This window comes from Siphateles boraxobius, unplaced genomic scaffold (assembly GCF_051911475.1).
Source record: "Siphateles boraxobius isolate OS27281-9 unplaced genomic scaffold, OSU_SipBor_1 117, whole genome shotgun sequence".
Taxonomy (NCBI): domain Eukaryota; kingdom Metazoa; phylum Chordata; class Actinopteri; order Cypriniformes; family Leuciscidae; genus Siphateles; species Siphateles boraxobius.
The window spans coordinates 312539-456717 of NW_027508719.1; the positions used below are offsets into that span (position 1 = coordinate 312539).

At 42.9% G+C, this 144179-nt stretch overlaps 4 protein-coding genes and 1 long non-coding RNA gene across 6 annotated transcripts; 2 read left to right on the top strand and 3 right to left on the bottom strand.

The window, feature by feature from the left end:
- Positions 1–919: 919 nt before the first annotated feature.
- On the bottom strand, positions 920–91478 carry LOC143710664 (E3 ubiquitin-protein ligase TRIM35-like). 2 transcript variants are annotated; one of them, XM_077201689.1, is made up of 6 exons: positions 90813–91478; positions 16469–16564; positions 16036–16266; positions 15896–15918; positions 15696–15814; positions 920–1494 (listed from the first exon to the last, which is right to left on the bottom strand). In XM_077201689.1, exons 1-6 carry the CDS (start codon positions 91206–91208, stop codon positions 956–958), a joined length of 1404 nt encoding a protein of 467 aa, XP_077057804.1. In that variant the 5' UTR covers positions 91209–91478; the 3' UTR covers positions 920–955. The 2 variants fall into 2 exon arrangements, with proteins under 2 accessions (XP_077057804.1, XP_077057793.1); XM_077201678.1 differs by lacking the exons at positions 920–1494; positions 15696–15814; positions 15896–15918; positions 16036–16266; positions 16469–16564 and adding exons at positions 69312–70166; positions 70545–70663; positions 70745–70767; positions 70885–71115; positions 79571–79666 and having other exon boundaries at positions 90813–91471.
- A 2557-nt stretch (positions 91479–94035) lies between these two features.
- Positions 94036–108104, top strand: slbp (stem-loop histone mRNA binding protein). Its single transcript, XM_077201735.1, has 8 exons — positions 94036–94189; positions 94877–94984; positions 95734–95838; positions 95996–96058; positions 99087–99236; positions 99343–99483; positions 102470–102581; positions 107620–108104. The coding sequence occupies exons 1-8, from the start codon at positions 94134–94136 to the stop codon at positions 107677–107679; spliced, it is 795 nt and encodes a 264-aa protein (XP_077057850.1). The 5' UTR covers positions 94036–94133; the 3' UTR covers positions 107680–108104.
- A 1247-nt stretch (positions 108105–109351) lies between these two features.
- LOC143710685 (uncharacterized) lies at positions 109352–111741 on the top strand. The gene is made up of 2 exons (XR_013194620.1): positions 109352–109667; positions 109839–111741. It is a non-coding gene; the product is annotated as an uncharacterized LOC143710685 (long non-coding RNA).
- On the bottom strand, positions 110498–115764 carry LOC143710665 (nuclear factor 7, brain-like). The gene is made up of 6 exons (XM_077201705.1): positions 115096–115764; positions 114856–114951; positions 114513–114743; positions 114373–114395; positions 114173–114291; positions 110498–112236 (listed from the first exon to the last, which is right to left on the bottom strand). Exons 1-6 carry the CDS (start codon positions 115489–115491, stop codon positions 111692–111694), a joined length of 1410 nt encoding a protein of 469 aa, XP_077057820.1. The 5' UTR covers positions 115492–115764; the 3' UTR covers positions 110498–111691.
- A 21613-nt stretch (positions 115765–137377) lies between these two features.
- On the bottom strand, positions 137378–138781 carry LOC143710547 (paraneoplastic antigen Ma1 homolog). Its single transcript, XM_077201478.1, has one exon. The coding sequence runs from the start codon at positions 138779–138781 to the stop codon at positions 137378–137380; it is 1404 nt and encodes a 467-aa protein (XP_077057593.1).
- Between the last annotated feature and the right edge of the window lie 5398 nt (positions 138782–144179).

The window sequence follows — 144179 nt, forward strand, 5'->3', positions numbered from 1 at the left end:
GGGGGAATGGGGGGTCAAGGGAAAATGATGTAGATTAGGATTGCTTAGGTGAGACTTGCGTCTCAGATGATGGCGCTAGTTTCCCAAGAGAGAGTTAAAATGTTGATTTCAAGAAAGGTCCTTTGTCTCATCAGGGAGTGGTCATTCCTCAGGTAGACTGACTGGCATTTATCTAATTTCTCAAGTCTTACAGTCTTATATGTTTCAGAACTCAAGTTATAGGATAATATATATATATATATATATGAAGATATGAGGATTTCACTGGCAAGAAGATTACTAAAATGTTTTTACACTTTATCTTGTCTTACATATTGTAAACATGAATTTAAACATACTTTCATTATTGTATTGTTTTCTTTATCAACTATTATATGCACTAACACAATTTTTAGTACATCAAATACACTCAAACCTCACAGCAACACAAGCACAATTATTACACAATAATTCATCCAATTGACTCTAATATGCAGAAGCAGAAAACAGGAAAAAAGCGAGTATTCACTTTATAGGCCAAACCTGAGACAATTGCCCATCTTGTAAAAATTTTTTTTATTTTTTATTTTAAAGCCTTGCCAACAGAACAAAAGTATATTAACAAAGACTGCATCATTGTATAGTTAAATGGCCTTGGGATAAAAAGAAATTGGCAGTTTTAATGGGTTTCAATGGGGGTATTTTTGTCCTTAAGGTCCTGAGTGTAATTACTTTGTGTACAATGTGGAAAAATTTGGCACACACACTTGTGCCAAAATTGATGCATTAGGCATTAACAAAGAAAAAAATGATTTAAAAAAACTGAAAGAGACAAACATGTCCTCAAGGAAACACAAGGGTGAATTTGGCTCTAAATTGTACATTGAAGTGTGTTTGATCAATGAGACCTTTGATTACAGTGTTATAATTGAAGAATAATTTGCAAAACTGTATTATTCTAGAAGCAGAAGCAAATTTAACTGTGATGTTCTGCTGTAATAAACAGTTTAACTGGTAAGATCCTCAGAAGAGTTGTGCAGAGATTATATAAGAATGGAAAGACATTTTCTGTGAAGGATGTCCTGAATGTGAGTAAATGTGTGTTAGTTTCAGGATCAGAGAATGACACTGTTTTTCTGTCATAGTCCAGCTGAACTCTCACACGCTGAAGCTTCTGTTCAACAGTAAAGTAAGTGCCGGGTTGCTCTGTGGAATGTGAGCCGTATTTGCTGTCTATGTACTCCACATACCAGACATTAGACTTAAAGAAATCCTCTCCCTTCCTTTGGTTTGATGCTGTGGTTATTCCAAGAATCCAGTCTGTATTGTCTCCAACCTCCACATCCCAGCAGTGTGTTCCTGAGTTAAAGCCCTCAGATCCCAGGACACATGGATACTCAATCCTCTCTGGATTATCAGGAAGTGTTTTATCTTCATCACTGAGCGACGCACTGGTCAGATCAGCAGAGAGTGTGAGACGAGGATGTGCTGTGTTTGGATCCAGAGTCAACGGAGCTGCAAAGAGAATAACATCAGATTACAGGATGATATATGATGTATTAGAAATGTAAATGTAAAACACATATAAAGACTTTGTTGAAAAAATAAATAAATCATGCTATCATAACAATGGTCTCTCAGTTACTGTCAGAATGGATTGAGGCTTCAGGTTTAATATCAGTATTCAATAAGTAAGTAAAATTTATTTTTATAGCACATTTAAACACAGCTCGCACTGACCAAAGTGTTTTTTGACCAAAGTTGACCAAAGTGACTATTTCGCAATAGCCACGAAATAATAAAATAAAATAAATACTATTACAAATACAGACATAGCACAGTAAGACATTTAAAACCAGTGTTGTGCAAGTTACTTCCAAACTGTGATACATTATAGATTACTTGTTACTGTTACTTAAAAGTAATTCATTACCTTACAATATTACTGTCTCAGAATTGTAATGCGTTACATTACTCCTGTATTACTTTTGAGTTACTTTCACCAAAATAACTACAGATGTAGTTATAATATAAAAAATAAAAAGACAAAATGTACTACAGAGCATTTTACATCCAGTAGAAGGCAATATGATGTAGCATAATGATTGTGGGCTATCCAGGCTACTAACAATATAGCATATAATTGGCAAAGTGAAGGCTCAAGAGAAGAAAGAGAGGATGACAGACAGAATCACAAACGATCCAAGTCTGTTAAAAGTATGGTAGAGGTAAAGTGATTATCTGGCAATAGCTTTGGTCTATTCATATTAGACACAACAGAACTGTATGTAAACTTTAATGCCATGACAAGAAGTCACAAGATGCACATTTGTTCTTTTATTGTTGCCATTAATTTATTCTCTTCGAATTCAAGAGGTTCACAACACAAAACTGTCATGCACAAAGTGAGCATGATGAACGTCCTGGTTGCGTATGCAACCCACCGTTCCCTGAAGGAGGGAACGGAGGACGTAGTCGACGCGACTGAAATGGGATCACGCTAGGGAGCCTATCATCTTCGAGTACTATTGAACGAGCCAATGTAATTGGCGTGCGTGATTCGCATCACACACTCCGCCCCCGCGGCGCGGGTATAAATACGGAAGTGGATGCACGCACTAGTTGCTTTTCGCTGAGGAGCCGAGAGTAACCCGGGGTCAGCGGTGGTCCAGCGGTAGTGGCAAGGGGACTACGTCCTCCGTTCCCTCCTTCAGGGAACGGTGGGTTGCATACGCAACCAGGACGTTCCCTTTCAGTCGATAACGTCGGACGTAGTCGACGCGACTGAAATGGGATCAACCATTGAACACGCCACTAACGCTGCCACCTTCCAGTGCCTAAACCAAAGCCTCCTGATGCCCCCGCAAACTTAAGGCGGGGAAGGACAGGGCTTAGGCCAGGGAAGTCACTGCTGTTCCTACAGGACCACTGGGAAAGCGTTCCCCGTACGTTGGAAGGAAGGGACGCTGCGGAAGCCACATCCAACCCGAGGGAGGAAATGTGGAGAATACACATATGAACTGGGCGGAAACCGGGCAGTCTAACATATGGAATGTCACTGGGGTGGCTCCAGCCTAAGACGGGGGGAGACACACCGGACAGTGACGGCAGAGAGACTCTGCCGAGGGAAGACACGGGCTCACCGCAGGGAGCCGTATCGTGGAAGAATACACATATGGGGTCACCGAAGGGACCGCAACATATGGACCCAGCCTAACACAGGTTCCACACTGCTTACGAGTGGTAGGCCTAACACCAGACGTTCCGCACGTCCGACGTCGGAGGGGTGTGGAGGAACTCAACAGGGTTCAATTTTAAGGGAACTCAACTGGAGTAGAAAGGCGCACGTATCCAGTCCATAGGAGGGGAATGGCGCAGCAAGCCGACACTTGAACCGGGCTCACGGTGAAACTGGCTTCATGAGAAGGGAGCCCACGGGAAGCAGCGGTTCAACTAGGTGTCGTCCAGCCCCCAACTCTAGAATCTGTTTAGCAAAGTATATCGTCAACGCCCAGGCGGAGCACTTTACACTCATCATAGAGGAGCTCAACACCTAAGTGGACATGTTGCATCTCGGATCTTTGCCGAAATGAAGGCAAGCACTAAGTGCAACTTTGCATGGAAACAGCCTTCCCTCTCTGCTGAATTCCAACAGATATTTGAAGAGCTGGTCTGAGGTCTATGACTTGCATTCTGTACACGTCCAAGCGAATCGGACAGAGAAGCCAGGGCTGGATCTGCCTCCTCCAGGGCAGCGCTTGCAGGCTCACCACCTGCTCCTATTACGGGAGAGGTAGGAACCTTGGGCACAATCCGAGCCGGGGTCTCAGCTTGTGAGAGTTAGCCGGCCCAGACTCCAGGCACAATACGTTGACCGAAAGCGAGCAAGTCCCTACCCTCTAGTAGAGACCACGCGAGCAGGAGAACTGATATAACAGAATTTTTAACTCACTACCTGCAGTGGCTCAGGGGCGGTCTCTGCAGTGCAGTCGCACCAGGGACAAGGCCCAAGAGGATAAAGAGGGACACAAGGATTTACAAGACCTTGCTCCTCAGGAACCTGACGATCAGAACGTGCTTCTGCATACTTCTGCAACACGATGAGCGTCGTTTAAACACCGAGGCAACATCATTTTGAGGGTGATTTAGGAAAACAGCCTACTGCAACCCATTTTGCAGGAAAGAGAGCACTGAAGTGATCGAAAGCTTTCAGTATCTCCTCAGGGGAGAAGACGCACTCAACGACTAGGTTCCACTTCTAAAGGCGTAAGCACGCTACCCAATTCTAGGGGGTGCTCGCAGAAGTGATGGTAACTAACACATGTTCTTGTGATAGCCACCTGAACCTCCGCGTTCGGATGTAAGACCGCCCGGAATCTCCGGGGGAAGAACGCGTGTGCCATCGTGCCCCGTCCCCGAATCCAGGGGAAGTCAGGAAGGCTGTTGAAGGGAACCAGGTCTAGTTGGGCCAATGAGGGGCAACTATGAAGACCTGTTCCTCTCCTGACATGGCACGTAGGTGCAAGTGACGGGCGCAAAAGACAGGAGCATTGCTCAACACAACATGTGAAGATCACTGGGCTTCAGGAGCATTTTCTGCTCAGCACTTGGGTGTGACAAGTTCACTGAGCTTCAGGAGCATTCCTGCTCAACACCTGAGTGTGATAAACTCACCGAGCTTCAGGAGCATTTCTGCTCAACACTTGAGTACGAAGAACCTCACTGAGCGACAGGAGCATTTCTGCTCAGCACTTGAGTGTGACAAGTTCACTGAGCTTCAGGAGCATTACTGCTCAACACCTGAGTGTGATAAACTCACTGAGCTTCAGGAGCATTTCTGCTCAACACTTGAGTGCGAGGAACTTCACTGAGCACCAGGAGCATTTCTGCTCAGCACTGCGTGTGATGAATTCACTGAGCTACCTGTGATGGACTCACTGAGCTACAGGAGCATTGCTGCTCAACACCAGAGTGCGATGAACTTCACTGAGTTTCAGGAGCAAATCTGCTCAACATGAAGAGTGATGATTTCTCTGACTTGCAGGCGCAAGTCACTTTTAGAAGGCTCACTGGGGTTAAACGCATTTCTGCGGGCCCCTGGGGCCGCTGAGTCCCAGTGTTTGTCCAAGGGTAGTCCGCTCGGTTTACCCAAACACTGGCGGAAAAATAAAACCGGGGGGGCAACTGAGCGGCCCCGGAATGGTCATGACCCAGCCGGACCCAGGGGATGGAGTCTCCACTTGCCCTGGCTATAACTGTCGTGAGGCTCGATGGCGGCACGATTGAGTAAGCGGGAGGAGTGGAATAAGGCGCCCTCAGAAGCGTCTGACTCCAAGGAGGAGGTGACGGGTGAGTTTGTGACATGCAAGGGAAGCTTGCGCAACGGTCGCAATGTCTAACAACTCGAGGCACAAATGCCCGTGTAGTCGGGGGTCGCCCAGGCCCCCGTTAAAACACGCCCTTTGTACATGGCCGCTCTGTTGAAGAGGGTTTGGCAGCAGACCGGGATGAACTATAGTCACACAGGGTGAGCTGCTCTGCCACGGTCACCTCGGGACTCGATCGTGAAGCTAGCGCTGAAGCGGTCACATATGGAGGGAGCCAAAGGCTACGACTACCATATACCCCAGGAGCCTCTGAAAGTTCTTTCAGTGGGACCCTTTCTCACTTCAACACCAGCTGAACACATTCTCATTGGAGAGACATGTTGGACCGAGTACCTCTCCAAAACTAGAAAAGAGATACTCAGCCCGTGGGCGAGATTACTCTCTTCCAGTTGACCTGAAGACCCAACGGGCTCTGGAGCACTCGAGGGGAAGGACACTGTACTGATACTCCACCCTTAGACGCAACACACAGGATGGCCTGCGGTGCGGGAGGTAGAGATCTGAAGCACATGTCTTTCAGGTCAAAGCTGCAGACCAATCTTGGGCCAAGATGGTCACGACCCACCACCTAGTAGCACGAAGAACGAGTTTACAACTGGCCTTCGTACCGGCTGGAGGAGCGGCTATATCAAATCCTTCGCCAGCAGGATAAGATAAGCACGCACAAGTCAGGAGCACTACTCAACACTCGGTGTGATGAATATCACTGAATTTTCAGGAGCACGTCTGCTCAACACCTAATGTGATGACTATCACTGACTTGAGCGGGGTAGCCGAGCCTGAGGTGGGGCAGCAAAGTAGAGAGAGTGGTGTTAGTGTGCTGTGCAACACTTACCTGTCTCCACAAGCGGCAGGGGGCGCGTGAAAAGGCGGATGACCGGGTCCTCGAACGCACCAAGCTGCCTGCTGGCGACCAAGGGGGAGCTGAGGGGTGTAAGGCTATACAGGGTCACACCCGCCAGACTGGCCCTCTTGGGACCCAGGAACAGATGAAATTGCTCTCTCTTTGAAGTGTGGGTACCGCTTGCTCCGCTTTTTTTTTTTTTTTTTTTTTTTTTTTTTTAAGGGAGCCAGCGGCGGAACAGACACACACACAAACAAAGGCTCCACCCGGCCCTCACCCGGGGGGAGGGAGTGATCGTGCCACTCCAAGAGCATCTCATCCATTCCTGGGCGGCCCGCTCCGGAATGCTTTCGCTGTCGCTTGCCACCTGGCTTGGCAGCGCCTGGAGCGGGCTGGGCGTCTCTACTGCGGCCGGCTCCCTGCTGAGGCCTGGGTGGAGGCTGCTGCGGAGGGCCAGCAGGAGCGGCGGCCGGAGAACGCCCACGGCGACGAGCAGGCGGAGGAGCTGCCACCGGCGGCGGGTGGAGGCAGCAGCTGGCCACCGGGGCAGGATGTGCCGGATGACCTCCGTCTGCGCTTGAGCGGCAGAGAACTGTTTGATGCAGTTCTCCACCGCGTCGCCGACCAGCCCAACCTGGGAAATTGGGGAGACCAGGAACCGAACCTTGTCCGCATCCGCCATACCAACCAGGCTGAGCCAACGAAGGCGCTACTGGACCACCAAGGTGGACATCGCCAGACCGATCACGCACGCTACGACACCCGTACCCCGGAGGGTGAGGTCGGATGCAGTGCGGTGCTCACCTATGAGCGCACGGTCTGGATTACCCTCGTGCATGCCATGGGTGCCCTAGCCTGCAGCAACGCCATGGCACGCAAGAGGAAGGGGCTTGCCCACAGGCTTTGTAAGCTCTGCCCGTCGGAACGGATGAAACTCACAGGCCTTAGGGGGGAGACGAGGATCCCCCCAAAAGGCAGCGGCCGCCGGACACAGGTGCACCTGTGTCGACAGACCGCTCCAATGGAGGGACACCTCGCAACCCTTCACCGTTCCTCCATCAAGGGTAATGAGGGGGAAAAGCTATTCAGGCAGTTTCTGGCAGAGAAAGATGCTGTTCACCACCTGATAAGCTCTCCATGCATTTCGGGAAAGAAAGGCACTGGGGCGGCGAGCTGAGAACCAGCGCGGCCCGCCCCAAGATACCAAACTCCAGATTCCAACCGAGACTGAACGGGACACGGTGGAGGTTCCACTCGAGCCCGGCAGCCTCGGCGGCCCGTTTCAGCATAGCTGATAATTCTGGATCCGGCTCGGGCAACATTGAACTCCCGGAGGGAGACAATGCAGCCGAGTCATCATCTCCAGAAGTCAGCTCACCCTCTGATGCTGCAATCGGCGTCCTGTCCTCCAGGGGAGCCCCGAGTGAAACCGCTGGCCCACCCATTACAGATGGACCAGCAGACAACACAGGAGGCTCCAGTGGTTGCAGTGGAAGGGAGGAGTGAGGAGCCCACAGGGAATGGTTACCGGGCGGGACATCCAACACTATCCTCCGGTCACCCATCCCACACAGCACCCGAGGGTGGGGCATGGTAATGGGGACTCGCTCTCCGCGAACGAAGGCGAGTCTCGCCCTCAACACTGCGACAGTCATGTTCCCACAGTGAAAACATGAGCTGTCCACAAAAGCTGTCTCAGCGTGCTGTAAGCCAAACACGTGACACAACAGTTGTGACCATCAGAGAGAGACAGGGAACGACCGCACCCAGAAACGCACGGGCGGAATGACATCTTGAAAAAGACGCAAACGCACCCGTGTTGCTCTTTCAGAAAATAGGACCGTCACCAGTGCCGGAGCACACAGGGAAATGACCGCGGCAACACTGAACAGAGAACTGAAACAGTGAAGCACTCACTTTTCCGCCCTCTAACCAGCCATCAACACACACAAACATTTAGAAATTTGTTGCTGTTAAAACAGCAGTTGAGAGCTCAAAGCTCGCGATCACCGCTGCACTCGCGCTGTAGAACACCAGCACTGGGAGAGTCTTCCTGAAGAACACCGACACACTCGCTCGTTGTAGACAACAGCACTCTCAGAGACATCAAACGATCGGCTCCGAAGCGAAAGGCAACTAGTGCGTGCATCCACTTCCGTATTTATACCCGCGCCGCGGGGGCGGAGTGTGTGATGCGAATCACGCACGCCAATTACATTGGCTCGTTCAATAGTACTCGAAGATGATAGGCTCCCTAGCGTGATCCCATTTCAGTCGCGTCGACTACGTCCGACGTTATCGACTGAAAGGGAACATAGCTTATGCTTTCTCTGGAAGTATAAAGTGCAATTGGAGGACCAACCCTCAGCCTCAGTCATTTTAGTCCATGAAAATGAACATAGGCTAAACATAGCCTAACTGCTGCTTAGAAGAAGAAAAAAAAGAACAAATAGAGACCCTTAGGCCTATATGCCTCTAAAAAGGCTCAAACAAAACAGGCTTCCAAACAAAGGAAGGTTCAAATAAATCCACTTAGGCTATAACAACAAGACAGTTTGCAATTGTCTCTATGAAACTAAAGGACTAGACCATTTTCGAGAATAAAAAATATGAAATTAAAGTGCTTGGACCTAACAGGAAATATGGCTCAGTCATTTAAGTCAAATTCAAAAAAGTTCAGTAATAAGGGAAGTCATACGAGAAATAAATGGAAATAAAAACTTTTGGAAATACAAAACTGAAATTAAGGTGTTTGGGCCCACAAGGCCTGACAGCAAATATGGTTCAAAATCTTCAAAACTTAAATAATGGTCAGATATTGCCAACAGCAAAATTGAGGTGGTGTGCAGCTAAACATGGAAAAATTCAAGTAAAGGGAAATTGAAGCTGTGCTTGCTTACGACTATGGTGGGCCTATTCCATTTGACTGAAATATCTGTTGTACCGCATCAGAATAAGGCGCTGAAAGCGTCCATCACCAAGACGGTTGCGTTTTGGGGTGAGTACCAGACTCCCAAGACTGAAAAGTCTTTCGACTGGTGCACTGGATGGTGTTGGTGCATTATAACGTAGTGCAATTTTTTTAATTCTTGGAAACTGATGCAGGCTTTCCATCACTGGATCAGAATTGAAATAAGAGGTTACCTCTGTTTCCACTGACATAGGTGCATCAGCCATGGCATTGGGCTTTTCATCAAATGAAAAGAAGTCATCCTCACAGGAGGTGACTGCAGCAGGTTGAGGAGCATCACTCATTGGGGTGGCAGGCTCTTCTACTGTTAGGGTGCGGCACTCAGTGGTGAGAAGGTACTTGAGGTGATCTCTTCTGGTTTCCTCTTTTACCCAGCGCAGTTTAAATTTGGGTAGTGAGACGGCAGCCAGTAGGGCATCCTTGGAGTCAATTGTTGTGGCAAAGCGAGTTTTAATTGCTCCCACAATTATTTCAGGCAACCCAGTGATCATTTGTGAAAGGCCATTTTGCATTGCTAAAGTTTTGGCCATTAGAACTTCAAGTGTTGGTTGAAGTGTCCCATAAAAACAAGTTTCCTCACCCTGTAGGATGTCCAGTGCAGCGCTGAAAGGCTTCATAATGGAGCAGTATTCCTTCAGAAACTGGTATTCCCTGTCATTCATGCATTTAATCTGAACCTGTGTGCATAGATTGTTAATGTCAGTTAGTGGCATTTCTATGATCCGAACATAGGCGTCATAAAATGAGTTCCACCGGGTGACTGAGGGCACAATCAACTTCCTTTTACTGATCTCTTCTAGGCACTCAGATGCAACTGTGGACCGGCTAGCTTTGGTCCATAGTGCTGAACACTTAGCTGTGGAACTGCGGTAAACAGCCCTGGATTCTGGGTTTGATACCAACCATTTATGAATCTCATTGTTGGCAATGAGGTTGAGCGTGTGAGCTGCACATCTGTGATGTGCAGGCAACACACACAGCCCTTGCTGTGCATCCTCATCGTCTCCTTCAGTGAGAACGCTTTGGAGGTCGGTGAAGGTCACTTTCCCATCATCCTCCTCCACCTCCTCTTCTTCGTCCTCCTCCTCAGTTTCGACTTGTTGGTATTCCTTAAAAGCTTTAACAAAGTTGCTGCCATTGTCTGTCACACATGCAGTCACTTTTTCAGTAGTTAATCCATACTGGGAAAAAATATCCTCAAGTTCAGATGCAATTGCGTCATAAGTGTGTCTACCTCTGAACCTACGACAAGCGATCGCAGCCTTCTTCCGTTGCAACTTCTCCGAATCGATCCAATGGACCGTCACCCCCAAAAAACTCCTGTTGTAGGCAGTCCATATGTCTGCAGTTGTTGACACGTACTGCTGCTCATCAATTGTTTTTTTTAGCTCTTTTTCCATAGCAGTATAGGTCCTATCCAGTTCTTTGGTGAACGTTGTTCTGCATGGCAGTACATGCTGAAAAATAAGTAACATACATAGATATTAAAACTCCAGTTCATGATCATGCTATGCTAAATCACACGATTGCAAATTCATTGTCTGTTCCAAGAACCAATGTTCCATTGTCAGATACATTCACATTATGCTTCTATATACTGTACACTGAAAAATGATTACTTGAATTAACTTTTTTTTTTAGGTAAGTGGTTGCAATCAATTTATTTTAGTTACATTTAAAGTTTAGATCAATACATTCAGTTTAGGTCTGTGGATGGCTATAACATTTTGACTACACAGATGAAACTTGAAAAATTAGAATGTAGTGCAAAAGTTATCATTTTCATGATTATGGCTTACAGCTTATGAAATCCCCAAATTCTAAATCTATTTTTTTTTTTATATTACATGAAATCAATAAAAAAAATAAAAAAAAAATTGAATTACTGAAATACACAAACTTTTGCATGATATTCTACTTTTTAGAGTTTCACCTGTACATTTTTATCCAGTGACCTAGAATCTATATGAACTAGATAAAATTCTAGCTAGTCACTCACGGAAACGTTAGCTTACCGTGTCATTGTTGGTCGTCACAGGGATCTTGCTAACTAGGTTCTTGAACGCAGGAGATTCCACCGTTGACAATGGTAACATGTCCTCGACGAGATACTCTGCCACAAGTCTTCTGACTTCTCGAGGTTCAAGTGGCATGATGGCAGACCGAGAGAAATTTAATTTCTGCTGCTTTGGCTTAATACTCTCGTCCTCTGTATTTTTTCTCTTCTCAGTAAGTGGAGTGGTCGCATAGCACCGTTCGAGATGTTTTTTAAAATTGCTAGTACTATTTCGCGACGTCGATAGTTCTTTCGGTTTTGGACAAAGGTTGCATTTGACTATGACGTTCTTCTTGTCCTTATCTCTGACAAACTCGAAGTAATGGGCATATGTCCATCTCGCGAATGTACAGTCTTCTGCCATCTTTACCCATTAGCCACTCTTCCACTGGCCAGCGCGCGAGCACAGAGGCTGGAATCATGTCTCGCGGCACTCCTGTTAACACGCCCACGCCTTCACTGGACTGGACTATGTCACATTAGAGGGAGATGAAATAAATCGCTATACAAATTTATCAGAAGCTGTAATTTAGTCGTCTTTATTTACAAACTTGGACACCACACGCAGCTATTTGACTGACCACGAACAGGTAATAACTTGCATATTTCATTCGTTCGTCTCGTCTCGCGGTCTTGCTTTTTAAAAAAAAATTTACAATAAAATTTTGGGCTAAAAGTGTGTTGTAACGGAAGCGTTACTGAACATGTACCGAGTAAAATATTACTGAAAATTGATTGGTAATGCCTTACACTACTGCGTTACAGCAAAAAGTAATATGTTACTGTAATGCATTACGTTTGTAACGCGTTACTCCCAACACTGTTTAAAACACAGGGAAGGCCAAAGTGAATAGGTGAGTTTTGAGCCTGGTTTTGAAAATTGTGATAGATGAAGCATTTCTGATGTCAGGTGGCAGTTTGTTCCACAGCTGAGGGCCAGCGAAAGAAAAGGCCCTATCACCTTTTTGTTTGAGCCGGGACCGCGGGACTATTGGAGGAGACCTTGCCTGGAAGATCTAAGGGACCTGGAGGCTACATGCAGATGAATAATACCACCTATGTAGCTGGGGGCCAGGGCGTTAAAAGCTTTAAAAACCATCAACAGCATTTTGAATTTTATCCTAGACTGGACTGGAAGTCAGTGCAAGGAGGCTAGAACAGGTGTAATGTGTTCACGCTTTTTTGTATTTGTGAGCAGCCTAGCCGCTGCATTTTGGACCATCTGAAGCCGTGTGACCAGTGTCAGAGGAAGACCAAAGTAGAGAGAGTTACAATAGTCTAGCCGAGAGGTTATGAAGGCATGGATAACTTTTTCCAGATCATTGTATGACAAAACAGACTTGAGTTTAGAAATTATTCTTAATTGATAAAACTAGTCTTTACAACAGATGATATTTGTTTGTGCAGGTTTAGATGGGAGTATAAAATAACACCCAGGTTACGTGCATGGGCTTTAACATAGGGGGCAAGGGGGCCAAGGTTGGCAGGAATGAAATTCTTTGATTTTGAAGGGCCAAAGACAATAACTTCAGTTTTGTTATCATTTAACTGAAGGAAATTGTTTGCCGTCCATATTTTAATTTCTTTCAAACAGTCTAAAAGAGGCTGCATGGAGTTGCCAGATTTAAGTGGGATGTACAGTCTGGAGTCATCTGCATAAAAATGGAATGACATATTTAATTTTCTGATTATGTCAGCTAAGGGGAGCATGTAAAGGCAGAAAAGTATAGGACCCAAAATGGATCCTTGGGGGACACCATAAGACACAGGGGCAGAGGATGAAGAATACTGGCCTATGGATACAGAAAAAGATCTTTGGTGGAGGTATGAGTGAAACAATTTAAGAGCTATACCCTTAATACCAACCCATTGTTCGAGACGCTCTAGTAATAAACCATGGTCTACAGTGTCAAATGCAGCACTAAGATCCAACAGGACTAGGATGGCATTATCACAAACTGAGTCAAGAGTGAGCAACAGGTCATTTATCACCTTTAACAGGGCTGTCTCAGTGCTGTGACGGGCTTTGAACCCAGATTGAAATGGCTCTAGGATCTCTGTTAAGTTGAGGTATGGAAGCAGCTGTGTTAAAACCACCTTCTCCAAAATTTTAGAGATAAACTGCTCATGGCAGTTTGGAGATAGGCCGGAAATTATTATGACATTTTGCATCCAAATTATGTTTCTTTAGCATAGGCTGGACAACGCATGCTTGAAACATGTTGGAACTGTGCCGGTTACAAGGCAGGAGTTAAGAATAAATTGAATGATGGGACCAATAGCATCAAACACATCTTTGATAATCTGTTAAGGGATAGGATCATGTGGAGCTGTTGATGGTTTCATATGCTTTACAATTTCACATAGATCAGTGTAGGACACTGCTTAAAATTGGTCAAAAGTTGCTGTAGCACTGGGGAAATGTGGTGGTATTTCAGACACAACTGGAGTGAACTGTGTTCTGATGCGGTCAATTTTCTCAGTGAAAAACTTCAAGAACTTCTCACAGCTATTGGTGGATGCCTCAACCTCTGAAGAGACTTGGGGGTGAACAATTGAAACAATATGGTACTAAATAAAATTCTAGGGCGATGGGAATATTTGCTTATAATGTCAGAGAAATACTTAGCCCTGACTTTTTTAGCTGCAGCTTGGAAATTGGCCTGGTAAATTCTGAATATTTCTAGAGTGACTGAGAGGTGATCCTTTTTACACTTACTTTCAGCTCTTCGACAAACCTGCCTGAGATGGCGGGTGGAATAATCAAGCCACTGTTGAGATTTAAAATTAGGGCGTCTGAGTTTAAGAGGGGCCACAGTTTCAAGAATAGCTGAACAAGATGTGTTGAAGGAGGATATTAGCTCATCAGGGCTCAAGGGGTGATCATAGGCAGTGATAGAGGCAGTGATATATTTCCCCAAGTAGCATTCAGAAAACTTATTTGCAGTAAAAGGTTTAATATGGTGAGAGTAATGGCCAGAAGCTCTGGCTGTATACAGTGAGTTAAATAGTTTAACATTGAACATAATAGGCACATGGCCAGAGAGAAATGCATCCTCAATGCTTATATTATCAATGGAAAACCCTTGGGATAAAATCAAATCAAGGGTGTGCCCATGCCCATGGGTTGCCTGATTTATGTGCTGAAGGAGGCAAAATGACTCCATTACATGGCAAAACTCACCAACCAAGGGTTTACCTGGGCAACATACATGAATATTAAAATCACCCAAAATCAACAAACGGTCATAGGATGTTGCATAATAAGAAAGTCTGAGAATTCTTTTATGAAGTGTTTATTTGGTTTGTGAGGCCTGTAAACAAGTGCGCATATCAATGGTGTGGTAGCAGATTCTACTTTTACGCATTGTACTTCAAAGGAAGAAAAGCTCCCAGCTGAGAGTATTTGTACCTTCAGCCGATTTTCAAAGATCAAAGCCACTCCGCCTCCTCTTCCCGAACTCCTCGGAGTGCTTATGAATGAACAGTTTGTGGGGCAAGGTTCGCCAAAAACAGATGACTCACCTGCACCGGAACCAATCCATGTCTCCGTTAAAAACAACATGTGCAGATCTCGTTGGATAAAAAAGTCGTTTAAAATGAAGGTCTTGTTTGACACAGACCTGCAGTTCAGTAGCGCCACTTTAGCTGCAAGGTAATCCAAAGACTGTGGAAGTTGAGAGCGTTGCATTGGGCGAATGTTCCGGGAGTTCACCTCACCGCTTCGGACGTGCAGTCTTGGTGGAGCTGCTTAGCAATCAGGCGTCGTTGACCGAATGATCGACGAGTCAGGTAGAGGCCTCTGCTTCCTGCAAAGTTGATAGAGGGCCGGCGAGGCGATGGCTGCGTACGGTAGATATTCACAAGTCCCCTGATACACACTGGAACCCCGCCGCGATTTCCTCGTTTCCTGCGCCGCTTCTTGCGGTAGAAAATGCAGCTGGAAAGCTGGCGAATGCAATCCGTGAGAGAGTTTATGAACGTCGGGTGGCATCTGTAGTGAGGGCCAAGATTCCCAGTGGATTGTAGCTCTAAAGAGTTTTGGATATGTAGCAGTATAGAGCGATCATAAGTCCTTAGGGCATCGGTTTAGTGCCAAAACGACAACAGGAGGAACACAGACAGACTCAACAGCACGTGGACAGGTAGGAGCTGACGGCAAGCCGACCAAAACACTGGCACCATCTTTCTCTTTCAGTGTGAAGGATTTACCTTATAAACACTATTGTATCCTAATTACCTAATTATCCTAAAAAACATAGACCATGAGGAATAGACTTTTCATTATGAGTTCGCTGTATGATCTGATGATTTACTTTGATACAATTCAGATTCACTTAGTAATTAAAGTGATTTTTAATGTATATATGTATATATATATATATATATATATATATATATATATATATATATATATAGGCTATATATATGCACTGGTGTCAAATCTGCGAGACTCACTGTGTTGGACAGTTTCCAGCATCTCCTTCCAGACTTCTTCCGGCAGGTTACCCAGATAACGCGACACATGAATCAAAGCTCCAGAACTCATCCGTGGATCCGGCTGTGAGATCTGGACTCTGAAAAACATTCAGGAGTCAGAACTGCAGTGAATTTGAGTTCAGATCCACTGAGAGAAGAGATAGGAGCGGCTCACTTACCTTTCCATCGTGACTTTATAGTTCTGGAAAATATAGAGTTTAAAAACATTTTAATATCTTATCAAACACTCTCACTGTCAATGAGTCTCTCTATACAAGTTGATTTATGCACAAAGAATGAAGCCAGATTGATTTGTCACCTTTAGAAACGAGACGTCATTGTCTTTCATCATCTCCTCCATGTCTCTGATTGTGTGTGAAAGAGCTGAGATGTGTGTGTTCATCTCCTCCAGCTTCTCCTTCATCCTCTGCTTCTTCTGCTCCTCTTCCTCCCTCAGTGCAGTGATTGTAGCTTCTTCTTCGTCTTTAAGAAACTGATGAAGCTTCTCAAACTCTTCTTTAATCTGACGCTCTGTGTGCTCAGCTTGAGACTGAAATCAAATCACATTCACTTCAATCATCTCAATCAACACAAATCTCAGATACCCGACATATAACAGATCCAGAAGCAGAAGCTGCTTGTCATTTACAGAAATAATCGACTGGAATTCATGATATTAAATATATCAAATCATAATGGTATAAAGTGATTCACAGTTGTAATGAAAATGACTCTTGATTCTGTTTCCTCACATTGATGTGTTGAGCTGTTTCCTCAAACTCTCCTTTCTTTTTTTCATTGTGTTGAAGTTTCTGTTGTAAGGACTTCAGTGCTGTATTGAGCTCCTCCTAGAATTGAACAAAGAGAAGAGAAGAAACGCCATGGTTACGACTGTAACCTCGGTTCCCTGAAGAGGGAATGAGACGTTTCGTCGATTACTGCTAAGGGAACACTTTGGAACACTTTGTGTTGATGTATTGAAGCACATGTAAAATCAGTCCAACGGTGTGACGGGACGTCAGAGGTGGGTGACGTCAAGAACCAGGAAACTATATAAGCCTGTTCAAACCCAGCCGCTGCAGCTTCATAAGGTCTGAACAAGTCGCTTACAGGCACGTAGGAGATATGGCAGGTGACGCAACGTCTCGTTCCCTCTTCAGGGAACCGAGGTTACAGTCGTAACCGAGGCGTTCCCTTTCAAGGGAACTCGCGTTGCGTCGATTGACGCTAAGGGAACATCTATACTAGCGTTTCTCAACGGGGGCGGTACTGCCCCCTAGGGGGCGTTTGGACAGTGTTGGGGGCGGTGTGAACGAGGTAGCAGAGAGGGGGGCACTCAGGCATAAATGGGGGGCGTTACACACTAACAACACATACAATATTCATTTGAATGTAAAATAAAAATGATGTCTGTGCAAATTAATGAATTAATATTTAAATGTTGCTACTATAGCCCACTCAGACTTGTACAGCTAGTCACCAGCAAATGATCTCCATAACAACAACTACAAACAAATGCAGCAGCCGGCAGCTGTCAGAGTGAACGCTACTGAGGACTGACAACAGCCTCCGAACTCTGCTTTGTGGTTTAAGATAAATGTGTCCAATCAAAATGTACACAAGCTTCACGGTTTAAGAGTAATGTGTCCAATCAAAATGCACACATGCACAATTACGTAGGCTAAAACAATTTTGATATCAAAAAACAGTCAATCAAACATCATGGCGGAAAACAAGTGCAGACAGTAACAGGGTTGAGTACATTAGTTATGGCTTTATTCCCTCACCCACGAACATCCAGCTCCCGATGCTTTGCCAGCAGGTTTTCCGTCCCGTCTAAAGGAGCACCTATTAAGCTTTGCACATGCAGACGAAGTACCGCAGACGTCCCAGTTTGGTTAACGTTACCTCAGGAGCACTCCGGCTCAAGCTGACATCAATGACGGCTATTCAAATTTGAAGCCTATTATATATTGCCGAATTGAGTGCGCGAATGGTCCGTGTATCTTTTGGTCATTTGATTTTCCTTTCAGAAACGGGTATTAAAAAACAAAAAAACAAGTGGCTATTTGATTTTTGCTTTAAAATACAAAAATTAAAATACAAACCTTTTCTATTTTTCAGAGTCAGAAAGGGATGAGCGAAAATTTTTAAATGATTTGAGTTACATTTTCTATTTCGGATAACAAAAAATTAAATTAATTTAAAACAGAAACGAAAAAAGGCCCGTTTGTTCACATTCCGAGACCGGATGTGGCCACTTACGTGACAAGAGCGCCAAATTTGACAGGGTCAGTTGACTCAGTTAGGATTTTAGACATTGCTAAACAAGGCCTGTCATCCACAGAAATCTTAGCGCAGATATCACAAGTATTAAATAGGCGAGCAAGAGGATGTTCCGCAAGAAACGTGAGGAGATTTTGCAATGAAAATGGATGAAAAGTTTGATGGGACTCCCTGAGGCACATTTGGACTTGGAGATGGCAAAAGCCATATATCTCGGTACTTTCTATTTTTTTCTATTTGGATAAAGAAAATCTTTTTTTATTTAAAATAAAAATGTTATTTCACATCCTGTTCAATGATATCCAAACAATGTTGATATTGAAGGATATGGAAACAAATATAGGGAATGTAATGTAGGGTATGCAACAAGGTTATTTTCGTAAACGAAAACTGAAACTAAGACTAAAACTATTGGTCAAAAAACATTTTCGTAAACTGAAATAAAATTAAAAATTCATAATAAATGAAAAACTAAAACTAAACGAAACTAACAACAGTTACTGAAAAACTAACTGAAATAAAATAATAATTAGAAAAAATAAATAATAGTTTTCGTTATTAAGCTCTTTACTTTGGCGGAAAATCCGACCTGTGGCTGATATGGCACTTCATACGCGTGGAGTTGCTGAGGCGATTAACCGCTGTCCTGCTGTGACGCGCTCAATGAAGGACCGTAACGTGGAACACATGGCTAGTGCTAAGCGCTGTTCATAAAGGATGCGTCTGTTGCAGTGGAATGGGAAATAACACAAGGTAATAAGAGGCAAGTTGGATTTCTTTTAACTTGAGCGCAGCATTTTTAGAATGCCGTTTCATTTGCGAGACGCGGGTGCGACAGCATAACAAGTTCGTCACGCACAAAAAACCTTTAATGTTCTAGGCTACTATGTTTGAGATGTCATGTTTTCATGGAGGTTGACAGGCTGAAAGGTGCTGTTATTATCTTTGTTTTTATAAAACATTTACTGCTAATAATATCCACGTGGAGACATTTCCCCGCAATGTATGGAATACCAGGACACGACACACACACACACACACACACACACACACACACACACACACACACACACACACACACACACACACACACACACACACACACACACACACACGTTGGTTTATGTGGTTTATGAGGACTCTCCATAGGCGTAATGGTTTTTATACCGTACAAACTATATATTCTATCCCCCTACACTGCCCCTATCCCTAAACCTACCCATCACAGGAGACATGCTGCATTTTTAATTTTTTAATAAAACATTGTTTTGTATGTTTTTTAAGCCATTTGATTTATGAGGACTTTTGAAATGTCCTCATAAACCACCCATAAGTTGTAATACCAGTGTAATACACATGTCATTATACAAATTTGTGTCCTCATAAACCACATAAACCAACTCACACACACACACACACACACACACACACACACACACACACACACACACACACACACACACACACACACACACACACACACACACACACACAATCTGGTGCACTATCTTAGTGGGGACTCTTCATTGACGTAATGGTTTTAATACTGCACAAACTATTCTGTCTTCTTACACTAACCTGACCCCTAAACCTACCCATCACACAACTTTCTGCATTTTTACATTTACAAAAAAACTAATTTTGTATGATTTATAGCCTTGTGTACCTCAATTTGGGTCTCCACAGTGACACGAGTCCCCATGAGTCTGTGTGTATTCAGGTTTAAGTCCCCACCAGGATAGAAAAACATATACACACTCTCACACACACACACTGCATAGATACTTCATTATGTAATCACACTGGCTTCACAGCAGGTTGTGTTGGCTGCAGTCAGATGAATTGAGCTGGGGTTTTTTTTTAATGTACCAGTGGTCACTCTGCCACATTTACAGCTGAAATAAAGTAAACTAGGCACTTTTAACAAGATTTCATCTTTAATATGAATTAGTTTGTCTGAATTTTTCATATTTTTTTCTTGTATACTTTTAAGTTCCATTTATTTGGTGCTTTGTTCAATCTCAAACCATTATTTTATTTTTATTATTAAGCTGCTTCTCAAGAGTTAACTTTAATCTGGGCAAACATTAAACTTTGCTGAAATTAAGCGTCTCGCTTTGGTCTACACTGGAAGTGTTCTGTTTGCTCTGCTAAACTATAATTACTAAAACTGAAACTAAATAAAATAAAAACTAAATAGAAATGTGTTTGCAAAATAAAAAGTAAACTAAAACTAACAAAACCATTAATAAAACTAACTAAAACTAAACTGAAATTTAAAGCAAATTTGAAAACGATATTAAAATAAAAACTAATTTAAAAAAGCAAAACTATAATAACCTTGGTATGCAATATATATTATGTGCAAAATGTGGTTAAAATCACATTACATTCTAACATTGTAACATTACAATCTAAAAACAAAAATAATGCTTTTGTTTTTAAAATGACTAAAGGCTAAACTAAAAATTAAAATAAAAACAAAAACACAACTAATTATATTAGCCTGCATTTGATTACCCCATTATAATGGTGACTTCCATAAAAATATAATTGTAGGTTTAAAATTCCACATATGGCACATTTATTGTCTCCGACAACAAATATTTCAGCAATATCATATGCATATTTTAGGCAGAATTATTGCGCTACTATTCTATTGTGGTCCGTCTGTTTGGCGCGGTCGTTCACGGAAGCTCGTTTTTCGTTTCGGTTTTAAACTAGTAATTTTATTTTTTATCATCCGAAATAGAAAATGAAACTCAAATCAAAAAAGAGAAACACTTTGTATTTTAATTTTAATTTTGTATTTTTGTTTTTTTTTAATACCCGTTTCTGGAAGGAAAATCAAATGACCAAAAGATACACGGACTGCGAACGATCGCTGCTTTTTCATTGGCCATTTAGTAAAGTTATTGTTCACGTGATTGGTTAATCTTAAAAAGATGTGTGTGTGTGAGCCCTCATTTGCAATACATTTCAAACAATCCATGTGTTTTTGCTTTTTTTCCCCAAGCACAATATTTCTCAACTTGAGGCTTTTACAAGTAGGTTAAATAAAATAAGCAACTTCTGTTTCAGTTTTTTGACCACAAACTAAGGCTTCAGGTATCATTGTTGTAAATGTTTGGCTGTAATAATAAAAGTTTTTTTTAATTTTTTTGTTAATGTTTTCGTTAAGAGTATTATGAAGAGGTCAGGGGGCCGTTTGTTCAAAAAAAGGTTGAGAACCACTGGTCTATACCAACGGCACCATAGCAAGAAGAGTCTGTCCAGTGTGAAATCAAGCCTAGCAGCACTAGAACGAGAGCACTCGGGACCCTGGTGTGGAGTCCAAGTCCAGAGAATAAATGTGTGAAGTGAGGACCAGCCTGCCGCATCACAAATTTCTTGTAGAGGTACTCCTGAGAAATAGGTCATAGAGGCCGCCATACTCCTGGTTTAGTGAGACTGCACCGCCAGAGGTGAAGGCTGTCCGGTCAACTCATAAGCAAGTGGGTTCCTACACCATGAAGTGAAAACCTTCCACTTCAGGGCATAAAGTTTCCTCGTGGAGCGAGCTCTGGATTGTAGAATGGTCTCCACAACCTCAGTTGAGAGACCTGACCCTATGATCTGGGCCCCCTCAGAGGCCAAGCCCACAGGTTCCACAGTTCAGGACGAGGGTGAAATAAAGAGCCCTCTGCTTGGGACAGAACGTCTCCCCTGACGGGAAGCTCCATAGGAGGCCCGTAGAGGAGAGACAATAGATCTTTGAACCGTACTCTGCCTGGCCACCACGGGGCTAAAAGAAGTTCGTCCCTGCGAACTCTCTCCAGAACTCCCGGGAGCAAAGTGATCGGGGGAAAAGCATACAAACGTAGCCTCGGCCACGTCTGTACCAACACATCCAGTCCGAGAGGAGCTGGATGCGTGAGGGAGAACCAGAGTGGACAGTGAGACGTCTCTCGAGACGCAAACAGATCTACTTGAGCCTGGCTGAACTCCCTCCATACTGTATCTGTTCCACCACCTCGGGGTGGAACATCTAATCCCTGGGCCTCAGCCCCTGTCTCGACAGGATGTCTGCTCATAGATGACTTATATAGGTGACCACCGATGTGCTGTCTGTGTGGACCCACACATGGTGGCCCCTGAGGTCTGGTAGGCTCCATAGACCCTAAGTCGAGCGTCCTTCGAGGATCGCTACCCAGCCCGTGAGGGAGGCATCTGTCGTTAGCATCCTGCGACAACAAGAAGCTCTTAAAAACATGGGGACCTGGCACAGGAACCAAGGTTTCTTCCACATAACCAGGGCATGTAGGCATTGCCGCGTAATCATTATCATGCGAAAGGGGTTGACAGGGTCCGAAATTAACACCCGCCAAGCGCCAAATGCGGGTAGATTTTCCGTTTGGCGAGTCAACCTCAAAAGCTATCCGTCACACTGGCGGGTGAATGTTCCAGACATCCAAGTCTCCCGCATATTGATAGCGGCTCCCTGATGCCCGCAAATTAGTTAAAATCTACCGGAATCTTGAGCGAGCGAGCAAGATCTCGCACATTCTGTGCTCCAAACCGTGTAGCGCACGCGCGTGAGAGAGGGAGAGACCTTGCGTGTGTGTGCATCCTAATCTTGGGACGAGATTAGAGCCACAGAACGAGCGCTCCAAGTCTCGCGGGAGTAACCGGTCTGCAGCTAGCTGCCGCTTATTAGCTGTTATGTGGCGATATTTACCAGGAGTGAGCCAACCTTTGAAAAGAAAACCCACAGACGAAAAGGGGGACGAATTACATAAAAGAAAGTTTTGTGAGAAATGGAGGTTTGGAGATAACGGATTGTCAAGAGGATGGCTACAATATGATTCTGACGCTGTCGTGATGAGTTGTTCTGTGTGTCGCCAGTATGCTAAAGATAAAAATAGAAACAACTCATTTGTCATCGGAAATAAAACGATGAAACTTGAGAACATTCGTGACCATGAATACAGCAAGTGTCACATTGCCTGCGTGTCTGTGTCCCTGGCACAATCGGAGCCTCTACTCTTGAAAACTTCCGTGACAGCGCTAATGGCAATGTCAGAGCAGACCAGCAAGAAGATGAAGCTACTGTTTAGGACTGTACATGCCATTGGCAAGAAGGCCAGGCCACTTTCTGACTTCGAGTGGATGTGCGAGTAAGTAAAAAAGTTTTTCCTCTTGTAGCTAGACTAGCATTTTATACGAAGCTATGGGCTAGCATGCATACTGTTAATTATTTTAATTTTTACTGTTAAAAATTAAAATTAATTTTATTTAATTAATTTGAATGCTTGATTTTTCCAGTTTGGATGAACAAAAAGGATTTGCTGTGGGGTCAACATACAGAAATGAGAAGCAGGCCAAAGAGTTTATGCATTATATTGCAGAGGTGGAGAGAAACAACATCAGAGAAAATCTAGAAAACACAAAATTTCTCTCCATCATGTCAGATGGCTCCACAGACAGCTCTGTAAAAGAGGAGGAGTTAGTGTATGTCAGATTCTGTCACAAGGGCAAGATCGAGTCTAAGTTTGTTGGAATTAATGCAGTGGAGAAGGCAGATGCCGCACATATAAGTAAAGCCATCAGCGACATCATGGAGGGAGTGTGTGATGGGTGGGAGAGTAAGTTGGTCGCTCTGGGAACTGATGGCGCTGCCGTTATGACTGGAGCCAAGAGTGGTGTGGTCAGCCAGCTGAAGGGGGACAGGGCCTACATCATCGGCATCCACTGTATGGCACACCGCCTTGAACTCGCCTTTTCTGATGCCATCCGTTCCAACGTGATGTTTCAGAAAATAGAAGACCTCCTCAGTGGGCTTTATACATTCTACCACACCAGTTCACTGAACAGGGCAAACCTCATAAACAGCTTTCAGGCTCTTGGGCACACACCACTGGTGCCCACCAGAATTGGCGGGACCCGATGGGTAGGACACCTATTGCGTGCACTGGATCACTTCCTGCGAGGTTACCAGGGGCTTGTCCAGCACCTGGAACAGATATTGGTCTAGATTGCTACGGTATATTATGTACTCCAAAAGTCATCATCAATATGTAATGTCAATTGTCAAGTACATAAGAAATAATTTTAAAATTGGTCAATACTTTATACACTAATAAAACATGTCATTATTATTTTTTAACAGCAAGTAATTGTCTATTTGTATGTCTTTGTTCTTAATGCATTTTAGATTCAATCTGCTGATGCCCAAAATGTCAGAGGTGTCCAGCAAGCAAAGGCCAGGAAATACTATAGTACTGTGAGGGAGGCTGTTGTTATCCACTTCTGTGGCTTCCTGCATGACACACTAACCCACCTGAGCAACCTGTCTGCCTGTCTGCAGAGGTCCACAATCACCATAGCAGAAGCCCACAGCTTCTTGTGCTCAACACAGGCAGTACTTAAGAAGTACAAAACCAAGTATGTTAATTTAAGCTGCAATAAGAAATACTTAAAGAGAATTAATAGAAATGATTACTACATCAATAAGAGAGGGAGAATGTGAAAGAGTGTCTTGTATAGAATGGGAAACTGAGCATTTTGTCATCAGAAAAGGGCCCATGATGAAGGCCACAATGGCCAACAGCTATGAGGGAATTTCACTGACCAGAGGTGACATAAAGACCCACGTCGCCTCACAGGACAAAATGATTGACAGTCTAGTGGAGAGTATGACTACCAGGTTCCAGGATGCCAGTATAGGGGTCCTGTGTGCAACCAAGCTGGTTAGCTTCACCAACTGGCCAGAGTCAGGAGATGCAGCAGCAGGTTACTTTATGTTTTGTATTACAGGGCAGTCAGGTTCATGATCATATTTTTATAGTTTGAGAAGTAAAACTGCATGATGCTTGTTGTAATGTTGTAATGTTGTATAACATTATTCTAGATTTTGGTGACACTGAACTGGAAACCTTGGTGGACCACTTCAAGCCTGTCCTTGAGGCCTCTGGCATTCATGTTGAAAGAATCCCTGACCAGTGGACAGTCCTGAAGGTGCTGATATACCAAGAGCCCCAGTCCCTGGAGAAGATATCCTGGTTCCATGTCAACAGGAGCCATCAGCATTCCTGCCCTGATTTGCTGGCATTGGTTGACCTAGTCCTGTCCTTCCCTGCCTCCACAGCTGAATGTGAAAGAGGTTTTAGTACCATGAAACAGGTGAAAACCGATTGGCGCTCCAACCTAAAGTCTGATACACTGTCAGATCTCCTTATGGTCCAGCTGTCCTCTCCAGAGATCAGGGAGTATGATCCAAGCAAAGCTGTGATGCTGTGGCACCAAGACTCTGTTAGGAGTAGGAGGCCAGAATTCATGGACCATGCAAAAGGGGTAATTGTGGTAGAGAGTGAGGAGTCGGATGACTATGAGGTTTAAGTTCATTAGATTAAGTATCGGATAGTTTTACGAAACCTTCAAATGTACTGTTATGAGCACTAGTTCCATGCTCACATCTTCCATATCTTATTATTTGTTGCTCTGTTTTTACTTCTATGTACTCTTATTTATTCAACATAAATACCTTATCTCAATTAAATGTACTGAAATAAATGTATATGTGAGACAAAAAGGCTGTTTATTATTTTGGCCGGTAAAAAATATGCTTGGCTGGTGGATTTTTTCATCTACCAGTCCCCGTGGCAGGTGAGCCAAAAAGTTAATTTCGGACCCTGGGGGTTGACCCTCGGGTACATCCTGTAAGGAACTCAGCTTTTTGGAAATATTAATAATCAATAATATCTTGTTATTATTAATTATAAATATTTGGGTCAGTTAATTGGATTAACTTGATGTGGGTGAATTAATATTACAATCAATTAATCAGTTCTTCCAACGAACTATTTTGATTATTAATTTATTCTAATAAAGGGTATCTTCCATGGCCACCGAAGAATAATTATTTCTTCGCCTGTACAGTACTTTGAGCCAGTAGCAAAAACCGTGATCGTAAAGTGACTTGTATTGCAAACAAAACAGAACCAAATACATATTATGTACAAGTTTTATTAACTAAATATAGATATTTATATGAATATAAATAAACTAAACAACATACACACATGAATACATAAATAGGTTAGTGATAGGATGAAATTGGAAACCGGAAGAGGGTCTATGAGAAGAACCATCAGAATTCATTTTCACATTTCATTGAATTGAATACTTGCATTTGTAATGGGAACAATTCTTGAAGTTGTTGAAAATTGGAGTCGTTGTTGGTTGGAGTCTTTGTTGGTTGGAGTCTTTGTTCCAAAACTCCTGAGATTGTCCTTGGTTTTTTGTGAGAGAGTCTTCTCTCTTTTCCATGAGGCCGGATCTGGTTGGAATCGAGGCCTGCTGGGCCCTGGGGCCTCCGTGGAGGGGGAGGGGGCTCCCCAGTCTCACCAGAACAGTGTTGCGGCTGGATGAAAAAACTAAGAGAGAGCGGTCACTGTTGCCTGCCTCTGATATACCCTGAGAAAAGAACCAACCCCTAAGGTTTGAATGGACCTATGAGTAAGGTGACATGTCCGAGAGGGGAAGCGGCTCTTAGTTGATTTATGGTCTTTGTCCCCAGCATGCTTAGACTGTTCATTCAAGCTCAAATAGACATAACAAATTCACATTGCATTCTAAGAGAAGGTGATGTACATCAAAGTGTGTGTCATTAAATGAGGATTAATTTGCTAGGAAGCATGATACAGGTGAGGTTATATTGACCGTTGGGTGGTTGTTCAACCACATACACCCCAATCAAACATACCATGTTGTTATACCTAATAGTACACGAGACAGTAAATCATCACAGTTTCTGTGAGGCATGTTCCTTCATAGATCAGAGTAACACCGCAAAGTTTATTTAATTAAAGATGGTCTCTCTCTCTTAAGCATGTGGCGCATGTGGCCACATTCCTTTGAGGTCGTAAAGTCTGTTATCAGTCTTAAAGTGTTCTGTAACCGGACACCCGGCTGACAAAGTAACTTCATTTGTGAGGTTAATTTTGGGGGAGAGTTTCATAGACCTTTATATTCATTAAATATAGTGAATATGAATAATTAGTGTGTGTCTGATTGGTCCAGACCCTACAATCCTTACCCTGAACTGAGCGTCCTTCCAGGATCGCTCCCCCAGCCCGTGAACCAGGCATCTGTCGTTAGCATCCTGCGACGACAAAAAGGGGAAAACCCTTTGGTCCTGAGCCACCACTGCGAGAGTCTCATGTACAGCAGGCTAAACGGTATCACGCTGGACGCTGCTGCCATCAAACCCAACAGTCTCTGAAACTGTTTGACAGTGAGTGACTGGTCTAGCATTATTCTTTTCACAGCTGAAAGGATGGACTCTATGCGTGCCGGAGACAGGGCCGCATCAACATAGAATTCCACACTACCCCTAGAAAAGTGGTCCTCTGTAATGGAGAACACACACTCTTCTTGCCGTTTAGCCGTAACCCCATCTTTTTCATGTGGGTGAGAACGACATCTCAATGTGGCGCCAGAGCTGTATCTACGCATTTCGTGAAAGTGCGGGGTGTTAGTGCTAGGTTGAACGGAAGAACTCGATATTGGTATGCTTTGCCCCCCAAAGCAAACCTCAGGAACTTCCCGTGATATGGAAGGATGGAAAAGTGGAAGTATGCGTCCTTGAGATCTTTCGTGACAGACCAGTCCTCGGATCTGATCTGTGTGGCACGATTTGTCTCAACATTTTGAACTTTAGTTACATGACGGAAACGTACAGAACTATTAAAATCAAAATGGGACACAACCCCCCATCCTTCTCTGGAACGATGAAATACCGGCTGTAAAACCGGTGTCCCTGATAAAGGAAGGTACATATTCTATGACCGCTATGTCCAACAGGATTTTCACTTTTTGTTCCATTACCAGAACCTGCTCGGGGCTCACCACGGTGGGATGAAAGCCCCTTTTGGTCTGCAGGACCCAACGAGAAATATTTGGCAGTAGCTTCCGCTCTGCCAAGAATTCTACTAGACGTACCAGCCTCTCGAGAGGTTTCTGGATTCAGTTTTTGTTGAGCAATCAGCCCGTCATCCTGTAACGGTGAACCGGCAGGGAAGGACTGAACTGACTGCTCCAGGACCCTCCTCGGAGGGGGCGGGCATCCCAGGGCCACTACGTTTCCGGGTGGCACCTGAGATATGTGCTCGCTGGAGACAGCTGCGCCCTGTAACACACGAGGTGGCAGGGTTAGCATAACGGTCCCCCGAGGGCACCGAAGGGAGACGGGCACCGTAAAATGAGGTGTTAACCGCTCTGCATCGGTGGGGAACTGCCCTTTTCTTTGCAGCTTTCTTGGAAATAATGATGGTCCTCAGATACGTCTTATCCCATGAAGGCTGCTGTTGAGCGCGCTTTCCGTGTCCACAGTCTTTTTGTGGGGGAACATGGGAAGCCACTCTCTGTTTTTGTATGGCACGATGTGAGGAGCTGGTTTTAAAAGTTTGGGGCTGCTCCCACTCAGCAACACCGGAGACATGAGTCTGGCGAGGGAGAAGTTTTAGGAAGGCAGCCTTTTCTTGTATGGCTGATTCCTGAACCCTCTTGATGACCGTGTTCACTGCGTCGCCGAAGAGGCCAGATAGAGAGATAGGAAAATCCATAAAAAAATTGTTCTCCTTTTCTTTAATATTGCTCAAATTGAGCCAGAAATGTCTCTCAGTGGCCACCAGGGCTGCCATAGACCGGCCGATAGAAATAGCCGTCTCCTTGGCGACCCTGAGAGACAAATCTGTGGCTCGACGCAGTTCACAAACTGCATTCAGGCCAATAGCCCCGCCCTCATCAATGTCTCCTAACATTTCAGCCTGGTAAGCCTGCAGCAGCGACATTGTGTGAAGGCATGCTGCAGCCTGATCAGCTGCTGAATAAGCCTTACCCACCAATGCTGAAGTTACTCTAACTGGCTTGGTGGGTAATAATGTGGCTTTAAGGGAAGATGCAGAATCAGGGGAGAGATGGCTCGCGAGCGTCTCTTCCACCTTCGGCATTTACCCATATCCGTGCTCTTTATATTGTGTAATATATTGAAATTATATTGTATATTGTGTAATGATTGTGCACCGTACATTCTATATTACACAGATTTCTTCTACGATCTCGACACCTCAGTGTGGAGATCGGGAAAAAACGGAAGGCTCAGGCGTTGAGATTGTGAACGAGAGGGCAGGAAGCGTTTGTCTAGTTTGCTTTTTAAACGAATGTCCTGCTTATCTGCCTGCCATATTTAATATTTTGACCGCTCTTGTTACAACCTCAACAAGCTCCTCAAAAGCATGAGACTGAGGTGGCGAATCCTCAGTATCACGAGCATAAACACTAACAACATCCAGTCCCACGGAACTGGATAGCTGTAGTGTTGGTGCCTGTATCGGGGTGGAAGAAACCGCGGCGCGTGCTTCCGAACCCTGATACGAGGCATTAGATCTGTCAGGTGAAGTCAGAGATAAGGCAGAGCCCATCTCTAACACCGCTGACAGATCCATTTGCGAAACCCAAGTCAGAAGTCTTCGCTGTGCCTCCGCAGTAGCGGGACCTGAGCCTTGGGGGACACGAGCCTGGGCGTCCTCGTAAAAAAACGCCAGGTGGGATCGGAGTGTCCGCAAGGGAAGCACAATACAGTGCTCACAGTCAGCGCCCTCCAGCGCTGAACCTGCATGCTCCTCTCCCAAACAAACAACACATAAAGTGTGTGTGTCCCCACCCGTTAAATAATGCGGGCAGGGGTGCACACACACTCTAAACTGCTGCGTGCTCGCCATAGTCTAAATATATATATATAACAGACAACACCAAATAACAAGGACGATTTCACATAGAGCGCTTGTGAAAACACAGAAGCTGTAGCGGCTGGGTTTGAACAGGCTTATATAGTTTCTTGGTTCATGACGTCACCCGTCTCTAACATCCCCTCACCCCATTGGACTGATTTTACATGTGCTTCAATACATCAACACGCAAAGCGTTCCCTTAGCGTCAATCGACGCAACGCGAGTTCCTTTGAAAGGGAAATAAAGTGATATGATCATACAAATCTTTGCAAAAGTATTTACCCCCACCTTGATTTCTTCTGTTTGTGTGTAAATATCATACTAAATTGATTCAGAAATTAAAACGTACCATAAAACAAAGGCAACCTGAGCGAACACAAACTAAAGTTTGTAAATGACAATGTTATTTAATGAAGCAAAAAAGTTATCCAATACTAACTGGGCCTGCGTGCTAATGTATTTGGCCCCATAGTTACTAATTCCTCAAATCTATGAAACTGTATTTATAATGTTGTTCAACTGGAATAAACACAACCAGTCCTGATCACTGCAGTCCTGTTCAATCAAATAAACACTTAAATAGGCCAACAGCATGAAGTTGGTTACAAATCTTAAACAGCAACACACTATTGACAAAGGTGAAAGAAACTCCAGGAATAATGAAGACGGTGATTGAAATACATCTGTCTGTGATGGATTACAAAGCTTTTTCAAAGGCTCTTGGACTCAAAGAACCACAGTGAGAGCCATTATATCCAAATGGGAAAAACTCAGGACAGTAGCAAACCTTCCCAGAAGTGGCTCAAAGTCACCAAAGGGTCAAGAATAACATTTTAGAAACTGAATTTGTCTTATTTTATATTAGAAAATGCTAAAGGACAATGTCCTATCTTTAGTCTGCAAACTGAAGCTCAAGCAACAAGACAATGATTCAAAGAATAGTGAGTAAATCCACCTCTGAACGGCTCAAAAAAGCACAATGACAGTTTTGGAGTGGCCTTGTCAAAGGCCTGACCTGAAACCAATTGAGAAGATGTGGCAGGACCTTAAACAGGCAGTTCATGCTTGAAAACCCTCCAATAAGGCTGAACTAAAGTTGTCCGCTCAATTGTGCTCTTTTTTGCTAAATAATGATATCTATGAAAAAGACCCCACTATTTAGTTTGAGACACAAAACAAGAAATCAGGATGGGAAAATAATTTTACCGCACAGTAAATGTCATAAGAAGTTTAAAATGGCATTGAAATAGTAATGCATGGATGTGATGATATCTATGTTTATGACTAATTATTGTTCTTTACATGTGAAACAAGAAACATTTGTCTTATCCAGGCCATCATCGAAGACACCAACATCAAAAAATGACAAAGGTTTTAAATTGTAAGTGTCCAGCTCAACCGTGCCGCACAATAGTGGTGGGGGAAAAAATCGATTCTGTTCAGTATCGCGATATTTTGCGCACGCAATTATATCGATACAGTAGCGCAAAGTATTGCGATATTTAATTATAAAATTATCTGTTTTACTTTCCGGATTTCTCAGAGTTTACTCTGATCATTTACATTTGCGTATTACATCCACAAGGTGGCGCTTGTTGCGGTGCTTTGTTGTCGTACATTCGACAGCAAATTCAAATGAAAATGGCTTCAGTATTACGGTTGTCCTCTATTTTTCACTGCTTGAGAACATGGGTTGAAATCGCCCTCTAAACCCTCATTCACTAAGTTAGGGCTATTCCCTAAGTTAACGTTAGTCCACTAATAGGCTACTGTTCACTTGAAGGAGTGAATGAAAACGAGTAAGCGACAGGCGTTGAGCGTACATAGCTGTACATTGGTTAATGCAGTGCAATGTGGGACAGAGACGCGATCTGACACGCGTCACATTTTCTCACAAATCTCTACGTTTATTTTAATAATTCAAGATTGCTCTTATGAGAACACTCGACAAAACTGACATTTTGGCATAATTTGTGTGTGTTATGGTTTGTTCAAGCCCGAAAGAGAACTTGATACTGACGCGCGTCTTTTCTGTGGGTCGTGTGTGTGTGTGTGTGTAATACAGGCAGGATTTAACGGATACTGCGTAATTGCGTTAAACATTTTTTAACGCTTTAAACTTTTTTTTTTTTTGTTGCGGTGCCGCGGTGGGCAAGTGATGAAACCGTTGCAATGTGTCCCGAATGTTCAAGAACAAGTTTTTCAGTTTTTGCACTTCAGTTAATGTGTAGAAGATAATGTTTACAGAATTAAATGTGACATTTAAAGTGAGGTGAGCGGTCTTATTTTCCTAATATTTTGTAATGTCTTTGAATAATATGGGGGACGTGAATCGCAATATCGCAGAATCGAATCGCAATACTTGCTGTATCGCAATATATTGATAATCGCAATAATATTGAATCGTGGCCCAAATATCGCAATACTATCGAATCGTCACATTTTTGCCAATTCCCACCCCTACTTGGTATGATTGTGGAACTAGGCCTCCCAAAAGTAGTAAACAACTGTAGTGTCTAATAGGGTTGAAAGAACACCTTTTTTTACCTGACTACGCCACCTCCTGGTAAGGGCAGGAGGAACCCTTTTGAACCCTTAGTATATAAGGTTGTATGTCGTGAACTCTGATTTACCCCCGAACAGGAACAAGAGGCATGTGTTATACAAAAGTAAATAAAGTTTATTACAAGTGTTTCGTTAAAAAAAAAAACCTATTAAAATACCAACAGCATAATTAAAATTAACCCGAAAATTCATTGGTTGGGGAAAGCAGTGTTACTCTCCTCAGGATAAGAAGGTTAGGTCGGCTCGTACACGCCACCCGAATCAGTGACTGTGGTAGACAGAAGAGGGAGACAGCAAACCCAACACCAAGAAGTACATGCACTTTACACTCAACGTCTAACTATTCACTACACACTTAGCATCTAAACTATTCACTACAAAATACCATGTCGAAGTTGAGTATACACACCACTACAAAATGTCAACCAGTGCAGTCTCACCACGGAAAGAGCCTTCTTTGTACAATGTCACGCTGTGGATAGACAAAGAGAGAGGAGAGCAACCTGTATTTAAACCACCATTCAAAATATAACACCCCGTAGATACCCAATACAGGATATCAATTCTAAATCACAGTAGGGCACTAGACATCTTGAAATTGACTAAAAAGAAACCACTTGACAACGAAACACACAAAAGAAAAAATAAATAACAATAGCAAACAGTGGCTGGTCTGGTCCGCCTTTAAACAAACAAACACATTAGAACATTAGTTGCAAGTTCCAAAGTTACATTGCCTTGCACATAATCAACAAAGGAATAAAATATAAGCCTACTTTGCAAGGTTACACAAAGTCCTGTAGCACAGTAATGCAATTCCGATGCTAAAGATAAAACAACATTATAAATATCAGGGCTAAACTCATTCAGATACACAGATAAATGCATGTATATCGTTTACCGTATCTCCGGTCCCTACAACCACAGCAGCTGAATTTGTGGCTACGTCAGCTGTGGACTGAAACATACAAATAATCTTTACTACACAGAACAAACTACAGATTGAGCAAATTCTATTAACATAGCAAGCATCACACAAACAAGCAGTCACATGAGTGAAAACCAAACAAAATTAGCTGACACCATTCAATGCTACACCATACAGATTTCAATTAGGGATGGCTGACGCGAAACAGTCGTTCCGAAGCTTTGTGAGATCCCGAAGCGCAGATGTTTCGAAACACTGATTCGAAGCGTGATTCAAAACACCCATGTCACGTGACTATGGCCAAACGAAGCCTCGAAGTGTTTCACGATGTGTTTCATCAGGTGTGATCCGCCGAATCAGCGTTTGATTGACACGGTCGGAAACAGACCACACAATCGCACATCTGTATAAAAGAGAAATCAACGCATGAGTATAGCACAGAGTATAGCCTACATATAGTGACACATTAATAGATACATAGATATAAATATATATAGACAGCTAGATTAATAGATAGATAGATACATATAGCCTATAGATAGATATATGGATACATATATATAGATTATAGATACATATTTAAATACATAGATAGATTATAGATACATATTATATATACATATCTAAATACATAGATAGATAGATTTGGATAGATAGATAAAATGGAGGCTCCCCAGAAGAGATGCCGTACATCTGTGCTGTGGGAGCATTTCCATTTAGAAACCCCAAATAAAGTGAGATGTGTGTGTGTGTGTGTGAAATGCAACGCAGGAATCAACTGTACAATTAGGTAGGCCACAATGACCATACTATGTAATTGGCCATAACTGTCATATTATTGTCATTATTATATTTTTTTTCTCCTGTTTTGGCTCATAGGCTCACATCTGCAAGAAGGTCTGCAGTCCAGATGTGGAGGTTATGAGAGTTTTAGAGCCTTGGCACTGGCTACACTGCTGGACCCAAGGTTCAAAAATATGGCATTTGGAAATGCTGCCAAAGCCCAGGACACTGAAAAGCACATGACACTGGAGTGTGCTTCACTGATGCATTCAAACACAAATCCTGGTGAGCAGTTTCAGTCTGTGTTATGTTATGTAATCTGATTCATGTAATATATACTTCATATATGCCGTCAGTTTAGCATTTGTTACTAATTGCTGTTTTAATTTTTATTCAGAGCCAGAAATGTCAACATCATCACCATCAACATCAACACCAGTAGAAACACAGGACAGTTTATGGGAACTTTTTGCTACTCGTATCCATCAAACCCAGATGATACACAATCCTACAGCTGATGCCACAGTGGAATTGAAAAAATACATCAACGATGCGTATTTGCCCAGAACTCATGATCCACTAACTTACTGGAAAGAGAGAGCAGTAATCTTTCCTCATTTGTATGTCCTAGCTAAAAAAATATCTTTGCATGCCAGCAACATGTCCCTTGTGAGAGGATTTTTTCAAAGGCTGGAGAAATTATCTGTAAAAAAAGAAGTAGGCTAAGTCCTTCCACAGCAGAGAAATTAATATTTTTGAATAAAAATATGTAAAGAAGGAAGACATTGTGGCTTGATTTATTTTATTAATATTCATTTTGCAGGACCAAAATAACATTAGGAGTGAGGAGCCTATAGGTTACACCAGGGCTTTTCAACCTGTGGGGCCCGCCCCCCTAGGGGGGCGCCAACACCTGTTAAGGGGGGCACGAGAAACTGTGAATTCAGAGGCTTAAGTGAAACGTGAATGTAAGATAGCAAATCTTTAGTCATCCACTAGAGGGGGCAATCTGATTAGTCCCGCAGCTAATCAGGCGAGGCGACCTTTACATATTAGTTGGCTACAGAGCAGAGGAGCAGAGTTGACGCGATCGAGTTGAAGCTAAATATTAAAACAAACCAAAAATGGACCGGTGGCTTAAACGTAATAATACCAGTGATAAAACGGGTGAACCGTCAGGCAAAAAAGAAGAAGAGTGTCCGACTGAACCCTTACAACTTCCGCAAATTGATGTCGAACCCTCCACGTCAACGGGGCTTTCCACGCAGAGAGGATTAATAGCAAAAACCAAAGGCCTGGGTGCATCAAAACGACGAAAGTATGACGAACAGTAAATAAAATACGGATTCCCGTGCATCACACTTAATTACGAACCACGTCCATAGTGTGTTGTATGTTCTGAGGTGCTTGCAAATTGTCACAAGATCAGGCGGAAGCAAGTGCAAGTTAACTCTTTTATTTTAGTCAGAAGACACAAAGACAATCTCAAGAATCTCAGCAGATGGTGGCGCAGGGACTCGGTGGTCAGCGTGCAGATGATGGTGAATCCAGAGAGGGTGAAGGTGAATCCAGTGCGGGTGAAGGTGAATCCAGTGCAGGGAAATTCCAGACGAGACAGGACACGAAGACACCGAACAGGAACTCAAACTGGAACAGACTGCAACAAGGACACGAAGCACGACACGGAGGACACCAAACCAACGATCTGACAAAGAGAGGAGATTGTGATGAGTCTTTATAGAGAGGTGAATTGGCAGCAGCTGGCGCTGATAATGAGATCAGCCGGTGATCAGATGAACGAGCGGTCACGCCCACTCACACGCGCTCATACTCACAAAACAACAATAACACGAGACATGAAGAAAACAGCGAACTCATGAATCGTGACAGTACCCCCTCTCCTAGGAACGCCTCCTGGCGTCCCCAGACTCCCTTACCTGTCGATTGTAATCATCAATAAGGGAGTGATCCAGAATGTCTCTAGCAGGCACCCAACTTCTCTCCTCCGGACCGTAACCTTCCCAGTCCACCAAGTACTGGAACCCGCGTCCCCTCCTCCTTGAGTCCAGAATACGATAAACCGAATATGTGGTCTCCCCGTCTACGAGTCGCGGCGGTGGGGGAACCGGGACAGGCGGATTAATACGAGAACGAAAAACTGGCTTAATTTTTGATACATGAAAAACGGGATGAATTCTCCTGTACACTGGAGGAAGATTGAGGCGGACTGCCACCGGACTAATAATCTTGGTGACAGTAAACGGGCCAATGAATTTGGGAGCAAGCTTATTCGAAACGGAACGGAGAGGAATGTTCTTGGTAGAAAGCCACACTTTGGAACCGACGACGTATACGGGAGGCCTCCGCCGGTGGCGGTCGGCCTTGGCCTTGGTGCGCGCTCCCACTTGGAGTAGAGTCTCCCGGGCTCTAGTCCAAGTGCGGTGACACCTCTGGACAAAGGCGTGGGCGGAGGGAACCGCGACTTCGGGTTCCAGACTAGGAAAAATTGGTGGCTGGTACCCTATACTACACTCAAACGGAGATAGGCCCGTGGATGATACTGGTAATGAATTGTGGGCGTACTCCACCATTGAAAGTTGTTGACTCCATGAGGAAGGATTCTTGGAAACCATACATCGCAACGTTCTCTCCAAATCCTGGTTGGCTCTCTCAGTTTGGCCATTGCTCTGGGGATGAAACCCTGAGGACAGGCTAACAGTCGCACCCAGTAATCTACAAAACTCTTGCCAAAATTTGGACACAAATTGGGGACCTCTGTCGGAAACCACGTCTGTCGGGAGGCCATGTAACCGAAAGACGTGGTTAACGACTGTTACCGCTGTCTCCTTGGCTGAGGGCAATTTGGGCAAGGGAATAAAGTGGGCCGCCTTCGAGAACCGGTCCACCACGGTTAAAACTACCGTGTTACCCTGAGAGGGTGGGAGGGCGGTGACAAAATCTAGAGCGATGTGGGACCAGGGTCTCGAAGGGACCGGCAGCGGTTGAAGGAGCCCATCTGGGGGTCGATTGGAAGTCTTACCAGTGGCACAAACTGAGCAAGCCAAAACAAAACTGTGAACGTCGCGAGCCATACGTGGCCACCAAAATCGTTGCTTGACTAAAGATGTAGTGCGGCTAACTCCTGGATGACAAGCCACATTGGAACAATGCCCCCACCGAACAACGTCGGACCGTAATTCCTCTGGCACAAATAAGCGGTTCGGTGGGCAACCGACCGGAGGCGTTACCCCTTGTAAGGCCGTCTTGACCTTCGATTCGACCTCCCATTCGAGTGTAGAGATAATTAGAGTCTCTGGAAAAATGCACTCGGGAGTAGACGGGCGATCGGAACGGTCAAAAATGCGTGATAAAGAATCGGGCTTGATGTTTTTGGAGCCCGGGCGGTACGAGAGAGAAAAGTCAAAACGTCCGAAAAAAAGTGCCCACCGAGCCTGCCTAGAGTTCAATCTTTTAGCAGTTCTGATATATTCCAAATTCTTATGGTCTGTCCAGACGACAAAAGGTACCCCCGACCCTTCTAACCAGTGGCGCCATTCCTCCAATGCCAACTTGACTGCCAACAACTCTCTATTACCAATATCATAGTTACGTTCGGCAGGGGATAATCGATGAGACAAAAACGCGCATGGGTGCATCTTGTCGTCTGTGAGAGAGCGTTGGGATAGCACTGCACCTACCCCCACCTCTGACGCATCGACCTCCACCACGAACTGACGTGATGGATCAGGGGTAACCAAGATGGGGGCTGAAACAAAGCGGCCCTTTAGTTTGGCAAACGCAGCTTCCGCTGCATCTGACCACCTGAACGCCGTTCTGGGGGAGGTCAAGGCGGTCAGAGGCGAGGCTAGTTGGCTGAAATTGCGAATAAACCGCCGGTAAAAATTGGCGAACCCCAGAAACCTCTGTAGGGCCTTACGGGAATCTGGACTTGGCCAATCCACCACAGCCTTAACCTTCTCAGGATCCATACGCATTCCCTCAGACGACACAATGTACCCAAGGAAAGGAACAGACTGTGCATGAAAAGCGCATTTCTCCGCCTTGACAAAAAGCCCATTCTCTAGCAGTCTCTGAAGCACTCGTCGAACGTGCTGCACGTGTTCCTGGAGAGAAGAAGAAAAAATCAATATATCATCCAGGTAGACATATATGAATTGGTCGACCATATCTCGCAGCACGTCATTGACGAGTGCCTGGAAGACCGCTGGGGAGTTGGACAAGCCGAAAGGCATGACCAAGTATTCAAAGTGCCCCCTGGGGGTATTAAAAGCAGTCTTCCATTCATCCCCCCTCCTGATGCGGACCAAATGATAAGCATTACGTAAATCCAATTTTGTGAAGATAGATGCTCCTTGCAACCTCTCGAAGGCTGAAGACATCAATGGCAAAGGATAAGTATTCTTTACCGTGATGTTGTTCAGCCCCCGGTAGTCAATACAAGGTCGCAAAGACCCATCCTTCTTCCCCACAAAAAAGAACCCCGCCCCTGCTGGAGAAGAGGAGGGACGGATGAACCCCGCTGCTAGAGAATCAGAAATATATTTCTCCATAGCCTCTCTCTCTGGGACAGAAAGTGAATATAACTTGCCCTTAGGCGGAGACGTACCTGGCAGTAACTCTATAGCACAGTCATAGGGACGATGCGGAGGGAGAGAAGCAGCACGAGACTTACTGAACACCTCCTTCAGGTCTAGGTACTCCGTGGGCACGTTTGACAAGTCCGCTGCTTCCTCCTGAAACGTACAAACAGAAACAGACGGACAAGCAGACACAAGACAGGACTCATGACATTTACTGCTCCATTCAGACACTGATCTCTGCTGCCAGTCTATTTTGGGGTTGTGTTTGATGAGCCAGGGATGACCTAAAACAATGGGTGCCAGGGGGGAGTCCAGGATATAGAAAGAGATGGTTTCAGAATGGTTGCCGGATACGCTGAGTGTGAGGGGTCCAGAGGTATAAGAGATAGTGGGGAGTGTTTGTCCGTTGAGCGCGTGCACTGCGATGGTGTGACTGAGGGGTAGAAGGGGAACCTGAATCCTGAGTGCAAAAGTGTAGTCCATGAAGTTACCTTCAGCCCCGGAGTCCAGTAGTGCTTGACAGTCGTGAGTGTGAGCTGACCACCTGAGCCTTACCGGGAGGAGCGTTGATGTTGATGAGGTCTTCTCAGCGGAGATCCCACCCGACAGTAGCCTCAGTTTTACTGCCGGGCTTGCCCTTTTACCGGGCAGTTGAAAGCAAAATGTCCTGCAGAGCCACAGTAAAGGCAAAGGCCCTGGGACCTCCGCCTTTCCTTCTCCTCCCGGGAAAGCCGAGCTCGACCGACCTGCATGGGCTCATGATCGTAGATAGGGCTGACCGCGTCCACCACCCCGAAACCCCGAGCAGGTCCCTTCCGACCCTCGACTCGGGAGAGTCGAGAGTCAACACGAAGTGCCAGATCGATCAACTCGTTAAGGGTGGGGGGTAAGTCCAGTGCATAAATCTCCTTTTGGACGCGGTCAGCCAGCCCATGCAGGAACATGTCCCACTGCGCCTCCTCGTTCCACTGACACTCCGCCGCCAAAGTCCGAAAATCTATAGAGTAGTCCGATACTGATCTCTCGTTTTGCTTGAGATCCGCTAGCATCCTTGCTGCCTCCTTTCCAGCGACTGAGCGGTCAAAGACTCCCTTCATGGCGGCGGCGAGTGTCTGGAACGAGGCACAGCATGGATCTTGGTTCTCCCACACCGCCGTCCCCCACAGAGCTGCCCTTCCAGTCAAGAGTGTGAGCACAAACGCCACTTTGCTTCGTTCTGTGGAAAAGGTCCTGGGTTGCAAGGAGAAGTGCATAGAACAGCGTGTTAGAAATGCCCTGCAAAAGTTTGGCTCACCATTATAGGCCTCCGGAACTGGTAGTCTGGGCTCTGACTGGAAGGCGCTCTCTGGTGGTATAGGGGGAGCGGCCGGCGTGGGTGGCGCAGTGGGAACCCGCAAAAGTTGGACTTGCTGGGTGAGCTCGGACACCTGCGCCACAAGAGCTTGAATAGCCCGGCCCGAATCATTCATATTTCTCTCCTGGGTATCCATCCGTGAGATGCTGACTTTCACGAAATCCTCCCATGAGGTTGAAGTTTCGCCTGCTGCTTCCATGTTTGGTCAGATCGTTCTGTCACAAGATCAGGCGGAAGCAAGTGCAAGTTAACTCTTTTATTTTAGTCAGAAGACACAAAGACAATCTCAAGAATCTCAGCAGATGGTGGCGCAGGGACTCGGTGGTCAGCGTGCAGATGATGGTGAATCCAGAGAGGGTGAAGGTGAATCCAGTGCGGGTGAAGGTGAATCCAGTGCAGGGAAATTCCAGACGAGACAGGACACGAAGACACCGAACAGGAACTCAAACTGGAACAGACTGCAACAAGGACACGAAGCACGACACGGAGGACACCAAACCAACGATCTGACAAAGAGAGGAGATTGTGATGAGTCTTTATAGAGAGGTGAATTGGCAGCAGCTGGCGCTGATAATGAGATCAGCCGGTGATCAGATGAACGAGCGGTCACGCCCACTCACACGCGCTCATACTCACAAAACAACAATAACACGAGACATGAAGAAAACAGCGAACTCATGAATCGTGACACAAATGACAGTTTGAAACCTGTGAAACTAATACGTCACTTACAAACCAAACACCTGACGTTAAAAGATAAACCGGTTGACTTTTTTCGCCGTAAAGAATCAGGATTAAAAAAATCAAAAACAAACTATGACCAGCCAAACCACTGTGGCAGTCAAAGCGCTTACAGCATCATATGAGGTGGCGTATTTAGTTGCCAAGGACAAAAAGCCTCATACAATTGCAGAGAGCCTCATTCGTCCAGCAGCAATGGCCATCTGTAGAAATATGTTTGGAGATAAGTTTGCCAGTGACGTTGAACAAATTCCACTATCAGACAACACTATGAGCCGCCGTATTACTGAAATGGCAACCGACATCCAATGTCAACTAATTGAGAGAATACGGGACGGAATTTTTTTTTCATTGCAATTAGACGAGTCAACAGACATCTCAAACTCCTCGCAACTACTTGTATTTGTTCGCTACCGTCATGAGAGAAAATTGCTTGAAGATCTGTTATTTTGCTCAGAAATGGAAAAAACATGCACTGGAAGAGATTATTTTGAAAAACTCAATGGTAAATTGGATTAACTTATGGTCTTTGTTGGGACAACTGTGTCGGTGTGTGCACAGACGGAGCGGGAGCCATGTTAGGGAAAAATAAAGGGCTCGCTGCTTTGGTTCGTGAAGTAGCTCCGCATGTGCGTTTCACCCACTGTATGATCCACAGGGAGGTCCTTGCGGCAAAAACTCTTCCTGACGAATTGAACGCAGTGCTTAAAACAGCAACACAAATTGTCAATTTCATCAAGACTCGCCCCATAAAAACAAGACTGTTTGGCCTATTATGCAAAGAAATGGGGTCAGAAAATGAATCGTTACTTTTGCACACGGAGGTACTGGAGGCTGTCCAGAGGTAAAGTATTGCAGAGGATATTTGCATTGCGCGACGAACTAAGACTTTTTCTGCTCGATTGTGCATCTTCCTTTGCAAATTTTTTTACTGACCCAAAGTGGCTCACAGATCTTGCATATCTGTCTGACATTTTTGATAAACTCAATACGCTTAATTCGTCTCTTCAGGGCCCGAATTCAAACCTACTAACAATGTCCAATAAAATTGTGGGGTTTGTGAGGAAATTGGAGCGATGGAGAGGGCAGGTTGATGGGGGTAATGTAGACATGTTCCCAACCTTGGATGAATTTCTCACGGAAAATGAGCTTAATTGGGATGATACAAAAAAAGAAATAACTCTCCATCTACAAGCCCTGTCTGCACATTTCAATAAGTATTTTCCTGAGCAGCATAGTTGGAACCAGAACGACTGGGTTCGTAACACCTTCATCGAAAACGCAGTGAGTCTGTCATCAAATCAGCAGGATGCCCTTCTGGACCTTTCAAGTGACCGAACTTTGAAGACACTGTTTGACTCGAACACACTGCCGTAATTCTGGCTGTCAGTGGAGACAGAGTACGCTGAACTTGCGAAACTTGCAATTGATATACTTTTGCCTTTTGCCTCAACTTGGCTCTGCGAAGCAACATTTTCTATATTAACTTACATCAAAAGCAAGTATCGCTCACGCTTATTGACAGTGGACGATGATTTACGGATAGCTGTGTCGGGTATCAAACCACGGATTGGTATGTTGTGCTCTCAGAAACAGGCTCAGCCATCACATTAGGTAAGCTAGATATGTACTGTTTCAATATAACTATTTTTATGCACGCTACATGCAGCACGTAATACAGGAGAGTTTTATTGTGAGATTGTTTTGTGTGCTGTAGCAAGGCTACGGTGAATGCGCTGTGGCGCGACTTTTGTTTGTTGATTTCATGTCTTTCTTCCAAACACTGAACGTCTTCACAACTTGTATAGCAATGATGTTCGTTTGCACGCACTTTGGGAGGGTTGGGGGCGCGAATGAAATTAGACAAACTTGGGGGGGGGGGGGGGGCGCATATCCTAAAAGGTTGAAAACCCCTGGGTTACACGATTCACATATTAGAAAAGAACAATAATAAAAAAACAACAAATTTTCATGGCTCGTCAAGGTTGTTTCGGATCAACACCTGCAAGTGACCACTAGGTGTCACCGTTGAGACGGGTGTCAGATTGATTCCAAGCCTCGAAACAATATGGACCATTTGGTTCAACTGTTTCATTGCTTCACGAAGCCTCGATCTGCCCACCACTAATTTCAATGCTGTAAGGCATTACCATCAATCTTTTCCAATTCCCTCCAGGGAGGACGGGAAACTCAGGTCTGGCTGTCAACCCGCAAGGTGTGCTAGTGGGAAGTAAAAAGACCCTCCCCTGAGACTAGCAAGCCTTTTATCACTTCCTGATTAGCTGTAGGTCACATGACCTGGTCATGTGCACCAAATCACCTACATTACCACACAACCATCAGATGATACAGCTGTAACTATGGGTGTGTTGACCCAAATGATGGATCAGCAGAGAGAGTTTTATAAGGAAATGTTAAAACAACAACAGGACAACTTCAAGAGCTTTGTTCAAATCATATCATTATGGATGGAAATGCGAAAAGGCTGGATGGTGTGATTAGAGATGTACAAGAACTAAAAACTAGTTTGCAGTTCACACAAGGCATCATGGATGAGATGAAAGCTAAGAAGAATGACATTGATATAAATATTTGATCATTTGAGAGCAGCATTTCAAAATCAAAGCAGGAATTGCCAAAGTGTTCTAATATGTACTTGGAAACAGTAGAAGAAATAATCACTAAACCTTTGGATATAGCAAATCATTTGAATGACTTTTTTACAAAGAAAACTGCAAATTTAAGATCTAGCATGTTATCATACCCTAAGGATTCACCTTGTAGTAATGTGAAGAATATTATGAGGAATAAATCTTGTTCATTGTCATTTGGTACAGTTAGAGAGGAAATTATTGAAAGGATGTTGATCTCTCTCCCGGAGGAAAAAAACGACTCGGTTACTAACGTAACCTCGGTTCCCTGAGAGGAGGGAACGAGTATTGCCTAAGTAGCTTACGCTATGGGAAAACTCCTTTTCTCGAGAATATTGAAGTCTTTATGTAAAACGCATTGCAGCTGCACAGCTGACAGCAATGAACGAAGGCAGCTCGGTCATTGGCTGTGCTGCGGCAACTTGCTCGAACCAATGACGGGGCGACTCTGAATGCGCGACCAATGAGCGCGCTTCGCGCGCGCGCGTCAGAGCCCGCCAAGATGGGCGTGGCCAAGAGCTATATATTGGGCGCCCCGTCATGAGAGTTCTTTAGGTTAAAACGACTGAAGCGAACTAACCAAGCACAAGCACGGCAGCTTACGCAATACTCGTTCCCTCCTCTCAGGGAACCGAGGTTACGTTAGTAACCGAGTCGTTCCCTTTCGAGAGGTCTCTCCTATTGCGTAAGTAGCTTACGCTATGGGAACACCATGCAAAACGCCGTGCGTGCTGAACTTCGCCTTATGATAGCCAGAGGCAGGTGCCTGAGCTAAAAAAGCAAAGTTACCATCCAACTAGCCGGCAGAGGCGAGCTTTATATGTGGGAAAGAATACAGAGCGGCTAGAAGGCGCTCAGTGTGACACAAGCACATACATAATCTAGATACGAACTCGTAGTTCAACTAGCATCATGCTGATAGTACATTGGCATGCAGTGTCGGGACCTGTAGGTTGTAGAACCTGATAAATGTGGACGGTGAGGCCCAGCCTGCCGCCGCACAAATATCCTCGATCGGTATCCCGCTCGACCATGCCCAGGAAGAAGCCACACTCCTGGTGGAGTGTGCTTTGACTCCCCAGGGGCATTGAAGTCCCTTAGCTTCATAAGCCAGCGCTATAGCTTCAACTATCCAGTGAGAGATTCTCTGCTTTGAAACGGCGGAACCTTTCGTACGGCCGCCAAAGCATACAAACAGTTGTTCTGTCTGTCTGAATAGGGCAGAACGCTCCAAATACACTCTGAGAGCCCTAACGGGGCAGAGTAGATTAGCGTCGTGTTCGTCTGCTGGGGACGATAGCGCAGTTAGGGAGATAACCTGTGCTCTGAAGGGAGTGGTGAGCACTTTAGGAATATACCCATGTTTCGGTCTAAGGACGACCCTGCAGTCGTTAGGTCCGAATTCTAGGCAGGCAGCGCTTGTCGAAAGCGCGTGCAGGTCGCCCACTCTCTTGACCGAGGCGAGTGCCAGCAAGAGCGCAGTCTTGAGCGAGAGCTGTTTAAGGTGCACGGTTCGGAGTGGTTCGAACGGAGGCCCTTTAAGAGCGTCTAGGACAGTAGCTAGGTCCCAGATCGGCACTGAGGGGGGGGCGTGAAGGGTTCATCCTCCTAGCGCCCCTTAGGAAACGAATAATTAGGTCGTTTCTTCCCAATGGACGTTCCATTACAGGGTCGTGTGATGCTGTGATGGCCGCCACATATACTTTGAGCGTGGAGGGGGCGCGGCCCGCCTCCAGAAGCCCTTGTAGAAAAGCGAGTACGTTCGTAATCTCGCATGTTTCAGGGTTCAGGCCCTTGGCATTACACCAGACACTGAACACTTTCCATTTCTGGGCATATAAGCGTCTCGTGGAGGGCGCCCGCGCCTCAGCGATGGTTTTTAGTGCTCCGCTCGTGAGGTTCCTGGGAACCCGTTGAGGGGCCATGCATGAAGGGCCCACAGATCGGGGCGGGGATGAAATATCATCCCGTTGGCCTGACTGAGGAGGTCTGGCCTCAGTGGAATCGGCCGTGGTGCAGATTGCATTTGCATCAGATCTGGAAACCATGTTTGGTTCTTCCAGAGTGGGGCTATCAGCAGCACTGCGTTTTTCTCCTCTCTGACCCGACTGATGACCTGCGGTAGCATCGCGATCGGGGGAAAGGCATATAAGGGACGGCTCGGCCAGCTCTGGGCGAGCGCATCCATGCTTTTCGTGAAGAAAAGAGGGCAGTGCGCGTTCTCCTTGGAGGCGAAGAGGTCGATCTCCGCTTTGCCAAAGGTTTTCCATAACCAGTGAATCGTCAGCGGGTTGAGAGCCCATTCTCCTGGGAGAATTTTGTCTCTGGATAGCATGTCCGCCCCCTGGTTCAGGGCACCTGGCACATGCGCTGCTCTCAGCGAGCGCAAGTTGTGCTGGGACCATAAAATGAGTCTCCTGGCCATTGAATGCATGGAGCTCGACCTGAGTCCACCCTGGCGATTTATGTACGATACTACCGTCATGTTGTCCGTTCGGACCAAGACGTGTTCGTTTCTCAGCTGTGGGAGTAGGGCTCTGAGAGCCAAAGCGACCGCTTTCATTTCCAGACAGTTTATGTGTAGGCGCTTCTCCGGGTTTGACCAAAAGCCGGAGACAGGCCTGCCCTCGTAAAGGGCCCCCCAACCTATTTTGGAGGCATCTGTCGTTATCATCTTTCTCCTTGTGTTCACACCCAGACTCACGCCTGACTGGTACCAGTCGGCGGCTTTCCAGTGCGTCAGGGCTTTTATACAGCCGTGGTTCGCTCTGATTAAAAGGTGGCCCGAACACCACGCGTGAGTAGGGACGCGGCTCTTGAGCCAGCGTTGGAGAGGGCGCATATGCAACAATCCTAGCTGGAGTACGGCCGATGCTGAGGCCATGAGACCGAGCATCCTCTGAAACCGCTTGACGGGGGCGAGCGCGCCCGCCCTGAATGATGTTGCAAGGCGCCGGATGGTGAGCGCGCGCTCTGATGAGAGACGCGCTGTCATTTGCATCGAGTCTAGAACTATTCCCAGGAAAGAAATCCTCTGGCTGGGAGATAGTATGCTTTTTGCTAAATTGATTCTTAGACCCAGGCATTCTAAATGGCTGATAATCCAAGATCTGTGTGTTATTAACTGACTCTCTGATTGTGCTAGAATCAGCCAATCGTCGAGATAATTCAGTATTCGCACTCCCCTTCGCCTTAGGGGGGAAAGTGCTGCATCCATACATTTCGTGAATGTACGGGGAGCCAGGGACAGGCCGAACGGAAGTACTGTGTACTGGTACGACTGTCCCTCGAAAGCGAATCTCAGAAATGGCCTGTGATGAGGCGCTATTGGAATGTGAAAGTAAGCATCTTTCAGATCCACTGAGAGAAACCAATCTCCTGGGCGTACTTGCGCGAGGATATGCTTGGTTGTTAACATTCTGAACGAGCGAATCATTAGTGCTTTGTTCAGGTGTCTGAGATCTAGGATGGGGCGGAGACCGCCATCCTTTTTCGGGACGAGAAAATAGCGGCTGTAAAAACCTGCCTCGCTCAGAGAGGGGGGAACAGTTTCCACAGCGCCCTTTTCTATTAGTTTGCGCACCTCGGTGCATAGAACATGTGAGCACTCTTTTCTCACTTTCGTCTCGACCACAGTCGTAAAACGTGGTGGTCTGCGAGCGAACTGGAGCGAGTATCCGTGCTTTACTATATTCAATACCCATTTCGGCATATCTGGAATATTTTCCCATGCCGCTGCGTGTACAGATATGGGCTGAATACAGGCTAGGGGCGGGCCGCTGTGACGCAGGGACCCGGCCAGCGAATCGCCTGAGCTCATAGCTCTCAGAGGCGCGGGCGCGCGCTGAGCAGCTGAGTGAATGGGCGCGTGTGTGATTACAGCAGCGCGCGCTGTGTCTGTAAAACTCGCAGCCTGGGCTGGGGTTGTGTTTGACACTGTAAGGACAGTGTTTATAAGTGGGGGTGCATAAACAGTGGTAGGCACACGCGTCACTTTTATAATGTTTCCCGCTTTTACTGTGGATGAATTTATAACTGTGTGAACAGTGCTTGTGTGTAGTGGTGCGTACATGACCGTAGGCACGTGATCTACATTCATGGGGTGCGCAGCTTGAGCTGGGAATGAATTTGGCACTGTTTTGACAGTATCTGGGAATGCACACTTTGTGGACATGTGAACCCTTAGTGACACAGGCAGAAAAAGACTCTTTTTGTGTTTTCTGTGCGTCGCCGTAAAAACGGCGTTTGTTTGCAGGTGAGCGAGCTCTGTGACTGGCCCATTGACTGCTGTATGAACATATCCAGCCGCCTGTAAGGGGACTGGGTAATGCTTGAGCTTTTGCAGAGAGAGTGGTCCGGCTTTTGCGAGACACGCACTCTCTCTTTTCATTCTTGTGGCTAGGACGGCTTTCGAGGCTCGGGGTTCAGCACAATCTTGGGCCGAGGACCCCGTCGCTCAGAAGGCGGCTTGCGGTTGTGAGAGCGCGAGCGGCGTCGAGCGTCAGCCTGAGGCGCGGGCTGAGAGGCGGTGGGGGCTGTTCTAGCCCGCTGCGGCTGCGGCGGCCTCTGTCTGCTCTGCGATGAGCTGGAGCGCTTGGGCAGGAAATGCCGCATAGCTTGTGAAGCATTCTGGGCCTCAGTGAAGCGTTCGGCGAAACCCTTAACCGCCGGTCCAAACAGCCCGCTGGTGGAGATAGGCGCGTCGAGAAATGGCGCCTTATCCGCGTCCTTCATCTCAGTCAGAGTCAACCACAGATGGCGCTCGAGAACAGTCAAATTAGCCATGGCACGGCCGATAGACTGGGCGGTGGCCTTCGTGGCTCGCAGGGCTATGTCAGTCGCGCTGCGTAGGTCCTTAAAGGCTTCGGGTTCGGGGCCAGACTCGTCCATAGAGCGGAGAAGCTTGGCTTGGAACACTTGAAGTACCGCCATAGAGTGAAGCGCTGATGCAGCTTGGCCGGCGGCGGCGTAGGCGCGACCGGCGAGAGCTGAAGTAGTGCGGCAGGGCTTCGAGGGGTGGGAAGCTTTGGCTTTCCATCCGGTGGTGGAGGGCGGGCAGAGATGATTGGCCACGGCCTCCTCGAGGGGCGGTGTTCCCTCGTAGCCTCTTTCCTTCGCGCCGTCCACAGAGGAGAGCGAGGAAGAAAAAGAAGGCTTTAGGCGCGCAGAGTGGGGGGCTTTCCACGACTTGGTGAGTTCGCCGTGAACTTCCGGGAAGAAGGGAGAAGGCCTTTGCCGAGGGGCCTGCTGGCGCCCCTGCAGAAACCACTCATCCAGTCGGCTCCGGGTTGGTTCTTCGGGAGAAGACCAATCGAGCCCGAGGTCTTCCACGGCCTTAGAGAGAACGCGGATAATCTCGCTATCCATGGTGGAGCCCCCGCTCGCGCTAGCTAGCGTCGACGGGGCGGGGTCGAGAGTGGAGCCCGGCCAGTCGTCCGATGCAGCGTCGATTGACAAGCTGTCATCCATTCCCCCGTCGTCCTCGGACGCGCCGAAAGTCACAAGGCCCACCGCTCTGCTAGAGGGGTGTGGGTCCGGCTGGGTGAACTGAACCGGCGGTGGGGAAGGCAAGAGCGGCGGTGAAGCACGCGGAGACTGGCTCGGCGTGACGTCACTGAGCTCAGGTTCAGGAAGCCTCTGTGAGCGGCGCTTTTTCTTAGTGCGCGGCTCGAACAGAGGGATGGCGGCGATGGGCTCGCTCACGGCGAAAGCGGCGAGGCGAGCCCGCAGTGCGGAGAGACCCAGGTCGTCACATTCGGGGCATCCGCCCTTGGTCAAAGCAGCTTCTGCGTGGTCCCGGCCCAGGCAGCGAGCGCAGATGATGTGACGATCCCCGTCCGGGAGAAGGTCTCTGCACGACGCGCAGGAAGGCATTTGAAACAACGCCTTGGAAAATTTGCTCTTTTACAAGTGTCGCAGAGCGAACAGATGTAAATACTTGCGTGAGCAGTACGCCGGATGGCTCAGTAGGATCGCGTTAGAAGGCGGCTGAAGGTGCCGACGTCCTCGTAGCAAATCCCGCTGGTATGCTTTTCGACGGCGAAGCTTCAATAATCCGGAGGATCCAGCGAAGAAGGTGTTCGCTGAAGGAGATTAAATCTAAAGAACTCTCATGACGGGGCGCCCAATATATAGCTCTTGGCCACGCCCATCTTGGCGGGCTCTGACGCGCGCGGGCGCGAAGCGCGCTCATTGGTCGCGCATTCAGAGTCGCCCCGTCATTGGTTCGAGCAAGTTGCCGCAGCACAGCCAATGACCGAGCTGCCTTCGTTCATTGCTGTCAGCTGTGCAGCTGCAATGCGTTTTACATAAAGACTTCAATATTCTCGAGAAAAGGAGTTTTCCCATAGCGTAAGCTACTTACGCAATAGGAGAGACCTCTCGAAAGGGAACTGCAGGTATAGATCACTTGGATGGCAAAATTTTTAAAACTGTTGCTAATATCTTATGCAAGCCTATCAGTCACATTTTTAATAGATCTGTGATAAGTGGGGTGTTTCCGGAAATCTGGAAGCAGTCTAAAATTACACCGTTAGTGAAAGATGATAGATTAGGTCTCACGGAATCAAATTGTAGACCAATTACCATTCTACCTATATTGAGCAATATTTGAAAAGTTACATTTTAATCAAATGATGCAGTACTTTGTAGCAAATGATTTGCTCTCTAATTTACAGCATGCTTATAAGCCAGGACACTCCACTAACACTGCATTGGTACAAATGGTAGACCAGTGGCTAGCTTTTATGGATGACAAAAAGCTTGTGGGTGCTGTGCTGCTGGATTTCACAGCAGCTTTTGATGTTATTGACCATGATATTTTACTGTCTAAGCTTAAGTGCTATGGTTTTTCACATTAGTCTGTGTCCTTGATACGCAGCTATCTCTCTGGTAGAAGTCAGCGGGTATTTTTCAATGGGAGCTTTTCTGATTGTAGGCAGCTGTCATGTGGTGTTCCTCAGGGCAGTTGTTTGGGTCCATTGTTATTTTCAGTGTTTGTTAATGATATGTCACATGCTGTTTCAAGAGCAGATGTTGTACTTTATGCAGACGATGCTACAATGTTTTACGCAGCATCTACAATAAATGACATAGGTTGCACCTTGCAGAATGAACTTAATGCCATTACAAATTGGGTGAAACTTAATAAATTAGCTCTTAATATATCTAAAACTAAATGCATAGTCTTTGGTACTAAAAGTATGCTTGGCAGGCCTTGCAACTTAAATCTAATTGTTGACACATCTGTGGGAGAGCAGGTGAGTCAGACTAAACTATTGGGTGTGAAGCTGGAATAGTCAGCTCTCCTGGGCTGATCAGATTGATCACATTGTGTCTAAAATGGCTAAAGGCATTGCTTTTTCCAGGTTGCTTGTTCAGTATATTGTCCACCAGTACTTATGAAAACAGTTGTCCAGTCTTTAGTTCTGTCACATCTGGGGTACTGCCCAGTAATTTGGTCCAGTGCTGCACAGGGACATCTGAAAAAATTACAAATCGTTCAGAGTAGAGCTGCAAGAGTAGCACATGGTTGCTCTTTTTGCTCTAGTGTGGATAAAATGCACACCTGTTTGGGATGGCTAAAGGCGAAGGACAAACTTGATATAAGTCTTCTCTGTTATATGCACAATTGCTCTATTTAAAAACAATCCAAAATCTTTTGTAGATAAATTGTTTTTTAGTGGGTATTGTCACGGTCATGTTATATTTATGTATGTTATATTTGTGCATTTTAACTGTACATATGTTTCAGTACTTTTATGGGCCCCAGGAAGACTAGCATTGTGGAAGCTAATGGGGATCCAAATAAATAAATAAATCTCTATTGCAAACACCTCCATGTTGTGGCTGTTGTTGTTTTTGGCGTTTACCTACCAACGCAACGTCATTACCATAGACCCCAATGCAGATATTACTTAAAACGCAAGAGCTGTATGGACCAAGGTTATTTTCGTGAACGAAAACTGAAACTAAAACTATTGGGCAAAAAACATTTTCGTAAACTGAAATAAAATTAAAAATTCATAATAAATGAAAGACTAAAACTAAACGAAACTAACAACAGTTACTGAAAAACTAACTGAAATAAAATAATAATTAGCAAAAATAAATAATCGTTTTCGTAATTAGTCAGCTCTTTACTTTGACGGAAAATCTGACCTGTGGCTGTTTAAGGAAATGCCTTATATGGTGCTTGGCTTCATACGTGAAGAAGTTGCTGAGGCGATTAACCGCTGTCCTTCTGTGACGCGCTCAATGAAGGACCGTAACGTAGAACACATGGCTAGTGCTAAGCGCTGTTCATAAAGGATGCGTCTGTTGCATTGGAATGGGAAATAACACAAGGTAATAAGACGCAAGTTGGACTTTTTTAGAATGCCGTTTCATTTGCGAGACGCGGGTGCAACAGCAAAACACGACCGTCAAGCACAAAAAAAACTTTAATTTAGAATACTAGGCTAAAGTAGGCTACTGTATGTTTCAGATGTCATGTTTTCGTGAAGGTTGACAGGGTGAAAGGTGCATTTAATATTATTATCCACGTTGAGACATTTCCCCGCAATGTATGGAATACCAGGACACGACACACACACACACACAAGTGCACACACACACACACACACACACACACACACACACACACACACACACACACACACACACACACACACACACACACTGATCCACTGTCTTTGTGGGGACTCTCCATAGACGTAATGTTTTTATACTGTAGCAGTGGTCACTCTGCTACATTTACAGCTGAAAAAAGTAAACTAGGCATGTTTAACAAGATTTCATCTTTAATATGAATTAGTTTGTTTGAGTTTTTTCTTGTATAATTTTAAAGCTACACTGTGTGATTTTTACCCCCATCTAGCGGTGAAAAGGTATATGACCATCCAGTGAATATTAGTTTCTGTTCCTCTCAATTCCGATTTCGTTTTAACTCCTACGGTGGCCAATGTAGTCCAAGATTAGCATGGCTTCCAGTTCGACCTCGTCCATGAGTGAAAGGTGAAGCTTGAATTAACCGTATGTCCCTCTTTGGCTAATTTACTTTCAAGATGGAGGGGCAACATGGCGACCGACATTAGAACCCCCCACCCGTATGTATTTTCAATGGCATATTATACACTCACGAGAATACTTTATTACTCGAACGAAGTAAATATACATTAATGAGCACATATATTTTTGAAAGAACTTAGTGTTTTTAGCTAAGAATTAACTAAAAAAGTTACACAGTGTAGCTTTAAGTTCCATTTATTTGGTGCTTTGTTCAATCTCAAACCATTATTTTATTTTTATTATTAAGATGTCAAGATGTACAAGAGTTAACTGTAATCTGGGCAAACATTAAACTTTGCTGAAATTAAGCGTCTCGCTTTGGTCTACACTGGAAGTGTTTTGTTTGTTCTGCTAAACTATAATTATTAAAACTAAAACTGAAACTAAATAAAATAAAAACTAAATAGAAATGTCTTTGCAAAATAAAAACTAAACTAAAACTAACAAAACCATTAATGAAACTAACTAAAACTAAACTGAAATTTAAAGCAAAATTGAAAACGATATTAAAATAAAAACTAATTTAAAAAGGCAAAACTATAATAACCTTGGTATGGACACACAAATCGGATCTGAACAGTTGCGATACACTGTGTGGAAATCAATAATTTTAGATCAGATTCCAATTGGATACACAAATAATCAAATTTGGACTGACAGTGTGAACGAGGCCAAACGCTCCCTTGTTCACTAGTCAGGGCACTGATCAGTTGATCAGTCTCAATTGCAAAATCTTACCAGGGCACTGAAACATTTGCTCTCTAAAAAGCCACACAATGCACTGTGAAAACCAGGAAACATCACATACTTCCCCACTATATATTAGGTGAAAAACATTATGGGACAAAACAAGTGTGTCTGAATTCACAGTACTCATAAAAGATTAGGAAAAATTCCTGGATGACCTATTCCAGTGAGATTCTGAAGTGTGCATCCGATAGACATGGGATTTATGAATGACAGTGAAGAGACACAACTGACGCTTGTAGATCACATGATAATGACAATATGGCAAATGTAGTGTCTCCAGATTACATTCATATTATTGTGGCGAGTCAATGTCGCCCCTGGCATTAATCACTATGAAAATCAGCACCCAAGCTCAAGGACGTGATTGGGAGCACCTGAAATATTTCTCCCTCAATCAGAGGGGTTCATAAGCAGCTCTGCCCAAAGGCACAAGGTACAGACATCGACTTTTTGCTGGCGGTGTTAAGCCCCCGTTTTCTGGGATCAGAAACGTGTGGGACTTGGCGGTTGGCATAAACTGGTTTGTGACTGGACTAGAAAGGCAAATCAGGAAGAAGAGGAAGATTGGGAAATGGCAATTGGACACAAGTTGCTAACAGGAGAAGACAAGGAACGGGGGTATACAGGAGAGGAGAGGTAACGTTGGGGGGAATGTCGAGTCAAGGAAGTAAACGTAGTTTGGGAGAGAACAGTTCAGATGAAGGAAATGAGTTTGTGCGGAAAAGGGTTGTGAGAGAGGATTTTAAAATAATCCTCAAATTTAGAAAGGAAGACGAGAATGTTGATTTAAGTCCGATAGCGGTGTCTAGGGAAATAAAAAAGAAAATAGGAGATGTGGAAATGGCAAAGATTTTGAGAGATGGAAGGTTGTTGATCATAAGTAAAACAGAGGAACAGAAAAATTGAGCCTTGCAAATTGAAAGTGTTTGCAAGAAAATTATTAGTGAGAGAAAGGTGTTGGGTGAGACTAGAGTAACAAGGGGAGTAATAACAGGGATTCCTGTAGATGAAGACTTGGAGAAACTCAAGCGCAGTATTAGTGGAGGCGAGGTGAGTAGAATAAAGAGACTGTTGAGAACAATAAATGGTGAAAGGGTAGATAGCTTATCTTATCTTCTGGAATTTCAGGAGTCCTTACTTCCAGAAAGGGTGAGAGTAGGATGCATGAGCTTTCTAGTTAGGCCGTATATTCCTCCACCGCTACGATGTTACAAATGTCAGAGGTATGGGCATATAGCGGCAGTTTGCAAAGTGAAGCAGAGGTGTCCCAAATGCGGAGGTGAGCATAGAGTGGAAGAATGTAAAGAAAATGTGCAGGATAAATGTTGTAATTGTGGTGGCCAACACAGAGTAACATATGGTGGATGTGAAGTCAGGAAAAGGGCTGTGGAGATACAGCAGATCAAAACAGTAAACAACATAAGTTATTCAGAGGCAATGAAGAAAGTACAAGGACAAAGGGGAAGGGTTGATATTGACATTGCTGCCCAGGTGTCGAGAATAGATGCAGGTCAAACAGAGAAAACAAAAACAGAATTGACAGTTGAGAAGATAATTTTGTTTGTGGCCTATGTGATCAGTTGTACTGATCAGGTTAAACACAAAACAGAGAAAATTTAAATAATAGTTAAGGGGGCTGAGAAATTTCTGGGTATAAAAGCAATTAGAAGATAATAAAAAAAGAGAAAAAAATAGAAAATAGAAGAGTGGTCATATAAATGGGGGTTTAAGTTTTCAGTAGATAAGACAAAGATAATGTTATTTACAAAGAAAAGAATATGTACTGAGGTAAAACTAAAGTTATATAATCAAGAATTGGAAAGAGTGAAGTGCTTTAAGTTTTTGGGGATATGGTTTGATAAGGGAATAACATGGGATGTACATATTGTCATGATCGTAAAGCAAAACAGGAAACAAATGCAGGTAACTCAGATTTATTGGTCAGATAACATAAATGGAAGATGAACACGGGCGTGGACGGGTAACACAGGGACTTTGATGGCCAGCGTGAGAAGTCCGTGAAGTGATAATCCGTGAGGTGAAGAATCCGTGAAGTGAAGACACAAAACGATAATCCACACCAAGACAACGAACCCACGGGAACACGACGACGGGAAAGGCAGGCAGACTGGACAGGAACACCAAACGAGACATCAACCAAACGATCTGACAAAGAGGATGAGAAAGTGGTGAGTATATATAGTGAGGTGAGATCGGCTGCAGCTGGTGATGAGATGATGAACAGCTGGAGCGGATCAAGGAACGTCACTCAGTCACACCCACTGCACACGTGCTTTCATACAACAACATAAACACGAGACGAGAAGGAATCAACGGACTTGTATACCGTGACAGTACCCCCTCTCCTAGGAACGCCTCCTGACGTTCCAAGACTCCCTTACCTGTCGATTGTAATCATCGATCAGAGAGTGATCCAGGATGTCTCTAGCAGGTACCCAACTTCTCTCCACCGGACCGTAACCTTCCCAGTCCACCAAGTACTGAAATCCGCACCCCCTCCGCCTAGAATCCAGAATACGATTTACCGAATAGGTGGTATCCCCATCTATGAGACGCGGCGGGGGGAACCGGGACTGGCGGATTAATGCGAGCATGAAACACGGGTTTAATTCTTGAAACATGAAACACGGGGTGAACCCTCCTGTACGCCGGAGTTAAGCTAAGGCGGACTGCCACCGGACTAGTTATCTTGGTGACAGTGAACGGGCCAATGAATTTGGGAGCAAGTTTATTGGAGACGGATCGGAGAGGAATGTTTCTGGTAGAAAGCCACACTTTTTGACCAACAACGTATACGGGAGGCTTTGACCGGTGGCGATCGGCCTTAGCCTTGGTGCGCGCCCCCACTTGGGGTAGAGTCTCACGGGCTCTAGTCCAAGTGCGGTGACACCTCTGAATCAAGGCGTGGGCAGAGGCGACCGCGACCTCGGATTCCAGACTGGGAAAAATAGGTGGCTGGTAACCTAAACTACACTCAAACGGAGATAGGCCCGTAGCCGACACTGGCAATGTGTTGTGGGCGTACTCCACCATAGACAGTTGTTGGCTCCATGAGGAAGGATTCTTGGAAACCAAACATCGCAACACTCTCTCCAGATCTTGGTTGGCTCTCTCGGTTTGGCCATTGCTCTGGGGATGAAACCCTGAGGATAGACTAACCGTCGCTCCCAGTAACTTACAAAACTCTTTCCAAAATTTGGACACAAAGTGAGGTCCTCTGTCGGAGACCACGTCCATCGGGAGGCCATGTAAGCGAAACACGTGGTCAACGACTGCCAACGCTGTCTCCTTAGCTGAGGGTAATTTGGGTAAGGGAATAAAGTGAGCCGCCTTCGAGAACCGGTCCACCACGGTCAAAACGACTGTGTTATCCTGGGAGGGTGGGATCTAGAGCGATATGGGACCAGGGTCTCGAAGGGACAGGCAGCGGTTGAAGGAGCCCATCTGGAGGTCGATTGGAAGTCTTACCAGTGGCACAAACCGAGCAGGCCAAAACAAAACTGTGAATGTCACGAGCCATAAGTGGCCACCAAAATCGTTGCTTAACTAAAAACTTAGTGCGATTAACTCCTGGATGACAAGCCACGTTGGAGCTATGACCCCATTGAATCACGTCAGACCGTAATCCCTCTGGCAAAAATAAACGATTCGGTGGGCAACCGGGCGGAGGCATTACCTCTTCTAAGGCCGTCTTGACCTTCGATTCGACGTCCCATACGAGTGTGGAAACGAATAGGGTCTCCGGTAAAATGCACTCGGGAGTAGACGGGCGTTCGGAACGATCAAAAATGCGAGATAAAGAGTCGGGTTTGATGTTCTTGGAACCCGGGCGGTACGAGATAGAAAAATCAAAACGACCGAAAAAAAGTGCCCACCGAGCCTGCCTGGAGTTCAGTCTTTTGGCGGTTCTGATGTACTCAAGATTCTTATGATCGGTCCAGACGATAAAAGGTACCCCCGAACCCTCTAACCAATGACGCCATTCCTCCAACGCTAACTTGACTGCCAACAACTCCCTATTACCAATGTCGTAATTGCGTTCAGCTGGGGACAAACGATGAGAAAAAAACGCGCAGGGATGCATCTTGTCATCTGTGGAAGAGCGCTGGAATGACATGCTTTTTTTCATTGCTTGGTTGTGTACTTCATTATATAGACAGTAGAACATTTATAGTTAAAAGTTAAACGGCTCTTTGATGAATAGCAGCTATTGAATAAAGTTGAGAGGGCGCTAAAAAAAAGTTTACTTTTTATGTAACCTAGAAATTCAATAAGAATATATTTTAATAGAGCATATGATTGTTCTTGCATTGTTTGTCATAGCTTTTTGGTACATAACGGCTACCATAGATGCAACGCGTATTTGAAAAAGCGAGGAGCTGGAGAGCATAATTCGTTTGAATGCAAAATATAATTTCACTGCTAGATGGGAGAATTTCCTACACAATGTCCCTTTAAGGTTCTCTTACTGTATTAAAACTAAGATAAAGCAATCAAATCTCCAGTGGTTTAAAGTGATATGATGAGTTGGACTTGTACTGTTATTCCACATTAACTGGACATATACTGTTCTTCCACATTCCAGAAATGTAAATTACTCTAACTTTTGATTGATACTAAAAAATCTTATCTCATTAGAATTGTGAAGCTTTTGTTGTCTATTTTCAAGTTTAAAAAAAATAATAATAATAATATAATATTCAGAGTCCAAATTAAAAAAATGTTATTCAAAATTTGAAAATATGGACTTATATGGTTCTTCGTCTCAAGCCCTCAATTATTCACATTAAACTATATAGATTCTTGGGTGAATTTCAATTCAATTCAAATTTATTTGTATAGCGCTTTTCACAATACACATTGTCTCAAAGCAGCTTTACAGAAATTGCATTTCGGAAATGTACATAGAAAAATACAGTTAGTTAATCAAGTATTAATTTATGGCATAACATATCGCCGGCTTTGAGTCGTCTCTTCACAGGCGTCGAGTCGTCTCTTCACAGGCGTTGGGGCATCTGAAGTCTCCGTGAGAGGCTGGATACAAACTGGAGCTGACGAATGCTATTTACCTCGGGACTAGCGTCCCGAGATAACAGCAGAAAGGCAGATGGGAAATAATTAGCATAGCTGATGTTCATAATGTTAATGCATTCGAACTGATTCAGCAGTAGTATCAAAGGTTAAGGATTAAGTGAATGCTTGGTTAAAGAGATGCGTCTTTAATCTAGTTTTAAACTGGGACAGCGAGTCTGAGTCTCGGACAATATCAGGAAGGCTATTCCAGAGTTTAGGAGCTAAATGCGAGAACGCCCTCCCTCCTTTAGTGGACTTAGATATCCTAGGAATGACCAGAAGCCTCGAATTTAGTGATCTTAAAGAGCGCGATGGATTGTATGGCGATAGAAGGTCTGTTAAATACACAGGAGCTAAACCATTTAGGGCTTTATAGGTCAGTAGGAATACTTTGTAATTGATACGTAACTTAATAGGTAACCAGTGTAGAGATGATAAAATAGGTGTTATATGATCATATTTTCTTGATCTAGTAAGAACTCTAGCAGCTGCATTTTGCACTTTGATTGAGGATGCAGGACAACCAGCTAATAAAGCATTACAGTAATCTAGTCTCGAGGTCATGAATGCATGAACTAACTTTTCTGCATCAGAAACAGATAGCATGTTGCGTAGCTTAGCAATGTTTCTAAGGTGGAAAAAGGCTGTTCTTGTAATATATGAAATATGATTTTCGAAAGTCAAGTTGCGGTCTAGTATAACACCCAGGTGATCTTTTTATTTCAGGTGATCTCAGCATGATAGAAAGAGGGAACGGGGGAATGGGGGGTCAAGGGAAAATGATGTAGATTAGGATTGCTTAGGTGAGACTTGCGTCTCGGATAATGGCGCTAGTTAACAAGAGAGAGTTCAAATGTTGATTTCCAGAAAGGTCCTTTGTCTCATCAGGGAGTGGTCATTCCTCAGGTAGACTGACTGTTACCTAATTTCTCAAGTCTCACAGTGCATTCATATGTTTCAGAACTCTAGTTATAGGATAATATATATGAACATATGAGGATTTCACTGACAAGAAGATTACTAAAATGTGTTTACACTTTATCTTGTCTTACATATTGTAAACATGAATTTAAACATACTTTCATCATTGTATAACTTGTTTAATGGTTACTCAAGTATTGAATGTATAATAATAATAATTACTTTGGGATTTGGGATTTACAATCCAATCCACTATGCACTATATTTACATCCAATTGACTATGTAGAAGCAGAAAACAGCTATGTAAAAAAAAGTGAGTATTCACTATATTAGGCCAAACCTGAGAAAACGGCCCATCTTGTAAAAAAACAAAACAAAAAAAACATTATTTTAAAGGTGCCTTGTGTCATGTCCGCCAAAAAATCAATTCATACTCCACATTCCATACCAGATGGGGGTAGTATACCTCCAGAAAGTGAGTTGGTCTACTCTAGAGTAACAAACGAGAAACGGCATAGTCTCTATGCTCCGCTCCTACCTTCACAACGACCCTAGAGCCATAGCCGAAGCCGAGCCAACTCGTTATAGAGGACGTTTTGACTCCAGAGGAACGTTGGTTGATGTCAAGTGATTTTTAAATATGACATCTTCAAGCTACTCCCCTTCACCTTTACCAGTGAATATGTTCATATTCGTTTTGTTCATATTACATTTTTATTGTTAGTTTGAATTACATTATTTGACAGACAGCATTCGCTGAGGTTGACCAAGCTAGCGCCATTCAGAGCTGCCAACTCTCACGAATTCCCTGTGAGACACACAATTGACACTTTTCACACGCTCTCAGTCACGCCACACATCAATTTTGTCCTGCGCAAAAAAATCGCAAAGCAAAGAGGACACGGAGACCGACAGCAGCTCTATCTGGTGTTTTGTTTATTTTGAATAGGCCTACTGAAACGATGGCAGTCGCTCTCGTCCCAAAACCTAATGTCACGTCGCCAGTTTGGGAACATTTCGGCTTTCAACCCAATGAAAAGGGCGAGCCAGCGAATTTAGATGAGGCGATATGCAAAATTTGCGGCAAAAAGGTTCCTGTGACACGCGGCAATACATCTAATTTGAGGTGTCATCTCGCTAACTGTCATCCAGCCATTAATGCACAGCTGGCCCCTCAAGCATCAGGTCGCGGAGCAACATCAAAAAGAACAACTGAGACCGGTACCAGCCGACAGTTAGGAGTAGCTGAAGCCTTTGGGAAATATGTAAAATACAGCCGTGAAAGTAACAGGCATAAATGCCTTACAGCCGCTGTTACCCAGTATCTAGTTCAGGAGATGGTTCCATTCAACACGGTGGAGAAACCTGCATTCAAGTCAATGCTTCAAAAATTTGACAAGCAGTACGAGTTGCCGGGCAAAACGTACTTTTCAGAAACTGCTGTGCCAAAAATGTACAGCACGGTAAAGACATCGATCAAACGCGAGCTTATGAATGTCGACTACTTTTCTGCCACAACCGATATGTGGTCAAGTGTCAATATAACTCCTTATATGAGTCTAACGGTTCATTATCTCAGCATAGAATGGATTCTGAAATCACATTGCCTCGAAACAGTGTTCAGGCCCGAAAACCACACGTCCGATAATATTTCGGATGCTCTCCGGCACACATTTGAAGAGTGGTCCCTGGATGAGAAGAAGCTCGCCGGTATCACTACAGACAATGGGGCCAACATCGTTGCAGCAGTCAAAAAGTTGAACTGGCCGTGGCTGAACTGCTTTGGTCACAATTTACATTTGGCAGTTACAAACGCAATGGCAAGCGTCAAAGACCGCACAGCCCGAGCAATGGGCCTGTGTCACACACTGGTTAGTACATTTTCTCAAAGCTGGTTGAAGAGAAGAGATCTAGTGAAAGCACAAGCTGAACTTCAAATTCCTCAGCATGGCCTCATATTGGTAAGTTATCATTTAAACTATTTGCTAACTTATTGATCATGTTATTAGCCAATAAATAAAAATGAAATTATAAAAATTAAACAAAATAGCCTACTGTTAGCAATACTTGTCTGTTTCTGGATTTAATGTATTTTTTGTTTAAAATAAATATTTTGAAACGAAAATTATTTAAAAAGGTAAGATATATTGAAGAAAAAAAACATATTTAGGTTAACTTCAGCTCAATTTAACGTCCATAAAATGTCTATGCACATTAATATTAAAATTGATTTAATGTTAATTTATTAATCAATTTAAATTAATTTTTATTTAATGTAGGCTATTTTTTGTTTAGTAAAAATAGCCTATATCGAAAGGAATAAATAATTTAAAATGTAGCCTAGTCGATAATTTATTTTTTGTAGGCTAATTAGGCTAGATGATGTCCTTGGCTAATTTCTATTCAATGATTTAACGGCCAATACTCTGTTCAGGACTGCGCTACAAGATGGGGCACCAAACAGAAAATGGTGGAAAGGGTTTTAGAGCAAATCCCGGCTATCAGAAGAGTTTTGGATGACCGGAGACATCAACATCTAAATCCAAGCTGGCAGGACATCGCTGTCCTTGAGTCCGTGAATGCAGCACTGAAACCCGCGGCTGAATTTACGGATCTGCTGTCTGGCGAGAGCTACGTTACAGTGTCTTCAGTCAAACCCGTCCTGAAACTCCTGACAGAAGATATGCTTAAACCATCATCCGAGGATACCACCTTAACATCGGACATAAAGCACAAAATGTGTAGTGTTCTACATGGGAAGTATGAACCAGCTGCCTTACAAAAACTTTTGGCAAAGGCGTGTTGTTTAGATCCTCGATATAGGGGCGATCATATCAATGACACGGAGACAAAATCCGCACTTATCGAAGAGATGGTGGGAGTGGAGGACGAAGAGACCGCTGTCCGTGCGTCAGAGGTTGGGGACGAAGGGCAAGCGGTGGTGCCACCTGCAGCAAAGAAAAAGACTCTTGGAGACCTGCTGAAGTCACGGACAACCTCTGCGTCAACGAGCTCACGCGCTATCTGCATGAGGAGTGCATCGACTCCAACGCGAATCCACTGTCCTGGTGGCGCGATAATCAGGCTAGATTTCCGCTGCTGTCCAAAGTCGCACGCAAATACATGTGTATTTGTGCAATAAGCACGCCGTCGGAAAGGGTTTTCAGTGCCGCGGGGAAAATTGTTACCCCCCTGCGATCCTCCCTGAAACCACATAAGGTTAATATGTTGGTTTTCTTAGCGCGAAACAAGGACATGATAACCCAGGTCTAAGTCGCATTCTTTAACGCTTAAGTTTATTTTCTGTATTTTCACAGGCCTACACATTGTTTTCATGTGATAGCCTACTTTAAGAATTCTTTCGTTTTTCAAATTAGAAAAAGGCATTTTCTTATTACTTGTTTTCATGTGATTATTTGGAACTGTTTGATTTCTTTAATTTTTTTAATTGGAAAAGGCAAGTTCTTGTCATGTTTGGCATTAACAATAAACAAAAATGTTTTAAAACGTGTCTCTCTGTCAGTTACAAAGCAACAATATATAGGCTACTACATAACTCAACAATTGAGTTTTGTATGCAGTAAAATCAGGATAAATTAGGTTTGTTAAAAAAAAAAAACGGCGGTAATACCGCATATCGCGCTATTGAGCACCCATAATAACCGCAAGGGAAATTTCTTAACCGCGACAGCCCTACCTAGCGCACGTGAACCGATCATCTCTACTAGCTAATAGTAAAAAAACACGAACACTGTTGAAAGATACAGTAGGCTACAACTTATCAAAATGTATTCCTCATACATAATATAGACCAATCATTTTTTTTAATCAGCGTGCAGAGGTCAATAACACAGCTGGAGAACAAATATGTCAGATTTACCTCAGGAAAGCAATTTAATAAACATAATATAATTAGGGGGGGCACGTGACTATGACTGGCTGAGGACGTGTTTTCGCTGAGCTCCCGCTCCCACACAACATTAACTAGACTTCCTGCAACTTACTACACCCCTCTTAGCTTAAAATAGCAACTACATAAGTGGCAACAAACAAGTGAACTTTGCTGGTGATTAACCATGTCGAAACAGACGAAAATTCAGTCACGGAAGCTGACAAATACTTCAGCTGCTAATGCTAGCTCAGCTAGCGACTCTCCATTACAAGACGATGGGCCTCTGCCTATTGTGGACACCACGACTCTGATCCGCGAGGTAACCCAAAGTTTTACTAATGCCATGGACGAAAAGCTCTCTAAATTCTCAGAGACTCTAGAAAAAATCTCCTCAACTTTGGAGAACCAGTCCAAACGCATCACCGCGGCGGAGCAGCGAGTTTCGGACGTGGAAGACACAGTGGCCGGGCTGGAGCTAAGAGTCGCCGAAGCAGAGAAGAAAATTAAGATAATGGCAGATAGCATGGATGATATGGAGAACCGGAGCAAGCGGGACAATATCCGTGTCCTCAATCTGGAAGAGGGCACGGAGGGGAAACGTCCTATACAGTTCTTTGAATCTTGGCTCCCGACTGTACTCGGCTTAGAGGGTAGCCCCGGTACTAAAAGCCGTATTAAGATCGACCGGGCACATCGCAGCTTGGGACCACGGGGAGCGCGCCCACGGCCGGTGATTATTAAGCTTCACAACTCCAGAGACAAACCCAGGATAATGGCAGCTCTGAGGGCGAAGCTGAACCTGGAATGCGAAGGCAAGAAGATCTTTATTCACCAAGACCTGTCTACCGCGGTTCGAGAGAGACGTCGCGCCTTCAATAGCGTATGTCAAGCCCTCATTGATAAAAGTATCCGTTTCAGCATGCGATTCCCGGCTACACTCACCGTGAACCACAACGGTACGGAACACAAATTTGAAACACGGAGAGCTGCAGAAAACTTTCTCAATACGCTGGAATAGAGTCAGAAGATGACTCCGGTCTGTGATTCTCATCTGCTGGTTCGTTAAGGATTGAGTAAGTTTTATTATATATATACAGAAGACTATATATTCTAAAGCTATTATTACAGCAAACTACAACAGTTTGCATGAGAATCTAAATGGGTTCAGAGCCGAGTTGGCTCAACTATGTTTCGTCCTCTATTAAGATACGAGGGATTTGATGTTACTGGTAATATTGTAGCTACAGGAGTTTTTTGCTGATCTGACTGATCAGAATAATAATGTGCTTGCTAACTTTATGTTGTGGGGGTGGGAGTGAGATATGGAAACTGTTTTGTTTTCCAGAAGCGATTACTCCTTTCAGCAGCATGTGCTCTTACAACACTACCCATTGGGTAGCTTTTTGTTCTTGCTTATATATATATATATATATATATTTTTTTTTTTTGTTCTTCTTGTTCTTCTTGTCTCTCAGAGTTCTGACGTTCTCCCATTTGTTGGAAATGGGCATGTTTATCCCAGCACAGTGTATCTGTCCAATAAGTGTGAACTGCAATGTGTGTTTTTTTTTTATTTTTTATTTTTTTTTTAATATATATTATGTTTTATCTACCCTAAATGGATCACTATCGCTTGCTACTCGATAAGTAGTCCACGCCATGAGTAACACAAAAATTATTACACTAAATGTCAAAGGTATCAATCATGTGGTGAAGCGGCGGAAAATTCTCTCCATGCTCAAAAAAGATAAGGTACAAGTGGCTCTATTACAAGAGACCCACCTCACTGATCTGGAACACTTGAAATTAAAGCGGGACTGGGTCGGTCAAATTTATTATTCTTCATTTAACTCAAAGAGCAGAGGAGTAGCAATACTTATCCATAAAAATCTTACATTTACACTTGATAAAGTCATACAAGATACTGAAGGAAGGTATGTTGCTGTTACTGGGTGTCTGTATGGAGAACGTGTTCTCATAGGAAGCGTCTATGCCCCCAATACATTTGACAGCTCGTTTTATTCTAAATTATTGGCTGATATCTCCTCAACTTGCCCTCCAAATGTCATACTTGGAGGAGATTTTAACCGCGCTTTGGCCCCAGAAATGGACCACAGCCCACCTAAAACTCTACCCCCCACCAAAATGGCCCAAGCTACAAAGGGGCTTTGTTCAGATTTGGTTTTATTTGATGCATGGAGGGTAATTAACCCACAAGATAAAAACTTCACATTTTTTTCTCGCCCTCATCATTCTTTTTCAAGAATTGATTATTTTTTTGTCTCGAGGTTAACACTGGACAAGACTATAGCCTGCTCTATTAATCCATGTGCCCCCTCAGACCATTCATCGGTCTCTATAGAACTCATGCCACCTTACTATAACCCCCTATCTAGACACTGGCGTTTAAATACTTCTCTTCTAAGTGACCCTGCATTTTTAACATATTTGGAATCACAATGGGACCTTTTCATTTCAACAAATGATTCACCTGACATCTCTGCGTCTACTCTGTGGGAAACAGGCAAGGCCTTCCTGAGGGGAGCCATAATTTCCTATACTGCTGCAAAGATAAAAAGTATACTGGCAAAACAAATAGAACTTGAGCAACAAATTATAGCTCTGGATAGGGACCTCAAGACCACAGCCTCATTATCTATACTTAAAAAATTAGAAGCAGCCCGCTCTGCCCTAGACCAACTTTTGTCTCAAAAAGCAGAATCTGCCATCTTTTTTGCTAAGCATAGATTATTCGAATCTGGCAATAAACCTGGGAGGCTCCTGGCTCGACTAGCCAGGGGCCAGACAGGGCCTCATGTTATACCATCGCTTAGGGATAGTAAAGGCACAGAGCATTTCGAAACCAAAACCATGTGCCAAATTTTTAAGGATTTTTATCAGGAACTATATTCCTCCGAATGCCAAAACACTTCAGAGCAGAGGAAAAGATTTTTTGATAGAATACATCTTCCCACTTTAACTGAAGATTGTAGAAATGACTTATGTAGACCAATTACAGCACAAGAAGTTACAGAGACCATTAAATTACTACAGAGTGGGAAAGCCCCGGGTCCGGATGGATTCGGGCCTGAATTTTATAAAAAGATGATTAAGCTGGTGGTTGGACCCCTGACTAACATGTTTACTGAATCGTTTGAAAGAGGCACGCTTCCACCAACTTTAAATCTGGCCCACATCTCTCTGATTTTGAAAAAAGATAAGCCTTCTGATTGCTGCAGGTCTTATAGACCAATAAGTTTGCTTGGTGTTGATTGCAAAATATTATCAAAACTCCTGGCCAGAAGGCTGGAGGAGATGCTACCTGTCCTAGTTAGACCAGACCAGACTGGATTTGTCAAAAATAGATATTCTGTCTCTAATGTTCGTAGGCTCCTAAACATAATACAATTTTCGCATAGTACAAAGAAGAGGGTCCTGGCGGTCTCATTTGATGCCGAAAAAGCGTTTGACCGGGTGGAGTGGGAGTACCTTTTTGATGTTCTTGATAAATTTGGGCTGGGCTCGGATTTTATTCAGTGGGTTAAGCTTCTATACAGGTCTCCTGCTGCCCGGGTCATGGTAAATGGCTCGGTGTCTGATATTTTTCCCTTGAGTAGAGGTACACGTCAGGGTTGTCCCCTCTCACCACTTTTATTTGCACTTGCTCTCGAACCACTTGCTGAGACTATTAGGAATCACAATGGACTGTCCGGTGTAACTTTAGGAGACATTGAACACAAAATATCGCTTTATGCTGATGACATATTACTGTTTATCACCAAACCAGAGAATTCTATACCCGTTTTGGTAGCAATTATAGGTCAATTTGGTCAAATCTCAGGGTACAAAATTAACTATCACAAATCAGAGGCCCTGCCACTGGGTGACTTTGGAGATCGTGCCACCCTTGTTAATTTTCCATTTAGATGGTCGAGTGCTGGCTTTGTTTACCTGGGCGTCAGAGTATCAGCTAAAGTTGAAGAATTGTATAAATTGAATTTTAAGCCAACTTTGACAGCAGTTAAATGTGATCTCGAAAGATGGTTCGATCTCCCTCTGTCATGGATGGGCAGGATCAGCCTGATAAAGATGAACGTGCTTCCCAGAATATTATATCCTATGCAAATGCTACCACTTAGGATCACTAGGAGGGCATCTTTAGGTATAGAAAGAGCTCTCTCAAATTTCATATGGCACGGAAAGAGACCTAGATTAAAGATGAAAACTTTACAATTACCCATTAACAGAGGGGGTCAAGCCCTTCCCAATTTATTGTATTATAACTGGGCCTGTCATGCACGCATAATATCAGGCTGGCTCAATCATTTTCTCCACCAGGAGGGAACCCTGGTGGATGCCTGGTGCTGTGCCCCTTTTTCCGCCATCAGTCTTATTTCAATTAACAAAGGTGATATCATGGCAGAGGTTAAAAATAATCCCATCATGCTTAATACTCTAAAGACTTGGCGTGATATCACTAAACATGCTGGTCGGAGAGGCTTTTCATTAGCATTACAACCTATAACCCAAAATAAAGCTTTTCCTCCTGGTGTGGGGAAAAGTATTTTCAATTTTTGGTACTCAAAGGGGCTACGATTCGTGGGTAATTTATTTGAAAACAGTAATTTTATGTCATTTTCACAACTTCAAAATAAATACCAAATACCACACAACCACTTTTTTGGTTTTCTTCAGGTTAGACATTTTGTACAGTCCAATCTTGTACTCTCAACAGACCAACCAATAGAGAGTCCAATTGATGGCTTCCTCCTTACTTTTAATTCAATTGCTTCCAATAACAGAAAATTTATCTCACTCTTTTATAGAAAACTGTACTCTCTTAATTGCGCAAATGCTAACAAAAGCAGGGAGTCATGGGAAAAGGATTTGGAGATTGATCTTGATATTGATATCTGGTCAGATGCATTTGAATCTGTTAGGAAACTGTTTATGTGTAATAGACTTAGAGAGAATCAGTACAGGATATTGCATAGATTGCAGCGCACTCCTCATTTTCTAAACAAGATCAACCCTCAAGTCTCTCCCCTCTGTAGGAAGTGTAAGAAGGAAGTAGGGACCTACTATCATTGTATTTGGCAATGTCCCTTAATACTCAGGTATTGGAGGAATATTTCTCAGGAGCTAAGTTCAATTTTTCCCAAAACAGTTAAATCAGAACCAGTCTTGTTCTTTCTGAATCTACATTTAGAGCAGCTCTCTCTATCTGCAGGGCAACTGTTGTTAATGGGTAAACTCTTACTTCTAGCAAGGCGTTGTGTTTTGTTCCAGTGGATTGAGGAAAAACCTCCCTCGGTCACACAATGGTACAGAGAAGTATTTAAGGTTTTTCCTCTGGAACGCATCAGTGCCATATTAAGGGGCAATGCCAATCTGTTTTATAATGTTTGGCAACCTTTTCTTGACTACCTTCCTGGTGATCTTGCTGGTTTGCTGCAGGATGGGAGACCACATTTTGTCTTCACCAATAAGTCATAAATTCTTTTGAAATTTCCTTTTTTTTTTTTTTTTTATGTATGTGTTTTGTTGTAAACAATAATGTAGATTATGTGATGTAACATGTGATGTGCAATTTGTGTGTGAAAATTATATTTTTTTTTCTTTTTTTTTTTTTTTCTTCCCCTGTTTTGTATGTTGGTAATAGCTGGGCTTGTTTGTTTATTGTTTGTGTAAAATCAATAAAATATATAAAAAAAATAAATAAAAAAAAACATAATATAATTAGCTAATGTTACATTTTATCATCAGCTTGGTAGAGACGGGCTCTGGTAGATAACAGGTGAAAACCGGATCGGATCTGTGGGTAGAGCTAACTATCAAACACATCAGGTTCAAGTACGCCCACAAGCCGTGCGACTTATTCGTGTATTGCAGTTTGGCTGGTGTTGCCTGTATACCGCCTCCCATGGCCGAAACTGTTATTATGACATCTGTCGGGCCGTGGCTAGTAATTTAGCATGCTAATTCAGGTTGATATCTCTGCAGAACTATAACTTGTCATTTTTTTAATGACATCATCGCCCTTATTTCTTCTCATTCTTTTGATGCATGTAGCTCATTTTTTGGATATTTTTACCTCAATTCTTACACATAGCACCTTTAAAGCCTTGCCAACAGAACAAAAGTATATTAACAAAGACTGCATCATTTATAGTTAAATGGCTCTGGGATAAAAAGAAATTGGCAGTTTTAATGGGTTTCAATGGGGACATTTTTGTCCTTAAGGTCCTGAGTGTAAATACTTTGTGTACAATGTGGAAAGGAAATAAAAATAAAAATACAAATACGCACATTAACACAGGAAAAAAGGATTTAAAAAAAAAAACTGAAAGAGACAAACATGTCCTCAACGAAACACAAGGGTAAAATTGGCTCTAAATTGTACATTGAAGTGTGACTGATCAATGAGACCCTTTGATTACAGTGTTATTATTGAAGAATAATTTGCAAAACTGTATTATTCTAGAAGCAGAATGAGATTTAACTGTGATTTTCTGCTGTAATAAACAGTTTAACTGGTAAGATCCTCAGAGGAGAAGTTTTGCAGAGATTATATAAGAATGGAAAGACAGTTTCTGTGAAGGATGTCCTGAATGTGAGTAAATGTGTGTTAGTTTCAGGATCAGAGAATGACACTGTTTCTCTGTCATAGTCCAGCTGAACTCTCACACGCTGAAGCTTCTGTTTAACAGTGAAGACAGTGCCGGGTTGCTCTGGGGATTCTGAGCCGTATTTGCCGTCTATGTACTCCACACACCAGACATTTGACTCAAAGAAATCCTCTCCCTTCCTTTGGTTTGATGCTGTGGTTATTCCAAGAATCCAGTCTGTATTGTCTCCAACCTCCACATCCCAGCAGTGTGTTCCTGAGTTAAAGCCCTCAGATCCCAGGACACATGGATACTCATCAAACCTCTCTGGATTATCAGGAAGTGTTTTATCTACACGACTGTACGACACACTGGTCAGATCAGCAGAGAGTGTGAGACGAGGATCTGCTGTGTTTGGATCCAGAGTCAACGGAGCTGCAAAGACAATAACATCAGATTACAGGATGAAATATGATGTATTAGAAATGTAAATGTAAAACACATATAAAGACTTTGTTGAAAAAAATAGAGAATATTATTTAAAAAATAATAAATAATGCTATCATAACAATGGTCTCTCAGTTACTGTCAGAATTGATCGAGGCTTCAGGTTTAATATCAGTATTCAATAAACACTATTGTATCCTAATTACCTAATTGTCCTAAAAAAAACATAGACATTGAGGAATAGACTTTTCATTATGAGTTCGCTGTATGATCTGATGATTTACTTTAATACAGTTCAAATTCACTTAGTAATCCAAGGGATTTTTAATATATATATATGCACTGTGTCAAATCAGCGAGACTCACTGTGTTGGACAGTTTCCAGCATCTTCTTCCAGACTCTGAACGGCAGGTTACCCAGATAACGCGACACATGAATCAAAGCTCCAGAACTCATCCGTGGATCCGGCTGTGAGATCTGGACTCTGAGGAACATTCAGGAGTCAGAACTGCAGTGAATTTGAGTTCAGATCCACTGAGAGAAGAGATAGGAGCAGCTCACTTACCTTTCCATCGTGACTTTATAGTTCTGGAAAATATAGAGTTTAAAAACATTTTAATATCTTATCAAACACTCTCACTGTCAATGAGTCTCTCTATACAAGTTGATTTATGCACAAAGAATGAAGCCAGATTGATTTGTCACCTTTAGAAACGAGACGTCATTGTCTTTCATCATCTCCTCCATGTCTCTGATTGTGTGTGAAAGAGCTGAGATGTGTGTGTTCATCTCCTCCAGCTTCTCCTTCATCCTCTGCTTCTTCTGCTCCTCTTCCTCCCTCAGTGCAGTGATTGTAGCTTTTTCTTCGTCTCTGAGAAACTGATGAAGCTTCTCAAACTCTTCTTTAATATGACGCTCTGTTTGCTCAGCTTGAGACTGCAATAAAATCACATTCACTTCAATCATCTCAATCAACACAAATCTCAGATACCCGACATATAACAGATCCAGAAGCAGAAGCTGCTTGTTATTTACAGTAATAATCAACTGGAATTCATTATATTAAATATCAAATCATAATGGTCAGGGATGTAGTGGAGGGTAAATGCACGTAAACGCCGTTTGCGCACCTCCCAAAATTTGGAAATAGCGTTTACCCACCTTCAAAGTGCGTTTATCCACCTCTAAATATCCTATAGTTCCTAAGCCATTTTAAATTATTGTTCATTAATAGTTTCATAGGTTGTTAAACCTAATGGAACTGCATGCCATTTGGGCTCTGTAACGCCCCTAGTACCTTTCAGTGATTGATGCAACGGCTATTTGGTGACCAACAGAATCAGTCTTTATTGCTTTATCTTGACAACATTGTGGTTTTCTCCTCCACAGTTCAGCAACATTTGGAGTAGAGATGCGTGGATGGGCTATTATTTCATCCGCAACCGCATCACAAAACTCATCATCCGTCCGCCATCCATCCGCACCAACGTTTTTGACCAATTTTCCCGCCCGCCATCTGCTGATACAAGGCGCTGCTGATGACAGCCGCGAGACTAGAAGCCGCCCGCCACCTGCCCGAATTTAATTTAAAAAAAAATTTTCGTCACGTCATCCGCCCGATCCGCGGTTTATCCGCGGAGTCCGCGGCTATAACCGCCAACCGCGCATCTCTTATTTGGAGCGGTTGGAAGTGGTGCTTGGCCGGCTTCAACGGGAGAACCTAAAGGCAAAGCTCACCAAATGTGCCTTTTTCCAGCAAGAGGTGCATTATTTGGATTAGAGGTGCATTATTTTTCGCTTTCTTTTATTTTAGAGGTGGACACAAGTCATGGTGGTCTGGGGGCTGTTTTATCACAAGAGCAGGACGGTAAGGTTAGGCCCATGCGAGTCGGGGTCTGAGGCCTACAGAGCCAACATGGTGAACTACAGCTCTATGAGACTGAAGTTTGTGGCTCTTAAGTGGGCCATGATGGAGAAATTTCGGGAATATCTGCTGGGCCATAAGTGTGTGGTATTTACCGATAACAATCCGCTTAGCCACTTGTCATCTGCTAAACTTGGCGCAACTGAGCAACGTTGGGCAGCCCAGTTGGCATCGTTAGATTTTGAGATAAAATATCGTTCGAGCAGAAGTAATAAGAATGCAGATGCTTTATCTCGTCAGTATCCCCATGGCCCAGCAGATATAGAAGCTATTCTTCCTGGGACATTATTGCCCAAGCCTTTGCAGCAGACTCTCCTGGGAATACAGGCTGAAGCAATTCAGACTGCCGTCATTGCCTTGCCTCATCACACAACTTCTGATATATGTGCCCTCCAGCAGGCTGATCCAGTTTTACAGGAGGTCTTGGTGTTCTGGAGACGTGAGCAACGTCCCAACTTTGAAGAGTGTCAAGGGGTGTCCCGGCCCGCACTAGCGTTGCTCCGACAGTGGGACAGAGAGGAGTGGTGTCCTGTATCGCCGGGTGTTTCGTCCTGATGGCGCGGAGATGGTCTTGCAGGTGGTGGTGCCTGTTTTCCTAAAGGAAGAGGTGCTAACTAAGGTCCACCAGGAGCATGGGCATCAGGGTATAGAAATTACGTTAGAGCTTCTACGCCAGTGCTGTTATTGGCCGGGTATGTCTGTAGACGTGTCTAAGTGGTGTCAGGCATGTGAGAGGTGCCAAGTGGCCAAGGACACTCGATCTAATTCCAGTTTTATGGGGCACTTACTGGCCTCCCGGCCTAATGAGATTGTAGCCATTAACTACACCGTGTTTAAGTCCAACCAGAGTGGGTTAGAAAATGTACTCGTCATGACTGATGTTTTCAGCAAATACACACTTGATGTTCCCACTTACGACCAACAAGCTCCCACTGTGGCTCAAGCTTTAGTGGTAGAGTGGTTCTCTAAGTTTGGTGTCCCTGCCCGTATCCACTCTGACCAGGGTCGTAATTTCGAGAGCTCCCTGATCCAACAGCTGTGTCGTCTTTAATGGCATCGAAAAATCTCGCACCACGCCATACCACGCGGCTGGTAATGGCCAATGTGAATGGTTTAATAGGACGCTCCATAATTTGTTGCGCACCTTGCCAGTGTCTCGGAAGAGGGACTGGAGTTCTTGTTTGCCACAGGTCGTCTTCTCTTATAAAACCACTCCCCATCAGGCCACTGGTGAGTCTCCGTTCTTTTTAATGTTCGGGCAGGAGCCTAGACTACCGGTTGATCTCTTAGGTAGAGTTCAGGATCCTGTGGGTGGAAATATCCATGAGTGGATTCAGGAGCACCAGACCCGCTTGCAGTTGGCCTTCGAAGGTGCCACGGATGAGGGTTGTGCCTCTTAAATTAGGCCAGTTAGTGTGGCTTCGAGTTTTCGCGGCACGGGGCCGTCATAAGATCCGCAACCTTTACGGTCCCGTGCAGTACAGAGTCCTTAAAGTGCCCAGAGAGGGAGGATCAGTGTATACAATTGCACCAGTAGACAAACCGACCAAAGCCAGGCAGGTCAACCGTGCACTGTTGAAGGCGGTGGTAGGGGAGCCTCCTTCAAGTGGGGCTGCCTCACCTTGTTCCCCTCTTGCTGCCCAGCCTCAGTCTGAGGACGAGTTGACGGGGGAAGATCTGTTGGTGTGGAGGAATGAGGCCCCTCTGGGGACTCCCACTCAAGTGTCTGTTACTCAACTCACCCCTCCGGTGCGTTCTCACCAGTCCCCCCAGTACCTATTAGACAAGGCTTGTTGGTGATTCCTACTAGCAGGGCAGCAGAAAGATCTCCTCCTTCGGCCTCTTTGCCTACAGCCGCCCCTGCAGTCAATTAAGTGGTTATACGTTGGACAGCACGGTCAACTGCTGGTCAGCTTCCAATGTTTACCACCTTCCAAGAACTTTAGTGGCCGCGGGTAATGCTGCCAATCCTCCTGGCCCTGTGTCCAATGTAGTAATTGCTCTTTTTCGACCTTGGAGTTAGTATCGGATAGTTGTGTAGCGGCTTCGTTGTCTCTACGCGAATATTATTGTTATTATCTGCTGTGATGGCTACTGTGTGTTGGACGCTCATAGATCTCCTGTTGGAGGCCCAGTCTTCCATCTCGTCATTCAGCGCATTCAATAAACGGATTTACTGCATTATTAGTCTCCCTCGGGTGTGCATGAATGCTGCTTGATCGGTATGTATGCCATGACGTGGGTTTCATTTATTTTATTTTTTAATTGGGGTTAATGGTAATATTTGTGTGTGTGTAAATAACAGGCACAAGGTCGGTTTAGCTGGAGATCGTTGCCAGCAGCACAGCATTGATTCGCTAGCTGCTGTTTTGCCTGTACGGCTGTGTTGCCTACGCTGTGTTAGCTGCACGGCCGAGTTGCGGATGTTGTTTTGCCTGTACGGCTGTTTTGCCTACGCTGTGTTACCTGCACGGCTGTCTTTCTTGGACCGTTGGTTTTCCTGAACTACTGTTCGCTTTATGTGTATGTATTGAACCTTGTACCAGCAACTGGAGCAGATTGCTGTACGCTCGTCTTGCCATTATAACCACGGGGCAATTACGGCTGTATGGCCAAAAGTATGTGCCATTTGTTTCATGTGGGCTATTGTTTTTATGATGTTTGAATATAGCTCAAGGGGTTGGGGCTTTATGTTATAATTTAGTTGATTAAGAAGTTTGTTTTTGTTTGTTTTGATTCCAATTTAGATTAAAATTGTATTATACTTTGTTTGATTTCTTTTTTTTTGATTACTGGATTTATATATTGTGGCGAGGGGGGCGTGGTCAAGTGGTCAAGTTCATCAAGTGCAGATGATGAACACCTGTGTCTGATTGCAGTGATTGGCGTAGAGACCGCATATAAGCTGCCAGGAATGAGTGAGCGGGGAGAGAGAGGCTTGGGACTTGCACGCGACCCGCAGCACACGCAGCACACGCTGGCATCGGACTGAGTTTATTTAAGTAGAAAGAGTTGCAGATCAAACGGACTGAGTTTTGCTAAAGTGGAAAGAGTGGTCATCTGACTGAACTGTGAGAGCTGGAGACATACAGCGTGAGCTGGTACAGCGGGCAGAGTGTTTCATATATTGTGCTGTAGTGTTTCACTACGGTGAAGGCGCACGAGCGCCCCTTTTTTTGTTTCTTTTCTTTTATTTCTAAATAAAGTGCGAGTCCCAATTCCGCCGACCCGGTCTTCTTCTTCCTACACCCACGCTGAGTTTCACTACACTGGTGCCGAAACCCGGGAAGAAGAAGACTGCCGCCGCCATGCAAAACCCGCCAGGAACGCCATTTCCGGACCTCATCCAAACGCTTGCAGGTCTTCACAGGGAGCAACACCACGCCCTTCTGGCCGTAAAGGAGGAGCAAGACCAGCGGTTTCAGATGCTTCTCCAAGGCCAGCAAGAAGACCGCAAGCTGTTCCGGAGCTGGCTCGACCGGGAGATTCGGGCCGTCCCTGATCCAGCTACGGCCTCGGCCCCGCCCCTGCCTCTCAATAAGATGGGACCCCAGGATGATCCGGAGGCATTCCTGGACCTTTTTGAGAGGTCGGCCAAGGCCCGGGGATGGCCCAAAGCGGACTGGCCCATGCGACTCATCCCACTGCTATCGGGAGAGTCGCAGATAGCCGCCCACCAACTGCCAGTCCAGAATCTCCTGGTCTATAAAGACCTGAGGCGCGCCATTCTTCAGCGGGTCGGTCGGACCCCTGAACAACATCGCCAGCGGTTCAGATCCCTGAGCCTGGAAGAGTCCGGCCGACCCTTCGTCATGGCGCAACAGCTCCGGGACTCCTGCCGCAGATGGCTGATGGCCGACGGAGGCGACGTCGAGGACGTTATCAACAAGGTGGTACTGGAACAATTCATCTCCAAACTGCCCAAGAAGACTGCCAAGTGGGTCCAGTTCCACCGCCCGACGTCGCTGGACCAGGCCATCCACCTGGCGGAGGATCACATGGTGGCGTGCTCAGGGGCCGGCGAGCCCCTTCCATCTGTCTCTCTCTCTCCCTCTCTCTCTCTCTCGTCCCCTTCTCTCCCCAAACCTGTTCCCCTTCCCAGGTCTCGTGGGGGGCTGATGCCCTGGCCGGCGCTGAGATGGAAAACGGGGGCTCCGGCGGAGCCTGTCCCCGCATTCAGGGCACCACCCAGGGGGGCTGCGTCCGTCGACCACTCCGCTCCGATTCCGGCAGCCCTGCACTCTCCACGCCAATCCCTTGACCCGCTTCCCGCCACTGGGGCGGCGGGGAGGCCTGGGCCGGCCTGTTGGCGCTGCGGGGACCCGGGACACTTTATCGACCGGTGTCCGGTGATGGAGGTGGGGACACTGATCCGGGTTCCCGACGCGCCACAGGCTGCCCCCGATCAAGCTGGCCTGTACCAGATACCAGTGAGTATCATGGTTAGAGTGCGGGGTGTGCACGGGGTGGTGGTAAGTTATCCTATAATGCCTGTGCTAATTCAATTTAGGGGACAAAAGCATAGCGTAGAGGTAGCAGTTACTAACCCGCACCTCCGGCATCCGCTAATTCTGGGAACGAATTGGCCTGCTTTTAGTAAATTATTGGGGTCTTTATGTGCGGATGCCCCTTGGGAAAAGAAAAGCAAGGGAAAGACAGCGGTTGTTCAGGTGGGAGATGCTGAGCCGGGACCTCTGGCGTCTGCTGCAGGGGAACGGAGTACTCGGGAGAGAACTATCCTCACAGACCGCGATGGTTTTCCCCTGGAGCAGTCCCAGGACGAGACGTTAAAACATGCGTTTAATCAGGTCCGTTCTATCGACGGCCAGGTGCTCCACCCAGACCAACCGCTCTCTTATCCCTATTTTGCTATTATAAAAGATAAGTTGTATCGGGTGACCCAAGACACCCAGTCAAAAGAGGATGCAACGCAGTTGTTAGTTCCTAAAAGCCGCTGGGAAATGCTTTTTCAGGCGGCTCACTGTAATCCCATGGCCGGGCATTTAGGTCAAACGGCGACACTAAACCGTCTCATGGCCCGGTTCTTCTGGCCGGGCATTCACGAGAATGTGCGCAAGTGGTGCACGTCTTGTCGTGAATGTCAGTTGGTGAATCCACCGGCCAATCCAAAAGCACTATTGTGCCCCCTTCCGCTAATGCAGGTCCCCTTCGAACGAATTGGTATGGACCTCATCGGGCCATTGGAACGGTCAGCACGTGGGCACCGCTTTGCGTTAGTCCTGGTGGATTACGCAACGCGGTACCCTGAAGCAGTCCCGCTCCGTAACATTTCTGCCAAAAGTGTTGCGAGCGCGCTCTTTTCATTAATCTCCCGGGTAGGAATCCCCAAGGAGATTCTCACCGATCAGGGCACGGCGTTTATCTCACGAACTATTCATGAACTTTATGAATCATTGGGCATTAAATCGTTTCGCACTAGCGTCTACCACCCACAGACAGACGGCTTAGTGGAATGGTTTAATCGCACTTTGAAGTCCATGATTCGGAAGTTCGTTCACGAAGATGCCAAAAATTGGGATTAAGTGGCTAGATCCCCTCTTGTTCGCTGTACGCGAGGTCCCCCAAGCCTCCACGGGGTTTTCCCCCTTCGAGCTTCTCTATGGGCGTCAGCCCCGCGGGGTGTTAGACGTTCTTAGAGAAACTTGGGAGGACGGACCGACCGCTAGTAAAAACGAAATTCAGTATGTCTTGGACCTGAGAACAAAACTCCACACTTTGGGGCGGCTATCAATGGAGAATTTGTTACAGGCCCAGGACAGACAGAGTCAGCTGTACAACAGGGGGGCTAGACTTCGTCAATTTGCACCGGGAGATAAAGTGCTTGTATTACTCCCTACTTCCAGCTTTAAATTACTCGCAAAGTGGCAAGGACCTTTTGAGGTCACACGGCGGGTCAACAATCTCAATTATGAAGTAGTTTGAACAGATAGGGGTGGAGCACATCAAATTTATCACCTCAACCTCCTCAAAAAGTTGGTTGAGGCAGAGTCAGTGATGCTGGCAATGGTAGTGAGCAGAGAGGAGGATCTCGGGCCAGAAGCGAACACAAAACCAAAATCTCTCGCGCTGGCTCTTGGTGGAGATCACCTCTCACCCTCCCGGACGGCTCCCCGGCCTGAGTCGGGCGGTGGGGGTATATGGCGAGGGGGGCGTGGTCTCGCGAAGTCTGTAGCGAGAGACGAGTCAGCGAGCTGTGCGGTGAGTAAGTAGGTCAAGCGCAGATGATGAACACCTGTGTCTGATTGCAGTGATTGGCGTGGAGACCGCATATAAGCTGCTAGGAATGAGTGAGCGGGGAGAGAGAGGCTTGGGACTCGCACGCGACCCGCAGCACACGCTGGCATCGGACTGAGTTTATTCAAGTGGAAAGAGTTGCAGATCAAACGGACTGAGTTTTGCTAAAGTGGAAAGAGTGGTCATCTGACTGAACTGTGAGAGCTGGAGACATACAGCGTGAGCTGGTACAGCGGGCAGAGTGTTTCATATATTGTGCTGTAGTGTTTCACTACGGTGAAGGCCCACGAGCGCCCCTTTTTTTGTTTCTTTTCTTTTCTTTCTAAATAAAGTGCGAGTCCCAATTCCGCCGACCCTGTCTTATTCTTCCTACACCCACGCTGAGTTTCACTACATATTATATATATATATATATAGTTTTCTTTATACTGCCTTTTTATAACCATTGCTGGTTTCGGCAGTTATTGTTTGCATCTCGTGATAAGTTTATTCCTTGTTTGATTTATCTGATATTGAATTTATATATATTTATTTTCTTTATTTTGTTGTTGTTTTTCTACTGGTTCTTTAGAACCATTGCTGGTTCTGGCAGTTATTGTTAATATTCTGTGATAAGTTTGTTAGTTCTTTTCAATTAAAGATATTGATTTTCTATTCTTTTTGGTGAATCTTTATTAATGGAGTGTGTGTGCGCTTGTTTCGTTCTTTTTTTGTAACAGTGACTGAGAGCCGATGGTGGTGTTGGTGTCTGGGTGGTAGTGTCCCCTTCCAGTGTGCTGTTGACTTTCTCGTTTTCCTTTGTGTTCACTGTGGTGTGGTTGTGTGTTTACTGGGGGACTTTCCCTGGGATTCCTAACTGCCTTTGACTCCTTTCTCCTCCATTGGTAAGCCTCAGCATTTCTAAATTAATTCTTTTGTGTTTTTTTTGTTTTTGTTTTTTTCTTTTCTTTGGTGTTCTCTTCCCCGAGAGATGACTGTTTTACATTGTTTTAAATGATTGAAATAAATGGTAGTACCATCAAATGATACCCTTAAGCGATGTCATCAGGATACACATACACCGGTAGGCAGTGGCCCACCTTACCAGGTGACCACGTCGTGGTCCACCAGAATTTATAGTTTACCCACCTCTTTTTTTACCACTACACCTCTGATAACGGTATAAAGTGATCCTACAGCTGTAATGAAAATTACTCTTCATTGTTTCCTCACATTGATGTGTTGAGCTGTTTCCTCAAACTCTCCTTTCTTTTTTTCATTGTGTTGAAGTTTCTGCTGTAAGGACTTCAGTGCTGTATTGAGCTCCTCCTATAATTGAACAAAAATACATTAAACACCAGATTACAGTGAAGAGAAGAAAATACAGTATGATCATACAATTCTGTGGAAAAGTATTTACCCCCACCGTAAATTCTTCTGTTTTTGTGTAAATCTCATACTAAATTGATTCCGAAATGAAAACTTAGCATAAAACAAAGGGCAACCTGAGTGAAAACAAAGTAAAGTTTGTAAATGACAATGTTATTTACGGAAGCAAAAAAATGTTGTTCAGCTGGACTAAACTCAACCAGTCCTGATCACTGCAGCCCTGTTCAATCAAATAAACACTTAAATAGGACTTTTTCAACAGCATGAAGTTGGTTAAAAGGTCTTAAACAGTAACACACTATTGACAAAGGTGAAAGAAACTCCAGGAATAATGATGAAGACGGTGATTGGAATGCATTCGTCTGTGATGGATTACAAAGCTTTTTCAAAGGCTCTTGGACTCGAAGAACCACAGCGAGTGCCGTTATATCCAACTGTAAAAAACGTCTCTGGTTACGTATGTAACCCTAGTTTCCTGAAGGGAACGAGACGCTGCGTGACAACGCTTTGGGAACGCCCCTGCGTGAGTGCGTCATGAAGCACGTATGAAATCAGTCCAATGGCGAGACGGAACATCATAGGCGGGTGACGTCATCGACCAGGAAACTATATAAGCACCCTAAAACACAAGCGCGTCAGCTTCTGATAAGACTGAAGCAAGTGCTCACGGACATGCTGGGAGTATGGCATAGACACGCAGCGTCTCCTCCCGAGAGAAGCACCACTCAAAGGGACGTGGTAAGCAGATAAGGCCGCCACATACACCTTCAGTGTGGAGTGGGGTAACCCTGTGGAGAAACGCTCCTGAAGGAATTCCAGCACTGCACCCACCGGGCAGTTAACTGGGTCCAGCTGGTGTTCTCCACACCAAGAGGTGAACATTTTCCACCTCAAGGCATATAATTTCCTAGTGGCCGGAGCTCTGGAGTGGAGGATGGTCTCCACGACCTCAGTCGAGAGACCAGATTCTATGAGCTGGGCCCCCTCAGAGGCCAAGCTCACAATCTCCATAGATCTGGGCGGGGGTGAAGTATCGACCCGCTCGCCTGAGAGAGAAGGTCCCTCCTCATCGGAATCTCCAGAGGAGAGCCGTCGAGGAGAGAAATTAGGTCCGCAAACCAAATTCGGGCCGGCCAGTACGGGGCCACCAACAGTAGACTTACCCCGTCCTGGAGAACCCTCTCCAGAACTCCTCGGAGCAGAGCAATCGGGGGAAATGCGTACAGGCGTGACCTCGGCCACTCCTGTACCATCGCGCCCTACCCCAGAGGGGCTGGAGGACTTAGGGAAAACCACAGTTGGCAGTGTGATGTTTCCCTGGATGCAAATAGGTCTACCTCGGCACGGCCGAAATGTTTCCATAGGAGCTCCACCACCTCGGGGTGGAGTCTCCACTCCCCGGGCCTCAGCCCCTGCCTCGACAGGATGTCTGCCCCCTGATTCAAATATCCCCTGGGATATAAATCGCCCGAGGTGAAAGAAGCTTCCCCTGGGACCATAGAAGGATCTGGCGAGCCAGCTTGTATAATGGGCGCGAACGCAAACCCCCCTGATGGTTTATATAAGAGACCACCGATGTGTTGTCTGACCGGACAAGAACAGGGTGACCTCTCAGGTCTGGGAGGAAGTGTTTCAGAGCTTGAAACACCGCCATCATTTCTAGACAATTTATGTGCTAATGAAGATGATGGTCCTGCCACAGACCCTGGGCCGAGCGACCACTCATGATCGCCCCCCAGCCTGTGAGAGAGGCGTCCGTCGTTAGTGTTACACGACGACGCGGATCCCCCAACACAGGACCTAGGGACAGGAACCAAGGTTCTTTCCACATAGCCAGAGCACGGAGACACCGTCGCGTGACCCTGAGCTTGCGGAGCGGGTTTCGCCTCGGGGAGAACCCCTTGGTCCTCAGCCACCACTGCAGTGGTCTCATGTACAGCAGGCCGCAAGGTATAACGTTGGACGCTGCTGCCATCAGACCCAGAACCCTCTGATATTCTTTTACAGTGAGTGACTGGCCTAGCTTTGCCTGTTTGACGGCTAAGAGAATCGAAGCTATACGAGCAGGAGACAGATGTGCCTGCATCGTCGTCGAATCCCAAACCACGCCCAGAAAAGTGGTCCTCTGTACTTGAGAAAGCACACTCTTCTTGGCGTTGAGCCTCAACCACAACTTTTTGATATGGGCGGGAACGACATCTCAATGCTGAATCGCCTGATGTTCCGATTGAGCCAGAATCAACCAATCGTCGATATAGTTTAAAATGCGGATGCCCTGGAGTCGCAGCGGAGCCAAAGCTGCATCTATACATTTCGTGAAAGTTCGGGGAGACAGTACTAGGCCGAACGGAAGAACCCGATACTGGTACGCTTCGCCCCCGAAAGCGAACCTCAGGAACTTCCTGTGTTGTGGAAGGATGGAAATGTGGAAGTATGCGTCCTTTAGATCTATCGTGACAAACCAGTCCTCGGACCTGATCTGTGACACGATCTGCTTGAGAGTCAGCATCTTGAACTTGAGCTTCCCTACTGAGCGATTTAATAGATCTAAAATTGGACGCAACCCCCCATCCTTTTTCGGAACGATGAAATATCGGCTGTAATAACCCAACTCTCTGCTGGGAAGAAGAACTCATTCTATAGCCCCCTTCAGCAGCAGAGTTTTCACCTCCTGTTCCATAACCAGAGCCTGCTTGGGGTCCACCACTGTGGGAAGATCCCCTCTGAAGCGTGGCGGGCATGATCTGAACTGAATCGCGTACCCGTGCTCGATAGTCTGCAGGACCCAATGAGATACATTTGGAAGGCTTTTCCACTCTGCCAAAAATTCTACTAAGGGTACCAGTCTCTCGAGACTGGCCTCTGGAATATTTTGAGTGGCAGACGCAGTGCCCTGTAACGGCGCACCGGCAGGGAACAACTGGTCTAACCGCACCACACCGCTCCTCGGAGCGAGCGAGCGTCCCTCGGGAAAGCGCTCGCTGGGACCGTCTACGCCCAGGCACGTAGGCGGGGTTGGCAGAACGGGCCCCTGAGGGTACCGAGAGAGAACGGGCGCCGTGTACTGCGGCGAACACCTTTCTCTCTTGGTGGGGACCACCCTCAGTACCCTGACATTTGTGGCGTCAGGGCTTCTTCGACGAAGCCATCCTGGCGACAATAACCGTCCTCAAATCAGTTTTGCCCCTGGAAGGCCTCGACTGAGAGCACCGCGCCTCGGCCCAGTCTTGCTGGGGAGGAGCACGAGACGCGACGCTCCTTTTCTGTTGCGCCCTTTGCGAGGAGCTACTCGATGGCCGGGGCTGCTCCCGCCCAGCAGCCCCGGGGACATGCACCCTGAGGGGGAGGAACTTCTTGAGCGCCGCCGCCTGCTTCTTCTTTTCTTGAAACCTCTCGATGACCGTATTTACCGAGTCACCGAAGAGGCCAGCAGTCGACAGCAGGGCGTCCAGAAGGAAGGATTTCTCTTTCTCCTTCATGTTGGAAAGATTTAGCCATATGGGCCTCTCCGTTGCCACCAGGGCTGCCATAGATCGGCCTACTGATCTGGCCGTCTCCTTGGTGGCACGGAGAGAGAGATCAGCTGCCTGACGTAACTCTCTCAATACATCAGCACTCAATTCCTGCCCCTCACTAATATCTTTCAACAGATCAGCTTGATAGGCTTGAAGAATCGACATAGTGTGTAAACAGGATGCTGCCTGTCCAGCCGCCGAGTAAGCTTTACCCACCAGAGCCGAAGTGTTTCTTAGTGGTCTGGTGGGCAACGCCGGTGTCTTGAAGGACGATACCGTGTCAGGAGAAAGGTGGCTCGCCAACACTTCCTCAGCCTTAGGCATTGCCCCATAGCCATAAGATTTCGCCTCAGAAATATTAGAATATAACGATGTTTGTTGTGTGAATATTCTGGATGAAACCGGTCTTTTCCACGATCTCGAAACCTCGGTGTGGAGATCAGGAAAGAATGGCAGACACCGGCGTAGAGGTGCAGCGCGAGATGGAAAAAATCTCTCATCCAGCTTGTTCTTAGATCTAGACTCCTGTCTATAAGCTGGCCACTCAATGCTTAATTTTTCAACTGCACGAGTCAACACCTCTATAAGCTCCTCACTAGCAGGATACTGAAGTGACGAGTCCCCAGTCTCTGCAGTATCCACACTTTCAACGTCCAGTTCCTCAGAACTGGATAGCTGAAGTGATGGTGCCACAGCCCAGGCGGAAGAAACCGCAGCGTGTGCTTCCAAACCCGGATCTGAGGCGCTGGATCTACCAGGTAAGGGCAGAGATAGGGCATAGCCCGTCTCCATCCCCGCTGATAGATCCAACCACGAGCCCCACGATTGAAGCCTCCGCTGTGCCTCGGCAGCAGCGGGACCCGACCGCGGGGAGAGCGCACCGAACCACTCTTCTCGAAGAGGGCTCGGCGGGAGCGGAGCGTTTTCATGGACAAAGTGCTCGCAATGCAAACAAACAGCTCCCTCGAGAGCTGACTGGGCATGCTGCACTCCCATACAAACAACACACAGATCGTGAGTGTCCCCACCTGTGATGTAGCGTGGGCAGGGATGAACTGCTGTTCGCTCGCCATTATATATATATATATATATATATATATATATGTGTGTGTATATCGTCTTTTTATATAGTTTTTTTTAAATGTGAAAAACTCCTGCCTAGCAACTTATAGGGACAGACAAAAACACTTGAGAGACAGACTGATATGATTTCTCACACAGACAGTTGCTGAAGATTCAGAAGCTGACGCGCTTGTGTTTTGGGGTGCTTATATAGTTTCCTGGTCGATGACGTCACCCGCCTATGACGTTCCGTCTCGCCATTGGACTGATTTCATACGTGCTTCATGACGCACTCACGCAGGGGCGTTCCCAAAGCGTTGTCATGCAGCTTGAGTTCCCTGATATGGAACTTGTTACAATAGCAAACCTTCCCAGAAGTGTCTCAAAGCCACCAAAGGGCCAAGAACAACATCATAGGAACTGAATTTGTCTTATTTTCTACCAGAAAATGCTAAAGGACAATATCCTATCTTTAGTCTGCAAACTGAAGCTCAAGCAACAAAACAATGATTCAAAGAATAGTGAGTAAATCCACCTCTGAACGGCTCAGAAAAGCACAATTACAATTTTGGAGTGAACTTGTCAAAGGCCTGACCTGAAACCTTGACAGTGGTTGTGAAGCAGTGTCACAGTGAGACAGTGTTATCTATTGTGGATTAGCATTAATCCTTGTGTTTATTCCAGACTGTTTACATAGGTCAGTCATGGATTAGCTGTCTTTCAGTAATGTTCATGTGGAAAGCATCTGTGATCAAGATCTGACTTTTGGCAGAATTTTTGTTCAACGCCCTTTGTTTATTTATAGGAGATATATAGGAGATTTAAGATTCGAATATGAGATTCGAAGATGGCGGCGCTATCTGCTATCTGCACCATCCTCAAGCAGACAGATGATAAACCTGGTTTTTGTTGTAAAATCAACGCCAAACAAGGGGAAATGATCAATACTTCGATTGAGAAAGCCATAGTCGTAAGCTATATTTTTGCCCTTCGGATTTTATCCCTGCGCTGCTGTTGGACAACAAACCTACAGCAAAAAGACAAAGTAAACAGCATGTTATTACCTTCGATCCACACAGCCAGTATGTGACCCACTCCATGATACTGAAAGATGGTAAAGGGACTTCTCTGACAAAACAGCTTCGATCCACGGAGAGAGAAAAAACATCTCTGCGACTGAGGAGATCAGTCGGCTATTTTGCTATCACTCTCCTACTTGCAGGCGATATCCATCAGAACCCTGGTCCTAACTCCTGCTGTAATGGTGGCTTACAACTCACAACTGCATCTACTGGACAAGGTAGGCCCACTGTTGATTTTAAACTGTATCACCCCATGACTGAGATGTCCCAATGAAGTCATCCACCGCACTCTATTCAGTCGGTTCCGGTAAATGCGCTTCCAGCGCTTCCAACTATCCCAAAAGTGTGTGATAAATTACCCATTCATAAACAACGTAAACTTCTGCTGTTTCAAACAACAAATCATGCAAAAGTTTTATGGGACTCGCACGCAAAACCTAAAGGGTTATGTCACAGGCCGGAGTGGGGACAGAGCCCAGTAGCCCACCACCCGTACCAACTACCACTCTGAGGAGCTACACCAAGGCAACACCACGAGGTCGGAAATGAGATAAGTTAAATGAGTTGTCTTTATTAGATATTAAAACATACTTAAAATAGTATCAACTTGGGGAACTGAACTCCTTCTATTCTTCCTAGCGACCAGGGAACTCAGGATGCTCAACACCCAAGGATCTTCCAACGAGTAACCCGGAACAGAAAGAGGAGCTGGCTTGCTCTGCTTCTTCAGGACAGCGATGGGTTTCAGAATGATCAGACTGCAAGGGTCTTCATGTAAGTAACTCAGAGCAGTGTGAATGACTGGCTACCTCTATTTCCTCAGGACAGCGGTGTAGCTCAGGATGCTCGGACTATAGGGATCTTCAGGTGAGTAACCCGGAACAGTAGGAGGAGCTGGCTTGCTCTGCTTCTTCGAGACAGCGGTAGGGTTCGGGATGACCGAACTACGAGGATCTTCAGGTGAGTAACTTAGAGCAACATGCGTGTCCAGGTTTCTCTTTTTCTCCCGGGGCAGCAGTGGAGTTCAAGATACCTGAGGTGCGGGGTCTTTGGAACTACCAGGAAGTTCAGGAGTTGGCGGTCTTCGAGGTTGGTGAACTCAAGGCGACGTGAATGACTGGTTCTCTCTGTTTCTTCAATACAGTAGTAGAGCTCAAAATACCTGAGGTACAGGGTCTTTGGGACTAATAGGAGGCTCAGGAGGTGGCGGTCTTCAAGGTCGGTGAACTCAAGGCGGCGTGAGTGACTGGTTCTCTCGGTTTCTTCAATACAGCAATAGAGCTCGAAATACCTGACGTGCAGGGTCTTTGGAACCACCAGGAATCTCAAGAGGTGGCAGTCTTCAAGGTCGGTGAACTCAAGGCGGCGTGAGTGACTGGTTCTCTCTGTTTCTTCGCTACAGCAATGGGCACCTGCACACATCTACACACAGTCAAATTGTAGAACCTCCCCACACCCCAAGGGGCTGGATGATCTCAGGGAAGATTTTAGAGTGACGGGATATTTCAATCTTCCTCACAATTGTGCATACATCAATCCCTCCACAATCCCACACGTGAACACTTCAATTCGTAAGCACTGCAACTCTAGAAATACCTCACAGTGGATTTAAGCCTTCACTCCATTTGGCCTGGATCATTCCACCAGCAGCTCGTATTCAGACAGGAGGGGGGTGTAACATCATTATGACTGCATGGAGCTTTTTACGAGAAAATGAACGTGCCTTCCAATCACCAACTTCAACCACACGAAAGAGAGAAACAGCAAACCAGCACGAGCCCTTCAATATATCACAATGCCTCCATGAACACAGACGAGGTGCTTCTAAAACAATTAGGAATCAGGTAGTTAACTTCTCTCCAAATGACGGTCTTCACACTCACAATGACAATCTTCGTCCCAGCCAGCTCTGGTATTCTCACTCACTCACTCGCTCGCTCACTTCCGATTTGATACAGCTGCTACGAATTTCCCCGTTTTCCTTTCGAGTCAGCCATGACAGCGAACCGGAACCGGCCTGGTGTTACCCCGGAAGTGCTCCCCAAGGGAATCACGCGCTGATTTTTTTGGTTCCGCCTTCGTCACCCGGTGACAGTTACTCGGGGGACATTTAAACATTAGAAGTGTTGTTCAAAGACTGATCAACTCGAAAAGCTACTTATGGACTCAAATCTGGATTTCCTTTGTTTGTTGGAATCATGGCTGACAGTTTCATCACCGGATACAGCATACCCAGCATACCTAGTACCACGGTATAATATCTTAAGAAAAGATTGAAAGTCTGGCAGAGGAGGTGGGCTACTGATGTATGTTAAAGACCGTATAAACTGTAATGAAAGTTAACTAAACGGTATGGATATTGAATGTATGGCAGTAAGAATAATTTTATCTACCAGCATGTCATTCACTGTTATTTGTATATATAGACCCCCGTCATCAAATAGTATGTTTTATGAACACTTGAGAAATATTTTGAAAGAATTTGACATGAACAAAGAGTTGATTTTGATTGGAGACCTAAATATCAATTGGACTGAGAAGTCAAAAAGGAAAAAACTTAAAGATATAACAAGTCAATGTGACCTAACACAATTGATACAAGGTCCCACCAGAATCACCCCATCATCTCAGACACAGATTGATCTTATATTTAGTAATAAACCAGAAAGAATAACTAAAACATTAATTTTTTTGATGGGGTTATCGGATCATAATCTGGCAATGGTATCAAGGAAATTAATGAAACAAAGGTTCATATACCAGCAAGAAAGTAACAAGGTCTTAAACATTATGCCAAAGAGGTTTATCAATGAGTTTGAAAACCAGTTGAATCAACTAACTTGGAGTGAGATCTTGTCCCCAGAGGACTTAGAGGTTGCTTCCAGGAGCTTAATGACTAATGTTAATAGCGTTAGAAATGAGTTTGGTAAAAGTGTTACACACTCCAGAAAAAAGCAAAATCTGCCCTGGCTTAATGAACAAGTATGGAATTTAATGAAGCAGAGGGATCATGCATTAAAAACTGCAATTAAGTCAGGGTTAGTCCATCATAGGAGAACCTTTAAACAATTACGTAATAAAGTTGTAAATGAATTGAGAAAGGCAAAAGCAAAGTTTTTTATTGATATTATACATGATTCAAAAGGTAACAGTAGGCAAACTTGGGAAAACATCAACAGAGCTTTAAAGAACACCAGAAAAGAGATAAAGAGTTTGAATTACAAGTACATGGAACCTTAACTAATGACAAAGATCAAATTTCTTCTATGTTTAATAGCTACTTTATAGATTCAGTTCAAGATCTGACACAAGGCTTTGGTATAAGAGAGAAGGTCATTACACCACCAAATGATAATTTTCCACTGTTTAGCATCTCTAAAGTTCCAGAATCTTCGATAATTAAAATCTTAGGCAAGCTTTAGAACTCTAAGGCTAAAGATGTTTTTGCTTGTGATTGTGCATTTCTGAAGAAGTATAAAAGCATCCTTTGTACTCCAATTTTGTTCACCTGGTAAATCTATCCATTAAACAAAGTTTTTTTTTCCCAATGCCTGGAAATCAGCTGTAATAACCCCTATTTTTAAGGCTGGAGATGCAACTAATATAACCAACTATTGACCTATTAGTATCCTCCCTGTTGTTTCCAAAGTAATGGAAAGAATAGTCTGTGACTGCTAGCCTATTTAAATCAAGGCCATTTTCCACTGCACCCTATGCAGTTTTGATTCAGGAAACATCACGCCACAGAAACAGCTACTTATTTTATCGAGCAAATAAAATCCAGCATTGACAATGGAGGGGTTGTTGGGGCTGTTTTCTTGATTTTAAGAAGGCGTTTGATACAGTGAATCGTAATGTTTTGTTATCCAAACTGTCAAAGATTAACTTCTCTCTCAATGCTCTGACATGGATGGAGTCTTATTTAGATTCTAGACAGCAGTGCACTAGGATTGATGATAAATGCTCCTCCTTTGCTAATTGCACTACTGGAGTCCCTCAGGGATCTATTTTAAGACCAATTTTATTTAGTTTATATATTAATGACTTGCCATCGATCTGCCCAGAAGTTCACATCCCAATGTACGCAGATGATACAGTTATCTATACCCATGCAAAAACTAGAGAACAAGCCGCAGCAAAACTTACTGCAGCCTTGACCAAAGTATCAGATTGGTTAACTCTTAACTGTCTTACTCTTAATGTAAGCAAAACAGTGGGCATGTATTTCTCTATCAAGAGAAATGTTACACAACATCAGCCCGATATCTGTATTTTGGGAGAGGTGATACATATTGTTGATCATTTCAAGTATCTGGGCTTAATTATTGACTCTAACTTAAGTTTTAAAAAAAAGAAGATCTCCTATTATGTCAGAGCTAGTTTGGCAAATTTTAGACATATAAAGCATCAGTTGCCGATAGCCTCAGCTAAACTGTTTTTAAAAACAATGATCTTCTCACATTTATCTTACTGTTCTACGAGCTGGTCCCAGGCGGGTGGGACTACGCTAAAACCCTTATGTACCCTTTACAAACAAGCTGTAAAAATTCTTGACAAAAAAACAAGAAACTACCACCATTGCACCATCATAAAAAAATACAACTTATTAACCTTTGACAGTTTTCTAAGTTTTGTTGACATGTGCCTGATGTATAAATTGATCTATGATCTTGCACCACCTCCACTCAAGCATTGCGTGTCATTTTGCAGAGATAATGTAAGGGTCACCAGGGCTTCTGTTTGAGGTGACTGTTACACTCAATTTAGGAAGACTAAATTTGGTCAATCAGCTTTTTCATTTACTGTAGTAGAAAAGTGGAACTTAATTCCACATAATATTATAGATTGTGCAAGTCTCAGCGGTTTTAAAATGTCCATGAAGACTTGGCTGAAGGCGAATCAACTATGTGATCATTGACCTTTTTTATAACATGTATTGTATATTTGTATTTTGGTTTTTATGTGAGTAATGTTTTGTCTATATTGTCTTTTATTTTCCTTGCCCAGGGACCAAAGATGTAAATTAGCTGCATAGCTAACTCTGGTACAGGGCTTGAACTGTGCATGGTCCCTGACAAATAAACTAATAAAATAAATAAATAAATAAAACCAATTGAGAAGATGTGGCAGGACCTTAAACGGGCAGTTCATGCTTGAAAACCCTCCAATAAGGCTGAACTAAAGTTGTCCGCTCAATTGTACTCTTTTTTGTTTTTGCTAAATAATGATATCTATGAAAAAGGCCCCACTATTTAGTATGAGACACAAAAATATAAGAAATCAGGATGGGAAAATACTTTTACAGCACAGTTAATGTCATATGAAGTTTAAAATGACAATTGAAATAGTAATACATGAATGTGAGGATATCTATGTTTATGATTAATTATTGTTCTTTACACGTGAAAGAAGAAACATTTGTCTTACCTTATATAATGAAACCACTTCACTGATGGGTCTGAATGTGTGATTGGTGTGTTTCTCTGAGTCTCTGCACACTAAACACACAGGCTGTTTGTCCTCCAGACAGAAGAGTTTGAGTTTCTCACTGTGTAAACTGCAGATCTCCTCAGATCCTGATGAACGTTTCTCATTTCTCTCCTTCAGGAACGACTCACACAAGTTTTTTAATGTGAGATTAACTGGAGGATCATCTCTTGAGGATCTTCTCCGGCAGAGAGGACACTCCTGAGTTCCCTTAATTTTCCAGAACTGTTGTAGACACTCTTTACAAATACTGTGACTACAGGACAGAAAAACAGGAACCTTGAAGATTTCACAGCAAACAGGACAAATATAATCATCTTCTGCTGCTGAAGCCATTTTCACCGTTTGAGTCCTGCAAACTAAACTTTACTTTCACTTTCTGAACGACGGTTTTCACAAATGGATCACAATGAGAATCAAATATCTGCTGTCGGTTTAGAAATGAACATCACAAAAATCCTTCTGTAAAGTTTTTCTCCATCGATTGCTTATTCTTTATTGCTTTTGTTGAGACAAAGTCGGTGTGACAGAAAGGAGAAATAACAAGTCAGTCTCTTCCTGGTTAGTGTTGTAAGGAGGAGTTTATAATAATCTTTGGGTGTACAAACAGTTCAAACAGGAACGTCAGGATTTCTTCAGGTAAAATGTATTCAAACTGAACCTGGCATTGAAATGTTAAAAAATAATGCTGTGAAACTTTGAGTAAAGCACAAAAGAACAATTAAAATACAAAACTATTAATTATAAACGACCTCAAAATGCTTATACATGTTTTATTTATTGCTCTTTATTTGTCAGAGAGTTTATCCAGGGTCTGTCATGATGAAATCAAATCAAATTTTATTTATAGCACGACAAAAACAAATTGCCCATTGTGCTGTACAACAGAATAAATATCTAAAGAACAAAAAAAGAGCGCAAAGGGAGTTTACATCAAAAACACCAATCATAAAATTCAACATTATTTTTCTGTCATGCTCAAATCTTTGTCAGTGTAATGGGCAGGAATAAAGATCTGAGCGACTTTTGTTACGGCAAGGTGACTGGCTCAGAGTATCTCTGAAACTCAAGGTTTGTGTGTCGCTCCCGGTCAGCAGCGGTGAGGATTTACCAACAGTGTCCGAGGAGGGACGAACACACACCGGCGACAAGGTGTTGGACACACAAGACTCATCGATGGACGAGGACAATGAAGGCTATCCCGTCTGGTCCGAGCCAACAGAAGGTCTAGTGTGGCATAAGTCACACACAACTTTAATGATGTTATTGGAAGAAGTTTTACTTATATGGCACCTTTCCATAGCTCAAGGTCACTTTAGGAGGAATGTGTCACAACACACAGTGCATCACATTCTGCTGCATATGGGGCCGAAGACCAATCAGAGTGTCTATGATGACCCCTGTCCACCTTCAAAAGAGTCTAAAATGAGTATGAAAATAATTCATGTGCCTGGGAAGCAGCTGTTCACAGCAGATGTGATGTCAAGAGCACCGGTTAAACGGACTGATAACTTTAGTGATGTCAAAAGGCCCAATGAAACGGGGAGCCAATTTCCAAGTGGGCGTCTGAAGGGGTAAATTGCGTGTGGAGCGCCAAACTCTCTCTTCACACACATACCTGGGAGCTTTGGACCGGTGACGGTTGGCGACACGACGGGTGCGTTCCCTGGTCCGGCAAAGAGCTGACCTCACCCTCCTCCAAGTGTGACGACAGTGCAGTATAAAGGCCTAGACCGAGGGAACAGCGGCATCGGGTTCCTGAGAGGGAAACAGAGGCGGGTGGTAGCCCAGATAACAAGAAAATTCGGGACGACGACAGCAGAGAATTATTATTGAACACTTATATCTTCTAAATGTGAATTTTATCATTGTTTTGGAGCACACTAGCTTATAGATAGCCTTAAGGCTAACGTTCAAATTAAAAGCCAAAAAACTTCTATTTCGATTTCATGGGGACTTTACTGTTCTTACCAGTATCCTCATTAGTGAACATGATATACTGATTCACCACCTAGTGAAGTTAGGGAGCTGATTGTGATGGATGTGAAATGTTGAATTTTCTGTCGAACCACTGAATTTGTCGAATATTGTAGGTTGTATTTTTAAACAGAATGAACATTTTGGAAGTAAAATCTGAAAGGTAATATGGATGATAGAATTTTTAATAATGAAAATGTGTGTGAAATGTGTTAAATTGAAATATTCACATCTTAAAAATAGCCTACAATGTTGAATGTCAGCCCATAAAAATGCCTAAAAATACAATGCATTAAAATGCAAGCACCTTAATGCAGTGCATACTTTTTTCAGTTTCAGTCAAATATATTTTTTTGCAATTCAACAAGCTTTTTTGTTTCAAAAACATTTGGCATTATTACTTCCATAGACTGTAGATCAGTTATGTTCTAGTTCCTCATTCCTGCTCTTAGACCAAATATCATCCAAATATATATCTTTTTTTAACCACTATTTCCAATGAAAGGTTTTTATCTTCATTATTTTTTCTTGGAGTGGAGTTCAGCTAAGAGCAATGAAGCAACCACAGATGAGCTACAATAGCAGACAGGGCTCTAGGCCTTCTACTAAAGTAATAAGATATTAGTTAAGTTATTATACTAATAACATAACTTACTAATAAGTTTATTAGTTTATTTTCCCTACATTGCTCTAGTCTAATTAATACTTAAATACTGTGATGGACTACTGATTCTCTAAAGCCAATGACAGAAGATCCATTCTGAGGTTATTAAACTCTAAATCTAATGACACCAGATTCAACTGATGATTACAAAAGTAGGAGTCGTTTTTCTTGTATGAAAGAAGGAAAAATTTATTTTTAAAACCGAAAGCCCCATAAGTTTTCCATCAGTCTCTCCATGACGTACATATTACTCTTCCACCCTCATATAGGGATCAAACTATATAATTTTATTTCAGAATAGGGCTCCAAACAGTCCTTTGTGGGCTTTGTATGTTTGGATTCCCGCCACATCTTTCTAAAGCGGAAAAACAGAGCACTTACGTGATTTTACGCGCTCAACTCTTGATGTGATCTACACACTATAGACTGAGAGAAATAAACAATCCCGATGATTTGAAGATCGATGGATGTGGGCGGGGCTATGTGCGAGATACGTCACTAGCACTGCCTCTCAAGTGTCACGTGACCTGGATGTTGACGTACACTGCGGGACGTTGGCGCGGTTTAATCCAAACCCGGCTGCTGTTCGTACGTGCGGTTTATAATTTTCCCTTGAAGAAATGTCCGAACAGCAGAGAATCAGTTACGAAAACGACTGCAACCCTGACGAAAACAGGTAAGATTTACAAAACATGGTGTATGTGGTTGTTTTTACTTTTCATGGTTCATGACTTTATAGCTGCACAGTTTGCTAGCATAGCAAGACACTACCGTTAAGTAAGCTATTGTCTTCCGGAGTGCAACATTTAGTCTATTTTGGCTCATTAAAACATGCGTTTTTGCACTCCTTCTAACTTATTCCATTGTTTTCCACATGCATTCCTAACTCTTTTAATTATGGACGCATTTCAGGGTATAACGAATGAAGTGTGAAGTTCTCCCGCCTTCGTTTGGGGTGTAAATGAGTATTTGGCGCCATGAGAACATTAAGATTTTACCACCGCATTCATGAAAACTACATCAAACTACCTCTCTCAATGTGCCTGTTTAATTCAGTCGTTATATTTCTGTTGTAGTGAGCAGTGTGTGTGTTGACAGCAGATTATTTTGTGGCGCCTTGAAAACAAAGGCTAATTTAAGCAGAAATAGCTTGTTTTAGATTAATAAGTTGCTGTTTGGTTCAAAAAGAGATTTATACCACGGCAGATTTTGTGGCCAAGTGTGAATAGTGATTAATGTCTTTGCATGAGTACATTATTTACAACAACAAAAAACTGCTCATATCTTAATGCATGTACAATGTTCAGAAAATGTGTAAAAATCTTTTTTTTAATGCTTCTCGTGTGTTTTGTCTTGACTGAAGGAACAGAGGCGGTTCTCGATGGTCCCAGTGCAGGAAGCGTGGAGCTGATGGCAGTCTGAGGAAAGCTCTTGCTGAAGAAGATCAGAGATGTTCAGGCAGACCCGAAAGGTGCGTTCAGGCTCTGATCACAATGACCTGTGCATGAAACACTGCTTTCTCAAGAGTCTCAACTTTGCTTTGACATTTTGTTCAGTATATCAGATGGATCAATTCTAACCTCTTTGCTAATTTAATTAAATTGCAACTAATCTCATACTGGCATTCAAACGATGATCAGTTAAAGGGACAGTTCACCCAAAAATTAAAATTATCCCATGATTTACTCACCCTGAAGCCATCCTAGGTGTATATGACATTCTTCTTTCAGACGAACACAATCTGAGTTATATTTAAAAATGTCCTGGCTCTTCCAAGCTTTTTAATGGGAGTGAATGGTACCTTAAAATTTGAAGCCCAAAATAGTGCATCCATATATAAATCATAAAAGTAATACATACGACTGCCATGCATTTTTGTAAGAAAAATATCCATATTTATAACTTTATAAACTGTACGACTCTACGTGAGTCTAGTTCCGGCGGAGGAGTGACCTCTGCTAATTTTATGATGGATGGATGCACTTTTTGGGGGGGCTTTTTAAAATCTTGCCCCCCATTCACTGCCATTATAAAGCATGGAAGAGCCAGGACGTTTTTTAATATAACTCTGATTGTGTTCGTCATGAAAGAAGAAAGTGATATACACCTAGGATGACTTCAGGGTGAGTAAATCATGGGGTGATGGTCATTTTTGGATGAACTATCCCTTCAATTTGTCCTCACTAAACGTGTCTGAAATGATGTGATGCTTGTGTGCAGTTTCACGACCCCGGAGAGCGAGGGGCCGGTGTCGAGAGTGAGGAACTGGGGCGACGAGGTGGAGGCCGAGGAGATGCGCTCAGACGTGCGGCGCGATATGCATCGGTCCGTTGCCTCGTTTATGTTTTTCAATCAAATCTGATTTATATTACATGCATGACCATTTTTCTTGGCTAAATATAAATTTGATTTGTTAATATGAATGTACTGGTGTAATTGATCACAATTGATAAGCCGTTAATTGGGATTTTCTCTTTTCCAGATACAGAAGAAGGATTCTTGCAGTAGATGTTCCTCAGAGAGACAGAAAACTCTCATCTGGAAGGTTTGTCATTGTAACAGTTTCTGTGTTTACGTCTCCGAAAAGCTGGTGCAACTCTCCCATGTTAAAATCCTTTCCGCTGCTAATCCTGTGCTGATTCCTCTGAAGAGCGTAAACACTAAGACTGTGTGCTTTCAAAACAGTGAAAAACATGCTCATTTGTTTGAGCATCTTGACCAGCTCAATGCAGTAACATCGGCTCAAACAGTGATGTGAGTTTGGGGTGGTTTGGTGAACAATGGAAGGTTTTTTTGGGGGGCAGTTTTATTTCTTTACTTAAAAGGATTTAGTTCACCCAAAAATGAAAATTCTGTCAGTAATTACTCTCCCTCATGTTGTTCCAACCCCGTAAGACCTTCAGAACACGAATTAAGATGTTTTTGATTAAATCTGAGAGCTGGGTCACTCCTCCATAGGCTTCTAAGGGATTGAAACTTGCCAGCCCCGAAAAGTTATTAAAGACATCGTTAAAATAGTCCAAGTGACTACAGTGGCTCAATCTTAAGTTTATCAAGCGACGAGAATACTTTTTGTGCACAAAAATAACGACTTTATTACAACTATACATTTCTTTCTCTGTGGGCCTCGAGTCAGTTAACGTAGTGTGATAGCGTAGAGCTACGTCACACGCAGGCTCACTATTGGCCGACGCTGGTCATGTGTGTGATGCGTGTGACGTACAACAACATAAGCTTATGCTATTACACTAGTGAACTGACTCGAGGCCCACAGAGAAGGAAATGAATAGTTGAAATAAAGTCGTTATTTTTGTTTTTTTGCGCACAAAAAGTATTCTTGTCGCTTGAAAAACTTAAGATTGAGCCACTGTAGTCACACGGACTATTTTAACGATGTCTTTAATAACTTTTTGAGGCGGCAAGTTTCAATCCCTGAAGAAGCCTATGGAGGAGTGATCTAGCTCTCAGATTTAATCAAAAATATCTTAATTCGTGTTGCGAAGATGAAGGAAGGTCTTACGGGGTTGAACAACATGAGGGAGAGTAAGGCTGCGTCTCATTTCTCTGTCTTACCCCTTCCCCTACCCCTTCGTCTGCGTCTTCCCCTTGCCCCTCGATACCGAGTGAAAGGGGGTAGGGGTGAGAACGTTCCTCTAAGAAATGAGACACCACTCGATAACTGGTTGCGTCATCATCCCTTGCCGCTAGCTGGCTGCTACGTCAACAGAGGCGACAAGTGTTGACATAAAGTGTTGACAAGTGTTGCTAGGTGAATCTCGTAGTAAGCTAGCTCTACCAATATTAAAGTCCAATATTAAAATCAGTCAAGGAATAGTAATGTCAAGCAAATTCACTTCACACTGATTTCACCTAAAAACTACAATATGAATTGTCATAGCTCAGCTCGACAAATAGCGCATAGCTGCTAGCTAGCGGTTTACTACCGATTCAAAACAAAAACATTACAATTAAAACCACTTGAACATTTTATTAAAAGGATCATAAAACACGAGTGTCATAATTATAATATCAATTAAACTGCTGAAAATACTTACATTTGTCCGACTCCTTCACAGTTCGACGTTCAGCCATAAAATAAACTTGATGCCGGCACTTTTGAGAAATTCCTACGTTGTTAACTGTTACCCCTCTGTTTCAAGTGTGGTCCTCCGCAAACTTCTTTTCAAGGGCTATGTAGCCCTACGCCTTGGCCCTAGCCCTTAATCAAAATGAGAATTGAGACACCACTTCCCCTCACATGAACGCGCAAAACCGAGGGGGAGGGGTAAGGGGAAGGGGTAAGACAGAGAAATGAGACGCAGCAATACTGACAGAATTTTAATTTTTGGGTGAACTATCCCTTTAAGGCTCCGATATACTTTAAGCAAAATCTAAGAACGAAATTGTGTGACGTCATTTCATGAAAAAATTCAGGCCAGAAAGAAGTTTGTTTCGGGAGTTCAAAACCGCTTGCTAAAGTGAACTGTCCAGAAAAAGTTCCAGCCTTCCAACTCCCATTGGTCTGAATGGTGATGATGTCATAGGTGGGTGTGGCTCTGAGGCTCCGCCCTCTTTGAGGTAATTTCTTCTGTTCAGTCCGTCGAGGTCAACATGAACAGACTGGAGAGGCGCTATATAGTAGAAAATGAGGCTGTAATTCTAATTGAAAGAGACATTTCACAGTTTTTCATGTTGCAGAGCTGCTGCAAACATCCACATCACTATCATCGTGTGTTTTCTGAACTGCTGGCTTTTTTGTGGGTGTTTTTGTTATTTAGAGGAAAGCGATGTGGATATGTTTGCAGCAATTCAGCACTCCAATCACATCATGTGTAGTTATATCGCACTTTATACAGCATATTGCTTAAAATCAAGCAGCTTTACAGTATTAAATGTGAAAAAAACTGTCGCTTTCAATTAGAATTACAACTTCATTTTTTACTATAGTGCCTCTTCAGTGTGTTCATGTTTTTACACGTGTCTGACCTTGACGGACTGAACAGAAGCAGATTTACTCCTCAAAGAGGGCGGAGCCTCAGAGCCACACCCACATATTACATCATCACCATACGAGTCAATGTGAGCTGGAAGGGGTTTAGCAGACAGAGCAAACCTTTGCTTGAAGTAATACAAAAAAACAAAAGGCTTTCTATTTCAGATAAACGCTGTTGTTTTGAACTTTCTATTCATCAAAGAATCCTGAAATAAAAATGTAAATAACTGTTTTCAACATTGATAATAATCATAAATGTTTCTTGAGCATCAAATCATCATATACTGATTTCTGAAGGATCATGTGACACTGAAGACTGGAGTAATGATTCTGAAAATAAAACTTTAAAATCACAGGAATAAATTACACTTTACTATATATTCACATAGAAAACAGCTGTTTTTCATTAGAATAATATTTAGCAATATTACTGTTCTTGTATTTTTAATTAAATAAATGCAGAAGAGTTCTTGTGAACATTAAAAAGCGCACTGATGCAAAACTTTTGAACGGCAGTATATCTGTGTCTTCAGCTGTGTCTTGTCTTGAGTCGTAACCCGAGCTTTCCTTGTTCCCCCAGTTCAGACTCCAGAGACTCGCGGGACTCTCGGGATTCTCCGGCTAAAGGCGACATCGAGAGCGACGAGACGGTACTCGTGCGACGCCAGAAACAGATCAACTACGGGAAGAACACTCTCGCGTATGACCGATACATCAAAGAAGTGCCCAAGTGCGTGAGATCCTGGTGGCTGTGTCTCAAACACATGTAGTATTCTGCTGTGACCTCTCGCATAGTCCTGTTCTTAAAGTATTTAAGATTATTTGTGTTATTTTAGGCCTATGAGACAGCCGGGTGTTCATCCAAAGACTCCAAACAAGTTTAAGAAGTACAGCCGGCGCTCGTGGGACCAGCAGATCAAGCTGTGGCGGGTCAAGCTGCACGCCTGGGACCCCCCCGCTGGAGACCTGCAGCAGATGTGAGAGATTAACACACACCATTACAGCCCTCCACACACACACCGTGAGCAATACAATCGCCATTCACTGGGGCATTTTTTAGTTTACTCGCCAGACTGATATAATATGTATATATATTATGGTTCCACCTGTTTTTAAATATCTGAACTTCCACTCTTAACATCAGTCAAGCATTACATTATGATAATCAAGCACTATTTAATGATATAACTTTTATTAGAACTAAAACTTGGTAACCATGCATGAATGGTTATTTCCCATTATTAAAGGGTTAGTTCACCCAAAAATGTAAATTCTGTCAGTATTTACTCACCCTCATGTTGTTCAACCCCGTAAGACCTTCGTTCATTTTCGCAACACGAATTAAGATATTTGTGATGAAATCTGAGAGCTGGATCACTCCTCCATAGGCTTCTAAGGGATTGAAACTTGTTCCCCGAAAAGTTATTAAAGTCATCGTTAAAATAGTCCAAGTGACTACAGTGGCTCGATCTTAAGTTTATCAAGTGACGAGAATACTTTTAGTGTGCAAAAACAAACAAAAATAACAACTTTATTTCAATTATTCATTTCCTTCTCTGTGGGCCTCGAGTGAGTTCACTAGTGTAACAGTGTAGTGTTTCTGTGTTGTACGTCACATGCATCACACACAGGACCAGCGTCGGCCAATAGTGAGCCTACGTGTGACGTACAACAGCAGAAGCTCTGCACTATTACACTAGTGAACTCACTCGAGGCCCACAGAGAAGGACATGAATAGTTGAAATAAAGCCGTTTTTTTGCGCACAAAGTTTTCTCGTCGCTTGATAAACTTAAGATTGAGCCACTGTAGTCACTTGGACTATTTTAACGATGTCTGTAATAACTTTGAGGCCGGCAAGTTTCAATCCCTCAAGAAGCCTATGAAGTACGGTAAGTCTCGATTCACACTGTTCACGATTTCATTTTTAAATGACTTCGATTTAAAAAAAAAATAATTCGGCCTTTATTTTGAAAGGACAGCTCTCACAAAGTTCTGGGCTTCACCCTCAGCCAATGACAAAGCGCCTTTTAGTCACGTGTTTCACTCGTTGAGAGAGCGCGGTAGTTCGGAAATATTTAGAGCCATGTTCAGGCCTGAATGCAGTGTGAGCTCCTGCGGTGAAGGTACATAGTACAATTTGTCCTAAATATGACAAGCTAATATTAAGCGCTTCAAAATAACTGGTAAGATAATGTTATAGTTAACAAGTTTAAAGCAGCTTGCCCTGTCAGATGCTGTTGTTGACTGACAGATAAATACTGCCGCTGTTTAATGCGTTTGAGACGTGGTGCTTTCCTCAGTGCTTAACTTTCACAGGTATACTCTCCATCTGTAAATGTTAGAAAGCCAAACAAATATGTCCATTTCACTGTCAGGACGAGCTTCTGCAAGTGAATCTCTGGTAATATTCAAGCTTCCGTTAACGAGCGCCGCCGCGCGCCAAACAGACGAGCACAATAGAAGAGTAGCGCAATAATTCTTACTAAAATATACTGATAACATTTTTGTTGTTGGAGACAATAAATGTCCCATTTGTGGAATTTTAAACCAACAAGTATATTTTTATGCAAGTGACCATTATAATGGGGTAATCAAATGCAGGCTAATTAATATAAGTTTTTAATAAATAAATATGTTTTTATTTTCATTTTTAGTTTAGCCTTTAGTCATTTTAAAAACAATAGCATTATTTTTGTTTTTAGATTGTAATGTTAGAATGTAATGTGATTTTAACCACCCTTTTGCACATTATATATTGCATAGCCTACATTCACTATAGTTTCCATTACACTTTATGAGAAAATAATCGTTGCAGAGAATCGTGATATCAATTCTAAGCTAAAAACATTGTGATTCATATTTTTCCCAGAATCGTGCAGGCCTACTATGGAGGAGTGATCCAGCCCTCAGATTTAACCAAAAATATCTAAATTTGTGTTGTGAAGATGAAGGAAGGTCTTACGGGGTTGAACAACATGAGGGAGAGTAATTACTGACAGGATTTTCATTTTTGGATGAACTATCCCTTTAATAATGTCATATTTGTCAACTTAAGACTGGTGGTGGTGGTGCTGAAGACATTGTTGGTCATTCAGTGTTTCTGTAAAAAAATATATATATAGATCACAGTAGGGCTGTCCAAATGGCTGAAAAGCTAAATTTCTAAAATATTAGAAAAATTTGAATTCTATTTGAATGCTAAAGGCATTACTTAGAGGAAGTACTGTATTGTCTCCTGTGCCCACAAGAGGGCGGAAGCGAGCGCAATAACCAAATCAAGCATTGCATCTTTTATTGAAATGTAATGACATTCAGTTTTTAAAGTGCCTTAACTTTTGAAACAATTGTTCTTAAATAAAATATAATTTACTCAAGGTGCATGCAAGGAAAAATAGTGCATAAAACTGTTTGTGCATCAGTAACCTGAGAAAACACACCTCAACAGAAGCGTAATGAACTACAAGAACATAAAATAGCAAATTGACTTTCAGAAACGATCCACTTCTACATTGTTCGTCAAAAACACCGGACGCTCTGCTTGACCTGAGCGAGTGCCAGTGCTTTTTGTTGACGATGTTTTCAGCTGATGAAAACACACACTCAGCCGTGACCCGTGTGAAAATGCTCAAGTGTGTCATTGCACGATGATTTTTGCCACTAACTGAGAGGGTTTTCGTCAGCAGGAAACCTTTTTCCTCCATTTTTATTTAAATGAACAACGCAGCCTCACCTGCTGTATACTTCAACAAGAGAATATCGTGTACATGTAGCGCGTCAAATCTGCGTGTGTGTGTGTGTGAGAAACACGGCACTCGCACAGCGATGGCGACTAATGATAGACATTTAGTCTTATATGAGAGTGATTCCTTCACATTGTAGCCTATAGTTCAACACAGAGGTGACACGAGGATGAATCATGCGTCCCCAGTGCTCGCTCACTCAGTGTTGTGTTTCTGTGTCAGAGAGGAGATTGACTTGGGAGAAATCATGGACTTTGAGTTGGACGTGGAGTGTTCTGCGGATCCTGAATCCCAGTGTCCGACAGCCAGCGCAGCGCCACTGTCCTTGACGGAGGTGAGATTCCCAGTTTACACTTCACATCAGGTCAGACACACCAGGAATACACTTTTTTGTGTGATTAAAAAATGTCCAGAATTGTGTGAAACCCTCATTATATTATGGCATACAACAGTAAAGTATGGAAATTTGATATGAGTAATTTCCAGGACTGGATGAGTGTGAAAAAAAATAATCTTAAATGTATAATACAAGCGTGTTTTCATGGCAAAAGTTCAGTGATCCTTTAGTGATTGTCGAACACAATTGAATAAATTCAAAGTGCGCATTTTTTATTACGCAAAGCTGTTTGTCTTCTACTTAAACAGTGTTTTTTGGACTAAATGACTGCGCGTGTGCCACTCAAATTCTTCTGCCAGAGTAAATAATTTTTACAAATGACTACTTCACTGCAAAAAATGCTTTTCTTACTTAGTATTTTTGTCTTGTTTCCACCCCAAACATCTGAAGATTCTTAAATCAAGAAGCTTTTACTAGAAGTAGTCGAATGACAAAGGGGTCAGATAAATAATCTTAATTCAAATGGAAAACAAGGTTATTTTTCTGACCCCATCGGGAGATAATTTAACTTGTTTTAAGCAAAAACTGAAGTTTCCTTCTTCAGAAAACAAGATAATAAAACTTCTCTAGTAAAAGCTTGATTTAAGAATTTTTAGATATGTGGACTGGAAATGACAAAAATACTACGAAAGGAATTCATTTTTTGCAGTGTTTATATCAAATGTAATGCTGTATGAACCATTTATGTTAAATGGTCTCACAAATCTACAGAGAAATTTGAGTCTGGAAAATGTGTAGGAATCCTGTATTTGTAGCGTTATGATGTATGGCATTAGAGTACATGCATCTTTACTTGAGGATGGGCGATATGGCAAAAATATCATCACAATTTTTTCAGGAAAATCATGATTTTTTTAAAAAATTTATCACAATTCTTTTTCAAGTTAGTTTTACTATTTTGCAAGTGACTGAGCATTACAGCCAAACTAATGTCCCTGTTTTAAAAACAAAGCCTTGGGTAACAAAATATAAAATAAAAAAGAATGGCTGACTTCTAGGCCAAAGTGGCGAAAGATAAAAATCTTTGTCATATTTTCTTTGTTATTAAAATAATAAGAACAAAGATACACATTACACAACTTAATATACAAATGAAATAAACAGTACTTTTCAGACAGTTGGTATATTTAGCAGTAGCACTGAAGTAATTGAATGAACAAAAATCAAATTAAAACACTATATATACTTCACTGTATAAATTATACATTGATTCTAAGTAAAGTTCTCAGTCAGTGAGTGTTTTGTTGTTTTATTAACATTAAAGGAATAGTCCCCCCAAAAATGAAAATTCTCAATTTAACTCTCTCAAGTTGTTTTAAACCCAAATAAGTTTCTTTCTTCTTTTGAAAATCATTTATTTTGAAGAATGTGGGTAACCAAACAGTTGCTGGTCCCCAGTGTATAGTTTTTTCTCCTATGGAAGTCAATGGGCACCAGCAACTGCTTGGTTACCCTCATTCTTCAAAATACCATCTTTTGTGTTTAAGAAACTTAATATAGGTTTGGAACAACTTTAGAGTGGAAATAATGACAGAATTTTCTTTTTTTGTGGTTAACTATCCCTTTAAGGAACAGCGGCAGCATGTTCACTATTAGGCTACTGTCTCTTTAAGACACGCATAACGCACCAGATTTCCTGTCAAATGTTTTGCTTTCGCTTTAGACATAACCAACTCTGTATATGTACATCTTGTGCGTATTTGACAGTATTAGCACAATGAGACTCTAAAGATAACTTAGCCCAGTAACCAGACGCTGTTAGACAGGCTTTCAGTGCCCGTGAGCGTCGCGTGTACGCACTCTTACGTCGCCTTTCCACTGCACACGACATTCACATACGAATATCGCATTTCGCCCCCTAGTGGCAGTCGCAAGAAACTCGTGAAGCAGCCGTTACCCTCGGCTATTCACAATGCTAAAATGAATGATTTTAATGAATGTAATGCATGCATGAATATATCCACACAAAACAAATCACCCTCAATACATCTAAAATAAAAACATAGTAGATTTTATAGAGCAATCAATATAAATATTGGTTTAATGATTATAAAAATAAAAAAAATTCTGCAATAGTTATTAATAACAGACATTTTACAGAAATGGCGTTTACATAATAACATTAAAGAGTTAAATTATATGTAATTCTTGCCTCGCGCTCATAGTTTTGATTAAAATGCATCACGTCCGGTCTATTCGCAGAAGTTCAGATATTTCAATGGATCCGAAACTCAAATCGGATCCGAATTTTCCGCATACGCATATGATCGCAGCTCCCGTACGACTCTCCATTGGAAATGAATGACTTCCGGTCCAACCAATGAATCTTGTATAATATGACTTGCTGTTTTTGTATTTGTTTTTATTGTATTTAAATGATATTTGTATTTTCGTAATTAAATTTTTGCCATGAAAATAGCTTTGAATGCTGACATGGCATTAAATAAAATAATCTGAATCTGGTCCGATGGCTGTCGTGTGCAGTGGAAAGGTGGCGAATGACATGTTTAACCGGCAAGGCTTTAAAGCAAATGCAAATAATGACGTTTTGTGAATCGCAGTGTCCCTTGAGTGTAGGGATGGGACGATTACCGGTTTCACTATAAACCACGATAAAATGTACTGACGGTTAGTAATATCGTTTAAAATTCAATTATCATTAAAACCGTGTTTGATTATCGCGATTTTAATAACTCACTATAAATCCTGTCCAGCCAGCAACAGTCTGACGCAGGCGCACAATGTTGGGGTTTTTCTTTTTATTCGAGAAGGAATGGCGGAAGGCAGTGACCGTGTTCGGGAGATTTTTCAGCCTTTTAAGAGGACCAAATCTGAGGTGTGGTCATATTTTGGCATTTACAAAAATCCTGAGGGAAACTTAATCGAGCATGGTCACCCTGTCTGCAGAACATGCAAAAAAAGTCGCAGTGATAGGAGTAAACACTTCAAATCTGCCGAGTCGTCCTGTGTGACCATCACACACTGTTGTAGCGAACGCAAGGCAAGTTAACTTTGATCTCAATACTAAAACGACGTCTGGGAAATAATTGCGCACAAAATGTTGTTTTGAGTTGAAATGTTTTATCTCACTCACTTGAAATAAACTTGAAGCTTCCGCCAAGAAAAGTTGGCAGCAATAAGTGGCTTTGAGCCAAAGACGAACGATCAAGTTCAAACAAGACTATTAAGAGTGACATTTAAGAGATAATAATGTATATTCATTGTACACTTATAACACCGATTTTTTTTTTTTTACCACATAATGACGGGGACATATTGAATAGAGATTAATGTCTCTATTCTTAGTTGTTAAATCCGTTTAGCGTACAAAACTCGTCCAGACAAGATGATCACAACAATATTTTCTAATTCTGTAAACAATAAATCAACTCTGATTCAATTTCAATACAATCAAAAACAGAGACGCGAGATGACAAGTTGTATTTGAATGAAATGAGAGAGCGCGTCCGTTGTGATGAATGGATGTGCGCTGAGTTATAATAGGTTGCTATTGACGACGGTCATCATTATGAAGAAAATCAAAATGCCACAGAACAGAATCTTGCTTTAAAAACTGCATAGAGCTGCTTGTTTTATTTGTTGTTTGTTGATTATCAAATATAAAACTTGTTGAAATGTTTTCAATGTGAGCATCAGTTCTTTTTTAACACTTTCATCTTGTTTTAACAAAACCGTGATAATATTGATAATCACGATAATTTCATTCACTATAATCGTGATATGAAATTTTCATACCGTCCCATCCCTACTTGAGTGTAACGATCTCTGCGTTAACATGTGATGTGAATGTACGTCGCGTTGAGAAAAGCAGATCGTGGAGACATGCTAATCGTCCACGATCAAAAATCGTGATATGGCACACCGATACCTTTACTGTGTTTTCTGGCTGTTAAATGCGAGTTATGCAGGATCGCAAAATGAGACATTTAGTGGATGTTGCTTTGTGATCTGTGATCATGGCCTCGCGTAAAACTAGAAAAGGTCAAAGCATCACTGAAAGAAGCGACATTTTATTTTCCTTCTGCCGTTGTAATGCATCTATAGCAGTGGTGGCAAACCTTTTCAAGCCTAAGATCACATCCCAAGACCAAATGTAAACCAAGATCTACCACTTGCAAAAAATTATGAAAAAACAAGGCCACAATGTAGTTCTACTTTGACATTCACTTTGACATCCAAAATATTTAACTATACAAACTGTCAACTATAATTCAACAGTAATATAACATTATATAGGAGTAATAAGCCTGTGGAAATACTTAAACACAATAATCAGTCAATTACAGGCCTAAGCACATAATGTACTGTTTCACTTTCCCTGTTAAAACACATTTCAAACACTTCAAAATGGAAATACTCAGGTAAGTGCAACTAGCATACAAAATATGACAACAGTCATCCTTCAATTCTTCAAAAATATTTTCACACTAATTACAGACCTACTACAATTCATTACCTCAATAATCAATCAATTACAGGCCTAAAACAATCATGCACAGCACTGATTCTCTTTCCCCTTTTCAACAACATAAAGCACAGACCTCCTTTTAACAATATAGCTGTGTATCGTTAGCTTGAAGAGCTTGATGAGAGCGTAGTGTAAAGTGGCTGAGCTGGTTAAAGTGTAAAGCCTTGTTTATACTCGACGCGTCCGCACGAGCGAGAAGGGGATGCGGAGGTGTGCACTGTTACAATGACGCCATTTTGCCGCGCGCGCCTCCGCATCCCCTAGACACCATTTACTACACACAATAGGCTCACACATGGTGCATTTTAAATTAATAAATAATAATGAATAAAAATATTGGTTTTTTTTCTCTGATTTTGAAAACTCTTTGCGGTCGACATAAAATGCTTTATGGACAAGGATAGGCATGAACACTCGTCATTACCACTTGTAGTCAGTATTTGAGGTTTTTAATTTTTTTAAGCATGTCCTCTTCATGTCCTGCAGGGCTCATTCACAGGAACCCCTAAAAAGATGATGAAGATGGAGGATGCGGAGATGTCCTGAGATCCGAGTCTCCGTGAGATATCCCGAGCGTCTGAACCGTTTTAATGCACTGTTCGTCTCACTGTTTGTTTGAGGATTGTCAGGTTCTGCTGTGTTTGTGGTGCCACAGGTCTCGACAGCTTCTTAAAGAGAAGGTTCTGTCGTCGTCGTCATCGTTCTTTCCACCGGTTTCCTTTTTTTGGGTCTTTGAAAAGAAAATGTAAATGTGTAAATTTTGGAGTGGTTTGGCTTTCTGTGGTGGTGATCCAGCGCTCCGTGAACCTTCTCTTGTATTTATCAGTTTGTGAAACTCACAGCAAATCTCCAATGTTAAGTAGTTTGTGATTTTAAATGTGTTTTTTTTTAAAGAATTTCTTTTTTCGATTTGTTAATTTCTATTTTATTAAGAACCTTTTGAAAATAAATATTAAACTGGAATGACTAAATGATATTTGTCAGTTATTTGTCTCGCTGTAATCAGGAGAATGTGTTCATATTTCCAGGGCAATCATGCTTGAGGCATTAATACAGGAACACAACTGAAGATGCGATACTTTCTCAGGCCTTTTGAATTAAACTAATGTAAAGTCCACGGTTTGCAGTAACCCTTTGGATTCCAGTGTTTGTAAAGTAATGCTTTTACTGTCTAATGTGGGTGTTTTCAATCTTTAAGACCCCTACATATGATTATCCTCATGAAAGCCCATCCTGAATTTTAAAAGAGTTTTTAATTAGACTTAAAATTTTATTCAAATTATTCTTAGATTTGAAAATGTCTTGTATAAAGGTCATTGCTCAAATTATTATTGTATGCAGTTACATCATTAGCCTGTTATAATACTGTACTGTTATACTGCATATATTTATTCCCTCGTTCACTTAATTTAATCTATTTTTTTATTTAAAAACAAGATATTCTCTATTCATTTTAACCAATCAAAAACTCGATTGAGATTCGGGAAGCTCTCTGATTGGTGGATCGTGGGAGAGTGGTAGCATGACGCTACACCATAAACTTACACAAAATGGTGTGCTGTTTTTTTGCATGATGATAAATGATATTTTACCCTTTAGTTTCATAAGTTATGATGTTCAAGAGGCAATTAGCGAATTCTTAAAGGATTAGTTCACTTTTAAAAAAAACTTTTGCTGATAATTTATTCACCCCCATGTCATCCAAGATGTCCATGTCTTTCTTCAGTCGAAAAGAAATTAAGGTTTTTGATGAAAATATTCCAGGAATTTTCTCCATATAATGGACTTCAATAGGACACAAACGTTTCAAGGACCAAATGACAGTTTCAGTGCAGCTTCAAAGGGCTTTAAACGATACGAGACGATGAATAAGGGTCTTATCTAGCGAAACGATCGGTCATTTCAAAAATTAATAAAAAACTTTAAGTTTTATAAGCACAAATGCTCGCCTTGCTCTGTTCTGTAATGCACGTTTGTGACGGCACGTAATACGCAATTACGTTGAAAAGGTCACGCTTGACGTAAGCGGAAGTACCGAGTCAGTGTTTACAAATGTATACTTTTAGCCTTTTTAATATTAAAACACCCAGGATACGCACACGAAATTGGCATTTTAAACGGTAAACTGACAAAGACATTTGAATATGTGTATATGGTCCTCCTTCCTCACATTTGTAAACACTGACTCGGTACTTCCGCTTACGTCAAGCGTGACCTTTTCAACGTAATTGCTTATTACGTGCCGTCACAAACGCGCATCACAGAACAGAGCAAGGCGAGCATTGGTGCTTATAAAACTTAAACTTTTTTATTTATATTTGAAATGACCGATCGTTTCGCTAGATAAGACCCTTATTCATCGTCTGGTGTCGTTTAAAGCCATTTGAAGATGCACTGAAACTGTCATTTGGCCCTTGAAACGTTTGGGTCCTATTGAAGTCCATTATATGGAGAAAAATCCTGGAATATTTTCGTCAAAAACCTTAATTTCTTTTCGACTGAAGAAAGACATGGACATCTTGAATGACATGGGGGTGAGTAAATTATCAGCAAAAGTTTTTTTTAAAGAGAACTAATCCTTTAAAGGTGCATTGTGTAATATTTCTGAGGATCTATTGACAGAAATGCAATATAAGATCCATAACTATGTTTTCAGTGGTGTATAAAGACCTTGCATAATGAACCGTTGTTTTTTATTACCTTAGAATGAGACATTTACATCTCCATAACCGCGGGCTCCTTCTATGGAACGCTTAATCTGTTAGGCTCACAGGCGGTGTGGTTAATGGAGCAATGCATTCACACGGCTCTCCGTGCCATAGCCGAAGCCCAGCCGGATCGCGTGCCTCGAGACGCTTTAGTGGACCTGGTGTGTGCCGTCGAGCTCTTCAACCAGATCCTTCAGGACAAGAGGAGCTCAGGGCTCGACTTCGGCTCAGACTGGCTTCGAAACGCCAGATCTTTCCCCGTCGAGCGGCTAATGATGATTCTGGCCCGGAGTCAAGCGAAGAAAGCCGCCGAGCAACTCTACACATGGTCTTCCCAGCAGAGTAACCTCATGCATATCGCAAACAACCCTCGATTTGTGTCATCACCCGCGATAAACATACATGTCGAAACTGCTGTTGACGAGAAGTCCCGAAAACCCGTTCACAGCCTCTGGTCCTCGAATCTTCCCTTGCTTCCTTTATCATGGTTTTGACAACAACACTGTTAATATTTAAATGTCCTCATATCAAGTTCCTTATCAATGAACTTTTGACTCAGGACTAGAGTATATTGTAGAAAAAATCCTACAGTTGACTCTTTATATGAGAAGTGTATCATTATAACCAGGGAGCAACTGCACAAGCCATAACTAGTATTATTTTTTTCACCGAATCCCAGCATGCACTGCAGTCACTGGTGCTGAGAACGGGTCTTGTTACATCATCAATGGTCATTTTGTCCTATTTATGTTATTATGACTTACTGTATATTTGTCACAGTAGTTGTTTTTTTTTTCTTCTTTATTTTACCAGGTGATGTCCCATTGAGATATTCAAATCTCTTTTACAAGCGAGCCCTGCAGCAACAATTGCACAAATTTCACAGAATCACAATAACAAACACAACAAACAAAACAAATTTACAGTACATGTAAAACAATCAACAATCAAATTTGTACTTAAAATCCATTGAATTCCATCATTTTGCATCTTGTGTGGGGCTTTATATATATACAAGTATAAAAAATATAAAAAAATTCAAACTCTTTTAAATAACGGTTAGTTAAAGTAAACTAAAGTATCTAGTTTGTCTTGTTATTCTGTCAATCATTATGCATGAATATATAAACAGCTGCTGGCCTCACAGTGCATTCATGTTTCAGAGCTCGAGTTATATAATAATATATATATATGAACATATGAGGATTTCACTGGCGAGTAGATTACTAAAATGTGTCGACACTTTATCTTGTCTTACATATTGTAAACATGAATTTAAACATACTTTCATTATTGTATGACTTGTTTAATAATTACTTAAGTATTGAATTTATAATTATAATAATTACTTTGTAATTTACAGTACTTAGACATTTTCTCGATCAAAAATTACATGCACAAACACTATTATTTTAGTACATATACACATTTATTACACGATATTTTATCCAATTGACTCTAATATGCAACAGCAGGAAAGCCTTAACGAAGACTGAATCATTTAATAGTTAAATGGCTCTGGGGAATTGGCTGTTTTAATGGGTTTCAATGGGGACATTTTTGTCCTTAAGGTCCAAAATTGAGTAACTATTTTATGTACCCAGTGATTTATGAAAGATAATGAGGGTGAAATAATAACATACATAATAAAATACGCAAAATTGACGCAGTTGCCATTAACAAAGTAAACATTATCCAAAAAAAAAAAAAAATAGAGAAAAAAGTCCTTAAGGAAACACAAGGGTTAAGATGGCTCTAAATTTTAAATTGATCAATGAGACCCTTTGATTACAGTGTTATTATTAAAGCATAATCTGCAAAACTGTATTAATCTAGAAGCAGAATGAGATTTAACTGTGATTTTCTGCTGTAATAAACAGTTTAACTGGTAAGATCCTCATAGGAGAAGTTGTGCAGATATTACATAAGAATGGAAAGACAGTTTCTGTGAAGGATGTCCTGAATGTGAGTAAATGTGTGTTAGTTTCAGGATCAGAGAATGACACTGTTTTTCTGTCATAGTCCAGCTGAACTCTCACACGCTGAAGCTTCTGTTTAACAGTAAAGACAGTGTCGGGTTGCTCTGGGGATTGTGAGCTGTATTCACTGTCCATGTACCGCACACACCAGACATTAGAGTCAAAGAAATCAAATCCCTTCCTTTGGTTTGATGCTGTGGTTATTCCAAGACCCCAGTATGTATTGTCTCCAACCTCCACATCCCAGCAGTGTGTTCCTGAGTTAAAGCCCTCAGATCCCAGGACACATGGATACTCATCAAACCTCTCTGGATTATCAGGAAGTGTTTTATCTTCATCACTGTACGACACACTGGTCAGATCAGCAGAGAGTGTGAGACGAGGATGTGCTGTGTTTGGATCCAGAGTCAATGGAGCTGCAAAGACAATAACATCAGATTACAGGATGAGATATGATGTATTAGAAATGTAAATGTAAAACACATATAAAGACTTTGTTGAAAGAGATCATAAATCATAACAATGATCTCTCAGTTACTGTCAGAATGGATTGAGGCTTCAGGTTTAATATTGAATTCAATGTTAATATTATTGTATAAATAATATGAATATTATTTAATAGTATACAATACACACTATTGTATCCTAATTCAGGGGTTTTCAAACTTTTTTGTGTGTGTGGACCACTATTTGTAATCAAGAATTTTCACGGACCACCTCATAATACACATAATAAAATATATCTACACACAGTCCTTCCTGAATTAATCCGCACCTCTAAATAGGCTTACTAACATTAAAACTATAACTGGTCATCACATCAGTACAACAGCTTGTTAAAAGAAAGTTTACTGCACACAACGGCTGCCACATATTTAATTTATTTATTTACTCAAGCGCCCGAGGGCATAATCAGGTTCATTTCAGGGATGCAAACATGTATGGTCAAAAAAGAGAGAGGTAATCGAAGCCCTCGCCCTGTGGCAAATATCCAGATACTTACATTGCCGCCAACCCCTGCCACCCCTATAGGCACATATAGTAAAATGAAATCCAAATAAAGTTTTAACAAAAAAAGGTTTTATAAAAAGATAAACCTCACATATTTCAGCCTTTAAATCATTTTTATAAAAAGAATGAGTCAAAAAAAGATAAATTACTTGACATTTACATCGATGCACATTAGCTTATCTTTTATTATTAGCTAATAGTAAAATTCGGTCCGATTTTCCCGTGCCGTCTGTCATTACTATGCGCGCTCTCCACAACTTAGTTGTGCTTAGTAGCTAATAGATTTCCACCACCGAAAAACGCTTGCTGTAGCTCTGCTACAAGATTTATTTACGGAGAAGAGAAAAACACACGTAGTGTTTGGGTGCACGTGCATTCTTACATTCTTCATTGACTGAGCTTTCAATGTTTACGGAAAGGATGAAGCTGATTTGTTTGTTCTTGTCACATGAACTGCGGTGCGTTTGCGGCATTATGATAAGTTGAGGTGTTTTCATCTCGCTGCGCCTAAAAAAATGAGTGCGTCACTTCAATTATGAGCGCACTTGCCGCGCGCCTACATGAATTAATGAACTTGAGAGCGCAAAAGACACGATATGTGAACGGCCCCTTGACGAGCTACCTCCAATCGAGCGACGTGTTGGAGACCCCAGTAAAAGATACGCAGCAAGAAGAAACACTAGCGTTTCACGCTTGCGCTCATACTGCTGTTTTTGGCGTGCAGTATTCTGATTTGCTTATTTCCTATTTACTAGTTCGGTGGAGGCAATCCAGAATTACTGTTGGTGAAATTAAAATCAGACAAATATTTTATATAATGACAAAATATTTGCCTCTGCCGCTTTCCTCTTCAGAGAACCTGTTGCTATCCACCGATCCATGTTGTGGTTCTAACGGCACTGAACTTGAACGTCACGACCGAGCACCACTAGCCTATTTTAGTAATCCCACAATAAACTGACAATTTAATTTAAATTTTATATCAATATAGGCCTACATATTCATTTTACTTTTTATTTTTTTTATGGGGATTCCTGGTAAAATGAAGGTAAAAAATATTATTTTATATTTTATTTTGCCTTTCCACGGACCACCTGCAGTACCCTCACGGATCAATAGTGGTCCGCGGACCACAGTTTGGGAACCACTGTCCTAATTCATAAACACAGATAATGAGGAATAGACTTTTCATTACGAGTTCGCTGTATGATCTGATGATTTGCTGATTATTTACACTTTAGAAATTCAAGTGATTATTAAATATATTTCTATCAAATGTTGATGTTGTGTGTGTTTATATCTGAACTATCTTCTGCACTGTGTCAGATCTGCGAGACTCACTGTGTTGGACAGTTTCCAGCATCTTCTTCCAGACTCTGAACGGCAGGTTACCCAGATAACGCGACACATGAATCAAAGCTCCAGAACTCATCCGTGGATCCGGCTGTGAGATCTGGACTCTGAGGAACATTCAGGAGTCAGAACTGCAGTGAATTTGAGTTCAGATCCACTGAGAGAAGAGATACGAGCAGCTCACTTACCTTTCCATCGTGACTTTATAGTTCTGGAAAATATAGAGTTTAAAAACATTTTAATATCTTATCAAACACTCTCACTGTCAATGAGTCTCTCTATACAAGTTGTTTTATGCACAAAGAATGAAGTCAGAATGATTTGTCACCTTTAGAAACGAGATGTCATTGTCTTTCATCATCTCCTCTATGTCTCTGATTGTGTGTGAAAGAGCTGAGATGTGTGTGTTCATCTCCTCCAGCTTCTCCTTCATCCTCTGCTTCTTCTGCTCCTCTTCCTCCCTCAGTGCAGTGATTGTAGCTTCTTCTTCGTCTCTGAGAAACTGATGAAGCTTCTCAAACTCTTCTTTAATCTGACGCTCTGTGTGCTCAGCTTGAGACTGAAATCAAATCACATTCACTTCAGTCAGCTCTGTATGAACACACACTCCACTAATGTCAGTAATAAACTCTGTGTGAATGTTGTGTATTTAACTCTTTATACATCCTCACCGTGATGTGTTCAATTGTTTCATCACACTTTTTCTTCACTTCTTCTCCATGTTTGAGCTTTTTTAATAAGGACGTCAGTGCTGTATTAAATTCCTCCTACAAGTTAAAGTGAATTTTACATCAGTAATAAATCATATAGATTTAGTCTGAGCAAATATAAATACTGTTCTATTGTATAATAATAATGTTTCTATGTTTAGCACTGTATTCAGTATATGAAATGAGAGACATGTATCTTACCTTGTAAGATGAACACACTTCACTGATGGGTCTGAATGTGTGATTGGTGTGTTTCTCTGAGTCTCTGCACACGAAACACACAGGCTGTTTGTCCTCCAGACAGAAGAGTTTGAGTTTCTCACTGTGTAAACTGCAGATCTCCTCAGATCCTGATGAACGTTTTTCATTTCCCTCCTTCAGGAACGACTCACACAAGTTTTTTAACGCAAGATTAACTGGAGGATCAAGTTTTGAGGATCTTCTCCTGCAGACAGGACACTCCTGAGATCCCTTAGTTTTCCAGAACTGTTGTAAACACTCTTTACAGAAACTGTGACTACAGGACAGAATAACAGGAACCTTGAAGATTTCACAGCAAACAGGACAAGAAAGCTCTTCCATAGATTTTGAATCCATTTCCTCGTCTTGTAAAAAATCTACAATTTACTTACACTTTCTGAACTTTGGTTTAAAAAGTAAATAACCATTACAATCAAAAGCTCATCTAGGTTCATTCAGAAATAAACAAAAATGCTATAATATAAAGTGTCTTCCTCTGTTTTTCACATAGACAGAATAAGAAGTGGACAGAGCCATCTCGTTGGAACTCATTTGAGACAGTTGAAGCCCATTTTTAGCGATTTTTGAGCACTTCCGTTCCTGACGCGCAGACTCAAACCCATAGACATTATAAATACATGGACGCCCTATTGGCCACTGGAGCGTACGTCAACGGCGCCGCCATATTGCGGAGGGCAACTTTCCCATACCTCTCATACCGGGAATAGAGAAAAATGCACTTTTCGTGTGCTGCACAAATCGCCAAACAACTGAAAACAGGTCTCGAGGAATTACCTTTCACAAGCAGGACTGAACATTTGTTTCTGGTTGTATTTGGTCATGATATGATTAGTAATAGTAACGTTCAGAGGAGAAAGGCCGCTACATTTAAAAATAGCCTACTACTGTTATTGTGTCACGAAATGTGGTCTTAATAGTTTTTCAGTCGACCATGTAGTTGTTTAAAGCTCAGATCTGTGGTTTATTTAAAAATATAGCGCCTATTTAAAAATTGAATCGGACGTTTTCGGAGTTGTGATCCCGGGCGATCACCGGGCGCTCAGCGCTCATGTACCCCGCCTGGAACAGCCTTACCTCGGCTAGTGCTTCTGACGCTCTAAAGTTTCATAACTTTATTTTTAGGCTATTTAACATTATATCCTGCTGTGTGTTTGACTGAATCGTTTACTTTATTTCTTGTAAATTTATTTCTTTATATAGCCTATGTAGGAATATTTTAAAATATATAAATTATATTTCCATATTTATACATTATCTTCACTATATGTAGGCCTACATAAAATAAAATTACAAATCTAATGTCAGTTTATTGATCCATATTATAATGTTTCATATTTTTTTCATATTGTCTATATTATTCTGCAATTGATATTACATTGTATTTGCTGTTCTTATTATTATTGTTATTATAATATTATACCACTTGCGATTATCAATCTATTATAGTTATGCTATCATAGTCACTAACTTATTATTTTTACTGCCTATATACTGTAATTGATATTTCTTATTATATTGCTATTATTATAGTATTATACATAAACTATATGCTATTATCAATATTTGTATGATTGTTTTATTGTACTTAGAATATTATATAACTATACTATCCATTACTATTTTATTTGCTGTATACTGTTTGTTTATTTTATTGACTAAACTATTTACTATTACTTCTCACTTTATCCTATATTTACTATTTGCATTTCACTGTAGTGGTACCATATCATATGTATTACCATAAAGGATCCATCCGTTATCTTTGTTATTGCTAAAATCGGGTCAATCACAGAAAATGTTTTTTCCACAATAAGAAAACTTTATTTCATTTAATGTGAACATTAAATTAAATCTCAGTATGGGGGTCTTCACAATTCTTATCCAAGAATAAAAAGCCAAATAGCCTACATGACAAGCCTGAGCTTTGACAATTCCTAATATTTTTTTTTATAAGTCTATCGAGATTTTAAATAACTGGAGATGAAACTTTTTGTACACCACATACAAACCACTGAAATCATAAACGATGACGATTCTCGGGGCCCATGACTAAGAGGGGGCCCAGAGAAGCCCCAAATAAAATTGTGGTGCAAAAAAATATATTTGATAGTAAAAACTATTAACTTTAAACTATTCTATTTGCTGTTTCCTGGTGTCAAAATTGTTTATTTGTTTAGGAAACACTAATGTCCGTTGGCCCCTCTCAATTAGGCTATCATAAAATGTTTCAGTCCCCCCAAATTGTATCCAGGCAACACAAACAGCTTGACTTCACTTGTAGCGCCGGCAGAACTTGACGGAAGAGGAAGTGAAAATGCCTCAAAAATCTGGAAGTCAAAAACGGAAAGAGAAAAACATAAGAGAAGTGAAAGAGGCAAAGGGTCGACAGTATGTTACCCAATATTTCACATGAAAGGTGGGTTTGTAAGTAGGCCTAAATTGTTAGTGGACCGCCCGTGACAATGATCGTAGCCTACGGCACTTTTCTGTGCGTACGCACGCTTTGTACATGAGGCCCCAGGTCTCTACGGTAGCATTTTTCGACAAGTTAGCACGTTTCGATAGAGCAGGGTGCAGCGGGTGCACCGTGCACGGCTTTGCCTCACATGCAGCCGGTGTCGGCATCTTTGTACGAGGATCCGCCCACTTTCAGCACCCTGCTGCTGTTGCACCTGTCTTGCAAGCAGTCTAACTTCATGAACTCTGATAAAAAATCCTCTGCCAGCTACTGTACAAACTACTATCAGCTGTTTGTGAGGTTTCAGTGCATCTCTTGAAGATGATGTGGAGTTGTATTACTACTACAATATCCCCTATATTGTCAAATACAGCATGATTCATCTCTGCCAACCATCTTCACATAATACTTTCACATTATCTGATCCAGACCATCGGCAAAACTCAATTTAAACAGCGCAAAATGACTGCCTGTGGACGTTATAGGTAGAAATTATTATATGTTTTTATTCACACAATAAATATTTAAACTAGTTTTAATGAAAATTCATGTAGTTTTAGGAAAAGTCAGGGAGCAGCAAGGCTTTGTGATTTATTTAGACAAAGTTATTGACTATGCAAATTTCAAAACGGTCAAAATCGCGGCTTGTTCGTTCTAGTGTTAAAGATAATCACCATAAGTTTAAATGTTGCGGTTAAAATGACTGCTGGTGGCCGTTCTAGTGTTAAAAGTGCATGATAAAGGAACTCAGTTTTCTAAATATATGAGAATGATAGTCGAAATACCATAAAAGCGCATGATTTTATGTACATTAATATGAAAAAAGTCTCAGCTGTGTTGGGGGCCCTGTCAAGATTCTTTTCATGGGGCCCAAAATCCTTAGCAGTGCCCCTGCATACCCAATAGTTATTTAACCGCCCATTTTATTTTTAACACACACACACACACACACACACACACACACACACACACACACACACACACACACACACACACACACACACACACACACACACACACACACACACATAAAATAACAGATAATAAAGAACATGTACAATCATCCTAAATTATTAAAAGTGATTCAAATAGCACATGCACACATACATGCATTATAAAAAATAAAAAAAATAAAATAAAAAAAAACGTCCTTCTTCGTTTCCTTCGATCTACATCAAGACATATGTCAGCCCAGGAACCATACTGTCAGTACACAATATCCCCGAGTCATTTTCGTATCCATTCAATATAGACTATTCATTTATAGTCTCTTAAAATTGCTTATTGTTCTACATGATTTCATCTCTTCACGTAAAACATTTGCCCATAGGCTAATATTCAAATATATAAATAATTCTGAGCTAGGTGTTAAATCATGCAGTTTGGCTAATGAATCATGGTAAAAAACACTTGAACAAAAATCTTTTTTCTTTATTTCACGTTACAGGCTATGACATTTTGTAGATGGCTTCCGACCAGGATGAAAGGGATCACATTCATCTTCAAGCGTAGATCTGTAAATAAACAAACAAAGGAACGTTATCCACGATTGCCATTGAGATTGTTTTCTTTTCTTACATTGCCTGTATAATTTCTTGATAATTTCTCCATCCCCCGTCAATATACTGGCCGTTACCCATAGGCTACTTCATTATTTAATGAAGTAGATCAATTATTAAAGTTCGTGGATAAATGTCACTTCATATGTATTCACTTGCCACATACCGAATTATTTCCAATTCCCCAAAAACGTTGTTGAAATATTTTGTCCCGTTGCTTTTATGGACTCATTATCTATGGGCTTCTCCCTTGACGGGACGTCCCCCCGATTGCCTGCGAGCTTCTCCTCCTGTCTATTCGGTAATGTCACTATTGTGCGACAGAAAGTCGCGTGGTTGTGACGCAATCGTTAGCCTGTTTTTAACAAAAACAGCTTCTACGGGGCCATAACGTAAGATACAAAGTAATGGAGCCTTTTATACATTGTCGTGTTTATTTAGAAATATATAATGGACAAATGAAGTTGCATAAACCGCTGAAATTAGTTTTACAAGTTAGTCATCATTTTTTTTCCTTTAAGACTAGTCATAACTTTTTAAAGTCAGTTACATTAAAAAAATATTTAAAAAATATAAGACTGTCCAGCTGGAGTGCGGGGGAAACACTAGATTAAAAAGTTTGTCAAGACAAACTTTAAGTGAGTAAGGGCAGAGAATGGCTGCGTTCCAGTACAACTGACATGCCCTTCACTCGCTAACTTCCCTCCGTCTCATTCACTCGGATGTGCGTCATTGCTTACATTGCATGAGTGCCCACTACTGGCGGAAACTCCACTGGGCTGAACTGGAACGTCCTAAGCCCTTGATCACTTGGAAACAGCTATGGAGTTGATTTATTATTTACAATTTTTCCCTTTAAGAATTTGTTTAATGCAGCATCCAAATGTAATTAGGTGTGTTTGGGTGGTTTTATATTAAAAAATTCGAATTAATATATCAGAGTTGTTTGTGGTGATTTTTTTTGTGTGTGATTTTAAAAAAAAAATTAATTGAAGGTAACATTGGGAACAAACGTGTTAAACCATCAATATACAAACAAACAATTATAAAGACATACCATACCAGAGACAAAAAAACAAAAAAAAACATACATACTAAATAAAAGTGGAAAAATAAGAAGGTCATATTAGGTCATAATATTGACACAAAAGTTTTCCATTCTTCTTGTTCATTACAAGCTTTTGTGGTTTAAGAGGCATATTAAATTCCAAAATATAATGTTTAAAACATAAGGAAGACTTATTAAATTTCTGCTTGTGTATAAAGAACTTAGCATATAAGATTATAAAGTTTAATACAAACTCCAGGGTGCCATCTTGTGGGAAACAAAAGTAACAGATAATATCTGTCAGGGTGAATGAGTGAGTTATATTTTGAGATTGGAGAAAGTGAGTACCCAAATCTTCCCAAAAACTTTTTGTAACTGGACAATTAAAAAATAAATGAGGAAGTGTTTCAGTGTCCTGTTTACAAAAGCTACAGCATGTGTCAATGTCTAGAAACTTGGCAACAAAACAATTTGTGGGGGGTAAATGTTATGTAAAAGTTTAAAGTGGGCCTCTTTGGCTTTATTAGAGATACAGTATTTGTGAGGAATCAACCATGTTTTTTCCCAATTTATTTCACTTATTAAGGAATTCCAATAAAACATCCCCCTTGGAGCAATGGAGTTACTCTTTTGCAAATGTCGGTGAATATGCTTATTATTACATTTTTTATCAGACAGTTCTACACCATCCAACATAAGTGAAAGCTGTCTGATATCTTTGTTTCCATAGCTCAGATGATTTTTAATTAATTGTCTGATTCCGGAAGGGATGGCATCAGTGATAGATTTAAACTCTTTAAAAGGTATTGGGAAATCATGAGCTACCATAAACTGTTCATAAGAGATCATGGTGCCAGAGTCATCAAATAAGCAGAGTACATGGTTAATTCCTCTATCGAACCACTTAGGGAAGAATACTGATTTATTCCTAATAAGAATGTCGCTGTTGTTCCGAAGGAGAGATTTGTGTGGTGAGAAGTTGTGATTGAAGGATAATTTCCAGGCCAAGAAGTTGAAAATTTGATAGGTAATGTATTTGGTAGAAATTTGGTATTTCCTTAGAAGAAATGAGAGCCCACCCAGTTTATTAAAAATAAAGTTTGGAATGAAGAAAAAAATAGAATCAGGATTTCAAATGCACCTTTTTAACCAATTAACTTTGAATGAGTTGACCGCATCTATAAAATCCAAAATCTCTAGACCTCCCAGTTCTTTATGGTTAGAGAGAACATTCTTTTTAAGCCTATGAGACTTGTTCTTCCAAATGAAATCTAAAAAAAGTCTTGTTGACTTGATTAGCAATTGAGTCCTTTACAAAAAGAGACAAGGAAGGGTAAACAAAGCGAGAAAGCCTTCTGCCTTGGAGAGTAATACTCTACCTAAAACGGACAAGTCTCTTTGTAGCCAGCAATTGAATATTCATTTGGTTTTCTGTATCCTATTCGAGAAATTTAAGTCCTGTCTAACTATAATATTTTTATATACATGTATACCTAAATATTTTACATTCTGTTTAACTGGAATGTTATCAATAGCAGAGTCACTACAACAATGAAGTGGCAACAGCTCACACTTGGATCGATTAACCCTTAAACCAGACGCAGAAGAGAATTTCTCCACCAGTTCAAAGACAATGCTCAACTGGTCCTTGTTGTTCAAAAAAATGGTGGTGTCGTCCGCCAGCTGTGAGATCTTTATTTCTTTTCCAAAAATCTTTATACCTCCAAAATGTACTTCCTTTACTAAGTGTATAGCTAGTAGTTCGGTTACTAAGATAAATAAAAAGGGAGAAATGTTACACCCCTGCCTGACCCCCCTATCAATTTGAAATCATGGAGAAGTATTTTGATTAAATATAACAGAACTGTTTATATCTTTATAGAACATGCTGACAATGTCGACAAAAGGGCTTCCAAAACCAAATGCCTTGATAGCTTGTATTAAAAAAGGGTGTTCGATTGTGTCGAACGCTTTGTAAAAATCAAGAAACAAAACGAAGGTGTCAGAATCAATATTGTCAGCATAGTCAATCAAGTCTAAAACGAGTCTTATGTTATTGCTAATGTGGCGGTTTTTCATGAAACCCGTTTGAGTTTCTGCAATTATTGAATTTAAATCAGATTTTAATCTATATGCATATACAGAGGCCAGAATTTTATAATCTATAGTTAATAATGTGATTGGACGCCAATTATCAATTAAATGAGGGTCTTTACCAGGTTTCGGGATCAAGGAGATAATGCCTTGCTTCATTGTTGTGGTCATTTCCCCTTGATCAATACACTCTCTATACATGTGCATTAAAGGGAGTTGAATAAGCTCCCAGAAATGAGTATAGAACTCCACTCCTAGCCCATCTATCCCGGGAGATTTTCCTTTCTTCATAGCAAACAAAGCCTTTTTAACCTCATTTAAAGAGAGATCAGCGTCACAAGAAGCTATATAATCTTCACTAATAATAGGGATACTGTGCTAAATAAAAAAAAAACAAAAAAAACTTACACTTTCTTCTTTGTTCAAATTAGACTGATATAAATTACCATAAAACGAGCTAACAAATTTAGAGATGTGAGTAAGATCCCTTAGAAAGGGTGCCATCAATGTAGAGCTCAGTTACAGAATTTCTTTTAGCATTCCTTTTGTCTAAAGCAAAAAAATAATTGGTGTTCCCTTCGCCCTCTTCCTGGCATTTAGCCCTTGATCTAATAAATGCCCCCTTTGCCATTTCTGTATATATTTGGTCTATCTGAATTTGGATGACTTTTATTTCAATTTTTTCTTCTGGGTTAATGTTACCTTTTGACATTAATTGAGCTAATTTATTCATCAAGACATGTTCTGAATTATATTTTTCTTTCTTTATTTCCTTAGATCTTTTTATAGCCAATTGCCTAATTTTATACTTGAAGTACTCCCACTTTTTCTTATGTCCATTATTAATGTCAATCTCGAAGGTTTCTTTCGCTAGAAGCTTAACAGAATTATTAAAGGAGTCGTCACTCAAAAGTGTATTGTTAAACTTCCAATAACCTCTCAAGCCCGATTGCGGGTCAATGGAGCCTAGTTTCAAAATAATTAATTTGTGGTCCGAAAGGGGTGCATAAACATGTTTAACCTCATTAACAAATTGAAGAGAAGAAGAAGAAACTAAAAATAAATCAATTCTCGACTTCAAAGTCAGACTTCTATTACTCCAGGTGAAATCTTGGATTTCTGGGTTAAAAAAACACCAAGCATCAGTCCAGGATAGGTCTGAGCACAGAGAAGAGATTAAATCGATTCCCAGGGAGGAGCGACCGCTCTAGGTGGGTATCTATCCTCTATTTCGTCAGGACTGTAGAAAAGGAACTGTAATGCACTAATTACTATTCCGATGCCAACCGTTTCAGAGGGTCGATTACCACATTTTGATGTCCAATTACCACAAGAGTAATGAAGAGCAAGTAGTTGTACTAAATTGTACTATTTTACTCTTAATATCGTTGAATAACAATAATCAAATACAATGTGTACATGTTCACCATCAAAGGATTACACAAATGTCAAGAAAATGTACATGAATAACGTAGGCCTGCGCAAATAATAAACAAAATAAGCAATTAATTATTTCAACAGATTTGAATTTCAAGGATAGAGATGTTAGCTGGTCTTGCAGTTAGGCAGTGAAAAAGATTGTAACAGACCGTTTTAGTCTCTACAGTTCTTTAAGATGTTCAAATGTCCAAGATAGATTTGTGAAGTTCGTCGTCGAGCTGCAGTATCAGGCCCTGATGTATGATGAATCCTCTGCGATGATAAATGTAGGTGTGTAATCTAGTGTATTACTGAGTATTTATCTTGCTGATGTATGATTCTCAAATGTGGTTCTACAAACAAATAAAGTAATCAGTAACATAAAACTGAATAGATGTGCAATTAACACGGCAGAAATGCTGAGACATTACACTCTATAATGGCTGATCACGTTTGCCACTATTAACATAATATTTCACACAATCAGGTAACCTCACTCTCATATGACAAAATGTAATGTAGCAGCCGTACATCAAGCTAAACAGTGAATAAGTGACACAATAACAATATAATGAATACTCAAATGTAACTCACAATCTTCAATGACGCACATTCAAGAATCGTCACTATGGAAACTTCAGCGCGACGTTTAATACCATCCGCTGTCAATCAAGAGCACAAATATTCTATTCTGCAGTTCACAAAGTGAAGGCGCTGCAGAAAGAGATTTTAATCTAATTTACTGCTTTACAGGTAAGATTGCAGGACCTCAGCTTCCCTCAGGATCCGAACGGAAAATATGATCTGCTCTCGCGCGAACTCAGATTAAACCACACCCCCTCACATTCAAATCAACGACCAACATAATAGCTGCACAGTCATTATAATAAATGAACACAAACTAAACATGGGCTTTTTTACTGCTGCCCGAAATTTGGTAGACAAATTTGCCCGTAGTAAAATCTACTACTGCGTATCATCTGAGCCCTGCGGTAAAGCGGGTAATCTAATCAATCGGGCAACTGGTCGAGTGTAAGTATGATTTTTCACTTTAACAACAGCAGTTCTAACTCTACCATCAGAGCTAGGAATGATGGATGAAACAGTACCCACTCGCCAGAGCGCTCTCGGTAACTGCTCGTCAGCTATAAGAACTACCGTTCCAACCGTAATGTTCTCTCTCTCTCTCGATTCCATTTCTGACGTGTCTGTAAAGTAGGCAGAAAATCATGCACGAAATGCTTCCAGAAGTGATCACTGAGAATCTGGCTGTGTCTCCACCTCTTCCGACTAAGCAGATCAGACTCAGGATAAACCAGGTAATGAGGTAATGAGGAGTCAGGCCGCCCCATCAGCAATGAATTCGGAGTCACAGGATCTGGATCGGCCACATCACTGGAGACATAACCCAAAGGTCTTGAATTTAAGATACCTTCAACCTCTACTAAGACCGCCCTCAATACCTCTTCAGTGACAACCTGAGCACCCAGCGTGGTCCGTAGGGATGTTTTCACAGACCTCACTTCTCTCTCCCAGGAGCCCCCAAAGTGAGGAGCACTAGGAGGATTAAAGCGAAACCTGATATGTTCTTTGGCTAGTTGTTCTCGGAGAGTGGGTTGTATCTGACTGAAAACTTCTTCCAATTCACGACTTCCCCCTTTGAAATTGGTTCCCTGATCAGATAGAAGTTCGTAGGGCTTTCCCCTTCGTGAAATAAAGCGTCTGAGGGACAACAAGAATGAATCAGTGTCCATATGATCCAGTAAATCGAGGTGAACCGCTCGAGTGGTGAGGCAATTATAGAGGATACCCCACCTTTTCTCTGTGTGACGGCCTACTTTTATTGTAAGGGGACCAAAACAATCAATCCCAGTGGAATAAAAGGGAGGTTTGAATAACCTAAGGCTGGAAGGTGGAATGTCTGCCATCCTTGGAATTTCTGGTCAACCCCTCCACGTTTGGCACTCAGGGCAGTAACGTTGATGTTTCTTAACTGCCTCTCTCCCTCGTAAAATCCAGAACTTTCGCCGTAGCTTGGCTAAAACCCGTCCAGGCCCAAGGTGAAGTAGTTGGGTGTCACAGTGATTAATGAGGAGTTTCACCACTGGATGAGTCGGAGATAAAACCACAGGATGTAGAACATCTTTGGCCAGGCTGTCAGATCTCCTAAGTCTACAACCCACTCTGATCAGGTTGGAATCTTTGTCATACTCAGGTGTAAGTCCTACCAGCCGACTGCTGGTTTAGAGAGTCTTTCCTTCCTTAAGCAAGGCAAATTCTTCAGGGAAGTCTTGCATTTGACAATGCCTCAGAAGAGTCAATTCTGCATCATGGAATTCTTCTGCATCTGGTGGTTCTCTACTGCCGGCTGCCCCATGCAGGGACTGCACTGTGGCTTCTAGAAGCTCTTGATAGCTATTGAATTGATGGAAGTCTGGAATGGAAGATATTGCAGTCTTGTTAAGCAACCCACTGAATTCAGGTTTCTTAAGCTCCTGACTATCATCAAGGGTTTGACCTTCAGGTGCCTTTGGCCAATTGCAGCTGGGTTGCATCAAGAAGGCTGGACCCTGCCTCCAGCGAGCATCTTGAGCCAGTTAAGTCAGTGCCAAACCTTGTGTGATGTCATCAGCAGGATTATTCGATGAATCGACATAGCGCCAGGATTTTGGGTCAGACAACTCTTGTATTTCACAGACTCTAACTCCAACAAATACTTTGTACCTGCAGGAATCAGATTGCAGCCACGCGAGGACTGTGGTAGAATTGAACCAATACACAATGTTGTGGATGTCCAAAGTCAGCTCTTTCTTCAATACAGCACCTAGTTGTGCTCCTGTCATTGCAGCACAAAGTTCTAAGCGTGCGATGGAGAGCTGTTTCTTTGGAGCGACTCTGGATCTTGCGGCCAAAAAGGCTACCGTAATATTGTTCTGATCGTCCTCAGTACTCAAGTATGCAACAGAGCCAGAGGCTCTCTCAGAAGCATCGCAGAATACATGAATGCTGCGACTCTTGATTGCATACTGAATGCTGGAGCTGTAACATCTAGGCTGAGAGATCTCTGATAACTGAGGAAGCTCATTCTCCCACTGTTGCCAAGCCACCAATAATTCAGCAGGGAGGCAAGGGTCATCCCAGCCTCGTTTCTTGCCCCAGAGCAATTGCACAATGAGCTTAGCCCTTGTAGTGAAAGGAATCAGATACCCAAGGGGATAGTATTGCTTTGCAAGTGTGCGATAGATCTTACGCATGGTGGTTTCACCTTCCTCTTTCTGGTATGGTTTGTATGCCAAAGTATCAGATTTGCAGTGCCATATCAGTCCGAGGGTACGCTCTTGTACGCCGAGGGTACTGCTTTCTGCTTGTGGAACGGTCCAGATACAAGGTCTGGGAAGTGGAACTCATGGGAGCTGTGCTCTCTGACTCTTACCCCTTTTCCACCAAGGCAGAGCTGGTGCTGGTTCGGAGCCAGAGCCTAGTTTCAAATCGGTTCTTTGTTTTTCGACCACCAAAGCACCAGCTCCGAACCAGTAAAAGTGGTTCTTAAGTAGCACCTAATCATTGCTGGTCTAGAAGTAAGAACCACTTACGTCAGTGGCTGGGGGCGGGGTTACCGTGACCAACAAGACGAACAGAAACTTGTGACCGCCATTTTTTAAATAGTAGCTAATCGTGCTAATAGCAGCTCGATTGTAATCTCCGTTAATGCATGTTACGGCGAGCTGCACGAACGTGCTGGATTCGCCGTGTTTGGACACCGATGTCGGTTTGCAAAGCCATGAGCATAAAAATTAACGCAACGACCGCCATTGTTGACGGGAGGCTTGTTCGAGATGCATCGGAGCGGCATGGACTGATCGGAACTGCGGGAGTGTTTGGAGAGCATACGACTCCTTCTGCTTTTGGATCGCTCTCGCAGTGCTTCGATGTCTTGCGCCGATCGGTCTGAGAGAAGCCAAACCATCTCGAACAAGCCTGGTGTGTTTGTGTTTGGCGCTGCTGCACTAGCGTTGCTGGGCAACATGAGATGACGTAAGATCTGGCTCTGCGATGGCTTTCTAGCCGGTGGAAAGGCAAACCGGTTCTTTGAAAGCTCATCAGTCGAACCAACTCCGAACCGACACTAGCTCTGGCTCTGAACCAGCACCTGGTTCTTGTTGGTGGAAAAGGGGTATCTCTGATGTTGCCTTTCCCTCTTGATTCTGAACTGGCATTAACATTATGGAGAACTTCAAGATGTTTCCTATCACATTTCTTGCACATCGCTTTCAACGTACATTTGAAAGTCTGATGATTTCGACCGCATCTCCAGCATCTACGGCCCATTTTGATCCAATTCTCAACCTGGTCCTTGGTCAAGAGCTTAAAATTTGAGCACTGATACATGTAATGCTGCATGGTATCGCAAAACGGGCAATATCTTTTGGGCTTCTCCTGCACCCTATCTAAGGACACTGACCCTGTCCTTGTCCTTGAGTTATCTACTGACTCTCCCTTATGCTCTCCTCCATGCAGAACAGTAGTCAGCTTTCGAGGTGGGAAGCCATACTTCTTATCTTTGCGGGGGCCATGCTTCTCATAATCAGGGTAAGTGCTGTACTGGGTTCCCTCCACCTGCACGCGAACCTCATTTTCAAGCCAATCGGCCAAGTCAAGCAGAGTAGGAATCGGAGTCTGAAGAGGGTTAACAAATCTCTTAAAGTTGGCTCTTAGGTCATATGGTAACTTAGCTAAGAGGCGAGATACATGAGAACCGCACTTCAACTCAGTCCAACCTGGGCTACCCAACTGATTCAACATTCCAACTAATGCTCGCACATGAAGAGCGAATCCCTTGAATGCCTTTACATCACCACTCTTGATAGTGGGTCCGTCCATCAAACTGGTGATCCGCTGCAATGCTAGCTGATGCGGTTGCCCATACATGTCGGTTAGAGCTTGCATAGTGTCACTAAAGGGAGAACGACTGTGACTGTAAGAATCTGCAACAAGTAAAGCATCTTCCAATTTCAAATGATCCATTAGTATTTGAAACTTAAAAGATTCAGAAGCGTCGTCAGGCAGTACGTTGCCTAAAGCGAGCTTAAGTCTGGCGAACTCTCGTGGATCATCATGAATGAAATTTGGAATTGTTGGTGTAGGCCCACGATATTGCATTGGCAGCGGGTGCAAAGGACGGTTAAGATCTTGATCCAAAATTGGATATGAACGATCAGGCGGATACAGCCGTCCGTTGCTATGATAGTGTTCAGTTCTAAGATCACATTGAAATTGAGGACTAGAACGGTCAGCTAAGGCAGTTTCTTGCAAAGTGTGCACTCGGCCCCCATAGTATGGATCATGAAGATTTCTAATGGGCCGATACTCTGAATGCCAATGAGAAGTATGCGCATCTCTAGGAGAACGACTGAAATCTCGAGGGGGGTATGGCGAATTGGGCCGCAACAACATGGCATCACCGTACTGCCTATAAGGAGGATTAGACTGACTCTGCTGCAAACCACGGACATTAGCAGCTCGGTCAGGAACGTGTTGCGGTGAGTCATTCACATTACGAGGAGGTTCAGTATATTGAGGTGTTGACTGACCTGAATGTAATTGGCTACCACTCAGTCCTCCTACTCTCTTCAGACGATTAGTAAGATCTTCAATAAGATCTTGATGACCATAGATACCTCATCTTCCGCACTAATACCCCTTTTCCACCAAAAAAAGAACTGGTTCGGAACTGGTGCTGGTTCAAAGTTGGTTCGGAGTTGGTTCAACTTGCGAACCTTCTCAGAACTGGTTTGTTTTTCCACTGACTAGAGCGCCCAGCGAACGGCGTCGTTACGTCACTGTGTACGTCGCTATACGTCTTAGCTAGAAACGCTTGCAAGTACAACATTACTTTGGGATTATCTCTAACTCGTGTACCAAGAAGGCTTTAAAAACAATTGAAATATGTAAGTCTTTTAATCTTTTCCTTTGATATGTAATCTTTTCTGATTAGTTATGTACCCCTGTCTTGTGTCTTTTTTTTTCTTTCCGTTTATTTGTTCTATATTGTGACTGTTTTCTTCTTTGCTTACATAATGTTTTCAATAAAAAAAATAAAAATAAAAAAAAGCTAGAAACGCTTGCGCCAACTTCAAGCATAACTATTACAATGGCGGACTACATCGTGTTTCTGCAAATATTTCTCCTGGCTTTGCGGTCAGAAAAGATGTTTAGAACACATCTAAACCCACCCCCAGCCCCCGCCGTAAGCATGACGTGGTAAAAGAAGGGTTCTCTGGTTGTAGTCCAGCAAAGAGTTGGTGCCGCTTTGGAACCAGTTTTCCTGACCGAGAACCGGTTCTTTGGCTGTCGAAACACAAAGAACTGGTTCGCGAGTAGGCACCGGCTCCGAACCGGCTCTCAAAATGCTTTGGTGGAAAAGGGGTATGAGTGATTGCTGTGTAGGTGATGAAACCTGTAGTGGAGCTAACACAGGAGAACTAGCGATTATATCTGAGATGCGTTTCACATCCTGCCGCAGCTGCTTGCTCTCCTCTCTCATTTCACGAATACACGAGAGAACATCAGCATTCATTACCGTTTTGACCTGCTCATCTGCAAATGTGAGTTGCCTCTGAGGAAGACTAACCTCATAGTCCTGAAGATACAACGGCTGCCGAGTAATTCTGCGCGGCCGAACCACCTCATCCTCTATCATTCCCTCTCTGGATCTGGACATCATCGCTGAAACGGTTAAAGCATCCGGCTCGAAAGACCATTAAATGTAGAAAAGGAACTGTATTGCACTAATTACTATTCCGATGCCAACCGTTTCAGAGGGTCGATTACCACATTTTGATGTCCAATGACCACAAGAGTAATGAAGAGCAAGCAGTTGTACTAAATTGTACTATTTTACTCTTAATATCGTTGAATAACAATAATCAAATACACTGTGTACATGTTCACCATCAAAGGATTACACAAATGTAAAGAAAATGTACATGAATAACGTAGGCCTGCGCAAATAATAAACAAAATAAACAATTAATTATTTCAACAGATTTGAATTTCAAGGATACAGATGTTAGCTGGTCTTGCAGTTAGGCAGTGAAAACAAAGATTTTAACAGACAATTTTAGTCTCTACAGTTCTTTAAGATGTGCAAATGTCCAAAATAGATTTGTGAAGTTCGTCGAGCTGCAGTATCAGGCCCTGATGTATGATGAATCCTCTGCGATGATAAATGTAGGTGTGTAATCTAGTGTATTACTGAGTATTTATCTTGCTGATGTATGATTCTCAAATGTGGTTCTACAAACAAATAAAGTAATCAGTAACATAAAACTGAATAGATGTGCAATTAACACGGCAGAAATGCTGATACATTACACTCTATAATGGCGGATCACGTTTGCCACTATTAACATAATATTTCACACAATCAGGTAACCTCATTCTCATATGACATAAAATATAATGTAGCAGCCGTACATCAAGCTAAACAGTGAATAAGTGACACAATAACAATATAATGAATACTCAAATGTAACTCACAATCTTCAATGACGCACATTCAAGAATCGTCACTATGGAAACTTCAGCGCAAAGTTTAATACCATCCACTGTCAATCAAGAGCACAAATATTCTATTCTGCAGTTCACAAAGTGAAGGCGCTGCAGAAAGAGATTTTAATCTATCTTATTTACTGCTTTACAGGTAAGATTGCAGGACCTCAGCTTCCCTCAGGATCCGAACGGAAAATATGATCCGCTCTCGCGCGAACTCAGATTAAACCACACCCCCTCACATTCAAATCAACGACCAACATAATAGCTGAACACAATAGCAACACAAACTGAACATGGGCTTTTTTACAAGGACATTCATTGAAATCCCCCGAAAGAATTATAAAGCCATTTACATATTTTCCCTTCAAATCCCTTAGTTTGCCAGTAATGGAATTAAATAAGTTTTTGTTGTCAAAGTGTGAATTAAATCCATATACATTGCAAACAATGAAAACTGTATTATCCTGCTTGACTATTATTGTTATCCATCTTCCGTCACAAGAGGGCACAACTTCCAAAATATCCCCCTTGAAACCATGCACAAGGATTGAGACACCAGCAGAATGGTTAGAACCATGACTAAAATGGGCAACATTACCCCATTGAGCTTTCCAGATCCCTGTATCAGAGCCACAAGAGTGCATTTCCTGTAATAAAATCAAGTCAGCTTCAGACCTTTTACAGAATAAAAATAATGCTTTCCTCTTTGTTAAGTCCCGGATACCTCTCACATTTAAAGACAAGACGTTAAGACGTTTAAACAAAAAGTCCAGAAATTACCTAAAAGTGCTTTGAACGCAAAAAGTATGCAAAGACCTTACAAGAAGGTGATGATAACCTGCCTTAAAATAGCAAGAACCTTGTTGTACACATAGCCATCAACTTAGAATCAAGAACGTTCGAGACGGCTGCATTTATAGTAAATGAAACTAACATGATCTCATTTAAAGTCCAACAAGGAGATCATATATATTTGTATGAGCAAAAAAAAAAAGTAAAATCTGTTAAGGTAGCATTAGTATTGAGTGCTCAACCATCTCAGCCTGCAAAGAGCACTGGCAAAGTGTTCATGCCTGCCTATGGCTGCAACAAAAAGGAAGATTAATCCAAGTCTAAACGACAAGGTAGCCTGGCTACATACGTTATATTAAATCTCCAAAACAAAATAAACCATTTAAGTTATTTTCCAAAAGTGCCACATGAACAGTGGGCTTATGTGTACTTGATACCTTGGTAAAAGAAGAAGATGCTCAGCCAACGAGGCTATTCCGTACAGTCAATAACTTTTCCATTGATGACAGCTGAAGCACCACGGAATGAAGCCTTTTTCCCTTCATCACGCGCCTTCTTGATCAAAGGCCAGAGCTTCTCCCGAGCCGCTCTGTCCTCCGGAGAAAGAGCTTCGGTACTCCTGAGACGACTCTCTTGCAAATACTGAGAGTTTTTAGCTTCTTTCCAGACGACATCACGAAGGCGACGCAAGGCAAACAAAACTATAGTTGATCTCGCAGTGCCGTCATCTCTCAGTTTCCCCACGCGATGAGCGATGTAAATGCCTTGTTTCAAGTCTTCACAAAGCTTTGGTGCCATTTTCCCAAGGATGTCGATTATCTTGCCTCTGATGTCTTCATCTCTTGACTCCCTTACGCCGTGCATCTTAAGCGACCACCTTCTGCTGTAGCGTTGACACTCAGCAACAGCTTCTCTCAGGTGCTCATTTTCTTCATGGAGCTTTGAATTGGCAACTTTCATTTTCTCCAGTGTTTGCTGGTGTTGTTGAACATCCAGTGACAGCTGTTTGACAGTTGTAGTCAGCTCCTCAACCCGTTTGGAAGTAGCTTCAGTGGTTATGCCTCTAACAGAGACTCTCCGGAGTGTTTCATCCTGCTTGTTGGTCATTGCTCATATCGCCTCCATGAGTTCAGCATTAGCCGTCTCCCAGTTTCGCCCACCTGATTGAGATTCACGATTCCTTTTCTTGGCAGGCTTCTCTGGTGTCTCCACCGCCAAAATGGGAAATAAATCGGTGTCTGACAATGGCCCTGGGGTGGCTTCAAACCAGCACACTTCGTCTCCACTCAAAGGATTCTGGGCTACCGACTCTTGAGACTGGTTATCATCCATGTTTAGCGACACGTGTTGAGAAATCGTTAACCTTTCAGAGTTCCTCTTTTTCTTTTTAGACTTGGGCATTCGTGGTAGCCTACAATAATCACGACTTTCTATATGTTCGTTTTTCTTTTTTCTTTTTTTTCCCTTTTCTTAAGGTTCTGCCATCAAAATTAAAAAAAATGGCAGTAATATCATAAACCCTTCGAAATTGCTTGCAGAGCGACAAGCATACGTCCTCCTACAACGCTGCCATCTTGAGAGCCTTTGTTTGTGGTGATGGTGATCAGACGACATCTGCAGTGACGTCACAATCGTGTTGCATTGTGGTATATGGAGCTGCCTGAAGTGTACATATGAAGTAGACTCGCTCCCTCTGTCAAAATCGAGGGAACGAGGGTCTGTCCAAATAAACTTCCCTCGTCCACTTCACAAAGTGGAACGCACTTCAAAATGGCGGCAGGGATTCCCCCGAGGGGAAGTGCTTAGGGAAGTTCGCAAGTTCATGTCTAAAAGTGGACTGGAGCCGGAAGATATACGCCCCTGGCAGTTTTACGCACCTGTTGTTCCTGATGTGTCCAGTAGAGGAAGGCTGTGCAGCGACACGAATTTAGTTATGTTAGTAAATAATCTTTTTTTTTTTAAATTAATAAATTTATTTATTTTGTATTGCAAATGAAAGGATAAGGCATTAACAGTGAGAAAGAGAGAGAGAGAAAAATAACAAGTGGCACATCAAAAGAGATTGAATTAGGCTACACAAATCAATACAATTTTACATTTTGTCAATATAAAAAATTAAAGGTTCTTTACAACAAACTCAATGATATTATCTATTTTGGAAACCTTTGAGTTTAAAGGTTTTGACATTTTCTTAAAAGAAGAAAAAAGGGACTTTAATAGCTCTTTTATGAGACCACTCTCAAAATCTCTACCCTGATCTGAATGGATGCAAGAGGGTAATCCATAGTGAATGAAGAATTTGTCACACAGTATTTTAGCCACAGTCAGAGCCTTCTGGTCTTTGGTGGTGAACGCTTGAGCGTAACGGGTGAAATGGTCTGTTACAATGAGTACATTTCCAATCCCTCTTGAGTCAGGTTCAATGGACAGGAAATCTATGCACACTAAATCAAATGGCCCACTGCTGTGTATGTGATTCAGTGGGGCAACTCTCTTGGGTAACGTCTTTCTCATTACACACTGGCCACAATCATTGACATACTGCTCTATGTATGCAGACATTCTAGGCCAATAGAAACGATCTTTCACAAGTTCCGTAGTTTTCTCTACTCCCAAGTGACCAGAGTCGTCGTGCAAGGATTGTAACACAGTATCCCAGTACTTCTCGGGCTAGACGAGTTGTGTCTTTTCTCTACACACAGTAACTTTTGGTAACCCTGTACAGAAGTTGACTCTTGATCTTTAACTTGTCTCCCTGCCATTGTAACAAAGCTATGGTAGCATCAGAACTCCTAGCACCATTAAGAATCCTTCCTGACTCCACTTCTCGCTTTACTACACCAACTACCTTGTCTTCCTCTTGAGCTTTATTCAACTCAGTAGTACTCAACTGTTCCATTTGACTAAGCCCGAAAACTGTGGGACAAGAGAAAGCTTCGGGAATACCCTCAGGTAACACACCCAACGGATCCACCAGTCTGGATGATGAACCTCGACTTTCAGCAACCACTGCTAACTGACAGATGGCTCTTACTCCTGACCTAGGTAGTTATTTCCATTCCGAGCAAGCAGTCGACTCACAGGGGTAGCAAGACAATACATCAGCATCGATGTTATGACTTCCGGGTTTGTATTGTACGCTTAAGTTGTATGTAGCTAATGCAGCTTACCACTGATGACCCGTCGCACTCAGCTTGGCACTTGACAACACATAGGTAAGTGGATTGTTGTCAGTCTTCACCACAAACTGTGCTCCATATAGGTAGTCGTGAAACTTATCCACTACCGCCCACTTGAGCACCAAGAACTCTAGCTGATGTATGGGATAGCGTTGTTCTGAGGCACTCAGTTTCCGGCTTGCGTAAGCCACGGGCCTAAACCCTCCAGAATGCTCCTGATTCAAAACGGCCCCCAGTCCACTCAGACTAGCGTCTACATGCAGTACATAAGGCTTTGCAGGATCCGCGAAAGCAAGTACTGGGGCATGGGTGAGACAGTCAATAATATTATGGAAAGCTGCTGTACAAGTGTCGTCCCAACGCTCTCCGAAGGGTTCCGATATTCTGAAGTATATCTTCCCATCACTTGGCTTGCTATTTTGCCCAGATGTTGGTGGGTAACCTTTAGTGAGCTCTGTTAAAGGCCTTACAATGGTGGAGTAATCCTTTATGAATCTCCGGTAAAATCCACGAAACCCCAGGAACGACCTCAATGTCTTTAGGTCAGTGGGCCTTTTCCAGCGTGTTACGGCTTCAACCTTGGCTAGGTCGGGTGATACTACCGCAGCTGATACAATGTGACCCACATAACGAACTTGAGGCTGGCAGAACTGGCACTTATCTATTGACACTTTCAGGCCACATTCTCTCAGACGGTCCAGGACTTTTAACAGCCTGTCTTCGTGTTCTTCAAGGGTGCGTACGAACACAATGATGTCATCCAGGTATACTGTTACTTGGAGGAGATGCATGTCGCCAACAGCTTTCTCCATGAGCCGCTGGAAGGTGGCTGGAGCTCCAGTGATCTCCTGAGGCATCCGTTCAAACTGGAAGAATCCCAGGGGACAGATAAACGCTGTCTTTTCTTTATCTTCCTCCGCCATGGCTATCTGATAGTACCCACTGCGGAGGTCCAGCACGGAAAACCATTTACTACCAGCCAAACTGTCTAAGGCATCGTCGATCCTGGGAGTAGTGTACTGATCAGGGACAGTAAGAGCATTTAGAGTGCGATAATCGATGCACATTCTGATTGCCCCACTCTTTTTCTGTGCTACCACAAGGGGCGATGCGTACGGACTCCTTGACTCTGTAATTATTCCCGCTGCTAAAAGGTCTTTGATGTGACGTCGTACATCCTCGATGTCTGCAGGAGCGATGCGTCTGGAGCGTTCTCGGAACGGTTTTGGGTCTTTCAGTCTGATGGGATGCTCCACTCCACGAGCTAATCCAACATCCCATTCTTCAACAGAAAACACATCACCTCTGGTGGCCAACTTTTGGCGCAGTCTACGTTCCCAGGCCTCAGGAATGGACGACTCACCAAACTCACAGACCTGGCAGTGAGTGTGTCAGTTGGATATACATTTGCAATTACTGTTCCCGTCGGAATGGAGATATTTTTTGATGTTTCATTATGGATCATCACCTGGATGCGTTGTCCTTCTACGGCGGATGATGGTACTACCACTGGGGTTATGAATGTTCCAGCTGGAAGACTAGCATCCTCAGGCACGTCTACCTCAAAGATATCTTTTCTTAAACGCTTGTCAGTCTTCAGTTTACCGAGAGCACACACTTCTCTCCTCGGGGGAACTACACAATCGCCAGGTCCCATCCATCAAACTTCTCCTTCAGGTGAATCAGGAAAAAGGTCCAGCTTTTTCTGCTGTGACAGAGGGATTACAGGCTGTCGGGTCTGGATTCTCAACGTACATGCAACACTGGATCCTTCTGTATCCTGGTTAAGAGCAGCAAGGTGTGTGAAGAAGCTGGCGTTGGTACCAATAATAACTGGTAGCTGGGAAGGACCTTGAGGCTCAGGACATACAAGAGCCAGGATGGACAATGACTCCTCAACCCCAGTGACCGAGGCAGGAAAAGTAACATCCACTATGATATAACCCTTATACGGGTAACTGGAAGAACTGAGGCCTCATATGGATAATCCAGTCAACGGGTGAATAGGCACCTCAGGCAGGTTTTTGCCCGATCATTAAGCTTCACTTTTACGGTGGATGCCGGTCCTACTAGTCCTTTAGGAAGACGGCTGGATTCATGGATAGTGGTCTGACTCTTTTTAGAGAAACAGGCTGGGTTTTGAATAGTTCATGTCAGCCATCTCCCCCTTTCCTCCCTTTGCCTGCCGCAAAGAACGAATCAGCTTCTGAATCACTTGATCCAATTTGGGTGGAGCTTGACACTTTGTGGCAATATGGCCATCTTCTCCACAATTGTAGCAGAAGTAGTCATCTCTTGTTCGGGCTGACTGATAGCTTAACCCCGCGGGAACAAACTGGCATGGTTTTGGCCGCTGCCCTGGCACATGAGGTGAGTAAGCAGTAGAACTGACACTCAGAACAGCCAACTGCTTCTGTAGGTGTTGGACCTGTTTCTTTAACTCTTGTACTTGCGAATCATCCGTTTTTTCAGTTCTCTTGAGTGGTTTTTCTTTGGTTTTAATCACTAATGATGCAGTAGAAACATCTTTGCCCGCAACCCCGCTTATTTGGGTTCTCAATTCTTGCAGCTCGGCCTTGAATTCCTGGATAACAGACACGCTGGTCCTTTCATCTTCGTGGAATAGTATGGCCTTAGCTTTTGCGGACGTTCTGTGGCGAGCGACTTCACTCTCCTCTACCTCACTTATTTCCTTCAGCAGACTCAGATAAGAAGTTGGGTGATTTTTTCTTTCTCTCAGCCTCAGTTGGAGCAACATCATGTCAGAATTCACAGCCCCTATAATCAGCTGTTCCACTCGTACTTTATCGACCATACTGAGGGTCAGTCCATCTCGTTCAATGACTTTGCTGAGGGTCTTCTCCATCCTTCTGAGGAATTCAGATAAAGCCTCCCCGGTACCCTGGCGCATAAGACGAAACTTGAAGTATAAATCCTCACCAGACTCAGATGATCCAAAGGTGCTCTCCAACGCTTCCAGATACTGTGAGGCACTAGCTTCAGGATCAGAGAATCTGACGGTTCTTACAATGTCCATTGCAGGTCCCTTGAGGCTTTCCACAATTCTGCGTCGTTTTTCTTTTTCGGAGCAGTCACCCTCAGTTATCAGCAGCCTGGCTTGATCAATACAATTTTCCATATTCTCCTCACCCATGGGGGTTGGAACTACGGCTGAAAATGTGCGCAGGCGTCGGTATGTGTTGCTGTCGCTCGAGTGCTTTGCTGTCTTTTCCAGGACCTCACCCATGGCGCGTATGATTGACTTGGGGGAACTGTCAGGGGCACTGTGGGGAGAAATCAAAGCATGTACATCACTAAGAGACTTTCCTTCATCCATCAGGAACTTTGCAAACTTTTCCGTAAACCCTGCAGAAACATTGTCAGATGCAGATTCTGGGGTCCGCATTACTATGACGGTCCATGGCTCTCTCATCTCTCCCCTGGACACTTCAGGAGGTATGCGCTTTGGGTCAATGGCTTGTCTGCACTCACACAACACCAGCCGGTAATGTGAAGTGAACATATCTCTTAATTAAACCTAAACACAAGCTAATAAATTGAGGTAACTTATTAACAGCATACTTATAACCTACTGGGTTACATAGTGTATCATAATTTGTGCATGCAACAAAGAATATGTGCATGTGTGGATGAGGTGACGAGCGTGCATTCATTGAGTTCTTTTCTGAGTCGATCTCATTTGATTCATTTGGATTTTGAGACTTTCTTTTCGCTGTTTTTAAGCATTTCACAACCCACACACAAACTACAAATGAATAGGCCTGGTGCTAATTATTAATGTGTGCACAACTACCCATTTATTTGACAAATTCACAAATGTGCGTCGCTACATTTAAACTAATACAATACAACTTGTGTGTGCAAAATCCAGAATCACATGAATGTGCAGCATTTTGTACAAATAGAGACATAGTTGTTAAACCTCAATTTTGTATTAATGTAGGCCAGAATTTGTGCATGCAACAAGTAAGGACTTTCATTTCGCCGGTTTCGCCTTGCACGATCCACACGCGTGATTTTTTCCTCAAACCTCTTCAGTGCAAATCCCGCCCTGCAGCCGATTCTAAAGTTTTTAATGGTCATGTCAATCACTGTACTGATTGCCTACAACAAAAACTGATCCCTAAACTTACCCGTCACTGTAACCTAAACCAATGAAATCGGCTGCAGGGCGGGATTACCGCTGAAGTGGTTCGGGGGAAAAAATCACGCGATCCGCGCACACTGTCTGAGAAACCTGCTACCACTAGATGGCAGTATTCTGCTAAAACAGACAACGGCAGCGTAATCAAGCGTGATCCCTATTTAAAACGCATAGGGCCTACTGTGAGTGATATTAAATTGAAGCACCAAATTTATATAGGCCCACTACCTTATTAATAAAGCATACTTTATAAAGGCAATCAAAGACTCTGAATGAAAAAAACACATTAACATTGTCATATTAATTTTTTTTAATCATTTCATCTATAACTGCACAATGGTGGATACTTCCACTATTGCTTGAATATGTGTGCACTGTGATTTTAGATTATGCAACACATTAAATTGACAGTATTTAAAAGTCATATAGTAATGGTGGTGGAAATTATTGAATGAAAACAATTACAATGTATCATATCTTTTTATTCATTTTAAATAGTGGAATTATCAAGTCAAGTCATCCTCATTTCTATAGCGCTTTTAACAATGTAGATTCTTTCAAAGCAGCTTTACAGAGATAAACATATAATTTAAGGTAACAGAGATTGGTTTGGTTTTATAGTGGCTCTTGAAAAATGTTTTTTCCAGCTAAAGTTAGTTTTGATTGATTCACTTCCGTCTAAATGATCATTTGTTATTAAATTAGGGGCCGCTAAGACGACACCGTTCTCTCTAAACAGACTTTAAACGTGAACCTGTGATAGACGCTGATGGCGTTCACATGCGCATTAAGAATTGATTCTATAGTTATGTGCGTTTGAATATATGTGCGCAGGTTTGTAATTCCTTACAAACCATGCCTAAACAAACTACTTGTCTATAAATTTTGATGCAGAATTTTTATTTTATCTTATCACTTTGGGTAGGTACGCGAACCGAAAAATTGTACAACGCTTTATCTGTAGAGTGGTATAGGGATCCTCCATAGGGAGAGGCTAGTTGGCATTTCAGCACTGCATTGTCATCGGGTCCAGGCGAAAGTCCTTCGTCAGATCTGGAAACGGCCTGGATCCGGCAGGCTGTGGGAAAACCTCGGGATAAACAAAGACACTAAAATTAGCGTAGATGCCATTCTTCTTATGATGTAACGAGTACATCTGGATTTAAGGGAAGTGTTCCCAGTTCCGGCTGACCTAATCTAAGCAGCCTAATATTGAATTATAGAAGTCTATAGAGTGTTATGTGAATGCTAGGTCAAAGAGATGTGTTTTTAGTCTAGCTTTGAACTGACAGACTGTGTCTGCTTCCCGGACAATGTTAGGAAGATTGTTCCAAAGTTTTGGTGCTAAATAGGAAAAGGATCTACCGCCAGCAGTCGATTTAGATATTCTAGGTATTATCAACTGGCCGGAGTTTTGAGATCGCAATAGACGTGAAGGACTATAATGAGTTAAGAGCTCGCTCAAGTACTGGGGAGCTAAACCATTTGGTGCTTTGTAAGTAATCAGCAATATTTTAAAATGTATACGATGTTTAATAGGGAGCCAATGCAGTGTTGACAGAACCAGGGCTAATATGGTCGTACTTCCTGGTTCTGGTAAGAACTCTAGCGGCTGCGTTTTGAACTAGCTGTAGTTTGTTTATTAAGCGTGCAGGGCAACCACCCAGTAGAGCATTACAATAATCTAGCTTTGATGTCATATTACAAATCAGGTTTAGTTTGGATCATTGTAATGCATCAGTAAAGGATCAATATTAAGGCTATGTTTTACAGAATTGAGTAGTTTCTAAACCAATCTTAAGAAACATGATTTGTTCCATATAACTTATTTTTTATTAGTAAAACCATATCCACAAATAGCCATGTTTTCTTTGTATTTTTACAATGGTTTATTTGCACTAAAACCATAGTAATGTCAAAATGTATGTAATGTCTTAAAAAAAGAGAGAGAGAGATTATTCGTGCAATCCAGTGAGTTATTAATATGGTAAATTAAATCGGGAGAACAGACCACAAATGTGTAGTATATGTTGACCTTTTTTAGCGGAATACAAAAGGAAAAAATAAAATAGTCACGAGGAAAAGAATGCAGTGACTGAAAAGAGCTCTTGCCATAGATATTCTTGTTAACATCCCAGCAAACTGTAAGTGGAATGTCGAACGTTATAAACCGGATGTGACGGGGCGCATAGCTATCGTCACGGCAGCGATATGCTGCCTATTCCAGTACACAAAGACTGAGTGCAAATGTGACCTGTATGTGTTTGTCTAGCACATTAATGTCTTCTGTTAATATTTATACTGTTACAAATCTGGTGTTAATCTAGCCTTTCACTACAAAATCTCATATATCCCGTAGCTTTTGTGTGCACACTTTTAACAGCTAATACTGCGGTGATTTATATGCTATAGCTACTTCCATCAATACATATCTTGCCGTTTTAAAGAAAATCATGTCATTTACGTTACAGTCATAATCAGTTACAATAATCACGCAACACATGTTTTCAGTATGTATCCGTTTATTTAGTTTAAGAGAAACATAGCTTTGACATACCATCTTTGTCGTACTGACGTCTCCGGTGTGTTTGTGTAAAGGAAAATTTGCCGCGATTGTGGGGTTTAAATGACGCTATGACTTCCTGGTCAATAGCAAATGACCCGGAGTTTGAGTTATTAATTTGTAGCTGTAGAATATGACTTGTTGCTTGTCAATTGTTAGCTGAAAATGTAGAAATAATATTCTGTAATTTTCTAGTTTCATAGAAGTAGTATTTTAGCTGTTTTTAAGCATTTGTCTTTGTCAGCTGAGCCACCCCTGCACCATAATCATTTGTTGGTATGTTCCAATTCCAGGGGTGACCTCAGGACTATAAAGTTTAGTGTTGTCATTCTGTCGGGAGGGGTGTGAGTGAGAGGACATAAGTCTGTCTTTACGTTAAATATAGTGACTTGTGTTAAGGTCAATTTTCAAACAGCTGTAACATTTGATTGTTGTTGTTTTTTTTTGACTCATGTCAATTTGCTTTATTTACTAAACAGTTTTTTTTCTTTTTTTTTTTGTTTTGTTAATTTTTTATTGCCTTGCATTGGCCTTAACTGGGAAAAATAAAAAATATCCCATCTGAACCAAACTCATCCAACCTCTCCTGAGTGCTTTCATCTGCTCACGACAATTCAGTCACGTCTACACATAACATTTGGTGGCAGCGGTTTCCGGGTAAACAGTGTCCGAGCAGCACTCGGGGAGTCAAGATGGACAATCAAGACAGAGGTGCGGCACCCCCTAGAGATGGTTCAGCTATGGGTGCTAGGCCTAAATCCACAGAGTCATCCAAGCATCACACTCCGGTGGTCGAAGACAGGACAGATCGCTTGGAGAGGATTGTAAGAACCATGGTGGAGTCTCAGCGGCATCAGCAGGACCAGTTAGAGGCAGAGGCGCTTCGACAAGATCGGAGATGGAAAGGTATGGAGCATCAATTCAAGCAACTACAGCAACTGGTGAGAGGCGACCCAGCATTAACACAGGCGACGAAGCAGCCACTCACCGGACTGCAACAGATGGACCCGCCCAGCTCCCGCCCTGCGACAGCCTTTGATCCACTCAACATGCCTTTTCTGGATGTACCAAGTCCTCAGCCACATCCAGATCAGCATCCAGTACCAGGGATGCAGAGCTCCCTCAACTCCACTGCTCTCGGACTTGCCACACCTCTAAACCTCCAGCGGGGGTGGAAACCCCCTAGGATGTCCTCGTATGAAGAGGATGAAGATATTGAACACTATTTGACCACCTTCGAAAGGCTGGCAGCGGCGAGTCAGTGGCCCCATGAGACTTGGGCATTGTACCTTGTGCCCTTGTTGAATGGTAAGGCCAGATCTGCCTATGTAGCCATGTGTGCTGAAGACAGCCAGGATTACATGAAAGTGAAGCAAGCCATTCTCAACAAGTTCAACATCAGCACTGAGACTTACCGCCAGCGTTTCCGCTCCAAGTCAATCAAGGAGGGGGAGACGGCGAAAGAACTGCAAGCCCGGCTAAAGGACCTGATGGAGAAATGGCTAGTTCCAGAGACTCAATCTAGGGAACAAGTGTGCGACCAAATTGTGCTGGAGCAGTTCCTGGGCATGCTGTACCCTGAGCTTCAAGTAGGGGTGAGGGAACGCACCCCGGTTTCGTCGGTGCAAGCAGCAGATCTGGTGGAGACCTTCATGGCTGCCAGACAATCTAGAAGAGGCTATCATCTGGGTCTACAACAACAGGACTGGAGAAGACCCTACCAAGCAGCCCAAAGAGAGCCAGAAATGACAGTCCCTGGTAGGTCTGCGGGTGGTAATAGTCGTGTGTTTAGACCATCCAATAGCCCCAATGTTAGCCCCGCTCCAACTGGAACACCTAGAGTACCTATATGTCACGGTTGTGGTCAACAAGGTCACATCAGGCCCAATTGTACACTGAAGAAAGTTTCTGATTCCAGACTATGTTACCTACCTGGCCCTAGCAAGCACTTACCTTGTGTGTCTTCTGATGTTACTGTCCCTGTGAAGATAAGTGGAAAGATGGTCCAGGCTTTGGTTGACTCAGGAAGTAGTCAGTCTTTCGTGCTTCGCTCTTGTTTGAGGTCTGATTTCCAGCCTGTGGGCAAAGTGAGAGTCCGTTGTGTCCATGGTGATGAGTCTGAGCACCAGACCAGTGAGGTTCTCATAGATATTATGGGCCAAAAATATTTGTTAACCGTAGGGATTTTGGATA

What these genes read in the sequence shown, in the direction of transcription:
- LOC143710664 (XM_077201678.1), bottom strand. Translation starts at nt 91,208, where the DNA reads ATGGCTTCAGCAGCAGAAGATGATTATATTTGTCCTGTTTGCTGTGAA. An exon ending in AAGTGGTTTCATTATATAAG is followed by an intron (nt 79,667 to 90,812) that starts GTAAGACAAATG and finishes GTTCAATTATAG; the next exon opens with GAGGAGCTCAATACAGCACT. An exon ending in AAACAGCTCAACACATCAAT is followed by an intron (nt 71,116 to 79,570) that starts GTGAGGAAACAA and finishes ATTTTATTGCAG; the next exon opens with TCTCAAGCTGAGCAAACAGA.
- slbp (XM_077201735.1), top strand. Translation starts at nt 94,134, where the DNA reads ATGTCCGAACAGCAGAGAATCAGTTACGAAAACGACTGCAACCCTGAC. An exon ending in GTGCGGCGCGATATGCATCG is followed by an intron (nt 95,839 to 95,995) that starts GTCCGTTGCCTC and finishes TCTCTTTTCCAG; the next exon opens with ATACAGAAGAAGGATTCTTG. An exon ending in AGAAAACTCTCATCTGGAAG is followed by an intron (nt 96,059 to 99,086) that starts GTTTGTCATTGT and finishes TTGTTCCCCCAG; the next exon opens with TTCAGACTCCAGAGACTCGC.
- LOC143710665 (XM_077201705.1), bottom strand. Translation starts at nt 115,491, where the DNA reads ATGGATTCAAAATCTATGGAAGAGCTTTCTTGTCCTGTTTGCTGTGAA. An exon ending in AAGTGTGTTCATCTTACAAG is followed by an intron (nt 114,952 to 115,095) that starts GTAAGATACATG and finishes TTTAACTTGTAG; the next exon opens with GAGGAATTTAATACAGCACT. An exon ending in TATAAAGTCACGATGGAAAG is followed by an intron (nt 114,292 to 114,372) that starts GTAAGTGAGCTG and finishes AATGTTCCTCAG; the next exon opens with AGTCCAGATCTCACAGCCGG.
- LOC143710547 (XM_077201478.1), bottom strand. Translation starts at nt 138,781, where the DNA reads ATGTTCACTTCACATTACCGGCTGGTGTTGTGTGAGTGCAGACAAGCC.